Below are 104725 nucleotides of genomic sequence, written 5' to 3' on the forward strand. Positions count from 1 at the left end.
AAGACCAAAGGATTCGCAAAGATTTGAAAGGTAGCTTATAATAGCTTTAAAACATTACGTGACTCGAGGTCTAGCCGATCGAAAGTGAAACTTGTCATGTCAGCACATTCTTTGACACCAACGTAATGGTATTTATTCACAGATTCTGGCCCGCTGAAATATATTTTTCTTTCGACGCATGAAAATTTGGAATTTCCTTTGAATAAAACGCTTCAAAATCGAATATTTCACACTAAACATTCTTAGTAAAGACAAAAAATAGGAAAATTTTTCCATTTGTTACTGATTTGTAGCTTCTAAACATCGCGTGACATGAGCCTGACCGAGTTGAGGTTTGGTGCAGGTCACCGACAAAACGAAAAATAACAAGAGCTCTTAGAGCTTACAACTGCGCTGGTCACGTGACCACTCTAGGGGAGCCATGTGGGTAGGGGACAAAAAATGCGCTCCCCTCCCACCCGTTATCCCCTTTACCTGCGTCAAACAATGTTGCGACTGACGAACGAAATGGTAATAAAACACCTTGTGTGACATTTCATGGTTGAATACTTCCATCCGCAATTAAATATTTTTCTTATATGCTAATACTGGCCAAATTTAATTCCCACATCCTGACCCGTGAAATCAAAAAAATCGCTTATCGGGACGCCGCGATTTTTCGGGCGAAAGTTTACAACAACTGCCCCTGGGTCTGGAAGATCAATTCATAAGTACGTCTGGCTTCACGCCAGGAACGTAAGTATCCGTGAGAATTTCGACAGTATTCCGCATTTGCAAAAAAATACAAACTGGCCCAATGACTATGTTTCGCAGTTTCTATACTGTTAGTATTATTTTTGAACCTCTTTAACAGTTCAAAATTTTGCCCCTCTTTCGGTTTTCGTGTTGTAAAAATTCAGCATCTGACAAACTTTGAGTGACATTTCATGGTTGACTTGTTCCAGCCGCGATTAAGAATTTTTCTTATATGCAAATTCTGGCCGAATTCCCACGTGCGGACGATGAAGCCGTTTTTAGCACAAACACTCCAAAATCGAATATATAACACTAAACATTCTTTGTAAAGACAAAAAGTAAGTCAGAATTCTTTTTCCATTTTATATAAAGACCAAAGGATTCGCAAAGAGTTGAAAGCTAGCTGATATAAATAGCTTTCAGAAATTACGTGACTCGAGGTCTAGCCGATCGAAAGGGAAACTTGTTATGTCAGCACATTCTTTTACATCAACGTAATGGTATTTTTTCACAGATTCTGGCCCGCTGAATTATATTTCTCTTTGAAAGCGTGGAAATTTAGTATTTTTCATGAGTCAAAGGCTTCAAATTCGAAAAGTTCACACTAAACATTCTTTGTAAAGACAAAGAATAACCATTTGTTCCCATTTGTGCAAATTTTGGCCGAATTCCCACGTGCGGACGATGAAGCCGTTTTTAGCACAAACGCTCCAAAATCGAATATATAACACTAAACATTCTTTGTAAAGACAAAAAATAAGTCAGAATTCTTTTTCCATTTTATATAAAGACCAAAGGATTCGCAAAGAGTTGAAAGCTAGCTGATATAAATAGCTTTCAAAAATTACGTGACTCCAGGTCTAGACGATCGAAAGGGAAACTTGTTATGTCAGCACATTCTTTTACACCAACGTAATGGTATTTTGTCACAGATTCTGGCCCGCTGAATTTTATTTCTCTTTGTAAGCGTGGAAATTCAGTATTTTCCATGAACCAAAGGCTTCAAATTCGAATATTTCACACTAAACATTCTTTGTAAAGACAAAGAATAACCATTTGTTTCCATTTGTTACTGATTTATAGCTTCTAAACATCGCGTGACATAACCTCGACCGAGTGGAGGTCTGCGTCTGGTCACCGACAAAACTAAAAAAAATAATAATAATAATAAACCCCGTGCAGAGCAAGAACTGCGCAGCGCAGTTAACAAGAGCTCTTAGAGCTTACAACTGCGCTGGTCACGTGACCACTCTAGGGGAGCCATGTGGGTAGGGGACAAAAAATGCGCTCCCCTCCCACCCGTTATCCCCTTTACCTGCGTCAAACAATGTTGCGACTGACGAACGAAATGGTAATAAAACACCTTGTGTGACATTTCATGGTTGAATACTTCCATCCGCAATTAAATATTTTTCTTATATGCTAATGCTGGCCAAATTTAATTCCCACAATCCTGATCCGTGAAATCAAAAAAATCGCTTATCGGGACGCCGCGATTTTTCGGGCGAAAGTTTACAACAACTGCCCCTGGGTCTGGAAGATCAATTCATAAGTACGTCTGGCTTCACGCCAGGAACGTAAGTATCCGTGAGAATTTCGACAGTATTCCTCATTTGCAAAAAAATAAAAACCGGCCCAATGACTATGTTTCGCAGTTTCTATACTGTTAGTATTATTTTTGAACCTCTTTAACAGTTCAAAATTTTGCCCCTCTTTCGGTTTTCGTGCTAGGCGGTTGTAAAAATTCAGCATCTGACAAACTTTGAGTGACATTTCATGGTTGACTTGTTCCAGCCGCGATTAAGAATTTTTCTTATATGCAAATTCTGGCCGAATTCCCACGTGCGGACGATGAAGCCGTTTTTAGCACAAACGCTCCAAAATCGAATATATAACACTAAACATTCTTTGTAAAGACAAAAAATAAGTCAGAATTCTTTTTCCATTTTATATAAAGACCAAAGGATTCGCAAAGAGTTGAAAGCTAGCTGATATAAATAGCTTTCAAAAATTACGTGACTCGAGGTCTAGCCGATCGAAAGGGAAACTTGTTATGTCAGCACATTCTTTTACACCAACGTAATGGTATTTTGTCACAGATTCTGGCCCGCTGAATTATATTTCTCTTTGTAAGCGTGGAAATTCAGTATTTTCCATGAACCAAAGGCTTCAAATTCAAATATTTCACACTAAACATTCTTTGTAAAGACAAAGAATAACCATTTGTTTCCATTTGTTACTGATTTATAGCTTCTAAACATCGCGTGACATAACCTCGACCGAGTGGAGGTCTGCGTCTGGTCACCGACAAAACTAAAAAAAACAAGAGCTCTTAGAGCTTACAACTGCGCTGGTCTCGTGAGCACTTTAGGGGAGCCATGCGGGGGGAACAAAAAATGCACCCCCCCCCCCCGTTATCCCCTTTACCTGCGTCAAACAATGTTGTGACTGACAAACAAGATGGTAAGAAAACACCTTGCGTGACATTTCATGGTTGACTAGTTCCATCCGAAATTAAATATTTTTCTTATATGCTAATAGTGGCCAAATTTAATTCCCACGATCCTGATCCGTGAAACAAAAAAATCTTTTAAATCAGCATTCAACGCCAGCACATTCCAGGACACAAACGTAATGTAAATAAATGTAAATTCTTGCCCGCTAAAGCGTATTTTTTTAAAGCGTGAAATTTTAGTATTTTCTTCGATTCAAACGCTTCAAAATACTTCACACTGAATTTTTTAAGTAAAGACCAAAGGATTTGCAAAGATTTCAAAGGAGGCTGGATAGCTTTGAAAAATTAGATAACTCGAGCCGATCGAAAGTGAAACTTGTCATGTCAGTACATTCTTTGACACCAACGTAATGACATTTATTTACAGATTCTGGCCCGCTGAATTATATTTCTCTTTGAAAACTGGCCCAATGACAATGTTTCTGTACTGTTAGTATTGTTTTTGCCCCTCTTTGCGGTTGTAAAAATGCAGCGACTGACAAACTTTGTGTGACATTTCATGGTTGACTTGTTCCAGCCGCGAATAATAATTTTTCCTATATGCAAATTCTGGCCGAATTCCCACGTGCGGACGCTGAAGCTGTTTTAAGCACAGAGGGTAGTTCCCTAGCATACCGAATGACGTAAGCGGTACAGGGCATGTTTGTGAAGGGAATATTTCTTCGTATCTCTAAAATACTTTCAATGACACAGCCAAAAAATAGATTACGCAATAAATTTGTTTAGTAAAGACCAAAGGATTCGCAAAGATTTGAAAGGTAGCTTATAATAGCTTTAAAACATTACGTGACTCGAGGTCTAGCCGATCGAAAGTGAAACTTGTCATGTCAGCACATTCTTTGACACCAACGTAATGGCATTTATTTACAGATTCCGGCCCACTGAATTATATTTCTCTTTGAAAGCGTGGAAATTTAGTATTTCCCATGAGTCAAATGCTTTAAAGTCGAATATCTCACACAAAACATTCTTTGTAACGACAAAAATTAGAAAAATTTTTCCATTTGTTACTGATTTATAGCTTCTAAACATCGCGTGACATAACCTCGACCGAGTGGAGGTCTTAGTCTGGTCACCGACAAAACTAAAAAAAATAATAATAATAATAAACCCCGTGCAGAGCAAGAACTGCGCAGCGCAGTTAATAATAATAATAATAATAATAAACCCCGTGCAGAGCAAGAACTGCGCAGCGCAGTTAATAATAAACCCCGTGCAGAGCAAGAACTGCGCAGCGCAGTTAAAAATTAAGTCGAGAACGTTAAATAGCTCCGCGGCGCGTTTTTGAGTAGACACTGGGAGGGGCTTTGAAGTGAATCAAAATTGTTGCGAAGTCATCAATTAGAAACAGCTGGCCTCAAATAAAAGAGGAGCATTTAGTGAGTTTTAGAAAGTTTTAATCACTGTTTAATAGAAAGTCCCTAAAGAATCAAATCAACGGTATGTCCCTATGTGACCATGCAAACTTTACAGTAAATGGATGATCTGACTTTCAGGGCCGTACCTAGCGGTGGGGAGTGGGGACAGTGCGCCGGGTTGTCCGGGGGGGGGGGGGGCCCCCCAAAAAAAAGAAGCCATTTTGTATTTTAAGCTTTTATTCCGTTGAGTGGTGGGGGACAGGAGGGCAGGAACCCGGGAGAAAGGGGGCGGGAAGTGGGATTCTAAGGTGTTGGGAACAGGGAGAGTGAACGAGTAAAATTTCGCAACATTTTTATATATTTCGCAATAGATATGGGACAAAGAGAAGAGAACCACTACATAAAGGGGCGGGAACCGGGAGTGAAAGGTACGGGTGACGGGAGGTTCAGACTGCCCCCCCCCCCTGTTCCCCTCCACAATTGACGTTGCAAACTTGGTAGGATTGCAACTTTTAAGGTAATTTATCGGACGGTGATAATTATTTTGAGTTATTGAATTAATTTTAACAATTTGTTCCCAGGACCTATTTTCTTTACTTATCAGGTCTTATTAGGCAAGTCCTACAAGCGCCAAAGGCACAAACCTCTAGGGGTGGGGTTCAGGGTCTGTGGGCATTACCAGTTACCACAGAAAATTTTAAATCTAGAAGCTCTCAGTTCAGCATTCTTCGTTCTTCTTCAGTACAGGGTATTCTCAAGAAAATCAGTCTTGTTCAAGAAGAAATGGCACATATCTTTTATTGCTTACAACATTTATATCAACCAGTAGGCCATGCAGACACTGGTATCAAGTTGATAGCAATGCCATTCTTGTTTATTCTCTTTTTACCCCACCACAACCCCCAGTCCTTTGTCCTCCCTTGCTAGTCACATCCCAGGGTTGTGGTGGAGGCCTGTTTTTCATATTTCAGCATTTAAGGTCGCATTTAAAGCATTGTGTGGCACCAGGAAATACCCATACCCACCCCAAGGAAGGTCATTGGAAATTCTGAAGGGGGGTGGGGGGTTGAGGGGGTGAGGGGGGGAAGGGTCAAAGCGTACAATTTTAATGAAAAGTATGAAGCTAAACTGGAATTTCCAGAGGGATGGGAGGGGTGGGTTCATACCAAAAAAACCTTCCAAGTGAGGGGTATGAATATTTTCTGGAACAACACATTTGAATACAATTTGTATGCTATATATATGATAATAAATAATACATTCACTGGAATAGTACAAGCATCAAATTATATACCCTGTAGATAATAATTATATTATTAAATTTAGTTATTAAATAATATAAATAGATGTCCAGCTGCCATTATCATTTGTGCTTGCAACACACTGTTACTCATTTTCTTCAAAATGGTAACAAGGCTATGGCTAGTTTTACGGCAAACTCATACTTTCATACATTAGAATCCTAGCTAGATTATAGCATAATTTGCTTCATATAGGACTAAGAATCAACTTAGTGCTTTTATAATTCAAGATATTCTATGCCTTTCTGTGCCTAGCATGAGTGAGTCAAACTTGAAAGTCTCTGTAAAAATCTGCAGATTAACATACATGCTTAAAAAAAACACTACTGCTGTCTGCAGGCTTATCCCCCCAAGAAAGTAAATGTTTTCTACAATAAAATTTTTCAAAACTCATGGGACATGAGTACAAACATGTACATTGTTGTTCAAGCAATGATTGCAATCAATCAAAATACAGGCATCTCAGGCCTACTTGTGGCAAAATATAAGGATTTGTATACTTTATCACCAATATGGGCAGAGAAACAGAAAATAGCTGCTGCATATGTAGTCATATTGGGCTACTTGCTTCATAAAGTAAAATGGTATTAAAAGCACCTTTTTACGTGAATTGAAAATGGTGTAATTTTAGGTTATGTCTGTGGTCCTGGATATATCAACATTATGCTCTTGTAGTTTTGTTTTTATTTAAATAATACACTTTGGTAAATTTTGCAGTATGCAGCGTCCGGGGGGGGGGGGAGTCGCATATGAAATTGACAGGGATGCTCATCGTCTCGCTAAGGGGTGTAAATTTTGATTTTTGGTCTCGCTTAGGGTGTTTCGGGCAAAATGGCAATATTTTTTGTCATAATGGTCTCGTTTAGGGTTACACACGAAGAAATATACAAATATTAATTCTATTCTTAGTGTTTTGTCTCTTTTAGGGGTTCTTTTCAAAATTTCCGACGAGCATCCCCATCAGTTTCATATAGGAGTCCCCCCCACCCCCAGGGCAGCGTCTTGCTGGTAATAAAGCAACACGAACAACAGCTGGTGGAAATCTGGCATCTCTCTAACTAACTAACCCTTGTCTGTTTTTTTTTTTGCTGCCGTTCTTTGCATTGCTCCCCTAACATTGCTGCTTACTGCCATAGTTAGCAGCAGATTGGGAATAATAATAAAAATAAATATTTGTTAACTAAACTCTATTAAGCTCGATCCTCCCCTCAACCCCTTGCTCGCGCTAATTTATTTTCAAGTTAGAATGTTTGGGAAGGGCTTGATTAAAGGGGGGGGGGAGCACTTGTTTAAGTCAGCAAAATGCCAGAAGGTTACCAGTTTGTGACTCATTCTTTTGAACTGGCAATTCATAAACTCTAGCATGTGTATAAACCACATTTTGATTGGTGATGCGTAATTTTCAAGATTAAAATTATACAATTTGTTTTAAGTACCAGCAGCACAAATATTTCCACTGAAGTTTGTGAGTACTGAACAAAAAATTAGTACCTGAATTGGCGAGGTATCATTTGCACCTTATCTTTTTAGTTGTGAAGAGAAAATGGGTGTGAGCTGGGAGGGAGGAGGGGAGGGCCAAATTTTTTTTGTTCCAATGCGGGGAGGGGGAGGGGTTGTACTTGAGAAGGGCATAAATAGAGGATTTATAGTAAGTAAATAATAATATTATTGTCAAATACAACAAACATCACTAATGTCCTTCAGTTGGGCTGCATCCCTGCTGAATGTTTCAGTACCTCAACAAGCTGTCTCAGAAATACAAGCAATCGGTACGATTGAGATTGCATCTCAGACTCTGAAATGTCACCCACTTCTTGTTCTCTTCCTGAGGCATTTGCAGGCAGATCTGGGGACTGAGCATTCACAGACTGTTCTGCTAATTTGTCAAGAAAAGCTCTGGATTGAGTTAAAGGCAATTCCTTGTTCTGAGTCAGAATCATGGCTGTTTGACGCAGAACTCGATCACCCAGTTCCTTTGGTAAAGGCCCCAGTTCACAAACTGTAGTTATCAGGCATTCCAAAGTATCTCTTTGACCTCGTTCTAGCTTCTTCACAGCTTCTATAGGGTCATCAATGCTTCCTTCTAATAGTGACACTTCTTTCTCACCAAGAACAGGTTCTGCCAAGTCACCTAACCAAGCCCACAACAGGCGAGTTAGAACCCATGGATCACTTTCGGTGTGTATTTCCTCCCAACAAGCTGAGCTGTTGAGTTTTCGTTTGATTCTCTCAGTTCTGCTATGAACACTGCTATCAGCGCAGGCACTCGATGCCAAAGACTTCGCCACTTGGATTCTGTCACTTTCTGTCACTTTTTCATTTTCCTTTAAAGGGAATAGGGGACCACTGACTTCACTCGCTGCTGAGTTATTATCACTGGAATCAAAACTTTCACTGTGTGTCTTTTTCACTTTTTTGGTTTTTGCCTTATTTTTCTTTCTGCTTGATAGGTTAAGTGGTTCTAATTGCACACGATGAGGCTTCATTTCATCAGGAGGTACCAAAGTTGGAGCTGAACCACTCCTTCTACGGGTTCCTATATTTAAGGGTCTTAGTAGTCCGCCATCCAAACTGCCCTCCCCAGAAAGTTCAACATGATCCCCTTTTGCAGTATCATCTTCCAGTGCATCGCAGCTTTCAGTGTGGTGAACTTGTGAGGCCTCAAGTGGTGGAAGACAGGAATCTACATAAGGGTTGTGTCGTAAGGAATCGGCAACATTCTCTGTCAGAGTTGTTTGAAGAGATTCTTTTACATTGTCCTTACTAGCATCACTTTCATCTACTTCAGCGAAAACAGCTTTCACTTCCCGAGAGAGTGTCCATCTTAAAGGAGCATTTTCCCCCTTTACGCCTGCCACTTCTAATAGTCGACTGCAACACACGTACACCAGCTTGGGGATATGTTTCAGGATCCTAGACTCCATACCATGCAGAACTAGTCTCTGACGTTTAAGGTATTGCTGTAAAGTAAATGGTTTTGCGCTGGAAGCACACGATGCATAGACAACCCACAGATGGTGTAGGAAGTTTGTGAAGTCAATAACACATTGAATCTGACCTCGCGTCTGCACAGCTTTTGGCCTGTTTGATCTCACTTTGTGTATCGCCTCCTCTGCGCCAATCCTCTCAGACCAGACCAGGTAGCAGGCAATAAGTACTCCAGTCCTGCCGAGTCCAGCATGGCAATGAACTGCAGCCTTGCCTTCCTTGATAGCAAATGACATTACCTTAACCATATCAAGAATTGACTCCAAAGATCTGACCCCATAATCATTCCATCCAAAATTGTAGAAGAAAATATCTTCCTTCATAAAATCTTCAGGAATGTAGGAAAAGCCACTATCAGACTCAAGGCCAAAGCCACAACTGTTATGTTCCCCGGGATGTTGCAGGTTAATAAGCGATTTAATTCCCATCTCGGAAAATTGCCTAATGACATCATATTTCTTAATGACCTCCGTAGATGGCCTTGCCGTGGCCAAAATCTCTGGGGTAACCCAAGAAGAATACAGCCCATTTACCGCCATTTCTTCGCCTTTCATCTTGGTAGGGTTTTCATACTTGCATTGCTTACCGCCGCAAAACATTGAGCATTGAACCGCACTCGGCGTAACGTGCCGAAAGTGCTCAGAAATTCGCGAATATTTCGGCCCGGCATCCTTCTTCGGCAATTCTGTCAAACCGTCCACAGTCCATTTTACTTCTCCCGAGGAATTAGCTTTACTGTTATCCATTGAGATTTAACTGTTCAAATCCTACTAGCAGCTGTGTATATCAAACCACTCAAAGCTTGAATAGTTCCTTGTATAAAAACATGACTCAGTAGTTGTCAGCCATTTTGTCTTTTTATTTGGGCTGGTTTCCAAGGAACCACAGAGCCCGCGATTGTTTTGGTCACTCGAAGGTCACCGAACCAGTAGACACGTTATGTATGTTGGCACGTTTTGTCCGATACGCCCTTCTTTAGTGATTGTACTTTAATATCAGGCGCGGATCTAGGGGGAGGGTGCAGGGGGTGCGCGCAATCCCCCTCCCCGCTGAGATTTCCTGCAGCTTTCTAATACAACATGTATTCTTCAAAAAAAAAAGAAGAAGAAAAATGCCATTCCTTAGTGGTGCCCCCCTCCTCAGAGAAAAAAACCCTGGATCCGCCCCTGTGTACACACCACAGGCAGACCTGTGTACACACACAAGAAAATGAAGCGGGGAAAACATTTTTGCAGTGAGGCATACCCCTATTAGCCCGCTACAAAAAACCCCGGGATGCCCCCTCATTTTAATAGCTAAAACAGTTGGGGGGGAAGGGGAGGGGGGGGAACAAGGTGTAGAAACCCGGTTGTAAAGGGAGTGGGAACTCTACGGGAGTCAGAAGAAGAGGTGGGGGAGGGGGATTTTCAAAGTGGTGGGAACAGAGAAAAAAAAAAATAAAAAAAAAAATAAAAACTTTGCCCCCACCCCCAATGTATTCAGGTCAGTGAAAGGGATGGAGATGCTACCGGTCTTTAGTTAAGCAAGACAACAGCAGCCTAAGCAGCTTAGGGGTGTAAAGTATGGAATGTGCCTGGGGATTGTAGTCTCACTTGCATTGTACATGTATATAACTTGGGGTATATTCAGGACAGAATGCCAATATTTGTACAAGCCGTTGACGTCTGGTTTAGAGTTTTACAAAAAATATAAAACGCTGTCATACTGGCCAGTTGACAGTCTAGACCGATCTAGCCTCCTACTGCGTCATTCTTAGAGGCAGGTTCATATTTCACCTCCTCCGGGCCAGGAGTGAAACATGATCGCCCCTAAAAAGACTGGGTGGGAGGCCAAGACCGATCAGGCAAAAAAGATATTCTTTTGGATTACAAAATGCTGAGCCACACCCAGAAAGGTTTCTATTAGGGCTTTAATTCAAATCTTGTGATGAACATCCCATCTTTTTTATATGAGAATCCCCCCACGGGCCTATGATATGAGAGAAGCGAAATAAGTTCAATGATATACTGAATTGAGTTGAGTGTTGGTTGGGGGGGGGGGGGGCAGTACACCCTACATGTATAATGGACTATTTTTTATGGGGAGGGACCTTCGTAGTCTGAATTAGCCCCCCGGGGGGGGGGGGGGGGGGGGGGGGGGCCCCCGCCCCCGGGGGGGGGGGGGGCAAAGGGGTTATAGGAATTTCACAAAGGGCAAGAGGAAAACTGTCATTTAGGTTTTGAAAGGGCCTTTATTTATTAAGTTCAATCTAAGGGTAAAGGACAGGAATGTCACTTTTGGTTTCTTTTTCTGTCAAAATGGTATATAATGGTATATATTTGGACACTGGGGTGGAGCATCCTTTGTATCGGGGCATGTAAGACTCTATTGAGTGACCCCCCTCCCCTCCAGGGTGTCGACAGTTGTAGTAATGCTATTGGAAAGCATGGTGTAAAGAAAACAGCCACATGTAGTTAATATCTAATGCTGAGTTCAAGAATCACTTTATTCCAACTAGGATTGTCTCACATAACATTATTACTCAACACTGTATTTACAATGTAATTTTGAACAGATTAAATAAACTGTTACCATGTAATTACAGTAGAACATTAATTTCCACTTTGCAAAAGCGATACCAATTAAATACCACAGAAAAGTGTTTATATCTAATGCATGAAATCCAGGCTTCAATATAAAAGTGAGATTTCAATATTGAATGATAATTTCAATCAAGTCAAGAAATTGGTTGGAAGTGCCATTTGCACATTCTGCTTTCAAATGGTTTAACAGGATTTTCACATATTCAACCCTGAAGTTATTTATTTGTTGTTTTCTACTGTCCTATACAATTTTGAAATCCACATAATTAATTTGACACTCAGAAACTATGGAAGACTAAGCACCAGCTCTCAGCACCAGGATATTACCGACATTGTTTAGGATTAATCCTGTGATTGGTCAATTAGAACCATTTTTGAAAACCATTGACCAACGATGACAACTTGTGTTAATAACCCAATTGTAGAACTCCTAGTGCCAAAAGCTGACACTCAGTATCTCTGAAGATTCTGAAGTGGTGAATAACAGAAGACTCGAACTATGCCCTATTTTTGACAGGAAAAAATTTCTGAGGTGGTATTCTACAAGACTAGTAAGCCCCTTAAAAGTGAATTCACCTGGGAATGAAACCACATATGTAAGTATATTATGGTTAAAACTCCTCATCAATGGATCTAACTTTCTTTGGTTTAGTAAGCTTCTGCAACATTTCATCCCCTACACTTGACGTAAACCTCTGTGCTACACTATCAAGCCCTGCTGACATTGCTAAATCATAAGCAGTCTGACCAGCATCATTTGCAACGTTAGTCCGTGCACCCAATCCTAACAGTGCATCGATGCATTTGACCCCATCTGCACCCAGAAGAACTGCTTCATGAAGTGCGGTATTTCCTTTTGCAGTACTCTTGGTGTTAAGTTTAGCACCTGCGTTCACCAAAGGTGGAATACTGTCTGCATGCTTATTCATAGTTGCAAGAATGATAGCTGCGATGCCATCAGATGATTCACATTCAGGATTAGCTCCTTCATCAAGCAATCTTTGCACTTCTTCATCTCTTCCTTCACCTTTTGGTCCGATCTCCTTGAGTAACAACCTATCCTGTTCACTTAGTTTAACTTTACCGTTCTCTTTCCCTTTTCTTTTTTGCTTCTTTCCCTTCGCTGTTGTTCTTAAACCATTTTGAGTCTGTTTCCTGCTTGCTCTCAAATCCTCCTTGCTACCTGACTCAGATCTGTACAGATTTAAAGCTCTCAAGCTTGAAGAGAGGGCTTTTGATTTTTCCTTCCACATTTCCTTGCCATCTCTCCTTGCAAAAGTTACTGTAACTGTGACTTCTTCCCCGTTGAGGTCTTCGTGAATAGTTGCAGTGATTATCTTCCCCAGTCTTGGCTCACCAATGGTAGATCTGAAGTCAGGATTATTTTGTGCATGTGCACGAATGTGTGAGCAGACGTGGTCCATCTGTTGGCGCCAAAAACCTTTACCGGGACTAACTGCCGCAAGTGCTGGTCTACGGTCTCTGGAAGCATCAAGGCGAGTTCGCTCCTGGGCTTCCAACTCAACTTGGGATTGGATGCTAGTTGCTGAGGGATAGAACAGGCCTGTTGTAGATGTTGCTGTAAGAGAAAAAAAGTTAACATTAGCTTATGACTTGCTAGAACTGACCTCAAGGATAATCTTTGGTCTATAAAAAGGCAAATGTTTTAAAGATCATAATTTCCTAAAATAACTAGTACATATAATAAAGTGCAAGTATTTCTCTATTTTAGGCTTCTTTTTGTTACAAAAATGTTTAGGGAGGCATGCTGGTGACCTATTTTTACATGCTGGACTCCAGAACCAACAGTCAGGTTTCAGCTCTAAGGGCCTGTTTATATGGAGGAGAGTTGTCCCTGGTAGGAGGGTTACCCTCTCCCCCGAGCCATTTTTGCCGTGCGTTTAGATGAGAAAGTTGTCCCTGTTGACCGAGCCAAAACTTGGCCCTCTCGGTTCAAAGACTGGCGAGAGTTGTTTTGAAACATCTATTATGGCTGCTTTTTCTAAAATCAGGAACGCTGAATCGTCGGCCAAGACCATTTTTTGACTAATTACCGCCGACTTCGATTTCAATTTATCTGCACTTTTGTTTTTGCTGATTTTAGCGTTTGCGCATGCTCCGTATGTGTCAACTTGTTCCTGGTAGGGGAGGCAAAAATAACCAAACTGTTTATATGGAAAAAAGTTGGCTCGCTCCCCAGGGTCACCCTCCCTTCAAAGCAAGTGACCCTCCACCCAGGGTCACCCTGCCCCCCGAGTCAACTTTGCAATTTCTCATATAATCGGTTCGCAGCTATTATAAAGAAACGTATGAAAAGCTCTCTCACCCGGGGTGGCTCGGTATGGAGGGTAACCCTCCTACCAGGGACAACTCTCCTCCATATAAACAGGCCCTTACTGGGTTCACTGTGTTGTTTTCTTGGGCAAGACACTTTACTCTCACAGGGCCTCAGACTCTCTAAATATAAATGGGTACCAGCAAATTAATGCCTGAATTTGAGGATAACCCTGTAATGGACTGCATGTAGCATCCAATTAAGCAAGGAGTAGAAATACTCATTGTTGCTTATTGCTTCAGAAACTGGGATTTTATTTAATTTCAATTTTATTTGTAAATATTAGAGTTAAGTAGTTTTATTTTTTTATTTTTTATTGTAAATAGTTTCTGAAAAGCCCTGTGGGGAGTTTACTATTAAAGTTCTTATCTTATCTTATCTTATCTTATAAGCCAACCTTCCAAGTTTATTAATTTTTTTCCTTAGTGGTCATTTGGCCACCAACTGCTCAAGTTTGGTCACTAAAAAAAATTTTAGTCACTAAATTAAGCTCACACTATCAATCCTTCTTCTCAAATTTAGTTGCCAGGCTGGTGACTTGGGTTCCAATTTAGTCCCCAGCTCCAAAATTTGTGTTGCCATGGCAACTAAAATGGTCTTAACTTGGAGGGTTGTAAGCTCTTGTGGTATGGGATATCTTGGCTGATGCAGACTTCAAAATGTTTACTTCAAAAAAGGCAGGTTTGTCAGCCAACTTGTGACTGGTACTTTTCAAAATCATTGATATTTTGTAAAGAATTTCTTTAGTTAGATTAATTGTAAGTTGATAATTATTACCTTTATCTACTGTTTCTGCTGGAGTTGAAGGAATAGAAACTGGCAGCCATGTTGCGCTTTCCAACCTGCCCACTGTGTCACGAATGCTACCTCTTTCAACAACAGTTCCAATCACACTGCCTGAACTTTGTCGTGCAATTCTTGGCGGTGGTTCTATGGTACATCCACATGTATTACAGAACCTCGCAAATGGGCTGTTTGAAGCCTGGCACTGGGAGCAGATGAGAGGACTTTGATAAGGTTGTGGTTTTGATCCACACCAGTCACAGAAACGGGCGTCACTGCTATTTACGCGGGAACACTTGGAGCACGTCATGAGGCTGCTAATAGAATCCTTGGGCATCGGTGGAGCACTCGTGCCAGTGAATATTTGTTTTGCATTGTATGGAAGCTTAGCTTCACAGGTTACACAAACTTTCAAGTCAGGTGGGTTTCCTGTGCCACATACCGAACACATCAACTTGTGTGCCAATTTCTTGGTCGCCTGTGGTTGACGCTGAGGTGAAATGGGTGATTCGCAGATGATGCAATTCGGAGTGTTCAGTGGTACCATAGAGTGACAGGAGACACACATACCGAGCTGCCCACCCTCAGGAGGTGGGAGTCTTGATGATGGGAGTGGAGGAATGGGAGATCCACATTCAGAGCAGAATCTTGCATAAGGATCAGATGGCCTGGGTGCTAGACAATAGATACACTTCAAGAAATCTGTGTGTTGCTGAATCTTACTTGCTTGAATCCTGTTCTCGGGACCTCGCCTGTCTTTCAGCTCACCATCAACTTGAGTAAGAGACTGATCAGGCGTACCTAATGTTGCTTGATTTGAGCCAAATCTTGATGCTGTGAACCTAGCTTCACTTCGAGGTTTCCGAAAATCAGAACCTTTGACATTTTCCCAGTTGTCAGGTGTTGATGTGAGAAATCGTTTAGAACTACCCTCTGTCCCCCAAGCCTCTGATGTTTTTAGTTTCGAACCTTTGGCATTCTCAAGAATTTGTCCAAACAAAGTCCCAGATGAATCTCTTAAATTACCAGCTGTGGATGAGGAGATGCTTTGTTGCAATTCAGACACATTATCCTCAGCATCCAATTCCTCTTTGCCTTCTTGTTCTTCCACCATAAAGGTCTTGGTCACAATGGAGCTTTCCCTTGTTCCATCGCTCGAAGTTGCTAACGCCTTCACAGTTCGTTTTCCTGGCCCCAAGACGAAGGGTCTGTTGTACTTGTAAGTGCATTTTATGCCAATTTGTTTAAAAGGCTCAGGCTTCATTCCATTGATCGTGTAATAAATAAACGTATCTGGAGTTTCTGTACGGAGTTCAATGGGAGTGTGAGTGTCTACAATGTTCTTTCTTCCGCCCACTGGAACTCGCAACGGCATAATGCTGGGGACTTTGATCATACCCGCTGTCATCTTGAAAGTTTTTCCGTTTTAATAGCAGCCGTCAACCTGCAAATCTCGTTCCCAGCGCTTAATTTGTAACCCGTTGTGTAACTTTGTGTTCCCTGGATCTTTCTAGAGACAACTGTACCTCGATTTTATCTGATACATGCAAAACGACGCTAAATTATAAACGCTTTCCAGAAAGAAATCTCAACTTTGAGTTGACTCGTTTGTCCTTTTAGCCGCCATTTTCCAAGCTATCCCAGAGTACTTTTTGCGCTTTGAAAACAAGGCTCTGTTTCTATAGCAACACATCATAATCGGTCGGCCATGTTGAATTTTGGAAAATTGATAAAGTTTGCGCGTAAAAAGGATAAACAATCAACAATTATATATTGAGAGGTAAATTGAGAGATTGTTTAACAAGGTTGAAGTTTTGAGGAGTTTTTGAAGAGGATGATAAAGAACGGCAAAGCGTTTTGGGAGTTTTAGACTGAAAGAAAGTCGTCTTTTTGTCACAAGTTCCACTTGCTTTGGTAAAAGATCAGGCGATTACAATGTCGTCTTTCACGAAACAAAACAACAGCCCAGCAATGGACAAATCATGGTTTCAAGACACAAAGACTAGCTGCGAGAAGCAAGCCCACTATTTTGTGCAGATTCGTAAGCTTCAAGACGAACTGATTCATCGTGAACAACACAATCTTATCAACGCCATGGAACGTTTAAAACAACTCACATACCCTCGAAAACGCACAGTGGTTCGAAATTTCGACGCTAATCCGTCATCAGAACCTCCTCCCTTACAAAACTTCCCCGCTAGAAGTTTAAACTTGAGGAAAGAGGCAAAGCACAAGGCTATACAAGGAAAAGAGCAGCCAGAGTTAAAACCTGTTTCTGGGAAGCCATTGATCAGCAAACCAAGCCACAAGAAACAGGATTCTTGTTATCACCATTTCTTTGTAATGCCTCCACTTCTCAGTGATAGAGACATAGCAAAGATTGTACATAACGCAAACACTACTTTCCCATCAGAACCATCCACTTACCTTCTTCAACCGCACTTGCCCTCAATTCCTACTGTTGGGAGGAAAACAACTTTTATGGTTGACAATAGGTTGAAGCTTTTGACATTAGCTGAGTCGGAGTTCTGTGACCAAGAAGAGGGTAGCGTGAGTGGGATGAGAAAACATTTGCATTCAGGGAAATCGCAGCGGAGGAGAAAGAGTCCAAAGTCGAAATCGCGTTTAGATGATCATGCTTCAAGTGAAAATATAAACAATGGAAGTGGACGGAATGTCTTGACTTTCGATGTTGATCCAAATGATCCTAGTCTTTTTTCTCACTGTGTTGAAGATAAAAAAGAAGACGAGCAGTATGAAACGACGCCATTACCACCACCAAACTCAAGACCAAGCTCTGCGAAATCAAGGGCCAGTCGTGATGGTGAATATATCCAAGGAGATAAGCAAAAAGACCTCTCCAAGGGATCAGTTAGCAATGAGAGCACTGCCAACAAGGATACTGTGGCTGCAAGGGTCAACAAAGACAATATTCCTGACGAGGAGGTTGAAAAGCCCAGTGTGGACCCAGAAGTAAATATCACTGCAAATAATGATCAAATTTCTGATGATCAAAATTTGCCATCAGATCTTGCTCCAGTTGAAAGAAAACAAGATGGTTCTGATCAAGTCAATGATAGTGGAGAAGCAGCAGACATTGTTCAACCTTCTGTGACCATTACAAGTAAACCAGCATCAATTGAAGAGGATAAGACAGACCATGGGAATTAAAGGGACTAGATTATACCATTTTTTTGGCAACTCTGTTAGAAAATAATGTTTTAATAGTGAAAAGAGAAGGAAAGCTTGAAGGCCATCATAAAGTACAGCAACTGGTCAAAGAATGGTCAAGTTTGAAGGAGATTGCAACAAACATACATGTACATGCAACTTGATTTCTGTCAAACCTGCAGAAATCAAGCAGAGTTAAATAATTCAGGGTTTGCACTGCTTCCATCCTCGGAGACCCAGGGGCAGTTAGTGGGGGCGGGGTAAAGTCTATACGGGCGAAAAAAATTTCGGCGAAGAAAAGTCAAGAATTTGTTCTTGACTTTTCTTCGCCGAAATTTTTTTTCGCCCGTATAGACTTTTCCCTGCCCCCACCAACTGCCCCTGGGTCTCCGAGGATGCACTGCTTCTAAAATTCCTGGAAAACTCTTGGAATTCTAAATTCTTTGAACCTTCTCTTTTTCCAACTCCTATAATTTTATAGCCATATTTTGAAGTGTGGATAAAAAAAAATCATGTCATTACCTTTACAGTTAAGTCTTGATAATCAGTAGCTCAATTTAAAGGATAGAATGATATAGTAGTACAAATCCTGATAATTTGTTTGAGAATGTGGTTGACATGTCCAGTGCTAAAAAATATTATAGTTGTATAGCCATTGCATGTGGTTTGCTTTAATTGCTTGAATTTTTTATATGAAAAAGTTATTGTTTATTTTTAAATAGAGGAAAATTACAAAGATATAGGGTGGAAATTGAAATATTTGAATATTTACTCGAGTGAGTGTCAGTTTGAATAAATATGATATAAACATACATTTGTACATACCGTATTTATTCGCCTATAAGCCGAGCGATTTTTGCAAAATATTTTACTCAGTTTTGGGAATTTTTTTCCGAAAAGGGGGGTTCGACTTATAGCCAAGAGTTTTGAATAATTTTTTTCTTCGAAGAAATTAAATGCAGTGAGGAGATACAGGATTACGTCAAGTTACCAAAGATCAGTGATGTTGTACCTTGAGAAGAAAGGCAGGATTGGAAGCACACTGACCTAACAGCCTGGGGGTTTGGAGGAGTCCCATATGAAAAGAAAGTGTTTTTTGACTTCTAAAAGAGGCTTGATCCGTCTAGACTGCCAACACAGGATGACACCATTTTTTATTTCAACATGTAACCCCTAAACAAAACCTTGATAACTGAAAAATATTGGCATTCTGTCCAAAACACTCCAAGTGAGATTAAATTCCACAGTTCAATGCGAGCATCCCCGTCCCTTACACATGAGAGTGCCCCTCCTCTCTCCCCCACCCTCCCCTCTAGCCTGGCCTATAATGGTTAGTATGCTAATCTCCAGTTTGAGTGGCTCTTGGTGTGAGATCATGTAGGGATCACGGTGTTGTGTTCTTGTGAAATAAAACTCTTACATTGCCTCTCTTCACCCAGGAGTACAGTAAAATTATTTTTTTCCAGAAAACATCCACACCTCCTCCATAGAAGAATATTTTGTTTTGAAACCTCTCCCACCCCTTTGGAAGTTCCATTTTAGTTTTCTACTCTCAGTTAAAACTTCCAATGGCTTCCTAATTCCTCTGGGGTGGGTATGGATATTCCCTGCCCTTCACAATGGGTACCCCTGCATCAAATTCTGGAGGTAACCTTGGGATGGTCTTGGATTCCATCGGGTTGGAGAAAGTGGAGTAAAAATATTTGTAGTCCCCTCATGCTGCTGAAACTGGAGTTGAGCTACAGCCTGATGGGCCACTAGCTTCAACAGCAGGATTTGTCTGGACCCGGGGTCTGGACATCAGACTTGTTACCAGGATCAGACCAGTTGAAGTTTTTAAAAAAATACTACAATAATTTTTTAGCCTTTTTCTACCAGAGGTAGTTCTCCTTGTTAGGTAAAAGAAAAATGTTAATTCCTCGCGAAGCGAGGTGTATAATTTTGTCCCTCAAAGGGCTCAGGCGGGATCAAATCTCGTGTGGAGTTTACGGTCATGTATATATCTATATATATATATTTGTGAGCTTGGTGTCTGGCGGAAATGACGTCACACGGCCGCGCGCTGGTGGCCACCAGCGCGCGGTGGCCACCAGCGGCGGCGGCTGGCGGCCACCAGCGCCGCCGCCGCGTGTGCGGCGTCGAACTTTAAATCAGATCTTCGGGACTGAGGGCGGGGGTTCGAATCCGGCTAGGGTTTTTTTTTTTTTTACCTTTTTTTGTGGGTTCGAATCCTGAGCCTTTCATTTTTATCGTTTTTCTTTTCGGATTAAAATAACACTGACTTCCACATAATACTCCCTCAACGCCTATTCAGGCTATTATTAAACCTTTCATCGCCATCAGGGGCGCGCGGGCGGAGGGTTCGAATCCTCCTGCCGTTCGTTCTTCTTTTTTTTAATGCCCTCAAATAAATGTCCAAAATGCGACTATCCAATAATTTGTCGATGATTTTGAAAATAGCCTGCGCTTCCCACCTCTTTACGAACCAGAAAGAGCCGCCATCTTCAAAGCGGAGTAGACCCTGTTCAACTTCAAATAATCCACTCCTTAGTTTAACACCCTCCCCCCCTCCCCAACCCAGAGCTTCGCGAGGCCCTGCGAGTCACGTATTACTAGTATAGTATTTTTGCTGTATTCCTTTGAATAAAACCGATAAAAGCTAATAAAAATAAACCTGAACAACATTTCCCGTGCCCACCCCGGCCAATATCTATTTCCGCCACCACACCTCCGATTTCTCCCACAATGCTCTTGGATGCGCAGTGGGCAGGTCGCCATCTTGGTTAGTTCGGAAGCTTGCAGGGCTTCCGCCAAAGTATTTTCTTCTCCTTTCGCGAAACTGTCCGACGGTCTAAGACAAGAACTGCTTAGTTTAGAAGGAATTTATTGAACTTGAAGATGACGGGACGGCAACCTGCTTGTGTCATTGACAATGGAACGGGGTAAGTGAAAAGCTAGAAAAGTTGAAAGTGCAAGTGATCGTAAAACAATTTTCCATCTCAAGCACACGGCTACAGCGTTTATTTTCGATAGTACGGGCCATTCTCTCTCGTAATTCTTCATGTGAGATCGCATATATTAATTGAAAATCGCTGAGGTCTTAATCTCTAAAATCTGCGTTCATTCAATCCACATATTTACGGTAAATTTACGTTTATAATTGTTCTATGATCGCGATCTCAGCTGTACGTTCATAAAAGCTGACATGAAAAGTTATTACATGTCACAGTCCTAATGATACCTTTTTTGGCAAAGTTTTGAAGGGTTTTAAAATAGTGTAGCTGTTCCATTTGTGTGACCTGTAAATGGTTGTATATAAGTTTTTTGGCATTCCTTAAGTCCCACAAATTCAAGTATTTGTCAAGTTGTTTATTTTGTGCACACATGATATATAAATAACTAGAGGTTGTTTTAAACTCATAACTGAATGAAATTTACACTGTAGAGCAGTCTCCCAGAATGAGTATGATAATGCATTTAAATAGCGCATTTTCCATATGTGAGGATATGTATACATTCAAATGCGCTGTACACGCACTGTACTTTACTCCCCACAAAAGGCCAGACCAAGACCGTGCCCTACTCTTTACAAATAGTGTGTGGTTTCTTAAACGTCCGCTGCTATAAGACTGAAGATACAGGAGACGAGACCTATGGTTTATCGTCCTTTTCTGAGAAGACTAGAATATCTGACCATTTGCAGATGTAATTACAAAGGCAACACGTTTTCCTCGGTTATTTTAAGACCCTAAGTGTTGGTCGGTCTTGGATTCGAACCCTCATTGTAGGATTGTCCTTCGGGAAGGTGCCCAAGCTGTTCTTAAGCTTTGCTCTATGAAGTTTTCTTGGTTTAGCCTACAGATTGTCAGGATTTTCATTGCTTAAAGCTACCATCTTCATTAAAAGGCCATGAAAGAAAGCATTACTAGACTACTAAAGCTGGAAACGCCCTATGGGGCCATATCATAATTTACAGAACAAGCTCACCCTATCAAAATGAGACACCAGATTGGACCCTCTAAAAGAATTAGCCATAAACCAAATGGCTATACTGCAAAATGGCAGTTATGATCTTTGGGCTTATACAACTTTTTTAGAGGTTTTGGATGGGCTTACAATTGGAAGAGTTAACGCGGATATCTAGGGGATGGGTTGGGGGGGGGGGGGGGAGGAGGTCTGACCTCCTTCCAACATCAGAAGTACAGTGTTGTGTAAGTTTATATTGAAATGTTTGTTAAAGGAGGGCTTATACCCAGTGTCCAGAATCCAGAGTCACTGATTTTTTTTTCTTTATTCTTCCAGGTATACAAAAATGGGTTTTGCAGGGAACACAGAACCACAATATATTTTACCTACAGGTAGAAATTTAATTGAATTTTGTTATCAGCCGTAGTTGTTAAATTTGTACCTGTACAAACGAGTTAATGTTTCATTTTTTTCACAGCTATTGCGATAAAGGAATCAGCAAAAGTTGGAGACCAAGCTTCAAGGAGGGCTGCCAAGGGCATTGATGATTTAGGTAAACACCACACCTATTATAAACCAGACAATTTTTGAAATGAAAAATTTCAGGGAGGGGTGAAGGCAGCAAAGTCTGGAGCTTATAATCCAAAATCTCACAAGTTTCAAAGTGGACAACTTATATTTTAGTCAGTGATGCTCTTGTAAGGCTTCTTTGTGAAGTTCGACAACAAGGGGCTGTCACAGCAAGCATAATACTGCACCCGACAATGCTGAAGACAATATCTCACAAATCTTGGATTCATTTAATATACATGTAATGTAAAAACAAGAGAGTGTTTCCATCCCTAACTTTTGCCTAAGTACAAACCTAACTTCTACAGAGACAAAGATAAAAGTTTGCATGTGTTTTTCCATATGCATTACCTCTGGAATAACCCAATGTTTAAACTTTTTTGCATTTCTACTTAAGCATTGTAGAGACACAGATTTAAGTTGGCCCATAGTACAGTAATTTCAAATACAGCTCTTCTGTCAACCAAAAATTAACTTAAATACTGCACCTCTTTTTAAATACTAGATTTTTACATTGGTGATGAAGCAATAGATAAACCTGGCTATGGAACAAAGGTAATACACCCTAGAACATAATTTTCTATTCTGCAAAAGCTCATAAAAAGTGGTAGTTCGAATGTGGTTCTGGCTGGACAGGAGTCTCATTCTTTTTTGACTCCTACAAGGAAACTTATCCTCAAGTGTGTGCCATGTTTTGTTAAATAATAAAATATTGTATATACATGTACATGGTTGCATGAATACAGTTTATGATACATATCTTCAAGATTTCCGATTGATATTGAATTTAATACTCAAAAATAAATTCCATATCTCCATATACGTATGTTTTATTTTCTTTATTATAAAACATACTCACTGCAGTTTTGTGGCTACTTTCAAAAGATTTAGCAGATTGACCAAGGGCTGGGTATGCAAAATATTAATGTTTCCAAAATTTAATGTTTTCTGGACTTATGTGAAGATTTCAGAAGAATTATTACAATATGATTTTTATTGAATGCGAGGCTGTTATATTAACTTTTTTTTACTTTAGTGGCCAATCAGACATGCTATCGTGGAAGATTGGGACTTAATGGTATGTTCTTCTTTCCAGTTGATTTTAATTACTTTATTTCCATGTGGAAAGAAATTTAGCATTTAGCTATTCTATTTACAATGTAAAAATTAAGGTGTACAAACCTGTCTTGACACAAGGCCCTCAGGACAATGCAGCCAATGCTTAGTGCCATTTTATGCAGGATTGATTGAGTAGGAATACAACTTCAGTCCTTGGTTAAGATTTAGTCCTTCACAGGCTACTTGAGTTGGATGTACATGTAACATTGCAACTAGATATCAGGTATTCAGGGCTGCAGATAACAGTCGGTCATCGGACATTGGCCGACCAAAATTTGCTCATGTCCGACAAATTCCCAATTGTGGTCGGACATGATGTCCAGACAATTTTTTGATTGTAAAACATTTTGCGGCAACAATGAATAAAATTCAACCTTTTGGTTTTTGGTGATGTCTGACCACATATGTCCTTTCAAGTGAAAAAATTATTTGCAGCCCTGGGCATTGTCTGTCAAAAAGTTGCAAAAGTCAAACTTACATGTAGAAAAAATTATTGAAACGTGCTTGGACCTGCAGTACATGTATTTATTTTTTTCTTTGTTCGTGAGCGGGCGGTATTCTACAAATCCTGCGATCTGATTGGTTCCGGGAGCGGGCGGTATTCTCCAATCCGGCCCCCTCATAGCGGGCGGTATCCGTTGCGAGATGAATTGTCGAGTGTGTTTTCCGCGCGAAATCATTTTGCAGCGTTGTACGAACGAAAACATGAAAGATTTGCTCTGTAAAATCGAAATAGCTGCTCACCAGTCGTTGTAAATGAGAAAGGACAAAATAGAAGTGGAATTAAAGGCCTCGAAGTTCTTCCAAAGGCGAGTAAACATTTCTTTATCGACAAAATCGAGATCTAGTTTCGTAGTTTGTGGTTGTTTGTACATTTCGCAATCATTTTAACGCCATTGCGGTAAGCTGCACCGGTTTTTAACTTCAATTTTGAGTAACAACTGCCTTTTATCGGCCACTTTTTTGCCAAAACAAAACACTAGTTGACATCGTTCAAGAAAATGAGGTTCTTTAATTAAAAACAGTCAAAATAATTCTCGCAATATTGTGCCGTACGTCCAAACTACGCATTTCATTCAGTTTCACTTTCACACTATTCATCACAAAGATATTCTGCTGGGAATCAGCGCAGAGTTTATTAATTCGTTAAAAACAAGTATGTTTAGCTGTACCAAACCTGTCTTTCAGGAGATAATATTTTTTAGTCCGAGAATTACCGATCCTACGAACACAATTCCTTTCAAAACATTCATCGGGAAGCCGAAATCGATTTAAAAGTGTTCAGTTTTGTCAATGATATAAATGCTTTGCCTCGATTTTACATTTATGCCATATTTACTACTTCAATTTCTTTTATTGAATCTCTTCAGTGTCAATTTAATATGCTAAACCTTTCTGTTAGTTCGGTTCATTTAAGCGAGGCTATTTTATTCCGAATAAAATAACAAACAAGCAGCATTTTACACTCTTGCTAATTAAATCCGTCGATCGACACAACATTGAAATGACGTGCGTATACAAACAAAGATTTTGTGAAAAAATCTTCCTAGGTTTCTTTTAAAAACAAATAAAGTAGGAAAAAAATAAAAACGTTATTCACCAGCCTAGGTCGGTCCGTATTGGGAAAAACTGTGCCCTCGGTCTTGGAACCGCCCGAGGCCGCAGGCCGAGGGCGGTATCCAAGACCTCGGGCACAGTTTTTCCCAATATGGACCTCCCGGCTGGTGAATAACCTATATAGAGTAATTTTCACATGAGTGTCGAAAGTAATTTGCATTTGCTTTGGTTTTACATTAGTATGCATAGTGATTGGTTGAATAACTTGTGCCAATGCAACTGCCCTGTGCAAACAAAATTTGAGAGCTGCTTCAAGCCCTGCTTACTTATTTTTTATTTTCTTTTGTCTTCAGGAACGGTTTTGGGAGCAATGTATATTCAAATACTTGCGAGCTGAACCAGAAGATCACTACTTTCTACTCGTGAGTATTATGTGTACACTTATCACACGGTTTTTTCGACTTTTTTGCTTGTTTACAAGCAAAAGGAAGGAGAATAGCGGTTAAGTTGGGTAATCTGGAACCACATTCTTGTTAACTCTCAAGGGACTGTTTTAATTTCTCAAGGGAATACTTTCCTCTGTGGGTGATCAAAGCGCGTAGAGTGTCACTCTATAGTAATGTTGTGCTTCAACACTTCCGTTTTTGTAGAAAAAACATGACTTGTCAAATTTACAAATGTTATATAACAATTAAAAACGTGAGTAGCCCAAAAGTCTTTCACACACTAAAACTTTAATTTCTCAAGGGAATACTTTCTAATATTAATTTAACCTAAAACGATTAACAACGCAAATTTGTACTGGTACAAGTCTTTCACACACTAAAACGTTGCTAATAGTTAACGAAAGGGAACTCATTTCTTGACAATTGATTATTTCTGCTGAGTTGCACAATTTAGAATTGCAACATCATTAAATGCAGGTGTGAAGTGATATTTACAAGTGTTTTTGTAGCCTGTTGTGAAATTACTTCCGGTGGAAGCAGTAAACGCTAAACGTTAAAATTGCTTCTGTTCAGAAGTTAATGCATCGCCATTAGAAAAAAAAACAGCAACTGTTTTACTGGAAATGTAGTCGTTAGAAATGGCATGTGTAGCCGTAAGGTAAAGAATAACGCGAGGAGAAGCGGCTTTTGGTAATGTCCAAACGAAAATTTACTTCTCAATGTGGGGTTAAGATTGCGTGACGAGACAAAAGGTAACTCTGTCGTGCGTAACCTTTATCGGGAACCCTGCATTAAGCCGAGTAGAAATCTTTCTAACTCGAAAGGAAGCAACTATTTCGATTAAAGGCAAACGTCAAAGTTTACCATTTTTAACCAAGCCAAAGTATATGAGTCGCAAAGCACCCAGCCGTCACGACTGACAAATACAGCATTTCCTCCGTGAAAATAAAAATAAAAATGCTTGAACTGAAAGACCTTTGAATTCTTCCATGATATGTTCGAACAACAATGCCCAGGATAAACCTTCTACTCATACTAACTTCATGCAAAAAAGTCGATATCTCGAAGAGATCTTTTTTAAAAAAAATAAATGTGCTGTGTCTTTACGCAACAGACAACAGACATGCTTGGTTCCATTGCCCAATAATAATAATAAGACTTTATTTAACAAGTTTAATACAAAAACATGAAAAAGATTTTTGGAGAACTGTGGAAAGTACATTCTTGAGTGTCTGGGAAATTGAAACTCAATCCATGATACTTAAACCTTGAGCTTTGAAACTTGGTTCTCAATTTTCAGAAACATTGAGGATTGAGTTTCAAGTCCACTTACATTTACCGGGTACTCAAGAATACATTTAACTTTACATGGTATTATTTTTTTCATTGTTGCAATTAAGGGATTTCATCAGGGTGGTCGGACAATCAACAGTGCAACATACAGAGAAATAACAGCATTTTTTGTTGATTTTTTTCTTTAGACTGAACCACCTCTCAACACTCCAGAAAACAGAGAATACACTGCAGGTAAAGATAATTACATCGCTAACTGTTTGTCAATGAAAGATAGTTTTGACACACCATTGATCTATTAAATAAAAACAAAACAAGGACATGTTCATACAGATCTTCACTTTCAGTATGTAATTTTGTACATCAATTTTGTTTCTTTCAGAAATTATGTTTGAGTCATTCAATATTCCAGGCTTATATATTGCTGTACAGGTAAGGATTTGCTGTCAGATGTGGGAGCTATACTTGTATATATTTGTTCACAAATGCTCATCATTTCAGTAACTGAAAAATGAAATGTTAGAGTGCCATCACCAAAAACCATAGTTAATAGTGTGTTCATGGCGGCCATATTGGAGGAGTGAGACAATAAAATGATTTTCCTTTGGAAAAAAAATCATTTTTATGCAAATATCTTTTATTGTTTGACTCCTCCAACATGGCTGCCATGAAAACACTCTATAGATGGAAATGGTTATGAAGCCTGACAAAGTTCTTTGTAATATGTATTTGTTTGCTTTTTGGGGGTTGACAGTGCACAAAATCTGACAAAATACAGTATGTGGCTATGTATGTTCATGTAACTTACCAATAGAAACATTGTGATTACATAATCCATGCATAGTGTTAGAGCGCGAAACAAAAGATGTACACCGTGGTGGACCTTCCAACATAAATTGTGGCATCTTTGTTTGCTTCTTTGATGTTTGCCAGGTTTCATAACCATTTCCCTCTATTAACTATGCAAACTTACCATTTTTGTTTCCAGGCGGTGTTAGCTTTGGCTGCATCTTGGACATCTCGTCAAGTTGGAGAAAGGACTCTAACTGGAACAGTTATTGATTCTGGAGATGGCGTGACTCACGTCATTCCAGTGGTAAGTAAGCTTTGATTATAAAGATGGACCAATCAAGGCCTTAATTCTGTACAACCATTCATGCGATGGTTATTGTGGTTTCAGTGATATACAAACTCTGAAATTCAAAATCCAAATAGTGATTGCCTTTCTCGCTGCCGTCAATCATAATTATGGGACATCCACAACCCATGAAAAACAGAAACAAACAAACGGATTGAAATCTACCAATCACAACTGACCTTTTGATCCAGTTGAAGTGGGCTTCTGTTTCCCTAGAGGTCCACTAAGATGATTGACAGCAGCAAAAAGCATAAACCGTTGGTTGAGGATTAAATTATAGAGTTCGCATATCACTGAAAACCGCAATAATAATGTAAAGTAGTTGCTTACTTAAGTCTATTTTGCTTTTTATTCAGGCTGAGGGCTACGTCATTGGAAGTTGTATAAAGCACATCCCCATTGCTGGCCGTGACATCACCTTCTTTGTGCAGCAGCTTCTTCGTGAGCGTGAAGTGGGAATCCCACCAGAACAGTCCATGGAAACTGCCAAAACCATCAAGGTAATCAATGTGTAATTTCTCCTTACCATATCAATACAATTATCATCAGTCAGGTAATGAGAATATTGAAAAATCATCAACTAGTGGATATTGCCTTTATGCACTAGAATCACACAGGGCTCGATAATACAGTAGAACCCCGGTAACTCGAACTCGGATAACTCGAACAACCCCGCTAACTCGAACGAACTTCCATTTCCCTTGGATTTGACCCCCGCTTTTCAGTCATTTTTACTCGGTTAACTCGAACTCGGATAACTCGAAAACCCCGCTAACTCGAACTAAATTTTGTTTCCCTTAAACAAAATTTGGGTCAAATTTACCCCGATAACTCGAATTCCGGTTCTTGCAACTTGGCACGGTTGCCCATTGATTTGAGCAACAAACAGATCACGTTTTTGACAGCCATTTTCCACTCTTATTATAAGAATGTATGGTCTTGTTAGAGTTTCTGACAAGATAAGTTTAATTTGCACTGTACCATATACTGAAGTACTGAAAAATCGGTTAACTATCAATTATTAACTTGGCAAATTAAATATGCAATCGACCCCAATAACTCGAAACCCCGCTAACTCGAACTGTTTTTCGTTTCCCTTCAGAGTTCGAGTTACCGGGGTTCTACTGTAGTCCCATCCCATTGTCTGGGAGAAACTAGATTTTTCTGCTGGACGACTAAATTGTCATGCTGACTTGCCCATTTGGCAAGGCAAGCCATCTGTGGACTATAATAATTATCATGATTTTGAAATTAAAAACTAAACTGAGACAAGTGTGCAACTGCCCTGTCTGGGCAAGTAAAATTTCAGAGTGGCTTCTTCAAATGGCAAGTTAGAATTAACTTTTTAAACCCCCACCCAAAAAGATGTGTTTTGTTGGTTAAGGTCGTAATTAATGAATGTTTCACGACTTGTACAATAAGCATGTGCAGAATGCAATATGGGGAATGTTGGCATCAGGCCTTTTAAAATGTCAAAGTTAACCAAAACTATAGCTCTTGAAATTTGTTCTATTGTAATTGTATGATTTTGCTAACTCTTGTATGAAGGAACGCTGGGGCTACATCTGCCCAGATATTGCTAAAGAGTTCGCAAAGTATGAATCCGAACCAGCCAAGTGGATCAAGAAGTATGATGCTGTAAATGCTGTCACCAAAAAGGTATTGAACTTTATTATAACAGTGTCACTTGCCTTTCAAAGTTTGGCAATGACAAGTAATGATGCTTCCAGATTGATTGGTCCAAGTTCAAGCCTTGGCTAGCGTCATTGCATTGTGTTCTTAAGCAAGACACTTTACTCTCACAGTGCCTCTCTCCATCCAGGTGTTATATAAATGGGAACCAGCATTTTTAATTCATTCTTTTGCAAATCACCTTTACATATGTGGTGGTTAAGTGTTGGGAGGATGGATGTATGTGAAGTCTGTGAAGTGAGGCTAGCAGCCAAAGTATGATATGTGATGTTTTCTGAAGACACAAGTGATGCCAACCCAATGCAAATGCCAGGAAAATGTGAACTAGCACAATGCAAATGCAAGGAAAGGAGGCCCATCGCACCAGCTGTGCTTGCATTTGCCCAAATGTGAACATTCATGCAAATACAAACACACCGGCAAGTGAAGAAAGCAATGTAACCTGGCCACCACGAAATACAAAAACAGAAATTAGCCTGTATATCCTTACCCTTGTTGATCTTGCTTCACATGTGAATCAGACCTTAACTTTCACCAGTGTGCTCTGAAGCCAGACTTTTTCTTGTTGTTTCTCTGCAGCCTTTTTCAGTGGATGTTGGATATGAGCGATTTTTGGGCCCTGAAATTTTCTTCCACCCAGAGGTAAGAAAACTGTGGCAACCAATTTTGTGCAATTTTGAGATCATGCACTACTGTTAAAATTGAAAAGAGCGAACTACCAGTACATGTAGGGAAATGGTTCCTAAGAGACAAACTGGTTTACACAGTTTTCATTAAAGGGTTGCAAGCCCCCTGAAAGCTAAACCTGGAATTGTAGTGGAGTTTCAAATAGTGGTTTTGGATAAAAAGTGATTTTCTTTAGAGTAAAATGTTGAACACAACATTTTAAGCTAATCAACATGCGACTTTAGTTTCCAATCATCCGATCACAGTCATTTTGGCTGCATGAACCATGCAACATCAGGAAAATCCCAGATTGAGTGTAACAACGGTTCAAATTCAGCAACTGTTCCAAAGAAGGCATCCTCTAGCCTTACTATGTTAGACAAGAAATCTCCAGTGCTATGTCGCTGTCATTACATATGGCTCCTATCTTCATTTTTTCGACTTTTTTTTGCTTGTTTACCGAAGTGGAGATAGCAGTTTTGGGGCTTGAACCACATTCTTTCTACTCTCAGGGACTTTTTTAATTTCTCAAGGGACTGTTTTAATTTCTCAAGGGATTTCTTTCCGCTGTGGGTGATGAAAGGGTCTCTTATTGCCACATGCGATCTCGTGTGACGTGACTTGTCACATCCTGTGGAGAGGTCCTTAGTATTGCGTCCATTGCGATCTCTTCGTGATAGTTCGTTAATTTTTTTATGCGTGAGTACAAATGAGAATGACACAACTATCGTACGAGAATGTGAGTGGGCCATGAAGGCAACGTTTATAAAAGATGATTTTGAACCGTACATACCCGTGACGAAACATCACCTGAGACAGAATCCCTCTCAAACAATCACGCGTTCCGTTGCGGTCGATCATAGCAAGACTCGATCCAACAATACCTCATTTGTGAGGCCGAGGCAGACGAGTTGTCGGAGTCGCAGAGAAAAAGGCCGCGTGAAGATGTCAAACGGCACGATTTTTTCGAGTATCTGATCATATCTGTAGAGAGAAGTTTATTGTGAAACATCCAGCCGAAGACGTAGAGGACAGCATTTGTGGGATAAAGAATGAAACAAAGCGGTAGCGGCGCAGGCTAACCGACTGTAGACAAGACGTGAAGAGGAGGAGACGCGACGACGAAGAAGAAAATCCTGTTTAGTGAGCAAAAAGGGACAGAGAATTCTATCGGAGCGAAGCCCTGCGTTGGAAAAATAAGAGTAATGATATGTATAGCGAGATTTAGGACGTTTTATATTTTTGTAAAACCACAGGGCCACCCTATGTGTTCGTGGTTAATATGTAATAAGGTTATGTTGAAATAATGGCGCAATAGAAGAATATAGAGAAACATTACGTTGCTTCGATACAAATAATTACCTAAATGATTCAATAAAAGTTAAGATGAAATGTTGAATAGTCTTGTGTTTTGCCGCCCCGAGCCCTTTAAGCCGTTTTTTGGAAAGAGAAATTTTTGTGCCAAATTATTTTTTTTTTTTTTTCGACCTGTGTACGACGATGCGTTCAAAGGAGGTGGGGGGGGGGGAAGAAGAAATGCACGCATAAACAGACGTTACTGGAAAGTAGTCGTAGAAATGGATGTAGCCGTAAGGTAAAGAAAACGCGAGGAGAAGCGGTTTGGTATTCCAAACGAAAATTTACTTCTCAATGGGGAGATCGCGGAGAGAAAAAGGTACTTGTCGTGCGTAACCTTATCGAGAACCCAAGGAACGAAAGGAACAATACGAAGAGGCGTAAAGTTTACCATTTTAACCAAGCAAAGAGAGGAAGCACCCAGCCGTCGCGACGAAAAAGCACCTCCGCGAAAATAAAAAAAATGCTTGAACTGAAAGACGTTTGAATTCTGCATGATATGTTCGAACAACAATGCCCAGGATAAACCTCTACCAAAACTCAGCAAAAAAAGTCGATATCTCGAAGAGATCTTTGATTATATTTTTCTTTCAGTTTTGTAACCCAGATTTTACTACCCCTCTGTCTGAGGTTGTTGATGACGTCATCCAAAACTGCCCCATCGATGTCCGCAGGCCACTTTACAAGGTGAGTTATTACCCGTGGGGTGGGGGTTGAGTAAATTCTTTGTAACGTTGTGTTGCGCATCGCTCAAGAAATGCAACAAGTCATGCTTCAAATAACGGCTGTGAAGTGGACAAGTAAAAAGTGCGGTTTGGAAAATTTTGGCAACATTGCAAGATTTCTGACTTTTGTTATCCAATCAAAATACAGTGAAAATCGAGGACTACAACGTTAACACGAAAAATGGAATTTGTAGGATTTTCAGGAATTTTGCTTAAAACTACGCATTAGTAAGTAAGTAAGGACTGACATATCAAGTGTGTTTAAGTTATAATCCAACTCCATCCTCGCCATCGTTGGTCATCCTCGCTTCCTAATGGGTTCCTGTCATTTGTCAAGTTCTGTTCTACAAAACAAAACCATTATTGTCGAGTTTCCTACTTGCTTGCCTCGCGTTTTCAAGTTTGTCACATTGTAATCTATTCTCATCCTCGCCATCGTAAGTCATCCTCACTTCGTAATGGGTTCCTGTTATTTTTCGAATACTGTTGTACAAAATTAAACTATTTTTCTGGGTATCTGTGTAGATGACAGTTTTGATTGCAACTTATTTTAATACTGAGTTTTGTGTTCTTCTGTTAGAACATCGTGTTATCAGGTGGCTCAACCATGTTCCGTGACTTTGGCCGTCGTCTTCAGCGTGACATCAAGCGTGCTGTGGATGCTCGTTTGAAACTCAGTGAACAGCTCAGTGGAGGACGCATCAAGGTAATCAGGGCATTAATTAATTTATTCAACACAAAACATTCTTTTTATAGCTTATTTTGAACTCACATTTTGCAAGAACGTTGCCCACGAAAGAATATTGTGTTACCTCATCCTTGTACGCGTCACGCAACGATAAAGAAGGTCAAAGTTGTGTACCGAATTGCAACGTGACGAAGTTCGTGTAAGAGGCGTCACGCAACATCTTGTAACGACATACTTGAAAGACTACTTGACGTTCCCTTTCAGGCTTTTAAACTTTTTAGTGAGTACTCCGAGTATTGCTGATCGTGGTTAAAGAAAAAACTATTTATATTTCCTGACGAAATGTGTGGATTTTACTGTGAATTTCTGTTCTTGAATCAGTTTTAGGAGCTAATCATGTGTGTGTTTATGTTTTTCAGCCGAAACCAATTGAAACTCAAGTTATCACACATCACATGCAGCGTTATGCTGTTTGGTTTGGAGGAAGTATGCTGGCTTCTACGGTATGTAAACATCCATGAAAGTAAAGGTTTATTTATAAACAAGAAGACTCTCGCCACCTAAATGTTTTTTTTGTAATCATAGACCACTTTGTACAGCAAAATAAACAGTACGACATGAAAGTACTGCTCAGTAGCTTTCATTTAAATGGTCACACAGTTTGTGATAGAGTTTTATCCACAGACTTAAAAGTAAGAACCACCTTGTACAGCATAATAAACAGTACCACATGAAAGTACTGCTCAATAGCGTTCATTTGAATGGTCACACAATAGAGTTTTATCCACAGACTTATAAGTTAGATCGCTTTATCCAGCGTTTTTGGGTTTTTTTTCGGGTAGGGCAAAAAATGGCGCGCGCGGGCTTTTTTTTTTTTTTTTTCCCCTTTTTTTTCCGCGCGTTTTTTCTCCTTCCTCCTCTTTTTATAAAAATAGAGTTCTCTTTTTTTTTTTTGTCCCCCTTTCACAGACTTATGTGGAAAGTAATTTCACTGGTCTAACATTGTGACTTGTGTTTATATTTGTAGCCTGAATTCTACACAGTGTGCCACACCAAAGCTGACTATGATGAGCATGGACCCAGTATCTGTCGTCACAATCCGGTGTTTGGCACCATGTCTTAAGGAAAAAGCATATTTCCCTAGGTCTTCTAGAATCTTTCCATTTCTTTGATCTGCAGTCAAGCAATCTTGTGCCCAGAGTAATCAAACCCTTTAGTCAGCGGTTGGTTGTCTTGGTGACTAACTGCTGATTCAAGAGTCTGGGCACGAGATTGATCGAAACGGCAAAAAAAAAGGGCCGGCGATCTTTATTGTAAGATGTGTTGTAAATTGAGCATTTCCGCTAGAGATTGTAATAAGTGATTTAAGTTAATGGTACTTTTTTAAAAAAGAATTGGTTAACTTTTGAGGTTCACCCACTGAAAAATGAAGAGAGATTTATAAAAGAATATTTCCATAGTGTGTGGGGAACTCATATGTGTTTGTTTTTTACTCCAAATTGGCCGGCTTTCTACTGATGTCAATGTTATAAATTAAGTCAACACAAAAAAGCCTTTCTCTCATGTCAGCATTAGAAATCAACTTAAGGAATTCGAGTTTCGTTACCTCAATTGTAAATTTGCGAAGATAACCTTATTTTCAGTTTCTTTTTTTAGCTGTGAAAAACTTTGTCAGTAAAAAAACTTCCCTTGCGTATATTCTAGCTCTTGCTTAGGTAGAGTAAAGAAGTCTTTGCCCTACAAACTGAAAACGTTCGACATTGAAAAATTCTATCTCGTTAAAGGCAGTTAGGATTTCATTTGCTTCTCTTTTGCTAAGAGTTAACGAAATCCTCGAATTGCTTGAGTTCTCATTTAATCCTGTGAGAGATTGTTTTTTGTGATAATAAAATTCCCCCAATTTGAGTAGTTATGTCGTTTCCTAAAAGGAAGAGGTTACTAAACTTGGAAGTACAACAAAGGGGTGTGTTCACACTGAGGAAAATTGCAAGTCTGGTTTAACAATCCAGTGTGAACGGGCCCATTACTTTATCCAACTAAATGTGATTATGTGAATTTATATTACATTTTAGAAACCGTAGTTGTGTTTCTTTTAGATAACCTTTCCATAAACTTTGCATATTTTGAAGAGTTCCAAGTTAGTTTGCGTATTGAAACCAACAAGGTTGTATCGAAACATATATTTTGACAAATAAATTCCTTTATAAAAGAATCATTGATGTAGTCATGTTTTTTGTTGTTGTGGGGCCAAACTTTGCTTCGGTTGTGGCCGCTGAATACAGAGCGATCTTTGTTCAATGAACTTAAGATATCTTTTCAAAGATTTCGGCTGAAATATGTTTAAGGACTGTAATCTGATGTACCGGGTTTTAAAGTCACTTCACTTTTCATTTCAATTTATTTTGTAGTTTTCTTTCACATTTGTCTAAAGCTTGTCAAAGCCAGCGAGAAAGCAAAATTACAACGATACTTTTCTAGCATGTTTAATATTCAGGGCCCAGTTGTTCAAAGGGTGGATACGCTTCACGGATATCTTTCTTGGATGGAAGTGGTTTTTTTCATTTTCCACTGGATAGTTTATCCCCCCTAAACAACGGGCCCAGATCTGCAATATTTACTCTCTAGATTCCGTCAAATTCTGACAATACACCCCCCCCCCCCCCCCCCCCGCAAGAAAAACACTCTGACGCAATAAATCCTTCTTCTATGAAAGTAGAGTTGGGTCTTTTAAAAATATCAACTTAAGCTCCTTCCCATAATAGCCGTGACCCCACTCCGAAAATCCTTTTGAACAAAAGTAAACCATGGGCTATAAATCGGACGTTAATGGAAATTAAGTTTTGCGAAAATAATTTGACATTTGATTACGGTCTATTTTTCCCCTCTCCAAACAAGTGGCGGGTTTTAGCTTGAAAAAGCAAAATCTTATTGTGATTTGCTTTGATACGTAAACAAGTACACACCGCAGCGCATGAAACTATCAGAGGCCGAGATGTCAGGGTGAAAATGAACAACGTAGATTTCAGGGCAATCAAGGACTCAATTTTATATTCCCTTTTATTTTCGAGAAAGACGCGAAACATTGACCACACTAATCTTATGTTGCAAGCATTCTGCGTAACGTCGCGTAACGCAAATCCTGCGGAAATGAAAGGCATCAGGGCACTCAGAGAAACAGTGAACAAGTAGAATTTTCAATGTAGAAATTCTGCAAAAATCACTTATTTTGCAGTACTGTCGTTTTCTAGCGAAATCTTTCCTTCGCAAAAAATGCGCGTGGGCGAGCTTTGAACATCCTTATCAAATCACTGAAAATGGGCTCTTCAACCGTAAAAAGAACAACTCTTTAGCAACAATAATAACAATAACATTGTTATTTGCATTAGAAAAATGAATTTTAAAAAAAGAGCGAGCATGTTGTCACGTAGTCGTTTAAACACTAATTATTTCTCTTTGAAGAAGAGAGGTTTTGGCAAAATAGGCAACGAGAGAATTTTTATTGACATTTACTAGCTTTCTTTATTCGTTTGACTAAATGCGAGAGTCATATCATAGCGTATAACATTATAACCATTTTTTTCAAACCAGTGAGCGGGCCTTGAAACGTTTCAGTAAAAATTGTAAACTTTACTTAGCCCTATGTTTTCTGCACTATAAAACAAAATACAACGTTGGAACCAAAGATATTTTAAGCCGTCTTTCAGTGATATCAGTTTTTTTGTCTCGGTTAAGTCATAGTTGCTCTACCAACCTATGGTTAAGTTAAAGAGATTCAGAAAAAACTTAGATTTTCCTAAGGATACAATCTGTACAATACCACGGTTAATATTTTCCAATCCTTTTCTTTTCGCTTAATCACAGATTTTGTGATTGACTTTAAATGCCACATAGTTTTTTCGGCAGTTTTATTTTTCTGGAAGCCGCCCGCAGCAAACTAAAACAAATCTCAAGTGCGCTAGCCAGGAATTCCGCCAATTAAAGTTTTGCTTTTGTACAAAGGGAAGAATTTAGACTACATTGATCTATACTTCGAGTTGCATTTGATGCTTTACGTAAATGCTATTGACAGCTATTTCTAACTTCTCTTCGATGATTTTATGGCAAAAAATTCTTTTAAATCATTTGAATAAAACTGAATGACTAAAAACGTGTGTTGAATATATTCTTTGGCATTTTTCTTTTGTCTTGAAATTATGTTTTGGTATAACTTTTGTGACGACAACGCTGTTATATAAAAATATCTCTACCCCGCGAAGAGAAACAATTCATTTTTGTACAGAGAAATTGTGTGCGTCAAACTGCGGGTTAATTAGCTTTGTCTAGCGTTTAGGGTCATTGCTTTGCATAACTCAAAACATGCATTAAAAGTTGGAAAAAGTTTGAGTTGTTGTACGATCAAGAAAAAATAATTAAAGTCCAAAGTTGGCATTGCGAATCAAGTTTTCGCTACCAGAAGAAATGAGTTTGACAACTTTGTGGTTAATTTAGCAGAAACTTGTTTAGCTTTCATTAATTAGCTTCTTCCCATCTGCATTATCGGATTAATAAAAGAAGAGAGAGCATAAAGTCAAACAAAACTAGCCGCAACTTCGTCCAAAAAGTATAAACAAAGATTTTCAAAGTTTTTTATTTGGTCTTGGGAAGAGTGTTGCGTTCGTGGATTGGTTTTGCGCGCATTGTGAGTCACTTTAAGTAACTGTTTTATAGTTCATAGCGCGTTAATTAGCGATTGTGAAGCGTTCAGCTCTTTATTCAAAACGGGGACTCTTTTTTGTGATGCAAAACTAACCTTGACCTCATTTAACCCGGCGTTCATTACAAAGCCAACACATGTCAACTCATTTCTCGTGCGATAAACGTGGGTTTGTACACAGTATTTACCAAGTCAAGATTAGTGGCACTTCTGTAATAAATTAGCCGTTCTTTAAGCTGTTTTAGAGACTTCATTTAGACAATTTGGAAGCAATGTTTGCTGTTGTTTAATGAGCTCTTACTCATTAGCATTGCTCAGTGATTGGTTTGAATTCCGTGACGCATTTAAAGCCTATGTTAACATTCACGGGTCAAAATTTTCTGTCTTTTGCAAAAAGTCCCGTAATCCGTACGACTTTGTCTAAACATTGAATTTTCTCGGCTCTAAGAGATGTAATTTTGCCACGAAAACCCGACTGATGGAAATTTAGCGCTTCCTGAACGCGCGAGAATGTCGAGCTGTGTTATTCGTTGAAAGTTATTATAATGCGCCGAGAGTTGTGCCTTGCGAGAGAAAAACAACATTACATTGAAATGGTTTGTGTACATAGTTATGCTGAAGGATTTTAGCAGAATTTGGATATGATTGATGGAAAAGTTCACGGCACCGATTGCTTCGAAGTCGATTCGGTAAGTTTAAAAAACTTTTAAAAACTTTATCTTAACTTTACAAAACTACCCGTTGCGCTACAAATTGTCACATGTGATTCTAGATCTATCCCAGATGAGAATCAACCCAACAAAAATTCCTTCGCTCGCTTTAAACTTGCTTGTAGCATTTCCTAATAATTTGAATAACTTCTGCTTTATTGATTTGCAGTTCCTACAGAGAAATGGATTCTCAAAACTCTACCAGGTTCGACATAAGGAGAACGGAAGATTTTATACGATGGAAGTGTCGCCGCGGGATGTTAACTCTAAAGCGCCGGTTAGCCCATATGTGCAGCTAACCAAAACATCGCTCTCTCCATTCTGGGTCAATCTGCGGTTTACCTTCCAAACTCGCTCAAAGTTTTACTACATTTTAGATTTCGTTGGGAAACAGACCTTGTTCGAGCGAGTCAAGTCTTGCGGTGGATATATTCCCGAGTCGGTAGCAAGATTTTACGCGGCGGAAATCGCAATCGCTTTGGAGGAATTACATAGTTCTTGTCTGGCATACAAGGATCTTGCCTTAGACATGGTGCATCTGGATTCTGAAGGGCATGTTGTGCTTTGGCGAAGTTTTTGCGGGAAGTTTTACTGGAGTAAACATGAATGCGTTTGTTCGCTTGGCGGGTTTTGTCATGGAGATCCGTGTGACAACAACCATAATCTCAAAAGCGATTTTGATTTTCGAGAGGACTGGAAAGCTCTTGGAAAAGTGATAAATGCAATGCTGACGGGAGATGGGTATCCACGATCAGTTCGAAGGACCGGTATGTACAACGAAAATGGTGGTAGATATAACCAGATGTCACGCAGCTAGTTATTAACTTGTCTTGTGTTAATAGTGTTATCTTGAAGTCGTTAGCACCTAATTCGCCAGGTCATTAGTAACACTTTATTATAAATCGCCCTACAAAACTCGCCCAGGCTGAAAAATCCCTTATGGAACTTGTTTCATGTTATTTGTAAAACTGTACATTTTTTTGCGAACCAGGGTGGTTTTTGTTTCTATTTTGGCTGATTTGCGTTTAACTTAAGATCGTTTCGAAAGATTACCCGAGCTAATTGCTCTTTCCTGATGCACATAGACAAAAGTAGAAATTAGCATTTTAAGTGCGCTAAGATTTTGCAGTTTTATTTTTATTTTTGGCAATCGCTTAACACTCTAAACTAAACTTTTAGCTTCGTAGCTAACGCGGCAACAATCTTACGTCCAACGAGCTGAAACGTTTTCAGTCACTGTTTTGATGCTTAGGCTAAACGGAAATTCGATTTAGGTAAACCTTTTGTCATTGAGCTTTTCATATATTGTACTTCGAGTTAAAATTGGTTTGTAACAATTCAAAACAATTTGAAGTATGTATTTTTTTTTTACCACCTCGAAGATAAATTTCTTCTTGCTCTTTGCTAGAATTTGCCAGCAAAGGCTCAAGTTAAACTTGAACTTGTAAATTTTGACTGTATTTAAACATTTCCCGAAGTTGAACTTTCACTGTTATCAAAACTTTCCTTGCGTACAAGTTTACCAAAAATCTATCTTACCAACAATTTATCTTTTGGGATGATTTGTGTTGGATCAACAAGTTTGCATGAATATTTTTCTCGTTTCTTTTTTAAGTTTTAATCCGTTTTGGAGTTTTCTTGAAAGAAAAACAAATTTTCTTTATATCCAAACTTTGCAGGAATTCGTGAATTGCACTTTGTTGGGTTTAGGTCTTGAGTTGGGTTCTTCATTATCATGATTTTTGTTGGTTTACTTCGTCGGTTTATATTACTTTTTGCACAGATTCGACCGCTGATTTGAAAACTAAAAAATTTAATGATCACAAAATTTATATGGTTGCCAAAGGCTCTTCATAGGTCGCCAAAAGCTCTTCGTTAGGCAGTGCATGTTTCTTGCAAGTTTTCTCGCTCGGAGAGGCTGAAAGGGGAGCGTTGTAGTTGTAAAAAAAGGGGGGATTAAGTTAAGTTTACTTACGAAGAAGTATTTCGTGCAAAACCTCTCGCGAAAATACTTCAGAAGTGACATGAAAATTGTGCTTACTTATTCCCGTTTTTTTTTTAAAAAGCTAACATTTCTACTATTTACCCAGTAGATCAAACCCGGTTTGTTTGTTTGGCATTCATTGTGGCAGACAAAACCCTCTAAAACGAAAATCGTGGCTAAATTTTATCGGATTGTCCAGATCAGATTTGATCTCATTAGAATTTTTATTTGAAAAAGTAAATAACTCGCTGTTTTTCTCTCGCTGAATTTTCTGTGGTTTTTTAAGACTTTCTTTTTTAAAATTCTGGATTTAAAGTCCCAGAATATTATACTGTGTATTTATTAATCATTTTCGTGAGGTTGATGACGATTTGGGAACGTTTACGTAGATCTATTGACAAGTGTTCTTTTAGAAAACGATTTAACGTCAATTTATTGTTTGAATAACCTACAAGGACGGGGCACGTTTAAAACCGCTTAGGATAACATGAGTCAGGATTAAACATTTCTCCCTTTCCTGCACGAAAATCCGGAAAACCTTCTCAAGGACAATTTCCTTGTCAATAAATCTTCTTTTACTAGTGCAAGAACTGTTTGAACTGACTCACTTCTGTACGTGACGTTTAACAACGCGCGTTTGTCGTCACTAAATCAGTGAATGCTGTAAAGTACTTAACGCTGTAAAAGCTTTTAACCTATTGTGTGACAGGTTTATTGTACAAATTTGACGCAAATCCGTACGTGCTGTAAGCATTCAAGTGGCCAAAAATGGGCCAACATGACTTAATAGTGTTGAAAGCATAAAAATAATACAATGTTTAGACTAACAATAGAAGGGCTTTGCGTAATGGACTGTTATGTTGGAAGCCCTTTTAGTGCAGTGCTATTCAAAATGCGAATTCTTCTGACTAATTGGCATACACTTTTTATGTTTTAATGTACTTTTAATGTTAGAATTTGGTGGTATATTAAGAAAATATCTTTCTTGATTATGATTTGTTTTGATATTTTGAGTATTTTATGCTTCACAATGTATTTATTACATCATAAATTCCTTATTATTTAATAGCCCCGCGCTTGTTTGTTTCAAGGGTTTTTTTTTGAACTTTTTTTTTTTTTTTTTTTTTTTTTTTTTTTTTTTTTAAAATTTTTATTTTTTTTTTTTTTTCTCTCAAGAAATTTTCTGTAAGTTAGAATTCCATATGGTAAAACTATCCAAAATACATCGATATCAAACAGAAAGAAAGCTTTACAATTTTCAAATAAACATCGCAAGTCTTTGAACATCATAAAACTGTGACGAAATAAAATGCGAACAAGCCCTGCAGTCGAAAGCTTACAAACATTCGAAATAATAGGCCTGCCATAGGCTTATATGGGGTCATAAGGTTTGTGCATGGGGCGTATTTTTGGAGGGAAGAGATTGTTTTGGAAGGCTTTTCCTGCAAGTTTACGAACTGAATTAGATAGATGACAAGCATTCCTGGGAATTAATAAGGATTGATATGGTATATAAACGAATTATCCGTCTAGACGGATATTGAGAAGATAACGAATTCCAGTTCAGACGAATTATGAGCGATTACGGATCTAATAAACCGGAATTAAAGAGGCAAAGGTTAAACTGTTTCTATATTTTCACGAGGATAATACGTCTAAAAATGAATAAAATATATCAGGAATGTTTTAAACAAGTACAGAAATGTTGTCACCGTAATCATGCTTTTTTCAAATCCTGTGTATAATCTTGCTTAGTTAGATAGATGAAGTCGAAGTAAAGGAAATTGAAATGTCCGTTAAAACACAAAGCAGTCAAAACTAAGTTTGCTTGCTGTTATTCTTGTGGCTTATCAGATATTTTTTTTTATTCTATTTGCGGACACACCTTAACAAAAATAAATCGCAGCTTTTTCTCTACCTTGCTCTGAGATTATGCCTTTGCAACAGTGCGGGCAGACCATAGTTGGTAGTAAATGTGAATAATCAATAAAAAAAGAAGAACTTACGAAGTGGCGAGCTATAACAAAAATAAGTCCGCACTGCCTACATGTGTCCAACCTCGTCCCCAGGAAGCGCCCTGGGAGAGGTACTTCTACTGCTTAGCTTTGTGATTATTGTATTGCTCGGTCATGGTAGCGAAATTTTTTGTTGCATAGATAGAGGGGGAAAAGAGTCAAAATTAAATTCAAGCCAACAGGGTAGAGGAGGTAGAATAATAAACAGTGTGATCTAAGAAGGACGGAGACGTAGCATATGTTATGCACCCTAGGGCCCTGAATTATGCACATAAGTACATTGTCACTTCTTTCAGATTGTTCCGTTTGTTCTACGTTGTCTCGCCGGAGGAACAGTATTCGATACTAACCCAAATAAGAAACCGCAGATTCTGACGCGACCCATTCTCGGCGAACGAGGAGCTTAGTGTCGGCGCTTCGCACTAGACACAAAAATATACCTGCAAGTCAGTATTTACTCTTTGTTTGGGTTTGAACAAGAAAGATTGCAAATAAAACAATATCTTGTATATAAAAACTCTTCTCAGCTTTTAATTCTTAATTGTTACCATGAAAGAAACAATTCTTCAGTTGCCCAGTTTTAACATAGTTGCAAACATTTTCCTCGCCAGTTCCCTCTCGGCCGCTGCCAGTGATTTGATCAGTAGACTGGTACGAGGTGACATCTCTCGAAGCGACCAGATCCAGTCCCACCCGTTTTTCAAGGACATCAACTGGCACGAGGTAAGATTAAGTTTTAATAAATATTTAACAAATCTATAACCACCAATACGACAAAGTTAAAGTAGATATGCATGTCAAGTTGAAAAAGACGATGAAAATACTGTAAAACTCTGTAAAGCCTCTTTTAAGCCCCATCTATAACCTTATTCAGCGAACTGTTTCATACACCTCAGTTTCTTCTCACCAATAGCTAATTATGATTCCAAATAAGTCTTCTTTTCTATTAATTTATGATTAAGTGCCCTCAATAATGCATTGAAAAATAGATAAACCGGCCCTAGGTACTTTAATAGATCGATAATAGAGCTTTTACGTTGATCATTCATTGATAAAATCTTACGTACAAATACGAAGCGAAAGCGAAAATGACTGATGACTTTCATTGAAACAAAGCTTCATTAAATTTATGTCGTACGAACCAATCCTTTTAAATCTTTTCCACTTTTGACCATCTTGATTCATACTTCTTTTTGCATGATTTTCTAGTGTTCAGGTGTTTCTTTTGTGTTTTTATTTAAACCGTTAATAAGACTTTTTATTCAAAAAAACTTAACAACCGTCAGCTGCAACCCCTTTATAGAAAACCACAGGTGGTATAAACTCACAATGGACGGCTTCGACCGTAATATAGCTATGTTTACAGTTTGGTTGAAAAGTCATAATAAACAGTCATTTAAAGTTCTGAAAACCACAGAAAATATAGATTAATTAATATTATGTCCTTGGCAACCACTGACCGTTGGTAATTAGCGTGCGCTGTTCGATAAAGTGCTCAGTAAAATGGAACGATAAGCCAGCTGTTAAGGCCTCGAGTTGAAGAAAATTGGCATCCCTGAAGCGGATCGAATAGAAGCTTTTTCGTGACAATTTCCGTCGTGAAGCGAGAATTCTGGAGAAAAATTGGTGAAGGAAAACAGTCTATCAAGAAACAAGAGACGTCTCTTCTAGGTTCAAGCGAACGTTTGAGCGGTTGGTATTACTCAAGCTTAAATTTTGTGGTTTATTGTCGGGCTATCGAGTACTAAACTGTAAGACAGTTGATTACATGGGTTATTTGCTTAAGAGTCATTTAAACGCTTAACAGAACTAAACGTAATTAAACTCGTTGAAATGCAATTGCTAGAGTCTATGACATGAGCAAAATTTGATGCGGTATAACGTAGTAGTTTTCCTATCGCTGTTTAAACTAGGCCTAAAACGCCATATATGCAAATCTTTATGCTTTGTCATCAAGTCCGGTACAGTTGTGAGTATGGGATCCCTGTGGCAACCCTTTTTTTTCCTTCAGTTTATAAAAAATAAAATTTATATAGATTATTTTAATGCGCAAAAAAATCATTTAACTGTTAAATATTTCGCGGGCAGCGTCCACGAATTCCGAGTACAGGAAAGTTAAAATTTTGTATCGAAGCAGGCTTGTGCTTTAGCAAATGGAAACGTCGTTTTATTGTCGTGGGAACTTCGGCGGGTGGCCGGTTGCTTTAAATAGGTTCTCTTCTCTGAAGTGCCGACCGAAACGTGTAATTACTTTAGAAATGGTCTGTTACCTAAGTATTTGCTAACTGTGAGAACTTTTATCCAGATTGCTAGAAAAAAATGATGCAGATTTAGAACTTTTATTATATGGCACAATAGTACGCGCGCCGATTGGCTGCTGAGCGGGCAATTTCTGTAATGACCGGGCATATGAAAATTTTCTCAGCTCGACGGTTTTGAGTTGTGAGTAAAAGCACTAGCGAGGGGGCAAAAACAACAAAAAATGCCGACAAAATATAACTATCTTTTCAATAACTGAAAAGCATACCGATACTTCTTTGGTATGAGCGACGAAGAGAGCCACCGAGAGCGAGAGCATTTTACCTCCAGTGTTCTTTCCCATGATTATACTCTTTTTTGAATAGTGCTAAGGCATTTAAATAACTTATTACCTCGTCCGTTCGGGGGCAGACCTCGACGAGTATGACCCGCTGTCGCCGCATACCGGCCTCGCTAGTCCCCTGTAGACCTCACTCGGTTAATAAGTAATATTTATTGCTAAATTCGACAACCTTTTTCTTTCTTTAGGCAATTGTCCAGTCATCCACAACACCGTCAACTCAAACTAATAAGCGCTCCAAAACGTTTTATTTACTATTTTAAGAAATAGCATTAGTTGTGGACTAAAACATTTGGGTATATAAAAATGTATTATTTTATTGGGGTATAGAACAGGCTAGGGAAAACTGTCACTTAGGTATTCAAGGGGGCCTTTCATATGATATCTCTAGTATACCAACAGAATGGTCCATTCATCAAAGTGTTTTAAGGGGCTATTCAAGTGAAAACTTTAGAAGAGCCGGAATAGAGATGCAGTATTCCTTATTTTGGTATGTAATAGGGGTGCCATTTTCTATCGAAGGTATATATACGAAAGGGTTACCTTTTTTGTCAAAAATGGTAAATGAAAGGGTAAGGGTTTGAACAACAACAACAAAACCAAAAACGACAACAAGCTTTATTTGCATGCATGACTATAAATACATAAAGGATTGCAAAAGCGTAACATTAAGGTGATTCCCTAGTATTGCATTGCGCATCCTTCTGGTAGTATTTTCGGTATTGCGCGCGCACATAAAAAATGGTTTTTTTTTTCGTTGGGGGGGGAAAAATTTTTTTTTTTTTTTTTTTTTTTTTTTTATAAAATAAAAATTTTTAAAAAAAAATTAATTAAAACAGAAAAAAAAAAAAAAAAATTAAACTTTTTTATTTAAAAAAAAAAAATTTAATTTAACTAAAGCGAAACTTACAACAATCATAATCATGCAATAGGAAAAACAATTACATATGTGTTATATCACTTTCACTCGATAGACGATTATTGCGTAGAGATAAGCATCTCAAAATGAAATTCTTCAGCTGAATACTTACATATTAATTATCAGAATTCATTAGTTTTTGGTGGCTTGCATAAGATCGAGGTAGTTGTGTAATATTTGGGATTTGTTTCTCTATTTTTTTTGTAAAATTCATCTCTTAAACTACAGTGTTTAGTACAAAGGGAAAGTAAATGAATTCCATCTTCAATTTGGTTCAGTTCGATCCACAGGAGGGAAGTAGGGCAGAGTCTATTATCCCTCGGGATTTGATCTCGGGGAGGAGCCTCCCTGTAAAAAGGTTTTGAGTATCCCCGGGGGCCTGGATTAGCAAAGGGGGTGTAGTGATCCCTTTCACGTACAAAATTTATTTTTTTTTTCTTTTTTTTTTTTTTTCTTACCATTCTGTCAAGCTGGATGGATTTGTTCTTGGCTGTCCACAAACCCATTCACCAGCCACGCTACGTTAATTTAATACCCAACTATCAGTAGCCTCCTTCAAATTAGAATTCTCAAACACGCTGTTTAGATTTGACGTACTGTTTCGTAAACATGGCCACACAAGCTTCAAACTATGTTTAATTAAAGTTGCTATTCTTTTATATTTTATCCGTATTGAACATTCCCTTACAATGATAAATCACAAAAATTGTCGGTAAAAATTAACACTGCAAAATATACAATACAATACAATTTAGGAAAGTTATAAATACAATAAAAAATACAATAGAAGCATCTAATAAGACTAAACTAAATTTGTGCACAAAATATCAAAGGGATTTTCAGTGAGGTTAGAGAAAACTGAACTTAAACTTGATTCTTAATTTCTTACAGATAAAAACGAGGAAAGCTCGGCCTCCAATGAACAGTAACAACGAACCAAGCTCATTTCCAAGTCAAGCGAATTCTAGTGCTAGTTATTCATCAGTGGGATCCAATACAAGCAATGGACCCTCTTCGTTTTATCGGCCTCACAGCCTATCACACCACAGTGACCCGGGCGATACGAGATATCATAAAAACGCCCCTGACTATATGGTGCCTGGACCCAGTCTCCACAGTGCTGTGTCTACCCCTGATCTCAGCGCTGTGGGTCGGGAGTCCCCGTTCTTACATCATCATACGTCACTTCCGGCGAGGGACATGCGCTATCGCTATGGGAGCCTTGATTATTCAAATGCAAGGGCACGTGACTTTCAACCAAGACCTGAGAGGGGTATGGAAGGGAGGAGGATTTTTGCATCGCGTTCATTGAGCGATCTAAGTACTTTTGATGGTAACGATAATGTAATTCACTCGCATTCTCCAACCTCCCTACAACGAAATTTCGTTTATCCGAATTATGAAGGAGCTCAACATCACACCAGAACGTTTTATTCGCCCTCCGACAACTCTCAGGGATTTTACAATGGAGAATACACTTTCCGTTCTTCAGGGAGTTCTCCTGATTTAACAAGCAGCTCTGGACACGTAATCTCTCAATACTACACCCCTCACAGTGGCAGATCCTCACCCACCCCCTCTCAGTACAGTGACTACAGTTCATACTCTTCGTACAGCACTGAGCCCTCCCCCCGTAGTGGGTACACGTCGCCGTACCAAACCCCGCGTTCGCGTTACAACGACGATGGTGTGTCGCCAAGAGAAAACGGCGGTGCATTTGGGCTACGAAGATATGAACGTAGCTCATCAAGGGATTCGGAAAATCATCGCGGAAGCTCGGAATCTCCGAACGGTTACCGAAGAGGACAATCTCCACAACCCGCCAGAGAGACGCGTGAAATCGATAATTCGTCGTCTCCGAGTAAAATTCCAACCTACAAATTGTCCACTCAACAAAAGTCATTTCAAGGTTCGGATTTTACGACGGGGCACGACACTATCCGAACCTCTCACGACGTGGGTCGTGAGCGTTCGTCGTCAACATTAAGTCGTACTCTTTCGTTGTCGAATTTAGGCGACGAAAAGGAACGAGCTGTTCCGAAGGCATTTTCGGAAAAGAGAAGAGATAGCCTACCATTGGCCGTTAGTGGACCACGAGAAAAATTTCCGTTGGCCAGAGTTCCAATTCCATCTTTTCGGGAATTCAAACAAAAGAATTTAGAAGGAGACTCGAAAAGTAGACCTTTACCTGGAAAGAATGAAGCGAAGGAAAAGCATTCAGAGACATCTTCGAAGGCAGATTCTAAACAGGAATCTAAAACCAAGACAGAGATGAGAGCATGTTTAAAGGAAAGGCTATCTTCTTTGTATGAAAGTTCTAAAGACATTTCAGCTAAAAACGCGACAAAACCAATGGGTGACTCTAAAACGTTGAATTCGTTGGAAAAGTCTGAAAAAGGAAAGATTGAATTATCTTTCATTGCTAAGTCAAGGGATTTAACCGAAGCAAAGCCCAGTAACACAGAGGATGTGACGAAATTGGGAAAAACGCGAAAACTGTCTAAGGGTCGACACGAGAGCCCGTTTTCGAAGAACGAAGTAATTCATAACTTAATGTTGAAGTATGGTTTGTACGAGAAAGGTGGACACAAGAAAACCAAAAGTCCAAAGAGCGAAAGAAAGGAAACGGTATCATCGCAGGATACAATTCATTCAGATGCAAAGGAAAGAAAAAATAACAACGAAATGAATTTAATAAATATTCTATCGGATGAAAAATCTGAAAACAGTTCTTCCTCGACTAAAAGAACGATTTCCCCTACTGAAAAAGAACGCTCTAGCAAGGAAGTTGAGAACAACCTGCGAAATTCAACTGATTCGAACAGTCCTACTCCGCGAAGTAGCCCGCTTTCTGCGCGCAAAGGTGTGACAACTGAATCGAAAAAGTCCGCGGCCGAACGTTTCAGAGAATTAAGAAGACAGAATGGACTCCGTAATCGATCTTTAGACGACGTCGACGCCAAAAACAAAGGCAAACCGACAGAGCTAAATTCTGCTGACATTGCAACAATAAAAGAAGCACCCTCTAAGGAAAGTTTAAAGCGAGAAGATGACGACTCTGGGTTTTTCGAGAGAAATAACACTGGTGAGATTCGAAGACATGATCTAGATTCCACTGTTGCGGATGTCATTAAAGCAAAATCGAATGCGTTGAAAAATATGATAATAACAGACGGAATCTCCGCCAATCAAGACGTCGCCTCGGGGTTAAATACTAATCCAGGGTCACCGAGCAAAGAGAAAAACTCGATCGGTCTTCGTGGTACTTCGCGAGCGATCTTATGCGCAACAAAGTTTAAGAAAGCAGCAAAGAAAGACTTAAGTACGCCGAATGGCTCACCATTGCCAAATAAAAAACAGCTTGGAGATATTATCGCGAAAAGCGATGCAACAACCAAAGTTGCGAGTCAAGAAAAACAGAACGAAAGTTCTATGGATACTATTGAAATCAAACGAAACGAATCAATGGAGAAACTTTCTCCGAATACCCGACGACGACGTTTCCGAACAGACGGAAGACTTCAACGAGGCGGAATTCACACGAGCATGCTCAGTGTAGCAAGCAGCACGTGCTTAACAGACTCGGAAATGGACGACACTGTTAGTATTTACAGTGAAATGGACTCGCTTGATGATGAACGAGGGACGCGCGGGAGGCGATGGGAAAGTTTCCATAGCAACATCAGCGCTGACAGTGGCTCCGCCCATTTGTTTGAATTTGAAACGGATTCCAATACATTTGAATATGATGAAGTGTTCGATGACCAGGAATCTGGAGGTGAGACGCTGTATAGCAATCATAAATTGTCCTCATTCCTGAATGTTTGTCACGTGTTCTCGCTGTTAGAGTCCAAAAATGCCGGCTAGGGCGACGTTTTAAAGAAAAATAAGCAAATTAGGTTTATTCCTCTTAACAAATCCATCCAGGGGGAACAGTAATTTGAATCACGGGGATTTTGCTGCATTTTTGTCAAAACGGTGCTTAACATGATTATGACTGATTTCCTTACGAAAACCAGGCCATTTTATTTATATTTTTATTTTTGATATAAAAATAATGTCCTTTGGCTAGCTTTTGACTTTTCCAAGTCTTGCTCATAAATGATTGTGCCCTTTAGAGCAGCTTAAAATTAATGTCGTAAAACCAAAGTAATCACTCTGGCCCAATCACAGAGGAGACAGATAATCCAGTGAACCAATCAAAACACGAAGTAAATACTTGCAGCCGACACGAAGCGCGGGAAAACGTGTGCGAGCGAGTCACGATTGGTCTTGGTTTTGCTTCGTATTGGTTGAGAAGGTGACGCGAATTTTTTAAACCATTCACGAAACGTAGTAATGCAAAACCAAAGCAAACGCGAATTACTTTCGACACTCGTGCAAAAAATACTCAAATTCGCTTCATGATACTGCTCACAACTGGAGCTCCGAGTTGGCCTCTATGGGCATTTGTTAAAAACAAAATTTCCTTAACACTATCCCATGTTCGTTTACTTTTCGGATACCTTATCTTTTAGGTAACTTTGGTTACTAACAGTCAAGCCCTTCTTTTATTTTCAGATGAGCACCCCAAAGGCGAAGTAGAAGTGGAACGCACAGATAGCGGTGTCGGAGGTGATATGGGCCAGAGTCCCTTAAGGCGCTCCTGGGAGGAGATTGTTATGAAGAGCTCAGAGCACTGGTCCGTTGTGGCTGCCTCCGCGCGGCACTGGCAGGAATTGGCCCGTAGGAGAAAAGCTCATGAAGGCGAGGTCACAACTATGAAGAAAAGGAGCTCTGTGCATTCTATTACAGAAGATATGGTAATTTTTGCAATAAATTAATTTCCCTTTTTTGAGATGTAAAAACAAAAGGTGGATTTAAAAATGGTTTACTGACAACTGTAAAAATTTACATAAAAGCCGAACGCTTTCTATCGACTTTGCCATGTCGATAAAAAAAATGAGAGACTTATGACTTCACAAAGAGTTATTTAAATCAGTATTGTTAAGTTAAGCTTCTTAAACAGTACTGGGATAGTATCGGTCCTCTGTGTCTTTTCTGTACGAACCTCGCTGCGCTCATTCAGTGTTATGTCAAGACTAAGGGCCGATTTTCTCCTAGTACCCTCCCCCCTGGGGATACAAAAATTTTTTGTATACGGGAGGCCCGCCCCGGGCCCCCTTTGGTATACTTCATATACCATTTTTGGCAGAAAAGGAAACACTTTCATATACCTTCGACAGAAAATGTTACTCCTTTCATATACTCATATACCTACAAGAGGGCTACTACATCTCTGTATTTATTAACTTTTCAATAAATAACTCCTTAAAATTCTTAAATAAATCGATTGTTCGGCGGGTCTGTTCGATATTCCAACTCGTGAAATCGCTACCCTTCTATATACCTCCAGCCGGAAAAAAAGTACCCTTTTCGGGGCGGAACCTTTGCGCATAGCCGCCTGGTTAGCTCAGTTGGTAGAGCGCCGGACTGCTGTGCGGGAGGTCGTGGGTTCGAACCCCAGACCGGACCAACACTCAGGGTCTTAAAATAACTGAGGAGAATGTGCTGCCTTGTATTTCATCTGCAAATGGTTAGACATTCTAGTCTTCTCGGAAAAGGACGATAACCGTAGGTCCCGTCTCCTGTATCTAGTAACATGGGACGTTAAAGAACCCACACACATCGCAAGAGAGGGCAGAAGCTCCCGGTGTTGTGGTCTGGCCACAATGTGAGTAATTACAGTAGTGTAAAGCGCATTGAACATATACATATGAAAAATGCGCTATATAAATACATTATCATTATCATTATAGGGAGACGGAGAACCCCGCGAGTACCCCCGGGAGGGTACGGCCCTGGTGCTTGGTACATAAGATATATTTCTTCATTTTTTAATCTTTTTAGGTTGAATGCCCAGACTGTTTGAAACACTATGTGCCGCCGAAAGAAGAAGAAAAGGGGAAAGTCGACTTCAATGAGCCGGAGATTTGTCCCAAGTGCAAGGACAGAAAGGTGGAGAGGAAAGAGGCCATTATCGAGCTCGTGCAAACTGAGATCAACTATGGAAACGATCTACAGATATTAAAAGAGGTTAGAGACGTATAAGTTACTTATTATGCTGAAGTCCACTACAAAATAGCAATAATTAAACAATAATTCACCGTAAGTGGAAGTGAATAGTACTTTGCTAATCACCTCCGAGTTGACCAATCAGAGCGCGCAAAAAGCACTATTTCCTTCTGTTGTTACCAAAACTTACGAAACGTACCAGCATCAAGGCAACATTGATGCAGGAAGGGATTTCACCCGGGGGGACCATGCCAAAGGGGCTGGGGCGGGCCAGTCCTGTCGTCGTCTATTTTAGGGGTGTAAATTGTACGTTTTCATACGATCACATTACAAGTGAACAACAACATTTTTGGGCACCAAGTTATCTTTCATGGTTGCGCGCGAAGAAATATAAAAAGTCTTAACAATGGATTTATAGTTTTGATCGATCAGACAGTTGCAGGATTTACAGCTTTAAAGCTGAAAGCTCTCGATGACAATGTCTTCGTCATCATTAAAGTCACTATGGCTCTTATTTGTCTGTCTGTTTTACAATGGTATCTTTAAGGGGGTCAAATAAGGCTTGAGTGTTTTTCTTGGAGCACGGGATCCACGCGACTTTGCCACGCAGAAATTTGTCCTCAGCCTATTCAGACAAAAAGCGGATATTTGGAGAGGGTGGGGTGAGGGAGTGTGAGGGAGACCCTGTGCGTAGCGGCTCGATTGTGAGGTTGTAGGGGATAGGGTTAATGTGGAATCGAATCCATTTAATGTATTTTGGAGAAAAGGTCTTTATGCCGTGATCTTGGTGTGGGCTTAGAAAAGAAAATTACCCGGTGATGGATGTTCCGTGAAATATTTGCATTAGCATGTCACAAGGACACACCAGAAACCTATTGAGAAAAGTCCACTTCCGCTTATGCATTCAGTTAAACTCGTTTATTAACCTCAGAAGTACAAATCAAAATTATAAGTTACAATGATGCAGGGAAATTTCAATTTTAAGTGTTCGTTCTAAGGGAAGCTTTCCTTGGTCTTGAAATCGCACTAAAGTGAACGTCATGTCCGGTTAAATCAAATATGATCATCAAGCTACAGTTCTTAAATGATGTGTTCCTTTTCTACAATGAGAATTAAAACGCGAAAGTAGCTGATGAAGTCCTGTTAAGCCATTTACTTCAGAATTTTGTTCAACTCGACTCCAATGGCATTGACAGCTCTATCGATATGCTCTTCAGTGTTGTAAATGTGAGGAGAGAATCGCATTCTGTTGCCTTTCTTGGTGGAGACGCCAATGTTGTAGTCTTCATATAACTTGTCATACAGATACGTGCTCAGTAATGGCTGGTCGACCTTCTTGCGCTTGCGACCACCTTCTCCGGAAACGTTGTATTCGTCTTGGAACTTGATGACTATAATTCCATGGTACTGGCTCAGCTGTGGGGGGGGTCTCGACCTCAAACACTGGCTGGCTAAGCTGTCGGAGAACTTTGTCCAAGCCATCCCGCAATCGTGTAGCCAGAGCCTTGATCCTTTCTCCAATCCTATCGAAGCCAATGAGCCCCATCACATCTGCAGTGTACAGCATACCGATAAGATTGGTGTCATTGCGCTGACCAACCATCTCAAACCGGGACGCGTCCAGAGGAATGGGTTCATCTGGCAGGGTGGGCGGTGGTGCCATCTCCCCATTGTACCCGATATCTTTGGGGGCGAAGTTAGGGATACACTCTTTCTTCATGTACAGGATACCCGTCTCCTTGGGGCCTAAAAACCACTTGTGGCTGCCACCACTGTAGCTGTCGCAGTTCATGTCTTTGAGGTCGTGGTCGAATGCGCCCCAAGTTTGTGCGCCATCGACGTGGACATGGGCGTTCTTGTTTTTCTTGTGGATTTTTTCCACCAGAAGTTTGGCGGGAAGATGCATACCACTTAAATGGGAAACCTAAGTGTCAAAAACACAGCAAAAGATTAGTTAGAGAGTTAAACAAAAGCTTTAAATACTGTAATCACCTCGTAGAAGCGTTACGATAGGTTTTGAGGCGTGACTCAAAATTTCACAAAAGGTAATCCTGCAGACTTTGAATTTGCATTTTAAAGGCTTTGTAGTCTAGACATTCAAAGAGAACTTTGCATTTGCAAGTACGATTTGTTTTATGGGTATCGGTCCAAGGAAAAATATTTCGCGAATTTCAAGTCAGTTAGACTTTTGAGCTCTTTTTTTCTAAGTATAAAAACAAAACTACGAGATTAGCCATATACTTTCAATTAAGCTTGGCCTGAAAAAAGTTTTCTAAGTAATAATGAATCGAAAACGAAGAACAATTTTTAATTTTTTCTTTACGCAAGGCCAGAACAATGAACAGATTATTTACCATGGCCAGCTTCAATTAACCAACCAACTGCAAGCAAAATGCTGACTTTGGGGGCTTAACTCACACAAAACCGGAACACAAAATGAAAAGAAAAACTGACTATAACGGTGGAAATTTAGCGCTGTTAATTAATTTCTTTGTGCATCATACAAAATGAGTCAGTATTAACCTTTGAAAAGGTCGAGGTTTTTAGTACGTGACAGCTAAAACTGGAACGTAATATGCGGCTAAATTTAGTCTTTTACTAAAAAGCCGCCTATTAACCCTGAATCAAATTTATTGGGCGCTTATTGGCTGGTTTCCATCATCAAAAAACGGGCGGACACGAGCTAAACATTCTGTTGGCTTGCCAGCTGAACTTAGTTCAAGTTATGCTAAATACCAATTATTTTCAAACAAAATTAAAAAAGTCAGAAAACTGCTCTTTTGAAGCGATACAATACTGCAAGAAGACGGGCTTGGATAACGACCTGAGAGCATTTTTTTTACTTATATAATTAAAGGCTGATGACATGCAGCGCAATTAGATTTACATCACTGCATCACTCTCAAATTTTACAATAACTGTCAAATTTATAATGCGCTTATTATTCGCCTTATAACGGGCGGGCGGATTAGCTGACCTGATCATAAAACATGTTTTGCAAAACTCGAACAGATTCTTTTAATCCAGTAAAGGTGTTGTTTCTCCCTTTCGGGGATAAAGAAAATGTAAAAAAAAAACAGCATAAAAGAAGATCTGTTAGCGAGTGATTTGGAACTGAGGTAGACCATAATAAACTCGGAATTTAAGATCAATGAAATCGCATAATAATCAAAATTAAGTCCTTGCTGTGATCACTAATCTATTGAACTTTTAAGACTTTTAAGAATCCAACGGCACACGCAATTTAATTTACATTTTAAACCGGTATCAGAAGTATCGCTATTCAGATTGTCAAATTTCTCGCATTTTCATTGGCTAATCTCATCATCCATAACGTGGGAGGACGCTTATTTTTTTCCTGTCAGCTTGCCCACTTTTGACCTATTAACTCTGTCACTCCCAGGGCTTGGAAATTTTAAAGTTTGCAAGGAGTCTATTTTAATTTTCGCTTTGTAAACATCGACAAACAAACAGACAAGCATGAAAGCACTGCTCAATAGCTTTCATTTGAATGGTCACACAGAAGGGTTTCCTTCACAGACTTAAAAGTTATAGCCACGTTCCGGTTACGGGTTACGGGTTTCTAATAAAACTATCAACAAGTCCTCGAAGATCCGGAAACGAACCTCATAACGATATGAAAAAAAAACGTAATTAAAAGGCGAACGACACGCATAAAACAAAACTAGTTTGAATTTGTTAAACATACAAAAAAGAGAACAATTATGACTGCACATACCTCACTGAACATCACAATTCGAGTGTGCTTGTTCACTTTGGACAAAAACTTATGCACGATTTTGTCCTCATCTGTTTCGCCTTCTAAGTCAACTACAACGATATTTATGTTTGGGAAGCGGTTCTGCCGGATCTTCCAAGCTACTTCACCGCCGGTTGGGTGATTCTCGTTCCACACAATGACTTCATCGCCAGGGTTGAAATCCATTCCATGGTTGATGGCAGCGTTAGTGTCCGAGCCATTCCTCTGGAAAGCAAGCAGCTCTGGTTCGATGTTCAGTTGAGAGGCAATGAGAGCCCTAGCTGCCTGGATCGTGTAGACGAAAGGCTTGATTCGCTTCTGGATGGAAATATCTCGATTCCAGTCTAACGCCATGGAATTCATGCAGAGTTGGACAGCGTTGAAGGTAACGGACAAGTTGGCGGCGTTGATCGGGACGGTGTCAGCGTAGTCATCAAACGCGAACAGGCTACGGACGTATTTCCAAAGCTCGTCGTCATCTCTGCAATTCACTATGGTATTCACTATCTCCTCAAACGACGCCTGGAAGGCAAGGAACGTCTCACGGCTTATAAGTCCGTTGCTGCGGTACAAATGAGCGACCTTGAAGGTGGGACGATCTTGTGGAGTGATTCTGTTCATGATTGTGCAGGGGTCTAAAGGGCGCGAAGTCGAAGCTTTCTTCTAGCGTTCTGTAGCGAGACTGCAACAGTAGTACGTGATCGACTTAATTTATATCAGCGTCTCTCAAGCTGACAGGTCGTCTAGGTTATAAATACGTTCTTTGTTCGAAGCATTAACAGTATTATTGAACAATAATTTTTTCCAGGACAAATGGACAGAAAAGGGCACAGGTCATAAATGTGGTCTAAAAAAAATGCTAATGACCGCTTTAAGGCGCCTCCTGGGCCGGAACGGCATGTCTATTGTTATAATTTAAAGTACGTATAATAAAGAGGTTAGCATTGCCAAATGACTAAAAAAAGCGAGCCTGGAAATTCGACAAAAGATAATTTTTGCGATATGCTGAAATATGCCAATTTTTTTTTGCAGAGTCATTGCTACGCAAAGCAACCACCCATAAAGAGAACTTCACTTTTAATAAACTAAAGTGGCATTTTAATTGTCTTTTACTCTCTAATTTATTCGAAATTCGCACGTAACGGACTGAACATTAGAGCTGCGAAACCGTGGGACTGTGAATTTGTAAACTTTGCCGCACCTAGAAAAACAGCGGTTTCTTGACCCAATTTTAAGTGGAACGGATTTGACACGATTTTTGTAACACCACGAATTTAACCTTCACTATTGCAGTGATTGGTGCATGGACGGCGGAGCATTTTTTCAACTGGGGGGGCTGACAGTGACTTGAAGTGGGGGGCTTAAAAGACTCTTCTCTTATTAATTCTTTATTTTTTCTGAAAAGGGGGGGGCAAAGCCCCCCAGCCCCCCGGCTCCGCCGTCCCTGTGGTGTATGAAACATTGTAATGGAAGACGGAAAAAAATTGGCAAGGATGAACAAATGTCTGGAGCTGAAATACTTAACAAATATTCCACTAGGCGCGTTGGATATGAGATGGTAGATAGCCACGAGGGCGTAGCGGAGATGACTATAACGATCTCATATCCAACAAGCACGAGTAGATAATTGTTTTATTAAGAACGCCCAAAAAATTGCAATTATTGAGCTCCCCGGCTGTTCTCGTTAACGCGTATCGGTACCATATTCGTCAATGGATACGAGCCTATACCACTAACCAATCAAATGTCAGGAGCAATGTACCATTGCTAGTTTTTAATAATGGAAACTAGATCCCACCAGAAATAGATCCCGTTCAAATATACAAACGAATTTATTGGTTACTTACGATTGTTACAAAATAAGTGTCAGATTTCTTCCACTTAAATAAGCTGCTCCAAAAACAGTAAGTTCCCAAGAGTTTTGCAGTCGAGTCCAGTAGCAGTTTTGCAGTTCCATAACTTTACAGGTTCTCAATGTTCCACAGTTCCAAAATTCCGGAGTGCCACAGTCCGAAATTCCTCCCTTTTTTAGATCGGTTGCCCACAGACCGTAGTTCAAGCCTTTTCTAAGCTCCAGCTGAGATTTAGCCTTTTTGCCAGGTTTCAAGCCGATTTTTAGTACATCAAGCTGTTTTTCTGATGGGATCACATACAAAACGCGGCGTCCACTTGTTTGCATATCTTTAACAAGACCCGCACTAACTGTGTTATGCCAGCATGCCTCGTTGTAAAACCGGAAACGTTTCACAATGGGTAACTGCCCTTTCCCCACTCTGGTTATACGTGCCAGCTTTGAGCCTGGGGGCGAAATTAAGGGCTCCAACTGTTAAATAGTGCTTTAACAGTCAAAAGCTTGTCAGAGAATGGGCGGTCTACATGCTGGGGTGAACCAAAATGATCCTAAGTTTCGCAATAAGTCACAGACAATTAAAATTCGTGGAGAATAAACAAAAATATCAGTCTTTATTAAAATATCAAAACTGCATGATAATAATAAAATACCAGATAACAGTAACAAGAAATAGTAATTATGTCACACAATTATAGTAGAGAAGCTTATATAACTAATTGAGAAGATTCAAAATTGAAAAATGGAGACTCCACGATGTTTCCCTAGCTAAAAAAAAATACTAAAAAGAATAAAAAAATGTTTCTTGAAACCAGTCTTGCTAACACAACTTTAAACAAGGTGTTGAAGACATATTTGCGAACGTTCGGGTCGATATCTATTGCATTTACGGGGAATAACTCGCAACGGACTAGCTTCATTATTAAAAATAATAAGATAAGAAACCTTATAAGCCAAAATGGGTAGCAACACTCCTAAAGTTTTAATTCTGCAGCATAAAGTTGGTAGGCTCGAGGTATTGTTAGAGCTTTTCTTTTGTATACAAGTCATTTATTTTTTTGCTGCGTAATGTTAATAACATCACTATTTCACTTGAAATCGGTGTGTAATAAACGTGTCATTCTTATTTTGCAGGAATTCTACTTGCCAATGCAGTCTGGAGGAATTTTAAGCCCCGAAAACCTGGCCGCGATTTTTCTCAACTTACAGGTAATAAAAACTTTATAGCGTGATTCAAGCCGATTTTAAACAACTGTTACTTGAGGTTTTTGTGGGTTTATATTTAGAATCGTTTATGGTGAAGGCAAGGGTTATCAGTACAGTCCAATATCAAACAATTAGGTCTTGATATATTGGGACCAGCTATTTCAACCGTAAAAGCTTTTGAATGATTCAGTTAAAAGGTAACAAGTATCCAACCGTTTTTTAGTCTAAACTGTAGGGACTGGTCAATAAGTACAGGGGGGGGGGGGGGGGGGGGGGGGGGGGGGGTTAAAAACTGTTAAGTTACGTATCAACCACTGCATTTTCGGTTGCAGTTTTGGTTGGTCAAGTTGTTTTCGTGTTGTAATAGAAAAACAAATATTTTTTTTTCAGTTGATTTGCTTGAATGAATTGTTGAATAATGATCAACCATTTCATTCCAGAAATGAAATGTAACTCTCTTAGCTGAATGATTTTGAATGTTTAATAGAAAAATTGTGCGTCGAACTTATTTGACACAGTCAATTATAGTGGTATTTTGCGGTGGATATGTGTTTTGCCTTTAGAAATATTAAAATAAAGCTATTGATTAACATTTATAAAAAAATAGTATCTAACAATTGTTTGTTTTACACCGATTAACATACAGTTTAAGTTGCGCAACTTGGCATGGAAAGGTTTGGAGCACGATAAATCGAACGTTAACTTTTACAACATCCAAAATGCTCTTCAGACTAAAGAAAAGCTTAAAATAGTAGTCTAGTTAAAAAGAAAAATGCCAAAACTGTAACAACAACGCGATGGAATACGAGTAATTAAAAATGTAGGGGATTAAAAATGGCTTATAGTTTTTGCTCCGTCGGTTGGAACGAAATTAAAATGTAATTATATTTTGTAAAAGCTGATTTTTTTTTCGTACTTGAAATCCAACCGTTTTGCGTTCAAAGGCCATATTGTCGAATATTGTGATAATTTTGGTGTTTAACGTTTTGACGTCCTGTTGAGATCGATTTGTGTATTTTTTTAAACCTAGCCTTCTTTGTTAATTAAATTTAAACATAGCTTTGTTTGCACCCCGGCGACTAGTCTGGATTACTGACCCTGATGCTATGAAGAACAATTCGCACGCAATGAAGTCAAAGACTTTCAAGTTCCCCAAAACTCTCTCAAGTGTTTACATCATGTTATGCAAACACAACTTAACTAGGGAAAATTTTTCCATTTCTTTTGTAAAATCAAGCCAAAAAAAAAGAACGAATGAAACCTTTGACCATGTTTACAGAAGTTCGTGCAAACATCTAGCCACATAAGCTCCCTTTATATTAATAATGCATTTTTGTATAATTTATCATTATCAATTTATCAAGAACAAAAATGCTAAAACAAATGTAGAACTTCGTTCAACTGGCCGGATACGAGCTGTTCACCAGTTACAGAATATACGCAGAAAAGGGTATACGCGTGACGTAACGAATCCATTGTTTCCGGAGTCAGATCAAAACATTCGAGTCACCAAGCTCAACAAAATCAAAATGGCGGACGATGCGGTGGCAACTCGAATCTTAGTGTTTCGTAAACTGGCGTTTGTTGGCTGGGATATTCTACAGAAATAGAGTTCTTAACCCTATTTGTATTGCAAAAATGGGAATTTCGACCTTGCTGATGGTTTCAAAGATCAGTTTGATGAATCGAAACGCATACGAATCGATCTCATAAACGAAGGGTTTTCCAAGATTCTTCATTGAGCAGTGCACTGGCTGTAATCGAGTTATACAGAAGAATAAGAAATAAGTGGACACGTAGGTTTGGTGGTTATTTTCCTCACTGAAAACTGTATATTCTTGTGTTCAGTACAGACTATTCGCAGCTCAAGCTTGAACTTTCTACACTGACGGAAAAGAAAGCTTTTTATATTTGCTATTAAAAACAGATACCAGAGAGATATTTTGCTAAGCTTATAAAATGCTGTTGTGGTTTGATCATTCTTGCTGAAGAAAGGCCTTTTTCCGTGGAAATTAGAAGTTTGTGGGTAGACGTTTCGAGTTTTTTCTCAAAAATATAACTGATTCGAGTGTTTATTTGCAGTTATTAGTTTTACTTCAGTTTGATTGTGGGTTGTTCTACTCTGGTACAATGCTATTTTGGCTAGCTTTATAATTTGTTAGCGAGGGCAGCACTATGATTGTTGGAGTAAAGAAATAAAAGGCACAGTGCTAAATGATTCACTCTGTTGTTATGGAACTTAAGAATGCCGGTCTCTAAGAATCAGACAATTTCTCGATTTCGCGGCAAGAGGATGGAACGTCGATTTCTTTCATACTTTTATGTTAGATAGGCTAGGGTATAACTGAAATCACTGTATAGTTCTTTCGATTGAATATCCTTTTATTTTAAAGAAAAATGCAAATAACAAAAATCCGTTAAAATCGTCATTTGAGGCGCTAAATTATTCATGATTTTTGCACGAGTTTGAGAGCCTCGCGTGCAAAAACAAATCACTCTACCGTCTTTTAAACACTCAAACCATAGTTAGCAATCTCTAAACATCTACTGAAATGATTTTGGGAAATATTGCGTTGTTCTTTGTAGACAAAATAATTTTATTTCGAAGGCATACAATTCACTGCCGTAAAAGTACTTGGTAAATAATATTAATTTTCACCATGTGCGAAACCTTCAAATCGTTTAAGCTTCTGGTGGTTGAATGTTAGAAGAATGGTGTATAAATCCCTGTAAAAATTTCTCCGGGCAAATGATTAAAAGCGACGTGAGATCTTTTCGAATTCGGTTAAATATGCAAATATTTGACCGTCCGCGGTCAACTTTGAAGTTACGGGTCAGAAATAATTTTTGTTCCGTGTTCCAAGTCCTAACCCATTTAAGACCAAATTAAGCATATGAAAAAAATATGTAATTTTCTAACCTTTATCTGCTGTAAAAGGTAGGTTCGAAGGCCATTTTAGCATGATTACGGCTCTTATCATTCGCCCGGGATCATTCGTCGCATCTGAGCTTCGTTTTCCTTCCGCGGTCAACTTTGAAGTTACGGGTCAGACATGAATGACATGAATATTTCAATCCGAGCAAAAGTCTTAACCCATTTTGGGTCAAAATAATCACACACAAAAACATTATGAAATATTCTAACCTTAATCTGCTGTAAAAAGCAGGTCCAAAGGCCTTTTAAGCACGATTCCGGCTCTAAGCATCCGTAGTAATTTGAGCTTCGTTTGTGTAAGTATGTCATATTCAGGGCGTTACAAATCGATAAATTCGATACTCGATAAAATCGATTGTACTCGATAATTTTCGATACTAATTAATCGATTAATATCGAAAATCGATATAAATCGATAGCAGAGGTTTTTGTGATTATCGATTTTGATCGATTTTATCGATTTTCTTAATTACAGTTCGATTTTTATCGATTTCCATCGATTCATATCGAAAATATCGATTTCGTCAGAAATAAGGCGAAGAAGAAGACAGAGACTATAAGCGAGGAACAAATGACTATTTTCATCGAAGGAAAAGGCAATAAACCTTGAATCAGTTGTATAAATCAATTTTAATAAAATTTCAACAAACTGCATAGGTTTCTTAAACTGTAACAAATAATGTTCTTGCCGCTAAAAACCTGTAAAAACAGTAAAAACAAACAACAAATGTAACCTTAACGGCAACGAGAGAACAAAAACTGATGTCTGTTTTAGGTAAACCAACTTTGGTACGCATCGACGAGTTAGTAAGTTGCAACTGTTTCCGCAAGTATTGGCTGTAAACTGACTTGAGCGAATAGCCAAGAAGACAACACCTTCATCCACACACGACGCAACTGAATCAAGTGAGCAAAAAAGGTCATTACGCATGAATGGCACATTAAAAGGCAATAGACAGTGAGAATAAAAGTTACAACTTGTATGAATAAAAGGCTTTCAAAATATGCTCCAACAATTTCCAAGAGAAATAATAGGTGAACAAGGATTTTGAGAAGTTTCTCCATTCTGTCATCGTAATAGTATAAACAAGTTATGCTGCTCTTCAAAGTTAAGCTGCCTTTAAATTTGCTGCTCTGTTTCCTTCCGGTGAATGTTGATGTTGAGCGAGTTTCACCTTCCTGTAGATTCTCGCGAGCTTGACGAACTTTAGCTATGAGTTCTGCTTTTTTTTCATTTGATCGGTAGGTTACATTTAAACTGTCTAACACCTCTTTCAGAAGGCAGACAGTCATATCCTCTGGAGGCCCCATTTTCCGCTTTTCCTTTTCTATTTCCCTCAGACTTTCCTCCTTTCTCCTGGACTCTTCCTCTTCCTGTTCCAACTTTGGCAATATAGTTTCTAAAGCTTCTGCATCTACTTCCAAGGGCCACTTCCTTTCTCCTTGGGCGTTTCCAAAAGTGAGCAAATGCGTTTTGCATTCACTCCACATTATTTCTTTTGTTGGTGACAGCAACCAATTGCTATTGTCCTTTTTCACGTACGAAAGAACTTGAAAACAAACTGATATTTTTTCATTTGAGTCTTTCCCTTTCTTCCACTCGAAGACAGGTACAGGGGATTTAGAATATGTGTTCCGCACCAACCGCAATACCAAACCGCATCTCAAACCGAGACGTGGGACCCAGAATGCTGCAACGTCCTCAAAGTATAGTCCGTTTTCAGATTTATTTGGCGCAACAAGCCTTTCTACCCGTTCGTAAAAATCATTCCTCGAGACAGCCATCCATCTCGCCATTCTTGAAGAAGATGGATTATATACCTTTCCCTGCTGAAGAGACAAAAATTCCGCAATGTGATAAAACTCTCCATCATACTCAACATAGTTGGGGGGAACTGAACATTGTGAATCTCCCAATGGGTCCTGCCTGTAATTGAATCGAATGAGTTATCACAGATTCTGCAGATTTAATGGCCATGAACGGGAGAGGTTTTACGGTAAGACAAGTTGATTTGTTTTCTTGGCCGAGTAAACCGATATAATCGGTTAAACTGTGCCGAAATATTGGGGTTGCGTCTCATATATAGCTGCATAGACCAGCCAAATCTTGTGATTATCGATATTTATCGATTATTTCAGCCAAATCTTGTGATTATCGATATTTATCGATTATTTTAGCTAATCGATTAACAATTATCGAGTATTATCGAGTAATATCGAGTAATCGATTAGTTTCCGATGATCGATTTCTATCGATTTGTAACGCCCTGCATATTTAGTGGTCGAAATCCAATCTGTGATCAACTTTCGGCGCTTCTCGTCACCACTGCATCTTCTTCGACGGCATACGCCGATTGTTAGTATTGCCTCGTTAATAGTACACAAAAAAATAACATCTGATCGCTAAACGGCATGATGTCGGCGCTTACAGTAGCTTACGGTCCCATCTTGCAATGGGCCGTCTGTTCGTCACGCAATACTGTGTCATGGACATTTTTTTAGGGGGTGGTAGGTGGGTGTGGGAAAGGTTGAATATGCGGAAATGCTTGATTTAATACTTTATGACAAGTTCGTACTCGAGCCAGCAACAACAACAACAAGTACAGTGATATCATTAGGCAGACAAGATAAAGCACACGTACTGTCAGTTGATAAGCGTTTGGTACAGTGTAATGCAACTGTTCGCGAATTCGGTTGCTCGCGCGGGGTTGGTTGTAATACCGGGGGTGGAAGGAGGATATAAATCTTTACTAAACAAGTAGAGTTTTTAAGTAGTTATTCCCTTTTTTACTGTAGAACCGAAAAAGAAGAGAAAAACTCGCGTCTATGTTTTTTGGGGGGTGAGGGGGTGGGGGCCGGGGGGGTTCTTGGTTGGTTGGTTAGCAAAGTTTTATTTTTTTATTTTTCACAAAGATACCTAACCAAATATCGCATGTCCTGTATAAATGGTTAATGATAGAAGTAACGATAAGTTTTGATTTTTTTTTCGTGATCGAGTGGCAACTTCATAAAAACATTGCATCGCAATTTTTTTCGCCCTACGGTAAATCTGGGTGACCTGTGGCTTCGGGTGGTCATTCGTCAACCTGTAACAAAGTACTTTCTTGGGGTGCCGTTTTGAACATACTGTCGAATTCATGATGTCTAAATTCAACAATAACTAATTTGAAGTTTAAACGAAATTAAAACATGTTAAAAAAACTTAGTGCTAAAACTCTATGCTAAAAAGGATAAGCAAAATTGCTATGGCAATTCGGCGTGTGAAAAAATCGCCAAATTTAATTTAGTGGCTTCCTAAGTAAAGGCCTTCTCTGGGACCCAAAGTCGCCGTAACTTTGGGCGACTTAAGGCGACTTTAGGCGATTTTAGCTCATTTTGTCCAAAATTACGGGCGATTTAAGGCGATTTTGGGCGACTTTAGGCGATTTTGAGCGACTTTAGGCAATTTTAGGTGACCTTTTAGGCAATTTTAGGTGACCGACCTAAGTACAGTTGTTGTATACATGTATATGGGAATCATCCTGGTACACCATAAAGCATTGTTACAGAAAATATTTATACTTAGAGCGACTTTGGGCGACTTTAGGCGACTTTGGGCGACTTTAGGCGATTTTGGGCGATTTTGGGCGATTTTGGGTCCCAGAGTAGGCCTAAGTAAACAAAACCTTGGTCGTGCTAGCTGCCTTGAAAACACCAAACAAATAGCTAGCTTCTGAATTTTGGTTTTTCACGGGAAAGAGTCATGTTAGAGTTAACTAAATTAATACTGGGACTTGTGACTGCTGATGTCCTTCTCACACGACAGTAGAGGTGCGATTTCAGTGTGACGCTTTCGATCTTTAGAATCAAAACCGCAAACTCCACGAACAAGGGCCTTAAAAGAACAACAACCTTCCATTTCCAGTGAAATAAACTGAACTTTGAAAAAATTGTTCACGCGCTGCCTTTAAGCAAACAGACGGTGCCAATAACTAGCACGACCAAGGTTTTGTTTACTTAGGAAGCTACTAAATTAAATTTGGCGATTTTTTCACACGCCACAGGTCACCCAGATTTAGCGTAGGGCGAAAAAAAATTGCGATGCAATGTTTTTATTAAGTTGCCACTCGATCACGAAAAAAAAAAAATCAAAACTTATCGTTACTTCTATCATTAACCATTTATACAGGACATGCGATATTTGGTTAGGTATCTTTGTGAAAAAAAATAAAACTTTGCTAACCAACCAACCAAGAACCCCCCGGCCCCCACCCCCTCACCCCCCAAAAAACATAGACGCGAGTTTTTCTCTTCGTTGTCGGTTCTACAGTAAAAAAGGGAATAACTACTTAAAAACCCTACTTGTTTAGTAAAGATTTATTTCCTCCTTCCACCCCCGGTATTACAACCAACCCCGCGCGAGCAACCGAATTCGCGAACAGTTGCATTACACTGTACCAAACGCTTATCAACTGACAGTACGTGTGCTTTATCTTGTCTGCCTAAAGATATCACTGTACTTGTTGTTGTTGTTGTTGTTGTTGTTGCTGGCTCGAGTACGTACTTGTCATAAAGTATTAAATCAAGCATTTCCGCATATTCAACCTTTCCCACACCCACCTACCACCCCCTAAAAAAATGTCCATGACACAGTATTGCGTGACGAACAGACGGCCCATTGCAAGATGGGACTGTAAGCTACTGTAAGCGCCGACATCATGCCGTTTAGCGATCAGATGTTATTTTTTTGTGTACTATTAACGAGGCAATACTAACAATCGGCGTATGCCGTCGAAGAAGATGCAGTGGTGACGAGAAGCGCCGAAAGTTGATCACAGATTGGATTTCGACCACTAAATATGACATACTTACACAAACGAAGCTCAAAATTACTACGGATGCTTAGAGCCGGAATCGTGCTTAAAAGGCCTTTGGACCTGCTTTTTACAGAAGATTAAGGTTAGAATATTTCATAATGTTTTTGTGTGTGATTATTTTGACCCAAAATGGGTTAAGACTTTTGCACGGATTGAAATATTCATGTCATTCATGTCTGACCCGTAACTTCAAAGTTGACCGCGGAAGGAAAACGAAGCTCAGATGCGACGAATGATCCCGGGCGAATGATAAGAGCCGTAATCATGCTAAAATGGCCTTCGAACCTACCTTTTACAGCAGATAAAGGTTAGAAAATTACATATTTTTTTCATATGCTTAATTTGGTCTTAAATGGGTTAGGACTTGGAACACGGAACAAAAATTATTTCTGACCCGTAACTTCAAAGTTGACCGCGGAAGGTCAAATATTTGCATATTTAACCGAATTCGAAAAGATCTCACGTCGCTTTTAATCATTTGCCCGGAGAAATTTTTACAGGGATTTATACACCATTCTTCTAACATTCAACCACCAGAAGCTTAAACGATTTGAAGGTTTCGCACATGGTGAAAATTAATTTTATTTACCAAGTACTTTTACGGCAGTGAATTGTATGCCTTCGAAATAAAATTATTTTGTCTACAAAGAAAACAACGCAATATTTCCCAAAATTATTTCAGTAGATGTTTAAAGATTGCTAACTATGGTTTGAGTGTTTAAAAGACGGTAGAGTGATTTGTTTTTGCACGCGAGGCTCTCAAACTCGTGCAAAAATCATGAATAATTTAGCGCCTCAAATGACGATTTTAACGGATTTTTGTTATTTGCATTTTTCTTTAAAATAAAAGGATATTCAATCGAAAGAACTATACAGTGATTTAAGTTTTACCCTAGCCTACCTAACATAAAAGTATGAAAGAAATCGAAGTTCCATCCTCTTGCCACGAAATGTTGGATTCTAAGCGACCGGCATTCTTAATTTCTTCTTGGGCATGACAGTCTAGTCACTTTACTCTCTCTTCACCCAGGGGTATAAATGGGTTGTGATGGTCTAGCATCCTATCCAAGGGGGATAGGATGCTGGGCTGGTCCGATTAACCGGGCTGGCTTGGTTTGCCGAGATGACTTTCAGCCCGGTTTTAGCACGAATGATCAGAGCACGAATCATACCTCTACATCCTATTTAGGAGGAGAATTGATTTTTTCGTCAGATATTGTGCTCGGAAGAGAAATTTAATGCTGGCCCATTTAGCTGGGCTGGCCCGGTGAATGCGATTACATGGAAAATTTTCAGCCCGGCTAGCCGGGATCCTGGCATCGTGATACCTGGATCTCAGCTAACCGGGCTGGCCCAGTTGTCATGTAATCGCGAAGGTGCTTTTTGTTGCGTTTAACAGACGTGCCCAGATCTCGGCAAACCGAGCCAGCCCGGCTCATGTAATCAGGCCCCTAGAAGCCTATGGTTCAGAAACCAGGATAAGCACTGGCAGTATGGGACAATCAATTGGCTCGACACAGACTTCACCTTTGTTTTGATTTCTTGCACTTTGCATGACACCAGGCTTTACCCCATCACCCTTCCTGCAGCCAAGAAGGAAATTTTTCCTTTCCACTTTACCCCAATTCTCAAATAAAAATAGAAGAGAACTTTGCTCGCAGAATAAAGTTATAGTGACAAAACAACAAATACAAGCTGGCAAAATTAATGTGTGCAACTTTATTCTTTTTAATAATTTGCCTTCTTGATTGAGGAAAGCACCTGAAAAAAGATAAAAAGGAGACAATTCTCAGCTTTTCAGAAGTACAAATATTTATTTGTATCAATATGCATCATATACACTGGTGACCCACTGGTACCAGGATCACCTCCTTAGCATATTCATATTGTTATTTAGCAGGCTTATTTACCAGTACCACAAATCATCATCATCAACAAACTGTATATTTCCAATCACATTAATAAAAATAATTTTTTAGGAAATTAATTTATTGGTACAGCTTAAAACGAAAGGAAGGAGATAGTGAGGAAAATCCCTGCAATAATCCGCCATATTCTTAGCCTGCGTAGCAGGCGCCGTAGTTTCGAGCGCGCGTATGGGAAACGCGAAAGGCGCGAGAGGGCCACGCGAGGAAAAAATCGATTTTTTTCCTCGCGTGGCCCTCTCGCGCCTTTCGCGTTTCCCATATGGTAGCCTGCGTTGCAGGCGTCTGCGAAGTTTAATAAAAACGCGTTTTTAAAGGGTGCGATTTTTCCTCGCGCGGCCTTCTCGCGATCACGCACTCTTTAAAAACGCGTTTTTATTAAACTACGCAGACGCCTGCAACGCAGGCTACCATATTCTAATCGCTTCGGCAAAGTGAAGTCTTTCCGGGAGTCTATTCAGATGATAAAGCCACAAATTCTCCACGCTGATAATAGATTTTGCCTGCTAAGATACATTTCTATCTGAGTCAAAGCAAAAGAGATTACCATTGCCGCGAAAAGCTTACGGTTTAACACTACACAAATACACAAATACTTCGAGCGTGAGTGCAAGCTGCGGACTCGCAATGAACACTCGATTTTCAAAAAAAGTCTACCATAAACTGAAATGGTCTACCACGTGCAGACTTCGTACAAAGACGAAACACAGGCAAACGAATTCGGAAAAATTGTTCATTTCCCCGTCAAAATTGTGTAAAGATCAGAAAACCAAATGAAATATACACTTACTGTTATATCAATACCAAAATGGCGGACACACCACTGCTGAGACGAAACTTCAAACGCCTGCAAAACGCTTCACATTGCACCTTTCCTCGCCAAACTTCGCCATGTTGTTCAAGGTTCTATTCACTACAAAAACACAGGTCCACGTTACCGGATGTAATAGGGAATGGCCGAAAATAGACTGGAAACAACAAAGTGTATTTTTTGCGGAATATTTTTGGCGATTTTTTCGTATTTTCGCTGAGAACAATGGTTTCGTTACGTCACGCGTATACCCTTTTCTGTTCACATATAAAGGTCAAGAAATTAACTGTCACTTTATTTTTTCCAATTTGACCTTGCAACCCTTGTTTTTAATTGTATCTCAAGTAGAGCATTTTCGTCATAAATCTTTTTATTTTTTTGAAGGAACTGCTAGAAGTGAACTCAAAGTTTTGTGCGAAGCTGCAGAAAAGCCTGGAAGAATCAGTGGCAAAAGGCGATGAGGTATTAAGAGTGTAGCACATTTAAATTGCTAATTAATAACTGTCAAAATCAAAGAAGTCTAAAAACCAATCAGAATTGCCAATAATTGTGCAGTGACCAATCAGCACACAAGAAATAAACATAATCCGAGGACAAGACCGCTAAAACAAGGAACCAGTGGAAAGCGCGGGAAAACATGTAACCGGTTGCAAGCGCGGAAAAACATGAAACCTTTGGAAAGCGCGGGAAAACATGGAACCCGTGGCAAGGGCGGGAAAACATCTAACCAGTGTCAAGCGCGGGAAAACATGTAACCGGTGTGCAAGCGCGGAAAAACATGAAACCTTTAGAAAGCGCGGAAAAACATGGAACCCGTGGCAAGGGCGGGAAAACATCTAACCAGTGACAAGTCGCGGGAAAACATGTAACCGGTGTGCAAGCGCGGAAAAACATGTAACCTTTACAAAGCTCGGAAAAACATGGAACCCGTGGCAAGGGCGGGAAAACATCTAACCAGTGTCAAGCGCGGGAAAACATGCAACCGGTGGAAAATCGCGGGAAAGGTTGCATAATGTTTGGTATTTGTTTTTGTATTTGATTGGTTGCAAAGTAGACATCTTTGCATTGATTGGCCAGACCAGGGTCCACGAGTTTGGAAAGGCCACTATAAAATAAACTAGTTTTTTATACTTTTGAATGGTTACCCACCTCGCATTGGAATTGTTTATAGAATTTGTGGCCAAAAGTAAAGACCAAAGACCAGAGAAAAGAAGAACATTTTACGACCTTGGAAAGTATGAGAAAACAAGGTCATTTGTTAATGTATTTGCTTTTGTTTAAGATCTAAGTTATATTCTCCTATTTTGTTTTGTTTTTTTTTCAGGAGTTTTCTAACGTTAACGTTGGAAGCATTTTTCTCGAAAGTGTCGATTTCTTCCAGGCGTATGAGATTTACTGTTCAAAACAGGTAAAGACACTGAGTTTTGATAACTGCAAATTTTTGTTATCAAAATAGCAGTTCTCCTTACTATTCCCATACATTTCTTTAAATGTTAGTTGTGAGAATTTGTTGGTCCATCAAGACAATATCCCCTAGTTGATTATCTTCTGTATTCTCATAAGCTGTCTGCTTGGAAATGTATTGATAGTGTTATTAGTCTAGTAGCTTAGTGGAATGATCGTGACACACTGGACAAAAGTGCCAAACTTTGTATACTGTTTCCTTGGGATATGAGTATTAAATCTAGGATGGGTGCCCAAAATAAGAAACTTCCTGTTATCATATAAAATGAGAAACACTTTTCACCATTACCCTGCAGTGCTTGGTAACCAGGCTTTTTCATCAAATATTATCTGCGACAGTTTTGAAGAGGGTAGCAAAGGTTTTTGAAAGGTAAAATGACTTACAATCAATGCAAGAATTTTCCTGAACAATGATTCTTGATTTTCTTCACAAAAAAGTATGTTTTAAAATTGCCTGGTTACCAAGCTATTATTATTTTCATAATACGTACTAAGCCCTTTAAAAAATTTGTTGGGTGATTAAACTATTAAACAATGTATGTGAGCATTTCTGTGAATATTTAATCTGGAAAGTCTCTCAAATTATGCTTGTTATCGTATAAATACTCTAGTGGTTTCCAAGCTACACTTTTGAAGGGTTTGTTTGCAGGACGGGTCGCCCAGCCTTAAATGTTGTGTATAAAATCAAACTGTACTATCTGCATTTTATCACAATAAAAAGTCATTTGCTGCATTTGCATTTGCACAGATCAGTGCATGGCAAGCTAGCCTTTGCATATTTGCATCTTGAACACGAAGTTTTACATGAGCACTTGACAAGTTCTCGGCAAGATCTCGAAACTTCGGGGAGTGTTAGCCAGACGGGAACCCAACCGCCATCCTCTTTCCTCCAGCCGAACTCATCAGCGGATGGAATGCTTTGCTGGGGATTGTCGCTGGTAGCCCAGATCCCAGCTTGATACACCGATCTTTTAGCGTGTTGAAGGAGTGCATCCTTAAAGGAAGAGATAACAGATAATAACGAATGTATAAGTGATAAGAGCTGATAAAAACATAAAAACACCAAATTCTGAATATTCACCTAAAAGAGCTGAAAAAAAAAAACATTCAAAATTTCCAACAGCTGGGTGCTTACAAAGAAGATCACACAAAAAGCTGTTCCTGCATTCGAAAAATGTTAACATATTTTTGTCACCTTTGTTGGAGGAAGCTTATCCATTGCTCTGTTCTGCTTACAGAACAGTTCTTTTCTGGCTTCGTTGATGGAGTCACAAGGACAAGACTTGTCATACATAACGACGGCCATTCTCTCGATCTTTTGGAAATGCTCTGATTCAGCATCCAGGTGCTGGAAGGGGTTGTCGGCAAGGTACTTAAGTGTCGGAGTAACTGCATTGTACTGCTGCCACGCTTGCCATGCAGAACGCTTTCCCTTTCCAACAAACGCTGAGGTGGTGTCACATCCGCTAAGCGCGTGAAACACTGGAAGACAACTTGCCCTGGTCTCTCCAAGGAAAGCGAACACTCTGTTGACACTAATGAAGGTGAAGTGCTTTCCCATTCCAAAGGCAATCCAAATGTCTGCATCAGGTCTCTCTATGATCAGTCGGCCAAACTTTCCCACTAAAATAACGACCACGTCTGTGTCCACAGTCCTTATAAGAACACTTTTACAGCCTGACTGTAGGGCATGTAGAACATGAATTACAATTCTCGTATCAGCCTCTTCGTGGTTGCACGGAGGCATAGGGGTTGCTGCTGACCCACACGATGTTACAGATTGTCCTGCAAGAGCAAAAGCAAATTAAATCAAGACTTGATTTGTTAGTTATCAATCATCAAAACATAGTTATCATAGTTATCAAAGCAATAAGCCAAGTACCAGAGTACACAAATGCACACACTTACCAGATGTAATATGTACAGCCTTTCCTTCCGGGACACTAGCACTGATGCCTGCAATTTTAGAACTAAGGAACCCAAATAACTCAGTTTTGTTTGCTGGATCTCGCAGGAACTGCGACCAGTTGGACGGAAGCTTCGTTTGTCCGGCCACCTTCCTTCGTACTCCTTGTCCACGCTTTTCCCGCGTTGACTCTTTAAGGCTGTCTGCGCTGTAGGTGTCCCACACAATGTCCACTCGAGGGGAGTGCTGAAGTTGAGAATTCACATAAGGAAGAAACACTAGATCTGCATATTCATCAAAGGTCGAGGCGACGCTTGTTGGTAAGCTATGCACGATCACTGCACCATCTAAAACTCTACAATGATACCTCATTGGTGGATCAGAGTGTTCCTGTGGAACAAGGCACTTGAGAAGTTCCGACTTTGTACCGGGAAGGTAGAGGTTGCCAAGATCGGAAAGGGAGGGTGGAAAAGACTGGATTTCGTGCGAGAAAAACTCATCCAGATCACCGTCTCTAATTTGCATGGCTACGTAGAGTTGTGCAAATAACGATACGTTATTCGCGAGCACTTTGATTTTCTTTCCTTGATTTGCTGATTTCTTTTTGCCAGATCTTTTGAAGAGACTTAGGTTGTTCTTCTTGATGGTGTCGTGAATGGATTTTGTACGGGCTGTAACCACATCTTTGACAAAGGCCTGGTACTGGGCCTTACCGGTGCCCTCTAGATCACGGACACTTTCTGCGACTTCTGGTTCTACGCAATCTCTGCTATCCAAAGTAACCAGCTCCGGAAAATCATCCAAAAAAGGGTTTCCCATGCACTTGATGGCGTCGCAAAGGTTGTTTACTTGCTTCTGGAATGTCTTCTGAGTAGCTTGTCCTATCTCATGGTTTTTGGAGTTGTTGAGATTATCTGGGTCGTCAGCGGTTAAATACCCCGTCTCGAACTGGTCTAGAAGTCTAGCAATCTCAGGACCAGAAAGCATCCAACGTCTATGGAAAATAAAATCAAACATGAATGCGAGAGCAATTTTAATTAATCATGAAGGCTTAAATAATTCCCTAGCTACAATATTTTAGACAAAACCAGTTGAAACAAACGCATTCACAAATGTCCCGACCTGCAAGCAGGTTAAAATACATATTTTATCCACTTCTGCCCTGGCCTACTCAATGTTGTTTCTTGAGGTTTGAGGTTTGACAGGCTTTGTTTCGAAAACACAAGCATATGCATTTACAACATTGAAATGGGGGATGGGTTTTGCAAAACTGAACTCTGTTAGCTAAATAAGTGAAAATTTACTTAGTGTTTGAACAGTTTTGTCCAATACTTTAGTGTTAAATGTAATGTCTTCATTTGCTCGGAAGTGTGACATAGCGGTGGCAGGCAACCGAGTGTAAATTCGTTTTGTCAGAAAAAAACACAGTTGTTTACCTGAAAGCAACTGGATTCTCTGTAAGTCCCACAGCTCCACCAGCAGCCTTCACTGTCTTATTTTCTTGCTCATGTACTTGATCGATTGCAATCGCAGAGAAGGGTTTGCCTGTTTTCGACAACACCCAGTGTCCCTGGTCATCAAATTCTCTCTTTATAGAATCGGGAAGACACTTCATATCTCTGATGTGTATTGGTGTCCATCGCGCATAATTGACATGATCAAGGGCGAAGAACAAGTGCACCAGCTGCTCCAGGACTTCCACATACAGTGAGAAGTTTCTCTCGCGTTCTGCACGAACAAGGATGAGAATCAAGGTCTCGTACTTCAAAACGGTATTCCAGAAGAGGAAGGTTGGACTTCTTTTACCCATTTCGTCTTCCCAGGCCTGCATCGACGAAGTTTCTGCATTCTCGCTAGCCAGATGTAAAAACGCTTCGTTCTTCAGGTTGTGGAGAGTCAAAAGGGTAACTTGATGGGCATGCCTATAAATAAAGTAAAAGAAATAATGAATTTGGAAAACACCAACGGGACACCCATTTGTCTTTTATTACTTAATACTAAACAATAAAAAATATAAGTAAGCAATATTTGCATACTAGAGATCAATTTACCTTGTCCTGGTAAGGTGTGATGCCTTCAAGAATGAATCTGCTACCCCAGATGTTGCAATGTCTGCCTCAGTAATTGCTGTTGTCCAGCCAGTTCCCTCCAGAAGATCTCCAAGTGTGTTCCACAATGCCATTTCCAGATGGAGACCTCCAAGCATGACGACAAACTTCCCCTCGCCATGTGTGTCTGGCCATTTCCACTGTACTGTTTTGGCAATGGTAAACAATGGTTGGTCAAAGGCAATCACCGGAATCTGGCCTGGATTTACAAGTGTTATCGCATCTTGTATTACATCCATACCATGCTTGACCATGGCGGGTGTCGCTGCTTTTTCATAAAACAGTGGCATTAAAGCTCGCACTGTTGCAGGAGAATGCTGCTGACTACCTTGACGAATAGTTGAATGATACGCTGCCCAGGCTATCTTGTCTGTTGATGTCAATGTCCCTTGAATTTTCTGCTGGCTATGCTTCAGCCAAGCATTCTCTTGGGCTATAGCTCGATCTAGATTGCCCTCAAAAGAGGATAACTGGTTAGTTTTAGGAACTGAAACTGAAGTAGCTGTCAGGGAAACTGGAGGTACGTTTGCATAACTGTCAGGAAGGCGATGCTTCTGGTTTCCTGCTGGGGGAACTCTCAAGGGAGGTCGGCAATCACCAGGCTTATCCTGGGTTGGGAACTGGAAGATGCTGATAGAGGTTCCATGAAACGAGGACGAGGCTGTTGTTGAGCTCGGGTTATGATCGATATTATCCAGAGCAGCAACAGAAAACAACCCTGTCCTCAAATTTGCGGGGCACACACAGTTGTCTTCTTCGAACCGTTCGCTGACTGATGTTGCGAGCCAGTCTTCAATTTCTAAAACACGATCATAGGATACACTAAGTCCCAGCTGGTATAACCTTGTTATCAATGTTCTGCTCCTTGTTAAAGAATGGATGTTGAAGCCAATGTAGAGGGGTAGCGGTGGCTCTCTGGGTGCAACATGTCGTGGCTTTGAAGAACTGGACTCCGATGGCCTCTTCTTAATATTGAATATGATTGACTGACAGACCGTGAGACAAGCCTGAGATTCACAGTGATTTTGATCTTTAAGGTTAAGGCCGTTGATAATCATTGACACAAGAGACCTGAGACTTGTTGGTATTGACTTTTCCTGGCACTCGAATGGAAAACATCCCGCGAAACTGAAGCCTTTATGCTCAAGGATATCTTTTCTGACAGTTGATGCAACCTTTGCAAGATTGTTAGCATCATCAGAAACGTCTCGCTTCTTTAACGCATCCTTTAACAAACTGTGCATTGCTTCTTTGAAAACGATGACAATATGCTTCCCATCATGCTGTTCCTGTGCATCACTAAAATGATCCAACAGAGACGTTTTCAGCCGTGTCTTGTTTATTTGCTTCGGAATTCCCAAGTCTCTAAGACGTGCTTCATACATGGCATGGATTTCAGAAAGTTTAAACAACAAAATCCCTTCGTCGACGCTTTTCTCAATATATGTTGTAAGCTCAACAAATGCCCTTGATTCATTCATCATCTCATTCAGGCTGTCTTCATCCATGTTATCCTCCTTCCTCTTCAACGAACGGTAACTGTTCCTAAACTTTGTCAAACAACCAATATGGTACTTTGCGTCAAGTGACACAAGGTCTCTAGACATTCTTGAGAGCAGCTCAAAGTCCTCCAGTTCTTTAGCCATGTCTCGAATCTTTTCATCCACTGTCAAAGATGTAAAGTCGTGGAGAATTTCGTCTGAGTCTTTATCACAAAAGATGCACACTACATCATTCTTACTTGCTTGTCTTCTCTTAGAATTCCTCCGGGACCCTGCCTCTTCCTCCTCTGTTTCACTCTTTCTTTTTTGGGACTGTCTCTGTTTAGCCTTCTCGAGTTTAGATGAGGTAAATTTTAAACGGCAGGACTTGTGCCACGAGGCCTTGTTAGCAATCAATAATTCCACAGTCGCTGTGCTCAAGTCCAACTTAAGCTCTACAGGTAAAGAACTTTGACTTTGAAAGACGTGAGCATTTTCTAAGAAATTCTTGTACACCTGCATACGCTCAATATCCGTTGTGTTTGCGTTCAGAGGGCATTTCAAGGGTGTTTGACTTACTTTCTGACATATTATACACCGATCCCACGAAAATGCCATTGTTATATCATCCCGATTAGGGTCTAAATAAATAAATACAACAGATTTAATTAATAGGAAGTTGACAACTTAAAAGTTAATATCTTGCACAGTTAGTATTCTCAAAGTAACCGGTAACCGTTTTTTTCCTTTATGTTTTTCTATCTTCATGGTTTCAAAGCTGAATCTTTCCTGTTTCAGAAATCGATAATTTTCCGTCTAGAAAAAATTATAATTTATGAAACCACAAAATAAAATTGATATTTTCAAAAATATACCAGTTCAGTCCGCCTACCGTACGGCAAGCCTTTGTTTTTTTATCAATTTTTCACTAATTCAATTAAAACAGCTTATATCTACATCGATGAAACACTCGATTTTTTCTCAGAGTTTTTCTTCGTTTCAGTTGAAGAACTCAGTGAAAAAATAGAAGAAAACAAAACTTTTACTTAGTAGACCAAAGAATGGAACTTTTTACTACAAATTTGCTGAATTAAAACGATATTTTCACCATACTACTTACAGTCTCAATAATGCTGCATGGAGGCCGCCATCTTGGAACTTGCGAATGTCCGAGGGGGCCTGGACAAGAAATACTTCAAATCTCCTTAAACTAGGCAAACCCTTTATAAAAAAAAAAACTATTTTTCGTTTCAAAATAATTGACATTTTCCCATCCAGTTGCAAAATAAAAGGGTTATGCACAATTTCCTTCAATTAATCGGGAGACCATTACTTTAATAGAAAAAATATTTTCATTGTTATTGACACCACAGGTACTAACCTATCACAGCAATTTCGTGAAATATTTAATTGCTTTATATATCATCCTGGAAGTCCTCAGCCGCATGTGTACAAACTCTTACATTGATTTTGAGCCATTTTACCCTTCAAAACTGTCGCATATACTATTTTATGAAAAAGCCTGGTTACCAAGCACAACAGGGAAATGATGAAAAGTATTTTCCATTTTATACGATAACGGAAAGTTTCTTTCTTGGGCACCCATCCCAGATTTAATACCCATATCCCAAGGAACCAGTATACAAAGTTTGGCACTTTTGTCCAGTGTGTCACGATCTGGCTCAAATTTTGCGTTAAGCTACTAGACTATATGGAGAGATAAGGTGTCAATCATTTTTGGAAAATTATATGAAAAGGTGTCGAATGTTGTTTGTGTTTCAAACTCTTTTGTCCGCAATGAAAAACTCTGAAAAACTGCCATATAACTTCATCGAAAAACCTGTTCAGCAAAAAACGTAAACAAATCAAGTAAACAACTAAAAACGTTTTTATACTTTCTCGGTATAGTAGGAAAACTTGTAAAAGATAGCATACAAGTGAACTGCACTGAACGTTCGGCTTTGAAATGTAGGCACCTTAGTTGATTGTGTTTTGATAATGCCTTTTTGATATTTTGTTTCATGCCAGACCGCTGCCTCTGCCTTGCTGGAATCCCTTCAGAAGAAAACAGAGCTGCTAAGAATCTTTTTGAATGTAAGTACAATGTGAGCAGCATTTTGTAAAGTACGATTTTTGATTAAGAATTTATTTATTTATTTATTTATTATTTTTGTTGTTTTAGGTGACGTGCCGGGAAAATCCGAAGTGCCGAAAAATGGACTTGAATTCTTTCATCCTTGCTCCTGTGCAACGAATTATGAAGTAAGTGATTGAATACGTATACAGTCAGTCAGTCAGTCAGTCAGCCAGCCAGCCAGCCAGCCAGCCAGCCAGCCAGCCAGTCAGTCAGTCAGTCAGTCAGTCAGCCAGCCAGCCAGCCAGCCAGCCAGCCAGCCAGCCAGCCAGCCAGCCAGCCAGCCAGCCAGCCAGCCAGCCAGTCAGTCAGTCAGCCAGCCAGCCAGCCAGCCAGCCAGCCAGTCAGTCAGTCAGTCAGTCAGTCAGCCAGCCAGCCAGCCAGCCAGTCAGTCAGTCAGTCAGTTATCCAGTCAGTCACTCAGTTAGTCAGTCAGTTAGCCAGCCATCCAGCCTGTCACTCAGTCCGTCCGTCCGTCAGTCAGTCAGCCAGTCAGTCAGTCAGCCAGCCGGTCAGTCAGTCAGTCAGTCAGTGAGGTCTGTTGATGCTCATATTTTTTATTGTTTCTTTCAGATACCCTCTGTTACTTAGTAGAATCTGCAAGGCATCTCCTAGAAGAAACCCAGATCGCGAGAAACTCAAAATGGCGCAAAGAAGAATCGAAGAACAGCTAAATAAGATTAACGCGGTAAGTTATTACTGATAAAACATCAACAACGTCTTGAATTCTTTATCTGAGCCACGCCCAGATTGGTCTCCTTTAAGGTTTTTATTAAAATTTTCCGAATGGCATCCCCCTTTTATATGAGAGTCCCCCCGCCGAAGGGGGGGTGCAAGCGTTGTCACTGCTTTCTTTCGCGGATGACGCTTTAAAAATACCAGCTAGCTGCGTCATCCTGGAAGACAAGCCAGAGGCAAGCGCAAATAAAGATGTTTTGATTTATACGTCTCGTAATCTGGAAGGTAATCAGTCAGTTCTTTTCTTTCTTTTGTTTATAGTTGAACACGGCTGTTGAATCCCGTCAAAGGCGATATCGAGCAAGTCAACAGCTTGGCCGGTCCGAGTCGCTAGATAAACTACAGATGAAGAAAATGGCGTCAGATATTCTTAACTGGACCATGGAGGAGATGCAGCTTCTAATGCATGGCGTATTTCAGGTCAGTGGAGGTTAATAAATCAAATATCAGTGATTCTAACGCCTGGATACGAGTTGTGGTTAATTTTTTATCTATTTTGAATAATTTGGACGTTGTCAGGCTAGAAACCCTGGGACCGAACATTTCTCGGACTTTCGTGTGGAGTTCGGGAAAGTAACGATCGTTTCCCAACGACAGAATCCAACTTATTCAAGATGGCGGCAACGAAAACGATCGTGAATTCTAACTTTTATTTATCATTTATATCGAATTCAAGTAGGCAAGTTATGCAAGAAAACCTGATCTTCTTGGGAAACAAACGTTGACTTTTTCGTTGAAATCTTAAGTTAATGTTTTGTTTTAAAAAAGCCAAAAAAACAACAACAACAAATCACGAAGAGAAAAATTACAAGGAAAATTTCTTGCTGCTGAGTGAAATTGTTTCCTTGTATTCATGTGAGAAACATCATGACGGTGTATCTTATTCATTTTCAGGAATTTCCCTATCACTTTAACTCAATGAAATAGATATAGAGATTTCTTGATTTCTGATAGCGTCCTTTCTAACTCGTTTCCAGATCACTATCCACGAGTTCGGCGCGAGCTGGAACCGACGCAGCAGTAAGAAAGCCATGTCAGTGTGTGCACTGTTCTGCGTCAGAGGTCACTCAGAGGTTTGTATCCTTAAAAGGACATTAGGTTTTCCTTAATATGATATACCTTATTTCTGTTATTTAGGTTCTGCATTTAACAGGCCTCTCTTTCAGGTAAACACATTTACATCTCTGTTCTTTAAAATTTTCTAACGTTTATCTGTCTCTCCCCTCCCTTGCAGTTTGTTCGAGTCGACTCTGACGATGAGGGGGAGTGTGAGGAGCCGTTGTTCCCCGGGGAGGGTGAGGTGACTGATGCCGCTGTTGTTCTTCTCAGAAAGAAGATGAGCGGGAAGTACACTCTATTTAAGGTAAGGTTTACAAACTTTTTGCAAAATCAGATGTCCTTTTATAGTACATGAACATAAATCCGAGGGAGTGATGCAACTGGGATGGGTCGTGTAGCAGCTCCGGCAAGGTCTAACATGAATGGCTTGCTATCTTTCGAGAGAACAATAGGACAAAAAACAAGAACAATGCCCCTAGTCCCCTAAACAATAGCAACTACTACACTGGAGGACCGGTAGAATTACAAGCTTACGAGAGCTGATATCCTACTGACCGGGATAAGCTCCGGCCTGATGGGCCACCAGGCTCGTATGCAGATTTCGCCTTTACCATGACCTTACCAAAACGGGGATGATTCACGATTCCTGATTGAAGAGGACGCTTAGGAGTTTTAGCCAATCACTGATTCAAAATCAACGCCTTAATTGATCTGGCTATCGCCAACTTTCCCGCGCTTTGAGTTTTAATTGGTTGATTTCAGTGTTGCTATATGCAGTCTTTTACATCGTGTTTTTGCTCGCTTAGTCACTTTTTCAGTCAGTGGTTGTCTGTCAACTGTTCTTTTTTACTGAATTTCTCTTCAATTTGTTCTGTTCTACAGGAGCCATTGTTTCTGGACATGTGCGTAATTTACAGGGACTGTGGTAAGTAGGCCTGCAATGCGTACATAGTGATAAAATTTACTTATCTACCAACCTCGTTCCCAGGTCTTTTCCCTTGGTAATTTTGGATTTTTGAGCCCTTTACACAATTTATTCATGAGATATTTCCTCTCACTTGCTGCACTATATGCAATTTTGTTGCAGAACGGAAGGATGCGTTTGAAATCATGTCAATCGGCAAAGAGACTTACGTGTTCAGAGCTTCCACTAGCCGGGAGTATCGCCGATGGCTAAAGTACCTCAGGCTTGAAGCCAAAGAACTTGGCGCGTGGAAGAGAAGACGAAATGGGCTTCCTAATATCATGATAAAAAACTTATAGATCTACGCCTTTGAGACAGACTTACGTATAAATATTTGCTTCAACAAGTTGCGTCTTCTCTTTGGAGAGTCTTCGTCAAAATACGCAACAGTATATGATGCAAGATTCAACTAAGTTGATAGAACTAGTTTGGAAAACGAGTAGCTCCCGATTTTTTCAAAGATAAGTCGCGTGTGCAAGCACGCATGAAAATCACCTTACACGTGCACCCGTGCGTCGCGTCTCCTTGTGCGAGGTGAATTATGGCGCGTACTCACTCGCGTGCTCACGTGCGCACGTGCTTTGCCACTCGACTAACACTGAGAAAGGGACCTTTATGGACGGACCATTATTTTATTTAGGGAGGAGGGAGGGGGAGTTGAGCGATTTCCAAAAAATTTCTGCACTGAAAAAACGGCTGAAAAAAATCGAGCAAGGGGAGCCATGGTGAAAAAAAAATACAAAGAAATCTTTTAAAAAAATCTTGCACAACATAAAGGTGGAAAATATCTTGCCCAGAAAAAATTGCCCAAACCCCCTCCCCTCAAAAAAATAATGGTCTGTCCCTTAGATCGGAGTTCGAGCAGGAGATTGAGTACAAATAGGAATTTTTAAACCGTGTGTATGCTTTCGATACCAATCTCATGCCTATAGTCTCCTGTTGAACTGGTCAGCAGTATGAAGATGTGACGGCTCTAGGAACGTAACTGTATTGAAATTCGAAAGTCATTCTCATCCTCAATCTATTACTTGCACAGTTATCGAAACGTCCCTAAAGACAGACTACACGTTGTCAGCCTAGAAACAGTTTTGTCATTATGTATTGTTAAAACAACAACATAGCTTCAGAGATAATATATTTTATTAAATCATATTGCAAATCATTTGCGAAAAAAAAGTGTGAAAACGAATGGAACTGTGTACTTTTGTCACTCGCTAAAGTATTTAATTTATTCTGACTCAGTACTACATTAAGCAGAGCCATATCTATGACAGGAAAATGTAATATAATGTAACCATTTTGTTATAAAAACTAAATTATTAATAAATTATCATAACTTGTCGATAAATGGTTTGGAATGTTGTCTTCGGGATCATTCGTATGGTGAAACGGATCCCCAGGGGGGTACTCCGGATTTCAATGACGGGAATGATCGAATGGGGGCAAAAATCAAGACCCAAAAAAATCCCTAGGGCTTCCAGCATAACCCAAAAAAATCCCTAGATCAAAAATAGACCCCTTAAAAAATCAACAGCAAAACACGTTCGTTTGTACTATATCCACAGAACTACGCAGCCAAGGCACTACTAGGAATCTTCAGATTGTTTTAAATACCCAAAAACATCCTTATTTAAATCAAAAAAAAAATGTCAAATTTTCCTACCCAAAAAAATCCCCCCCCCCCCCCTAGGAACGGATCATACAAAGTGATAAATTAAGGAGAGCCTCCAGTCGGCTGAAAAATAGTTTTTGTGCACGACCAACGCGAAGTCATCGTCCTTTTCGCTATCCATTATTTTGCTCAAACTATGGTAAACAGTGTGACGTCACATCTTAATATCACGTGGTATTTTGGCCGCTCGTTTTAAGTGCCATTTTTAAAAGCGAAAAAGTGCAACTTCAACGCTTGTAAAATCGACAATTTTTATCGTAGAATTCTCAAACTCTGGAATTGTGCATTTTTTGGACCACTTTTAACTCGGAAAATTCCGAGTTTTGGTGATAGGGCCGATTTCACTCCTTCCATCCTTCACTCGATTCCTGTTAACATTTTAATTGAATTAATTAATTAATATCAAATTTAATTAATCTATTAATATTGTGAAGCGGGTAGGGGGCTGGGTAAAACGCGAGCTGTTATGTGTTACTTTATATGAAGTACACAAAGGCTATATATTTGTTTCTGAAAACCCAATGTTCTCCTTGTGGTATGCATTCTTTCAGGCGTAGACACAAGCACACGGAATTTTGTGCGGAACGCATGCGCATAAATGAAGTACACAAAGGCTATATATTTTCACCAAATCTTACTGAGAACTGGTTAAAACGCAACATAATTGGGGTTTCGATTTATCTCCGAGTATTTCCGAAAAAATTCGATGGTACTAGAAAAGAGTTGAATTTGAATGAAATATTCATCTATAAGCCGAGGTCGAGCGATCATCAACAAACGAAAATTATTAACAAGCGTTTGTAATTAATTCTTGGTCATTACCTTTTATTTTAGTGGCGGCCATTTGGTTTAATGAAGCAACGTTAGGAATGAAGTTTTTATTCGTCTTTTCTTCGCTATTTAGGCTGGAACTCGTCGTCCATCGGCTCGCTCTGGAATATTATTTATTTTGTCGGCGTACGTGATCGTCTTTTGAACTGACGAGGGCATTCGAAATCCCGCATGTCTTAAACAATTTCCTCGCCTTCTCTTCTACAATAATTATTTCTGCCTGAGACTGTTTCTGTTCCTTTCCTTCTGTTCCTTTCTTTAAGTTTAGTTAATTTGCAGAATCACTGCTAACGTGACTTTTCAAGAGAAGAAGGGTCAAGAAGGAATCGATCTATTTGACTTGTTGTCGCGACACCAGAAACTGACCAATCAGAAGCAGTTGTTCCCACGCGCTTGGTAAACATTGTAACACGATCTGACAGAAATCGGCTGCATGTAATATTTTTGTTCAAAAGCGAAAACTTAAGATACCACGACTTCTCTGCTAAAAGAAACCACTTCAGAAGAGTTTGATTGGATTGAGGATACTCGACAAATACTGGTAACAGCACATGTTTCGTTTTGATGACATTTAAAGTTCACCCGCTTGATCAGCATGATCTTTTCGCTAGCAACTTGGCGAATTGCGACGATCTGAAGATTCACTGAATCATCAGGAATCATCCCGTATTCTCTGGCGATTTTGCAGTTGTTCTGAACTGTCTCTACCTCGGCAACAACTTTCAATTTGAAGGATTAGTTGTTTGAAAGCCAGTAGCTTTTGGCATGATGATCGATAACTGCTTAATTCTTCAGAAGAATGCGTGATTGTTTGAGATGGGATTCTGAACTCAGGTGAATGTTTTGTCACGCTTGTGTACGGTTCTATTAATAAATTCATTCTTTATCAGTGATTTGTTGTTTTTCAATTACATAGTTGTGATTTAACGAATATGTTGATTCGCTGCACGTGGATTGTTTTATAGTTTGAAGGAAAAATTGGATCTCGGCTTATAGCCGAGTGATTTGGGTTTATTTTCTGTCAGAGTCTAACTGGTTCCAAAAACTAAAAGTCTAGGGTCTCGGCTTATAGCCGAATAAATACGGTACATGCATGCCTAACTACCAGCCGAAATATTGTATTAATGTCAGTTTTCTTGAAATAGACCAAAACTTGATTTTTGAAATGATATTATTATTTTGCCTAACCTTCAAAAACAAAAAGGAAAAATAAGAAGAAAGAAAACAATTTGCAACCGATGGGAACTCTATCACTTGCCCTTTCGGCCTGTTTTCGGCTTGCTCTCGATGAGCAGCTAGATGACAATAAACAAAGTGAAGTGAACTGAATTGTGGAAAGTTTAACATCATTTGTTTTAGCAAATCTCTATTTGTCTGTTTGTTGTTTTCGCTTCTTGTTTCATAATAAATTTTCCGAGTTTAGTGGCTCATAGCCACTTTGAATAGTTATTTGTTCAAGTTTAAGCCAAAAAGCGTTAGCACTTTTCGAAAGATTCACGAAATGTGCCGAAGATTTCCGAAAAATTTCAAAAGATGCGTCACATAGCATTAAAAAAGTTGTCAGCAGACGTGACATCATAGGTACTTGTAACTCAACAAATTTTGGCCTTAAAAAAATTATTTCAACATTTCTGTTGCAGTTAAATTGCATGAAAATGCTTAGAAATACTTCCTCCAAAGGGAAACTTACATATATCTAAGAAAATTTCTTCTTTAAAGCAATGTTCTGGTATTTTCGAGCAACTTTTTGGGAAATTGCGAGCATCTTTGAGACAACCTTATTGGAGGGTCCTGAAGGGGTAAAATGGGAACTGGGATTTGCCTATTTTTACTGGGATTTGCCTATTTTTTCACTGGGAAAATGGGATTTAGGTCACTGGGACTGGGATTCAGAAACAAAAAATGGGAATGGGAAGCGTGTCAGCACATGACTAAACCAGCATATTTTGTGCTCTTTAATGTTATGTTCTTAAAGTCCGGCACTGAATAGTTAAAACACTGAAAACTCTGAAACGAAACGACCGCACTGCACGAGTTTCCATGAAGTCTCGATCAATTTTCGTGTAAGTTAAGTTACTCAGCGGAACAGCTATGACTGAGCGCCGGCACAAACATGACAAATGAAATATTTAAAAGAAGTGACAGCAAGTTGTTGTCAGTCAGGGTAGTGGTTGGTACGGGATAAAAACTTGATAGCTTTAGTTAAAGCTACAAAAAATTTCTATTATTCTCTACAAGACAAACCAACAAATGAAAAGTGATGTCCTCAACAATATTAGTGATAATAACTAGCAGAGCATGATTTTGGATAGTCCAGTCCTTGAAATATCCCTTCTGCGACCCAGATGCGAAAAGAAAGTCCAGGATAACGTGCATGTGCATGCTAAAACAAACCAATGAAAAACCACAGAGACGTATGGCGTTTCTTGCATGTAACGTGTGCGCTAGGGTAAAAATAATTCGCTAAAATAAAAAAATTCAACTATGCAGCTAAAGCGCGCGATTGCAAGAAAAATTGTCCTAACCTTTGTCTAAAGCCGTAATTAAAAGAATTGGTACTAAATTGTTGAATTTATCATCTGTGCGCGTGCGTGTCCAAAGGTGCTGTGGAATATGAGTAATATGGTTTTGTTTCCCCCCTTTTTTAAGGGGGGGGGGGGTGGGTGGGACGACGGATTTCTGAGCATGCGCATGCAAGTTATTCTGGACTTGCTCTTCCTGCACCTGGGTTCAACTCCGATATAGGGCACCGAAGGGAAAGTTCAGGGAAGTGGACTTCATTTAGGACCATCAAAACAACACAGATATAATGCGCTTGAGACCAGATTTTCACGCACTGGGAATTTCACTGCTGGGACTGGGATTTAGACCAAAAATAGGCTGGGAAATGGGATTTGGGCAAAATTTGGGCTGGGAAATGGGATTTGGTACCCCCCCCTTCAGGACCCTCTTATTGGTGACCCGTTGGTCCCAATCTCCTTCATCGTCACTGAAAACTCAACTTAAATTTGCATTGCAAATATTTTTACACTCATTGACTATTCATGCTCTTCATCACTTTTGCACGCGGTGTTTAGAAATTTGGCTTCTTGACTTCTTGCGTAAAAAATCGCCTTACATCGTTTCCATATTAGAGGAACCTTTGCCTAGCATGTCCCAGACTGAAACTTCCATTGGAGGAATATTCTGGAGCGAAATTCGATGGTATGAGACGGCTTGAAAGCCAGAAACAGCCAGCGAGTAGAAGAACTGAAGTAAAGACATGAGAGTTTTCTTGACGAGTTCACCGGGTATGTCATTCAAACGTTACGTTTTATTACTTACTTTAGTAAATGTAAAGATGAAATAATTTGTGTACTTTAAGACGTGTTTTCGGTTCATCTTTTATCGTATAACAGCTCTTTTTTATTGAATTAAGAGTTTGCAACATGAATAATTTTATAACGGCAACATTCTTTGACCGGAATATTGCAATGTGACTGGAATCATTATTTACTTCTAGAAAACTTTCGGCAGCGTTAATTCAGAAAACTATAACTGTAAATGAATCGAATGTTTTGACAGGCAGTTTTTTAGGCTCTTTCAGATCACGAGAAATTGTTTATTTTCAAAATGTTGCGTTTCTGGTCACATACTGAAAAATGGAACGGCCCCATGGGAACGGCCTGTTTAACCCGGACTTTTTATAAGCAGTTGAATTTGAATGGCTTGTTTTTTTCCAATATGCTTCGTTCTAAAACGCGTTCAAATATAGTAAATATATGGCCCGTTATTCTTAAACCGCTCGGGAATCCCTATTCTTGGAATTCTCTTCTAATATCGATCACTGGTTTGACTAGACCTTCTACTTTTAAGAAAAAATAATTGATTTTTTTTATGAATTGTTTAGTCTGAATTGACCAAGCCGCACATCCACAACTAAATTACTAACATATTGCTAACCAAGATGGCCTCCCCTATAAGTCTGGTGGTTTCTTTGAGATCTCCTCGCCTTGCCGTAATTATTGCTGTAATATTTTAATCTTAAAGTGGCTAAGGGACGGACCATTATTTTCTTGGAAGGGGGGGGGGGGGTATGAAACATTTTCCTCTTCAAACCTTTTTGTAGTTTATGCACCTCTGCCAAGATTCTTTTCGAAATTCAAACTATTTTTTGTTCTACATATCGTGTTTGCAAACAATTTATTTTGTCTTTCTAGGCCCTTCAAACATCTTTCAATATTTTTCATACCCCCTTCCAAGAAATAATTGTCCGTCCCTAACAAATGATGATGATGATGATGATGATGCCCTTGCACCTTGTCCTAGAGTTCGTTACGTTACGTTAAGTTACTGTAAAAACAAAACAGTGACAAGTTATCATTCGCTCACAGATAACCTTTTTGTATTTTTCTTCAGGCAGACGATAACAAATCGGAACACTGTTCGAAGGACCGATGTAAGAACCAAGTTCATCTATGGCAGGTTAGTTAATGTTTTATATCGCTATCTTGAAAGGAATTCAGAACAAAGTGTGTATCTAATTTTTAAGAACCTATTAGGCTAAAATTTGCCAGTAAGACACCCATTTTATAAAAACCTTTATTCAAAAATATGTTTTTACTTTCCAAAATGGCTTTTGAAAAAAATTTTAGTTTAAAGGAAATAAGATAAGTCGACATTCTGGATCCTCTATTCACTCCGGCTGCAATGTAAATACCAATGTTGAAAATCATATTGATACAATCCAAAAAGATATTTATAAAATGATATACAAATTTCATATAAGGAAAAGGCTGAACACTGGTCACAAAAAACTTCATTCACAAATACATTTTTATGCTCATTCATGCTGAGTGCGTGCCGTGGGGCACGCAATCAATGAATGAGAGTATTATGATGAAGTAGATGTAGACGGAAATTGTTACACGTAGACGGAAGTTAACTTGTAACACGTAGACGGAAGTTGCCACGAACGGAAGTAATTTCATGTGCTAAACCGCAATTAATTTATTCATCTAACGGTAAACGTGCTGACAGAAAGGTCTTTTAAAACCCATTTCAGCACATGTCAATCACAAACAAATTATTCTCCAACCTCGTTTCCAGGGTCTCTTAGGAAACGAAGTTGATTATTCACAAAAAAAATTTCCTAAGTGCGAAAGAGGATCAAAGATTACACTTTATTCTGGTGGTAAAAAAATAGAATTTGCACTACGAAACCTGAGAGCACAGGCTGTCAATGACCCATTCACGCAAATCCCATGAAAAAAGAAAACATTAAAAAAATGAAGTGAGATTGTGACAACTGATAGAACTTATGAGATACACGCAATAACGCTTGATAAGTGACGTGTTTTAGTGAACGTTTCAGGACCCACACAAAAAACCTGGGATCCATGCACGTTTTTGTTTCGCGTCACGTAATCTCATGTCACGTCATCCGTTTTTTATCTCATTCATGCCGCGTGCCGCGAATCACGCAATGAATGGACCAGCTGTTGACGGAAGTTGCCCAGCGCGTGTGGACAAAAAATGTGTGGACAGAAGTTGTAGACCGGAAGTTATTTTACATGCTACCCCTCCCCACTTAGTAACGTCAAAAATAACTTTCATGAAGCTCAGATACAAATGTCAAAAGAAATGAAATCCTTGTATAGTGTAATAAATAAATTTACATCAAATCACAGTTTTGGAATTTCTAAAAAGTGCAACGGGGATCATGCAAGGAGCTGAAGTGTTGTCACCTTGGAAGACCCTAAACGGGTTTATTTAAACATGCGCTGACACACGCAATCAAGTCCGCCGTGCCAGACGGAAGTAATTCAAAAGCAGCTATTTCAAAGAAGAAATAGGGTTTCGTTTTCAAAGGCGGGCATAGTAATTTATTCTTTACTCCCTTGTTAGTGACATTTTTCCCTAAGCCATAGCTAAGGCATGATCGAAAATTTACGATTTGCCTTGTGTGTTTTATCAGGTCACACAATGTGATCGGTAACGCACGTTGCCAAGTTAGTTGAAAAATATAAATTTTATACTTTACTATTAAGAGTGTTGACGCATCTTCATCGATGAATTTTCAGTTCATGGTACGTAAAAACATACACGTCAGCGTGTTCGCCAACGTCACGAGCTAAAATACGGTCTGTTTTAGCACGTAAAATGGTAAAACATTCCTTTACCCTGGTCATGCTGCGGCGGGAGCACGCAATAAACGACATAATTAAAATCAACCAAATGTGGACGGAAGTTGTAGACTGTGGGCATAAAATAAGAGTTCGACAAAACCTCAAACCCCCCTAAAACGACGAAATAAACCGCCTACTAGTGTAACACAACACAGCGTGCCTCAGGTAGTCACGTTCCACTTGGCCTCGTGTTCTTAGAGGGTCCTGAAGGGGGGGTCCTAAATCCCAGTTCCCAGCCCAATTTTGGTCCAAATCCCAGTTCCCAGGCTTCAAATCCCAGTTCCCAGGCTAATTTGGTCGAAATCCCAGTTCATAAACAAGAAATCCCATTTCAATAAGTACAGGTTAAAAACCTGTGCATATAATAAGGGGCAAACTGTTGATATTTGGATATTTTTCATGTGTGCCAGGTATGCTACTTGTTTTCTTTACTGCTTTCTTGGGCATTTTGCCGCGTCAGTGACGGCACTTGCTGTGCTGCCCGAGGTCGTTGACCCTGAGATCCCTGGGGCTGTTAACTCTGTAGCTTTCTCGAACACAATGTTCACAGATGCCTTTTTAAATGTCGTAACCCGTTGGATGATCCACACCAGTAGTGACCGGGATTCACTGGCTCGAAGCATTTCTACTTGTTCTTTCGTTCTAAGAACAAAAGGCACTCTCTTCGTGCTGCCCGCTTCAATGAAATCCACATAAAAGTCTGTTGGGTTGCGCTTCAGATCTAATTCGATCTTGCTGTTTTCAGTGTGTACTACCGCATTGTTCGAAGAACCATATTTCAATTCGATAATCATAGTGCGCCGATAGCAATCGCTCATGCTGGCGAACTTTCCGACACGTGCAGAGCTGACAAACCGCTGATCACGGACATGACATGACCGCAATGTAAAGCTTGGTAGCGAGAACTTGCAATAGGAGGCCAAAATGTGGAAAAATACTGACTTTTTGTGTCATCAAAGCGGGATAATTCGAGTATTTGTGTAAAATTATAGAGTCAGAGACTAGCAAGCCTCACAAAGAAGAGAAATCCCATTCCCATTTTCCAAAGTGTTTTTCCCATTCCCAGTGGTAAAATCCCAGTCCCAGTGCACGAATCCCATTTTCCCAGCCCAAAACGAGACAAATCCCAGCTCCCATTTTACACCTTCAGGACCCTCTTCTTACTATGTTTCACTTTCGATTCCCAAGAAAATCACCTACACACCATTTCTTTTACTCTTTATTCGCGTTTTTGAATTTTTGAATTACTTCTTGCCAATGTTTTAGCTGCTTCAGTGCTAACTAAATCAACTATTAGCAATTTTAGTGTGTTTCGTAGTTATATCGCAATTTTACACTTCATCTCCACAGGCACCCACCTGCTGCTAAACGTTTTCATGCAGCAGAGACTATTCTCGCCGATCTACTGATCGACCGAGTTGCAGACATTCATTTACAATGATTTAAAGACACCTTGAAACCTCGAAGATAGCATATCAGTACTAGCCGTGGTCTCACCATCCTTTTTGCCCAACTGTTGGATTTTAGGGGTTTGTGTGTCAGCCTATGGCCAACTTAATAAAATTACCCAGTTAAAACTAATCCAAGAGGGCGACGGCCAGCCAAATATTTACCTTTTAAAAAAACTTTTTTCAAAGATTTTCCATTGGCTATTCCAACTCGGCCCCTGCTATTTCGAACTGTTACTTGTCTTCCATTAGCACAGTTTACATCAGTTTATTAAACCCAAGAAAACAATGAAAAGTAGCCACATGAATGAGCTGGCTCAACAGCCCTTTGATTTTAAAAAAATTAGAACCTATTGAGAACCTAAATAGCCTACATTTGTAACAATTATCATTCATGTAAAAACCTGATTAGGTTAATGTAGATTCTTAGGGTCTGTTAACATGATTCCAAAATAACCAGAAGTTATTTTCTATCAATATGCTCATCAAATCATTTTTTACATTTCAGTCTCTGAAGGAAGACATGAGTTATGACATTGGAACATCAAAAGATCAGCGATGAAGCAAAAGACATCTTTGGCAGGTTAGTTCAATTTTCTCTTCATTTTAATAAAACATTTTCACTGTGTGCCCAGTACGGTTGCCAAGTTGTTGCTCGCTTCAGGGACGGCGGAGCCGGGGGGCTGGGGGGCTTTAGCCCCCCCACTTTTACAGAAAAAATAAAGAATTAATAAGAGAAGAGTCCCTTAAGCCCCCCCCACTTCAAGTCACTAGTCAGCCCCCCCAGTTAGAAAAATGCTCCGCCGTCCATGCGCTTAGTAACAAAGTATTGTCATAGAAACAAGATGACGTCAGTAGCAACTGTTGGATAATGCTCGTTTTATTTCTGATTGGACAAGAGAATCGGAAAAACTTCGGATACGTTGACAAAAATTTCTAAAACGTACAGAGTTTGCTATTGAATGTATAGACTAAACAAATGTATACCAAACAATGCAACCTAACAGTGTCAAAATTGCCAGGTGTTTGACTTTAAAGGGATACTGTCACGGGGTTTTTTCTGCTTTTCAATACAAAGAGCTAAAATTGGCAAAGTTCTCCAGCTCGTACACGAAATGCATCTAGAACATCAAGGTGAAGATATAAAGCAAATAGGCCATTTCCGAGTTAACCTATGCCTCTGTTTCAAAACGAGTCTACGTGCAAAACCATTAATATGATAATAAGTTTCACGTACAGGTCTATTTTCATGCAAATCAAACTCATTTTCATTTGAATGGTTTCGCACGTATACTCGTTTTAATTTAAAACAGAGGCAAAGGGTAACTCGGAAATGGCCTATTGAATTGAAGGAAGATGGGAGCCGTTGTTAGTTTTTTAGCTGTTCTTCAGGCCACAAAGGCAGAATTTAAAATGAAAATAGCCTGACTTTTTCAAGTTCAGATCAATAGTTCCTGATGGCATCACATAAATATCGCTAGTTTATAGCTTCAGTACACTGGCATAGTAACTGTGAACAAAACTGGACCACTATTTGTAGATTTCTATTCGTCTTTAGGCTCTTAATTTTTTTAATTGAAGCTCGTGACAGTGTCCCTTTAAATCGAACTTTGAATTCTCCCCAGTGGTTTCAATATGTTTCTTTCGGTATTAGTTTTGAGAATTTGGTTCTCACTGACGCACTATTTCTTATCACTCGTCTGTTTGTCATTGTCTTGATAGTCTAAGTAATAGCTCAATTTTGGATCATTTTTAATAATTAAAAAAGGAAACAGGGCAAGACAATTTCATTTACACTTACACTTAAAAAAATGGTTTGCAATGTTAACTAACAATCTTGCTTCAATCTCAACTTCTTACTGACAAATGATAGTTACCTTAAATTCTCATTGACAAATCATGCGGACAGATCGCTTAAAGGAGAAGAAGAAAAAAGTGCCATTTTGAAATTAATTTCCCCTTTCAATTTTTAAATGAGAAATTATGTTCTGATCTATGCACCCAATACTCACATCTTAACTAAAAACTAACAGATTGCCGCTTGATTTTTAATTGACAAAGAATTTCAGAATCCTAACTGGCTCAAAATTTTGACTGTAGTTTCAATTTTTTTAAGGTAATTCCCTAGAAATAGAACTGCTCATAGATTTCCAACCAAACTTTGCCAGTTGGTTGTTTACCTTAAGGGAAGTTAAATTTGGAAATGAAAACGGGGGGTCACCGTATTCGTTTGGGAACAGGAAGATCTTGTATTTACCATATAATTCCTTATATTTAAATTCCTTTGCGAGTACTGGCAAAGTACACGTTTTCGGTGATAATGTATCATTCTGCCATAGAAATTGATCTGTATTCGTTCTGTAGAAAGAATTTGATCACTACTTTTGAACTAAGAGAAAAAAATGATAGGTCACCGAACTCGTTTACGAGAAAACGATGATTTCTCTCTCTCGCGAGCCAAGTCGTATAGGAAAAACCACCATTTTGTTTATGTGCGCGCGCTAATTGTGCGTAAAATTCTGCGCAGTAAGGATGTGCAATGCAATACTAGGGAATCACCTTAAGTTGACATGAGGCCTAGCTCGTATTTAACAGGGTTCGTACGGGTCATGGAAAACCTGGAAAACATGTAATATTAAAATTTCACTTTCCAGGCCTTGAAATTCATGGAATTTAAGTGTGGGTCATTGAAAGTCATGGGATATGGTATTGATTGTCCAAAAAATAGGCAGGTTTTTTTGTGAAGAAAAAAGCAAAAAACGTATTAGAAATCAAGATAATTTTTTGAAATTTCCAAGAAAAACCGGCAAATTTAGGACATGGAAATAAAGGTCATGGGAAAGGTTTGGGGGTCATGGAATTTCAAAAGCTCAAAAGAGTACGAAGCCTCTCAACATCCTTATTGCAAACTTACCGATTACGTAAAATTTAACTGACAATGTTTCGATCTCCACATCACCATAAAAAACTGACAAATCGTGTTTCGATTTAACATCCTCACTTTTAACTGAAAAGTCGGTGACAAATATACTTCAATTTATTTAAAGAAAGCCAGATTTTTAATTTTAATTGTTGAGTCGATACTTGTCTCGTTGTTAAATTTACATCAAAATTCTTACAAACTGATTCCTTACGAAAAAAATACACTTATTAAAATGCCGAGCGTATCCGTTGCTTTTCAGTACTGCAATTTTTGTAATCCACATTTAACTGTCAAGCAGACTAATGTTGAAACTCGTCAACTGGGTGATGTTGCACTCTGAGGATGTAGAGTTACTCAAACAACCATCAATGAGGACAATTAATTATAATAGATTGAGAGTATGAATTTCTTTAGCGGAAAACTGTGAGCATACAACTCAGAATATTAGTAAAGGTGGCTAGCAAAATCACCAAAAGTAGCAAGAATACTTTAAGGGACGTGGCACGGATTTTAAAGTCAATTTAGAAATGGGAAATGAGTATCAAATTCGGCGAAATATGAAAATTACTTCTTAAAACGGTGAAGGAAAACTTGAATACAGCAAATACAAAAGAAGGTACGGATGACTAAAACGAAGGAAGATTGAAACTGATTGCGGTATGGGTTTTTGAAATGTTGTTGGACTGAACAGGTTTCAAAGTTAATCTTGATTGCTCGTGATTTTATATTATAATGCCCAGGAAACAAATTTGGTAGCAATGAAGCTGTGGTTTGGTAATTTTAATTCAGAGAAGTAATTTCTTTTCAAAAAGTAAGCTTCATAGCGAGTTTTCTGCAAAAAAACTACACTCAACTGTGGAACAGTCCCTTAAAAACTGTAGACGACTAATGTTTGAGCATGCACTATTTGTGTTAAATTCAACATTTGTTTTTCTTTCAGGATTTCTGACATTAAGATCAAGACAAGGAGAAAGGAAAAGGAGGACAAGGACAAGAGAATCGAATCACTGACGAAAACACAAAACAGTGGAACATATATCTAAGCAGATTTTTAGAACTGAACTCAACCAACTGTATGTATCTTTATTACAGACACTAAAAGGTATATCTAACATGTGATTCAACTTATTTATGAGATGCAAAACCAGTCAATTTGACTGTAAATTTGAAACAAAACATCGATATTTACTTCGACAAATTCTCTAAACGTGCTTATGCGTGTGCATCTCATTGAATAAGTTGGGTTAATGTTAGGTATCAGTACCTTTTTTCCGGTGACACGTTTTGGTGGGCAAATTTTTATCGCAATTGGATAAAATAGAAAACAAGGAGCGGGCTATAAGTTGGGCTTCTGTAAAAAAATCTTGACGAAATATTTTTCGGTTTAATCCACTTCTGTCACAATATGATCGAGGCGTGCGTGACTTTTAAGAATTAGCGGTGTTGCGTTACAGGGGAGTTGTACGTTAATTATTCAAACCTGTGCGCGACAATTTGTTCTTATTTCAACTATAGTTTAATAAGTCGAGAAAGATTACAGAATATCAGAAGTAAAGGGATCATATTCTAGTTATTCTTGATTTACTGAAATTTAAATGCCGCAACAACTTTTATTTAGAACATGAGTATATTCTCAGCGGCTGATAGTGTAACGCAACACTGTTTTTTCTTCAAAGTCGCGCGCGACCTGATCATTTATTTCAATTTATTTCCCAAATTAACTTTATTTTTCTCTGACAAGCCCAAGTTTAAGTCAGTCTCCGCGTTTATCACAAGCTAGTAGGATTTTTTTCACTGATGACTTTTAGAATAAATTGTCTGTTTGCCAAATTTGCAATTCAAAATTTATTTTTATGGCAAAATGCTTCAAAGTCGGTAAAAAACATTGAAATTGTCTGGAAAACAAGCTTATTTACTTACAAGTTAGAATTTTCTGTCTCCAGAAATATTTTGAATACATTGTCTTGAAAAGCCAAACTTTCTTCACATGCTTAATTTTGTTGTTAATCTTGTAAAAAAATTAAATGTTTTCTTTATTAAATGATGTTTTGAAAAAGATTGTCTTGATTACCAAAACTTCGCTTACAAGGGAAATTATGTCAAAATTTTAAATTTTCCCGCCAAAAAACTTAGAAAAAATACGGGCGCTTAAAATACGCATGCGCCTTTTTTTTAATTTTTGACTTCTTCTGAATTACTGTTAGTTAAATTTTATTAAAAATTTTAATTTTCCCGCCAAAATACTTAGAAAAAATACGGGCGCCTAAAATACGCATGCGCCGATTTTTTTAAATATTTTAAAATGTTATGTATTTGTAACTTTTGTATTATTTTAATTTGCACAATAAAATAAACATCATTCAAAGTCGTTTTAAAGTTTTCTTTATTGTCTCTTTTATTGATCTCAATAATAGTTAATTATGAAATAAAATCAGTTGTCCATTGATAAACTTTAATTAGTTTATTGAAATTCAATTAAATTAATAACAAAGGTGTGAAGAAAAAATTCCTCCTATATATACTAAGTCTTTTGGCGGGAAAATTTGGAAAAATTTGCACAGCGTTTCCCCTGACAACTTTGCTGACAAAAATTTTAAGAGGGTACCCCCTTGAATTTTTCCCGCCAAAAATAACAATATGCACCATCTTGGACATAAACGCTTAGAAAACGATTTTTGTTTCCGAATATACAGTTTTTCGCAAGAAACATGTTTGTGTGCAAGATGATGTATTTTATGATGATATCTTGTTTAATAGGCAGCCCTAAAACGGCGAGCAGTTAGAAATATATTTACAGAAATGAGACCAGCAAGTTAAAGTTTGTACAACTGCAACGTTTCTGCACATCATTGAGACAGTGAAAACACTCTCAAAATCGAAATCTTTAAGAATGTTTAGATAGCCGGGAGACGTGAGACCCAGCTATACAAACTCTCTTGACTAAAGCGATTCCAAAATGTCCCCACCTCCTCAATGTTTAAACAAGAGTGCAAAAACTTCACATTTGTATCAATTTTAAACTGCTCGTCTGGTTTCTGTAAATATATTTCTAGCTACCCGTCGTTCAAGGCATTGCTATTTAACGTGATATCATCATACACAATATTTCAAGAAGATATGAATGGCAAGCCATAAGGATTACGAAAGGATACGTCCGCGTAAATTTGTTAAATGTGTTAATCTGAAACGCGATTTAATTCCGTAACCACCGTACACTTTTAGCCGATAAAAATTAAAACATTTGCGAATAATTTTTAGCCGATTTGAACTGCGTTTATGGCTTGCCATTTTACCTTCAAGAAATAAAATCGAGCCATGTCAAGACCACTTGTTTCGATTTGCTACACAGAACAGGAAAGGATATTATCGCAAAATCTGGAGAAAATTTTAGGCGCAACTTTAATTTAGCGCAAGCAAATTCACAAAAACCCCAAATATTTTCGAGTTATTTAAACAAGTAATTAAATTCAAATAATCTTTTTTTAACCTTTGCGCGGTGTTAGTTAAATTTCCGTCCTGTGTAGCATTCAGAAACTGGTTTTGACAATAGCTCAGATACGTTCAGAGAGGCGCTAAAGATTCATGTCTGGTTATCAAAAAGCACTTAAAAATGTATTGCTTTACTATACCGTCCGTAACTTCTTTTGGATAAAAATGTTTCTTGATTACGAACTACTGCGAACATTTTAGATGAATGAAGAAAAAATGAAATCTTTGAAAACGAAGGAATAACAAAATTGAGTTGACCCCTCATACAATCAACAGCATCTAATTTGCATTTATCTTTTGCACGTGGAGGACAAGTTATGCAAAAATATTTTCCTTAAAGGAGAAGTTCACTCCAGAATGGCCATTTATTTTCTTTACGCCAATAAAAAGCTTATACAAAGATATGTTATTCACCAAAATTTCAGCCTCCAACGTGCGCTATAACCCTACGAAATCTTTTTCAAAACTCGACAACTGAACGCCGCCATCTTGGAGCTGGTAATGTATGCGTGACGTCAAAGAGCTCAGCCTGAAGTTTGGCGGGAAAATTCAAATACTCGAAACTCCTTGTTTCTTCGTAGTGGCTTTTGTTTGTCAAAATGCCTGTTTGTGCATCGCCATTTTGCTCAAACAGAGCTCCAAGAAATACAAAAAACAAGGAGTTTCGACTATTAAAATATTCCCGCCAAACTTCAGGCTGAGCTCTTTGACGTCACGCATACATTACCAGCTCCAAAATGGCGGCGTTCAGTTGTCGAGTTTTGGGAAAGATTTCGTAGGGTTATAGCGGACGTTGGAGGCTGAAATTTTGGAGAATAACATATCTTTGTGTAAACTTTTTATTCGCGTCAAGAAAATAAACGGCCATTCTGGAGTGAACTTCTCCTTTAACAAATTTCAGATCTTCTGTCGACATAAAACCTTATTATTTCTCAAATATTGTCCCGATTGTTCGGAACAAAATATAGCTTAAAACTTTTAGAAAAATGTAACTGTTAAAATAATATTCTTCAAAATGCCAACTTTGATGATTTTGTGTCAAAATTAATTTTTGTTTCACTCGTTGAAGGTATTTCTTGCAAACCCAAATAGTTAAAAGAAAATGGAAAATGCAATGTTTTGCTGGTTCGTTAATGTTGGATTATTATCAAAGAAAATTGACAAAATTATTTAAAATGATCAATTTTTAGCTGTGTTTAGTTTGCTTTTGACTTACAATTGAGCAGTTAAATTTCCAGTGTGCCTTGTTTTATAAAGTGCCTTTCGAGTTAAAATTAATGGATCGAGAGATTTATTATATTTGCCAAACTGAAACCAGACAAAATTCTTTACAGCCTCGCTAAAAATTACAAGAGAACAGATTGGGTTTATGATTGACAGTTCATATTATCCCTTCCACACGACAACCGTCAGCCGAAACTTTCCGAAAACGTTCCGGGAAAAATTTAATAGAATAATATTCTGCCTTTACAGTTTTATTAAGTATATGTCAATCATTTCATAAACCCAATTCTCTCTTAAAGTTATTTTAAGATGGCTCTGCATGTTGAATGTAGGTGTACGCATATGTACTTTATATGAAATAGCAGACAAAATTAAAAAGTGAATTTTTATTTTGCGATCATGTCAATAAATAATTGTTCCAAATATGAAGTTAACCCAAAAAATAAGTTGAAATGAAAAATTTCCTTGGAGAATTTGCAAACAAAATGTATATATATGTATATAGATTTGATTTTCGTCTGTTATGTTTCAAAATTTGAGATGAAGATAACTAGAACAAAAATTGCTATCAATTTTGGTCGTTATAATTGTATAATAATATGTTTGGCACTCGCAACAAATTCCACAAGAACATATGTTAAATTGATTTTATGCGAGGAAGATGCCCTCCAACCAATTTAATTTATTATCTATCTCAGTAATCCAAAATTTGCTGTTGGAAAAGTTTTTCTTAAGTTGTTTTTTTTTTTACAGCAAGAATGAAGTGTTCAATGCTGACTTCATTTAATTCAGATTTCCAAATCAATTACATCCTAACATAATTTGTTTTGATGAACGTGGTCACGTGACCAATAGTTTCAAAGAGCTACAACGTTTTGATTTTAACATGCAGTGCCACCTTAAATACCCTGCGTAATATTTGCTACTGTCTTATCGCATGCTTTCAGAGCTTGTGAATACTGCAGACTTCAGTAAAAAAGAAATCAAACAAAAATGATTAAAATTCGATTATTTGGTAAAGAGATTCTGTTAAAATATTATTACATCATGAAGTTAACTGTTTTAACCGGTGAAATAGATACTAGAAATTAAGAATTTTAAGACAAATCTGACTGTCAATTTCTCTTCCACGGCTTTTGTAAATTTAAAGGCTCTGAAAACATGTGCAGACAAAGTATCTTAATAAAACCTTTCCGATATTGAACATGGCAGTGTTTTAATTTATTACTCATGTTTTTATCCGCACTTGAATGTCTTTCGAATGTAAATAATATTTCAACCGCAAAAAAGGCATACCTTCAATTGGCATGGTATTTTTTGATATCTCGTGCCTAATTCTAGCACAAAAAACTGCCATGCTTCTTCGGAGAGGTTTCAGTGTTACTAAACTCTCAAATTACGTTCTTAACTTTGTGTTATTCACTCCAGCTTCAGACTTTCCCTCTTCGAATCCTTCCACTCCTCCTTTTTGCAGATATTGCTTTCTTTAAGACTTGCCGGTTCTAAAGGTAAAGGCAAAAAATAAAATTAACAACAAACAAATTATAAGGAATGAACAAAAGTCCTACGTAAAAGGCTATAGATGCAAGAGGCCTGTACAAAGTTTGATAAATAAATAAAATTTGTAAAAGAAAAACTTTCGGCGAAAAAAGCTTGGAATTTATAGCTTCTGTTGCAAGTTGTAGTATTCATTTAAGTTTCGAAGCATTTTTACAAGATCTTCGACGTGAAACGTAAACTGACCACGTTTCAAGGCGAGCACGTGTTAAAACATGAAGCAACGTTTACCGGCATAAAATGTATACTTCGCATTGAATTGAAGTAAAATTTCAAGAAATGGCAGCTTACCATGGATATAAACAGTGTGGTACTGTGTTCCTCCAAGCGGCGCCATCATTTCTTCTACAAAGTTTCTTCTTGTTAAGAAGGCAGCGCTTTACGTCCTAACCCGTCCGGAAACTTCTCTGACTGACAAACAATCACCTCTGATCTGCGTGGTCATGAATATGGAAAATAAGATTGGACCAATGGTTGGCAAACAAATCACAAAGCCACACCAACTCTGCATGCTTGCCGACATTCTTTTGCAAATATGTTTTAATGTTTTGTTATGGAAAGTACTAACAGCAACTACACAAAATTAATTTTTTTTGCTGCAACCCAACGTTTCTTTTTATGTGTTTAGCCACTTTCGACCCTGTTTATTTTTTGGGAGCGTATATTTTTAAAATTACAGATAATGAATTGTAAAGGTTGAAAGTATTCAGAAGGTTTTATTTTCAGAACGTATGATCTGAATCGTTGGGCCTTTTAATTACCTTATTGTTACCTTATGCGACGGCTACAGCTAATACAAAGGGAATACAAAGAACTTTTCTGCCCAATCAAGAGGCAGTATTTAAAGAGTTCTTTGGAATTGGCCTGGTAAGACTCTTTCCCCAGGAACCATCTCTAAAATGCCCAGTTTACGTTGCTAATCCGAAGATCAAAATAGAGAATAATCCTTGCAGAGAAAGAATTGCAAAGAAAGAAGCAAAAAAATACTATAAATCTTAAACAGTCGGGGGAATAAGTGACAGTTTTGGCAAATTTTCGTTGAAGCACTCGAAGAATTTCCGAATTATTTTATCCAATCAAAAACTAGCGCGAGCGCTCACGAGTACTCCGAGAGCCGTCGCGCGTATAGCTTAGCAACGTCTGGGACGAAAACCGCGAGCACAGTAACTTCTCGGAGAGGTAATGTCGCCATCAACTGGCACTTGTTCTCCCGACTGTAAATATTCATGGCTTAATATTTTAGAAAATAGGGATTTGTTAGTAGCTTATTAATTGTTAATTATTTTCGCGGGAACTTAATTTCGCGAAAATAAAACGGACATATTTCGCGGGACTTCATTTTCGCGATTTGGCCAAAAATACGTTTAAAACATAAAAAAATATAATAAAAAACTTTAAAAAATTTTTTCGCGAGTCTTAAATTTCGCGATTTTTTTTTTTTGAAAATCGCGAAAATTAAGTCCGGCGAAAAGAAGTAACAATAAGATATCCATTTTCATTTGATTGTCACTGTTGCGATCATAAGAGCATCCGCAAAAATACCTTCCGCCGCACAATACTTCAGCAAATAAATTGTCAATTTGCAATATTGCGCCGAGAAAAGTGTTACGAGAGATGTGAACTGGATTTATGGAACTTAGCCCCCCTAAAGCGTCAACACAGAAATTCCTCCAAACAAGCTATAAAAGATGTACGGAGGCCAGTGTGGAGAATTCCCATCTGACATCAGACACTCAAATCATACAAGGGGTATCAACCCACATGATGGTGCTTAAGGTAGTGATTTATACAATAGAAATTGGTTAATAAGCTACAGTGTGGTAAATAAAATTGCCATTTTTGAAGGTGGACCCTATTGTTGTATTGAGATACAAATATTAACCGATCTAAAATAGATGTGACGCTGACACTTGTTTTAAATCTAAGGATTACATTTCTCTATCTCATTAAATAGGAACCATCTCTAAAATGCCCAGTTTACGTCGCTAATCTATAGATCAAAGTAAAGAATGAACCTCGCAGTGAAATAAAAATTGCAAAGAAAGAAGCCAAAAAAATTCTATAAATCTTAAATATTCATGGTTTAATATTTCAGAAAGGGGGACTTATAATAGCAAGTCAATTTCACCTCTTAAAATCGGCCAGCCAGTAGCTTATTGAGCGATTTCTGTTGCTTACAAATGTAATAACCGAATCTTTATTTCTCGAGGTTTGACGGGCAAGTGCGTGTAGTCTTAACGTGTGTGACTCTTTGTCTACTATGTAGGAAGTGTTTAACTCACACTTGTATTTGTGGGGGGTTAAAAATGGTATATTAAGGCCCCGTCCACACTGACCCGGGTAAATTTGTAAATGGAGAAATTTGAAAACGCCGCGTAAAATGTTTCCCGTCCACATTAACCCGGGTAAATTTGAAAATGATACCCACTTTGGAAAGCGTTTTTAAAAAAGTACAGTTTTCGGTGACCAAAAACGCCGTTTTAGTGTGGACGGTTGGCCTATCCGGGTAAAAAAAGATGCGTTTTCAAATTCACCCGGGTTAATGTGGATAGCCGATTAACTGATTCTTTAATTATTATGCGTTACATATTAACATGCAATAAAAAAATGTAAACCACTTCTCGAGTTCCAATTTTTATTAGTACACTCATGTAATTTTTATAAAATATATTTTTTTCTTAACTCTGTCCTATCTGGTATAAAAAGGAAATACTATCTTGCGTTATATTACAGTCAATTAATTTTACTGATTCAAATTAAAATTTCCTAAGTTCAACAGACTAACACAAAAACAGACCAGATTTGTTTCTATTGGAAAGAGAGCGGTTTCCGATTAAAAGTAGTTGGATTTGCTCAATTCTACAACTACAGCATGTTACTCGTTTTCCCGCGCTTTCTACCGCCTACACGCTTTCCCGCGCTTTTCATCGCCTACGTTTTCCCGCGCAGTTTCCACCGGTTACATGTTTTCCCGCGCTTGCAACGAGAGATATGCTTTCTCGCTCTTTTATCAGTTACATATTTTTGCTTCAAGTTTTGATTGGTTGATAGTGCTATTTGCTTACTTGTGACTGGCTCTATGAGAAACTTGTTTTATGCTTAACGATAACTGTTAGAAAACCGCTGCACTTGTTAAGCTGTGATTCCAAAATAATAAATGTTAAAAATAAGAAAATCCCACAAGGCTAAAGAACAAACGTAAAAGATTAGGCAAACTATAACGTCCGAGAAATACATTTTCTGACCTCAAATCATTGTTTAGGTATACTTCTGATACCTGAAATAATTTTCTCGGTGCTCTGAAATTGGTGAATTAAAAACTGAATAGTAAGATGCGAATATACGTTTCTCTTCCCGTAACAAAGATAACCCAACTTGTCGAGTTATCTAATGCCCCGTTCACACCGAAGCTAAAACATGTTTAAAAGCTGTTTAGTTTATAAACACAGTTTAAAAATGTTTTCTTCGCTGAAGTTGCTAACTGATGTTTGTCGACTTTAAATTTAACACAAGGAAAGCACAAGTTACAACTTACGTAATCCCTATATAAAATACAAGCTCTCATTTTTCAGTTGCTGGTTTTCATTTTGTTAAACCTGGTTTAACTAGACACGTTTTGCTGGTGTAAACGGGGTTTAAGTAACAACACCTCGTGTGAACACGAGAGAACGTTTGAGGAATTCCAACGTTTATGCTAAACTGAGATGCAGGCGACACGTTCTCCAGTGTTTACATCAAGCTATGTAATGATGAACCGCTTGTTTTCGATTTAACGGACAAGCGCTGATTGCGTACATTTGAATATTTTGAAAAACCTTTTTATTCTAAATCAGATCTCTAGGCCTACATATAACCATCACAAATACTTGCTGCTATTTCATGTAAAAATTGCCTGAAATAAGATGTGATCAGCCGAGTGCTGAATAAAATTGTCAGATGTATTCAGTACTTTTTCAACGCAAATAAACGAAAAAGATATTTTATCATGAACTTGGTGACTGAATTTCAATTTAACAGCATGGCTATCAAGAGTGATAACCTTCTGCAGAAATACTTTGTTGATTAGTGAAGAATTCTTGCAATATCTCTTGTTAAAGGCTGTGTTGAAACAAGCGTGACAGAGATGAAGGACACTAATACTGGACTCTTATATAACTTGTCACGCAGCGTGCGTCACGTTCATGTCACGCCAAGTCACAATAGGCTTCTCAAAATCAATCGAACTTTGCAGCCTCAAGAGTGACCAACAAAATTTCTCCT

The 104725-nt window shown here is 38.9% G+C and overlaps 7 protein-coding genes and 1 pseudogene across 9 annotated transcripts; 4 read left to right on the top strand and 4 right to left on the bottom strand.

Moving 5' to 3' along the window:
* Positions 1-7142: 7142 nt before the first annotated feature.
* On the bottom strand, positions 7143-9767 carry LOC144630131 (protein tyrosine phosphatase domain-containing protein 1-like). The gene has a single exon (XM_078488421.1). It carries the CDS (start codon positions 9641-9643, stop codon positions 7610-7612), a length of 2034 nt encoding a protein of 677 aa, XP_078344547.1. The 5' UTR covers positions 9644-9767; the 3' UTR covers positions 7143-7609.
* Positions 9768-12064: 2297 nt separating this feature from the next.
* LOC144630329 (double zinc ribbon and ankyrin repeat-containing protein 1-like) lies at positions 12065-16018 on the bottom strand. The gene is made up of 2 exons (XM_078488681.1): positions 14592-16018; positions 12065-13058 (listed from the first exon to the last, which is right to left on the bottom strand). The coding sequence occupies exons 1-2, from the start codon at positions 16003-16005 to the stop codon at positions 12091-12093; spliced, it is 2382 nt and encodes a 793-aa protein (XP_078344807.1). The 5' UTR covers positions 16006-16018; the 3' UTR covers positions 12065-12090.
* Positions 16019-16299: 281 nt separating this feature from the next.
* On the top strand, positions 16300-17784 carry LOC144629804 (uncharacterized). Its single transcript, XM_078488013.1, has one exon. The coding sequence runs from the start codon at positions 16533-16535 to the stop codon at positions 17766-17768; it is 1236 nt and encodes a 411-aa protein (XP_078344139.1). The 5' UTR covers positions 16300-16532; the 3' UTR covers positions 17769-17784.
* Positions 17785-20527: 2743 nt separating this feature from the next.
* Positions 20528-35196, top strand: LOC144630382 (actin-related protein 3-B). The gene is made up of 17 exons (XM_078488747.1): positions 20528-20710; positions 22071-22126; positions 22213-22287; positions 22810-22859; positions 23341-23382; positions 25334-25402; positions 26908-26953; positions 27102-27151; positions 27708-27815; positions 28214-28357; positions 29406-29516; positions 30129-30191; positions 32166-32258; positions 32877-33002; positions 33404-33487; positions 34012-34736; positions 34773-35196. Exons 1-16 carry the CDS (start codon positions 20667-20669, stop codon positions 34105-34107), a joined length of 1257 nt encoding a protein of 418 aa, XP_078344873.1. The 5' UTR covers positions 20528-20666; the 3' UTR covers positions 34108-34736; positions 34773-35196.
* A 2880-nt stretch (positions 35197-38076) lies between these two features.
* Positions 38077-39204, top strand: LOC144629670 (uncharacterized). The gene is made up of 2 exons (XM_078487898.1): positions 38077-38366; positions 38557-39204. Exons 1-2 carry the CDS (start codon positions 38319-38321, stop codon positions 39202-39204), a joined length of 696 nt encoding a protein of 231 aa, XP_078344024.1. The 5' UTR covers positions 38077-38318.
* Positions 39205-43002: 3798 nt separating this feature from the next.
* On the top strand, positions 43003-82511 carry LOC144630310 (uncharacterized). 2 transcript variants are annotated; one of them, XM_078488651.1, is made up of 15 exons: positions 43003-43109; positions 46796-49682; positions 50465-50706; positions 51794-51979; positions 58702-58776; positions 69685-69762; positions 70625-70708; positions 78288-78353; positions 78442-78521; positions 78967-79081; positions 79393-79551; positions 80109-80204; positions 80366-80494; positions 81073-81115; positions 81278-82511. In XM_078488651.1, the coding sequence occupies exons 2-15, from the start codon at positions 46823-46825 to the stop codon at positions 81451-81453; spliced, it is 4389 nt and encodes a 1462-aa protein (XP_078344777.1). In that variant the 5' UTR covers positions 43003-43109; positions 46796-46822; the 3' UTR covers positions 81454-82511. The 2 variants fall into 2 exon arrangements, with proteins under 2 accessions (XP_078344777.1, XP_078344778.1); XM_078488652.1 differs by lacking the exon at positions 43003-43109 and adding an exon at positions 44036-44082.
* Positions 52862-56415, bottom strand: LOC144629414 (isopenicillin N epimerase-like; annotated as a pseudogene). The gene is made up of 2 exons (XR_013566371.1): positions 55698-56415; positions 52862-53882 (listed from the first exon to the last, which is right to left on the bottom strand). The product of XR_013566371.1 is annotated as an isopenicillin N epimerase-like (transcript).
* LOC144630867 (uncharacterized) lies at positions 71486-75032 on the bottom strand. Its single transcript, XM_078489240.1, has 5 exons — positions 74722-75032; positions 74107-74592; positions 72673-73664; positions 71960-72549; positions 71486-71758 (listed from the first exon to the last, which is right to left on the bottom strand). Exons 1-5 carry the CDS (start codon positions 75030-75032, stop codon positions 71486-71488), a joined length of 2652 nt encoding a protein of 883 aa, XP_078345366.1.
* Positions 82512-104725: the final 22214 nt, after the last annotated feature.

This window comes from Oculina patagonica, chromosome 11 (genome assembly GCF_052425735.1).
Source record: "Oculina patagonica isolate OP01 chromosome 11, crgOcupat, whole genome shotgun sequence".
Classification (NCBI taxonomy): Eukaryota; Metazoa; Cnidaria; class Anthozoa; order Scleractinia; family Oculinidae; genus Oculina; species Oculina patagonica.

Bases quoted from the DNA above. Each gene is read 5' to 3' on its own strand.
- LOC144630131 (XM_078488421.1), bottom strand. From the start codon at position 9,643: ATGGATAACAGTAAAGCTAATTCCTCGGGAGAAGTAAAATGGACTGTG.
- LOC144630329 (XM_078488681.1), bottom strand. From the start codon at position 16,005: ATGACAGCGGGTATGATCAAAGTCCCCAGCATTATGCCGTTGCGAGTT. The intron at 13,059-14,591 runs GTAATAATTATC...TTTCTCTTACAG, and splicing joins AGCAGAAACAGTAGATAAAG to CAACATCTACAACAGGCCTG.
- LOC144629804 (XM_078488013.1), top strand. From the start codon at position 16,533: ATGTCGTCTTTCACGAAACAAAACAACAGCCCAGCAATGGACAAATCA.
- LOC144630382 (XM_078488747.1), top strand. From the start codon at position 20,667: ATGACGGGACGGCAACCTGCTTGTGTCATTGACAATGGAACGGG. The intron at 23,383-25,333 runs GTATGTTCTTCT...TTTTGTCTTCAG, and splicing joins TGGAAGATTGGGACTTAATG to GAACGGTTTTGGGAGCAATG. The intron at 33,488-34,011 runs GTATGTAAACAT...TTATATTTGTAG, and splicing joins GAAGTATGCTGGCTTCTACG to CCTGAATTCTACACAGTGTG.
- LOC144629670 (XM_078487898.1), top strand. From the start codon at position 38,319: ATGATTGATGGAAAAGTTCACGGCACCGATTGCTTCGAAGTCGATTCG. The intron at 38,367-38,556 runs GTAAGTTTAAAA...ATTGATTTGCAG, and splicing joins ATTGCTTCGAAGTCGATTCG to TTCCTACAGAGAAATGGATT.
- LOC144630310 (XM_078488651.1), top strand. From the start codon at position 46,823: ATGAACAGTAACAACGAACCAAGCTCATTTCCAAGTCAAGCGAATTCT. The intron at 70,709-78,287 runs GTAAAGACACTG...GTTTCATGCCAG, and splicing joins AGATTTACTGTTCAAAACAG to ACCGCTGCCTCTGCCTTGCT. The intron at 80,205-80,365 runs GTTTGTATCCTT...CCTCCCTTGCAG, and splicing joins GCGTCAGAGGTCACTCAGAG to TTTGTTCGAGTCGACTCTGA.
- LOC144630867 (XM_078489240.1), bottom strand. From the start codon at position 75,032: ATGGTCAAGCATGGTATGGATGTAATACAAGATGCGATAACACTTGTA. The intron at 74,593-74,721 runs GTAAATTGATCT...CTTTATTTATAG, and splicing joins TCACACCTTACCAGGACAAG to GCATGCCCATCAAGTTACCC. The intron at 71,759-71,959 runs GTGACAAAAATA...TCTTCCTTTAAG, and splicing joins ATAAGCTTCCTCCAACAAAG to GATGCACTCCTTCAACACGC.